This window comes from Aotus nancymaae, unplaced genomic scaffold (genome assembly GCF_030222135.1).
Source record: "Aotus nancymaae isolate 86718 unplaced genomic scaffold, 86718_ANA_hifiasm-v0.15.2.pri h1tg000041l, whole genome shotgun sequence".
Taxonomy (NCBI): Eukaryota; Metazoa; Chordata; class Mammalia; order Primates; family Aotidae; genus Aotus; species Aotus nancymaae.
The window spans coordinates 43,729,151-43,848,888 of NW_026988455.1; the positions used below are offsets into that span (position 1 = coordinate 43,729,151).

General features: G+C 43.0%; 1 protein-coding gene across 9 annotated transcripts; it reads left to right on the forward strand.

The window, feature by feature from the left end:
* Positions 1-7,797: 7,797 nt before the first annotated feature.
* TJP2 (tight junction protein 2) lies at positions 7,798-118,757 on the forward strand. 9 transcript variants are annotated; one of them, XM_064361682.1, is made up of 25 exons: positions 7,799-8,175; positions 15,038-15,158; positions 74,205-74,258; positions 78,049-78,173; positions 80,034-80,136; positions 82,765-83,374; positions 88,333-88,436; positions 89,048-89,201; positions 90,783-90,891; positions 90,999-91,132; positions 92,185-92,251; positions 93,041-93,191; positions 97,021-97,129; positions 98,567-98,777; positions 99,484-99,671; positions 100,477-100,572; positions 101,253-101,332; positions 102,343-102,553; positions 110,285-110,385; positions 111,599-111,811; positions 112,959-113,069; positions 114,616-114,694; positions 114,803-114,945; positions 116,400-116,485; positions 117,821-118,757. In XM_064361682.1, exons 1-25 carry the CDS (start codon positions 8,060-8,062, stop codon positions 117,984-117,986), a joined length of 3,642 nt encoding a protein of 1,213 aa, XP_064217752.1. In that variant the 5' UTR covers positions 7,799-8,059; the 3' UTR covers positions 117,987-118,757. The 9 variants fall into 9 exon arrangements, with proteins under 9 accessions (XP_012309108.2, XP_064217752.1, XP_012309089.2 ...); XM_012453666.3 differs by having other exon boundaries at positions 114,616-114,945; XM_012453685.3 differs by lacking the exon at positions 112,959-113,069 and having other exon boundaries at positions 7,798-8,175; positions 114,616-114,945.
* The last annotated feature ends 981 nt before the right edge of the window (positions 118,758-119,738 follow it).

The following is a 119,738-nucleotide window of genomic DNA, read 5'->3' on the forward strand; positions in this document are numbered from 1 at the left end:
CCATGTCTCTACTAAAAATACAAAAAAAATTTAGCTGGGCATGGTGGCGCATGTCTGTAATCCCAGCTCTCAGGAGGTTAAGGCAGGAGAATCACGTGAACCCGGGAGGCGGAGGTTGCGGTGAGCCAAGATCGTGCCATTGTACTCCAGCCGGGGCAGCAAGAGCAAAACTCCATCTCAAATAAAACAAACAAACAAAAAAACCCAGAGAATTGATTTTTCTCTCCCACTTTGTTGGTCAGAGGCATGCTAGACTTTGAAACATCAACCACTTTCCAGCCTCATCATCCTGCCTGTCTGCAACAAGGTCTCCATCCCCTGATTCCAACTTATCAGCCCTGTTCTCTTCTCCAAGAGGAACTGGCAGTTCTCGCATCTTGAACCAACATTCCACCCGTTCCATACCCAGACCCTCAGTGCTGTCTGAAGGTCCCATTTCTTTCTCATTTGCTCATAATAGTTTTAAGTGTGTTTTAGCTTCTTCCTCTAGAGTTTGGATGGATTTGGCTTCTGCTGCCAGGGCCTAGATTGTTCCCACATATCAGACATCAGCTCATTTTGAGGGTGGATGATTTTCTTTTCCCAGCTGGTTTGCTATAAAGTATGTGATGGGCTCAATCACAGGGCTGGACAGATCCAGGCCATCAGGAACTTCTGGGCTTTCACCTTTTTCTATCACAGGACAAAACTGGATGAGAACTTTACCAAAAAAAAAAAAAAAAAAAAAAGGCCAGGCATGGTGGCTCACCCCTGTAATCCCAGCATTTTAGGAGGCTCAGACAGGTGGATCACCTGAGGTTGGGAGTCTGAGACCAGCCTGATCAACATGGGGAAACCCCATCTCTACTAAAAATACAAAATTAGCTGGGTGTGGTGGCGCATGCCTATAATTCTAGCTAGTCAGGAGGCTGAGGCAGTAGAAACACTTGAACGTGGGAGGTGGAGGTTGTAGTAAGCTGAGATCACGCCTTTGCACTCCAACCTGGGCAACAAGAGTGCAACTCTCAAAAAGGAAAAAAAAAATTAGCCAGGCATGGTGGCAGGCTCTTGTACTCCCAGCTATTCAGGAGATTGAGGCAGGAGAATAGCTTGAACCTAGGAGGTGCAGGTTGTAGTGAGCCGAGGTCCTGCTACTGCACGCCAGCCTAGGAGACAAACCAAGACTCTGTCTCAACAAATAAAATAATACAAAATAAAGGGCTTGGTGCTGTGATTCAGGCCTGTAATCTCTGCATTTTGGGAGGCCAAAGCAGGCAGAGCACCTGAGGTCAGGAGTTCAAGACTAGTCTGGCCAACAAGGTAAAACTCCATCTCTACTAAAAATACAAAAAAATTAGCTGTGTGTGGTGGCACGTACCTGTAATCCCAGCTGCTGGGGAGGTTAAGGTGGGAGAATTGCTTGAACCTGAGAAGTGGAGGTTGCAGTGAGCCAAGATCTGGCCACTGCACTCCAGCCTGGGTGACAGAGCAAGACTTCATCTCAAAAAAACAAACAACCAAATAAAAATGTTTTTATTTTAGTCAGTGTTATGGGTTGAATTGCATTTCCCACCTCCAAAATTTATGTGTTCAAGTCCTAACCCCCAGTACCTCAGAATGTCTTTATTTGGAGATACGGTCTTTATAGAGGTAATCAAGCTAAAATGAGGCCATTATGATCTAATCCAATCTGTTCTTTAAAGAAGAGGAAATTTGGACATAGACATATGCAGAGGGAGGGTGATGTGAAGACATAGAGATGGCGCTTCTCAAGCCAGGAAGAGTGGCCTGGAGCAGCTCCTTCCCTCACTGCCCTCGCAGGACCCACCCTCCCATCACCTTGGTCTTGGACTTGTAGGCATGAGATAATGAATTACTGTTGTTTAAGCCACCCAGTCTGTGGTATTTTGTTGTGGCAGCTCCAGGAAACTAATTCAGGCAGAATAAGAACTTCGGTAGAAAGTTATTAGTGCAGCAGTTCATGGCACAGCCAACATTTCCCATTGATGAGTGGTGGGAGCAAGCCCAGGTCTCCCATAGCCAGGTCCTTCTGTCTCAAACTCAGCAATGTCTCCTAGGTTCACCAAGAGCACAGCTGTGGAGCAGGACAAAGTTCCTGCATAGCGCCCTATACTGCCACAGAGTCCCCTGGGGCCTTCCTGCCCAGCTGGGCCAGTGGGCACTGGGCAGGCTTCTGCCTGAAGTCCAGCCTTTGTCTAGAGCAAGCAGGCGACCGCTGCCGAGAGTGCTGGGGGCAGGCCTAGATCCGTGTGAAACTCAAACACCCTCAGAGCTGCCCCAGCCTCCTGTCCTCTGCTGAGCGCTCACCTTGTCCTCCAAATATGCTTAAACACATTTTAAGTCATCGTGGTTCCAGTTTTAATAGATGAAGCTCAAAGTATGTGAGAGGGCAGAATAGAAACACCAAACCAGTCTGGGATTCAACCGAAGCAATGAAGCCACAGCTAGTCAGCAAGGAAATGAACATACGTTTACATGGTATAAATTATGTGCTGGATGTTACATGTGCTAAGTGCTTTCCCTGCAATAACTGGTTTAGTTTTTAAAACAACTCTATGAGGCAGGCACTATTATTAGCCCCGATTTACAGATAACTGAGGCAAAGAGACATTGACTCTTCCAAAGTCGCACGGCTAGTCAGTGATGGAGCTGGACTTCGGACCCAGGCACTGTGGCCCCTCAGTTCATGCTACAGAGTGGGAGGGATGTGTCAGCAGGTGCACCGTGGGATCGTGTGAACTTCTCTCTCCAGCTGCTATCAGCCGACTGCTGTATCTCAACACATCATAGCCAGTGTAGCAAGTTCCTGATTCTGATGTGCGGGCTGTTCCTTCCCTAAAATTCCAGAACAGAGGTGACTGATATTTCCCTCACCCAGTCAGTGGCCAAGCCACGCTTGTCTTAAACCAGCTTCTGCCAAGATTCTGAATTCCGTTCAATATCTCATCACTCATGCGCTCCCAGGCAAGGAACTGCTAGAATCCTAAACTCTAGGCTCATAGTAGAAACAGCGTAAGATCAATTTCTACCAACAGTAACAGGGAGTGGTGTTCCCTCACATAAGGAGTTGAAAGTTTTTATTTCTTTTTGTTTTTATGAGAGACAGAGTCTCGCTCTGTCGCCCAGGTTGGAGTGCAGTGGTGCGATCTCGGCTCACTGCAACCTCTGCCTCCCAGGTTCAAGCAATTCTCCTGCCTGAGCTTCCCAAGTAGCTGGGACCACAGGCATGCGCCACTCTGCCCAGCTAATTTTTGTATTATTTTTTAGTAGAGACAGGGTTTCACTATGTATTGGCCAGGCCAGTCTCAAACTCCTGACCTCAGTTAATTTGCCCGCCTTGGCCTCCCAAAGTGCTGGGATTACGGGCGTGAATCACCATGCCCAGCTTGAAAGTTTTTTAGTTCTTAGGACTGAGAATACCCAAAGAATCCATGAATTATTATATACATAAAAGTTGTTTGGGAAGAGCAGTCAATTAAGCGATTTTAATATTGGCTTTAACTGTTCAGTAGCAGAGGTTAAAAATCTAGGAAGTATCACAAGCACGAGGGAGGCCATCCTGACTTGGCCCACTAGAGCCAGGCCCTTTCCTCTGCTACCTGCAGGACTCTGGAGCCTGTTTTCCTTTCTTTGTGGTGTTCTCCACCGCTCCCTCCAGCCCTTGGGTCCCTGTACCCTCTAGCCAGCTTGTCTTTCAGTCTCATTGTTTTTCCCACAAGGATCACTCTTCCTGAAGAGACATTAGGAATGGAAAAAGAAGGACAGATGGGAGAGAAGGAAGGAAGGGAGAGAGGGCAGGAGGGAGGGAGGAAGGAAAGGAGAGAGGGACGGATGATATCTATTGTATATATTTATATATACATTATGGCATTTATTATTTATTTATTTATTTTGCGACAGAGTCTTGTTCTATCTCCTCAGGCTGGAGTGCAGTGTCATGATCTTGGCTCACTGCAACCTCCACCTCCTGGGTTCAGAGATTTTTTATGCCTCAGCCTCCTGAGTCACTGGGATTATTACAGGTGCCTGCCATCACACCCAGCTAATTTTTGTAGTTTTAGTAGAGACGGGTTTCACCATGTTGGTCAGGCTGGTCTTGAACTCCTGGCCTTATGTGATCCACCCACCTCAGCCTTCCAAAGTTCTGAGATTACAGGTGTGAGCCACCATGCCCAGCTGCATTTATTATTTAAAACAACCCCTGTGTTGTGGTCTTAGTCAAGCTGTATGGATGATGGAACAGAGGTTCAGAAAGGTCAGTAACTTGTTCAAGGTCACCAGGTCTTAAAAAGAGAGGGTGGGATTCAAACCAAGTCTTCTCATGGAACCACAGCTCTCTTTCCCCTGTGTCATGGGGGTGGTATCACTGGGGATGCACAGGAATGAGTGAAGGTGTCTTCAAGGTCTCATGCCGGGAGAACCAGGAGATGGATGCACAGAAACAGGAAAAAGCGAAGGGCACTGCAGATGGGGCGGGAAACGTGTTATTTCCAAAGGAGACTGGGTTGTGCTGGAGGACGGGATTGGAACAATAGATTTGATGACATCCAGTTGAAGGTAATAGTTTAAACCCAGTAGTGAATATGTTCTGATGACTGACTCTGAAGAGAGAAGGCTAGTTTGGGCTGAGGGGGTGAGTCTACAAGAGCCACACTAAGCTTTATTAACTTTGTGGTAATTCTTTTACATCCTGTAATCTGATTTTCTTACAGTGTCTTGGTGGGGCATCTGAGCAGCAAATATGTAAAGATATTATTTATGGAAATATTGAGGAGGAGAAAAATGAAATGCTTGCATAAAGACAAATGGGTTATTTTCAGTAGAGCTAAAAAAGCAAAAACAAAAAAACTTTTTCCCTAACTCTTCTATTTTTAGTTAAAGCTTTTTCCAGCTCCTGAAAAGCAGACCACACCCTATGAAACAGACTGTACAGGGCATTAGTTCATTTCCATTTTTATACTTCTAAAGCACCGTAACTGTTAAAGCACCCAGTGAAGAAGCATGGCCACTGTTTTCCTCCAGAAGAAATAAAGTAGAAATATCAGTTCAAAGGAAATGTCAGTCTGATCTGTGAAGCTTTATGTTCAATTTTAATTATCCAGAAAGAGAACTTGGGCATCCTGACTTAAAAGCTATTTTTGGATCATGTATGTTTAAAAACATTTTTTAATAGACAAATGATTTTTGTTTATAGCTGCAGCTGTAAAGAATTTCTAGAACTCTAAGAGAATTAACCGAATAGATGCATATTTCTAAAGAATCTGTAGAATTGTAAAGAAAGCGTCATATCTGGAAGGGGTATTTTAGCTAGATTTATTATTTCCTGTGTTATTATCCTTATGTACAATTATGAGGGATTCGACACAAAGATGACAATTTTAAAAAATGAATAAATTAATTAGCAAGTTGAACAGTCTCATTTAGGGAAGAAAAGCAAATTCTTTCTGTATTTGCTGAGGCAGAATTATTTTCCTAATGAAAGACCCAATTTTAATTTTATATGAAATCATCATAGATAAGAATCACTTTGTAAGAGCTGTATGTTAAATGCATCCGAAATTCCCATAAAAATGAAACTTTAAAACATCCTATTTGCAAAATATGTCACTTTTGACTGCAGGAGAACAGCTTCCAATGGGTAACAAGTTTAGGTTGATTTTTTCTTATTGTTAGCTGAGGCTTTGTTTCTTATTTGAGAGGGTATAGTAATTTTTATCATGCGTCATCCGAAATACAATTTGTTAGAACAATGACTGTTGTGTGAGTGTAATTACATCTTCCTGTGTGATTAAATGGGGCTGTGTGGGACCTTTACTCAGAGGTGGCAGCTGTAGCTAACCAAGTTCAGCCTATAAAAGAATTCCTGGGACTAACTGGTACTAATTGTTTGCAGAACAACCAGTGGGAGTAACATTCATGAATACCATGGAAATGAAATATTCCAAGACCAAATGGTTTAGCCTTTATCGTGGTCAGATTATACTAATTGTATAATCAGGCCAAGTGAGGTGGGAGCTCTTAGTCGTCTGTTGTTTTCGGAAGAAAACTTAGTCTTCATCTATTCAGTCCTCTCATCTTATAAATGGGAAATTGAGGCTTAGCGAGTAGTTGAAGGGTTATTTAAAGTCACCGAACTTTAAACTGTTTTGCTCATATACCTGTCAGATTTTTAAGTACACTCTATCATATACATGTATATATTAGGTCATAAATAATGTGCCTTATCACATTTCTCTTGGTACTGGTTTTCTCAGCTATTATAATGCTAGTGAAGAGCCCTCTCCAGGTGGCAGGGCACATGACTATTGAGAGCTCCAACTTCCTAGTTAAAATATATTAGTTCCCAAGGTAAATATTATGAGTATTTAAAACGCAAACATTCCTTTTTTTTTTTTTTGAGGCAGAGTATCTCTTTGTTATCCAGGCTGGAATAAAATGACACAATTATATGTGTCTTCTCATGGAAGCCTTGAACTCCTGGGCTCAAACAATCCTGCCTCAGCCTCCTAAAGTGCTAGGATTACAGATGTGAATCACTGTACCCAGCAGCACTTAAATTTTTAAAGCATGAGAAAAGAAAAGAGGAAGTAGATGCTTAATACTTTCTTCCCACATCCCAAAGATTGTTGGTATGTGCACCCCACTTTGGAGATTTAGGTCATTTAGGTAAAAAGAAACTTGCTATTGAGGAAAGAGAATCTGTAGAAGTAGGGTTCAAGATTTAGGGGGCTGGGGAAAGGTTTGGGACACTCACTTTGGATCTGTAGGTTAATCAGGGTTACTGCATAATGACTCCCCTTCTATTTTGCTTCCCTTTATGTGTGCATTTGTTTAGTCAAGGAGCAGCATGACTCTGTATGTTGCCACAGCATATGAAATAGAAAAAAAAATAGCTTGAAGAAGTTGGTGAGGAAGGAGCTGTGTAAGTCAGAACTCTTTCAGAGTGACAGAAACTCAACTAAAATTAAATTTCACAAATGTCAATTTATTAGCTTGAATAAAACAATAACTGAGATCTCCTAGGGTGACTGACAGTGGCCTTCGGCATAGTTGGATCCAGAAGTTCAAGTGAGGTCATGACATTTCTCTTGGTACTGTTTTTCTCAGCTATTATAATACTAGTGAAGAGCCCTCTCCCTGTGGTGGGGCACATGACTATCAAGAGTTCTGACTTCCTACTAGCCCTGGCCAGCAAATACAGTGGAAAGAGGACATTTCCCTCCTAAGGTCATATGTTCACCCCAGGGAAGACTAGTTGACCAATATGTGGATCATGTGTACCATGGCCCATCAAGTGGGCCACCATGATGGTGGTCCTTTACCCATGGACAAAGGTAGGGAAGCTCCTCAAAGCCAAAAGGAGACTTTAAAAAATGCAGATGAGATAGATTCTGAACCTCTCCTAACAATATATTTTCATGCTAGCAGGGCTTGCACATGTTGGGTTCTAGAGGTATTTAAAAAGGTGTTTTTAATAATAATAGTAAACCCACCAAATTGTTTCTTAATGAATTAATCTTTGCTATTGACCCAAGCAAGGAGTTTATAGTATTTAGAAATGCATTGCTATAAAATGACAACTGGCATTCCTCCCTCATTTGTCAAAGCAGTCTTTTAGAGAGAGACATATTTGTTGAAAGAGCAAATCTGCTTCTGATTTTAGTCCATCCAGCGGCAGGCAGGCTTTTTGGACCAATTATTACCAGACCTTGAGATAAATCACCTCATGAGCCATTAGTTCTTGAAGGATTAGCAGCCTCAAAGATTTATGTGCGGATTAATTGGAGTGTACATTAGATCGCTATGTTTAAAACCGCAGTCATTCCTGCAAATCATTTTCATTAGTGCTTTATTCAGAATTCTTTAGCCTCATATAATACTGCCATCGCAGGGAAATCTGAAAGACATTTTTCTTTCTTTATTTGTGGTCTGCTCCCCATCACCACTGTTGTGTTTAATAGATCTAGCTTGGGCTACATAGAGAACATCTAAAGGAACAGCATCTTTCAGTAAAGATTAGTTCATTTGCTTCAGCTGAACAGTGACTGAAATTTACAGGATGAGATACAAGAAATATATCGGTATTCTGGAAGCAGCAGTTGGTATTACCCCACTTAACAAAAGAGAACTTCTACCTGAGAGCAGAAGACATGTGAACCTTTGGCAACGACCTGGGTAAGCAGAGAAGGGTGGAAGCTTTTTGCTATAGAGGGACTTTTTGGCTGTTTTGGGGACCCAGATAGAAAGAAAGGTCCTCTGTCTTGTGGGTATAATAGATGAGTTCTTCATTGAGAACTTGTTTCTTCTTGGTGGAGATGGAATTCTCAGACTGATTGAAAAACAGGAATGACATTCTTGGATAATATTCTAACACCCAAGGAGATGAATAATGGGTGTGTCTACAGCCCGTTTTGATAATCTGAGTATTTAATTTTCTGATTTTGAAAGTGTTTTTTTCATGGTTTACAAATGTAGCAATTCTTAAGAATGAAGAAAATATGCCTTATTACTATAACTTTTTTCAACAATACAAGTGTTTTTCTGATTAAAGTGTACATGTAGACTGTGTTTTGGGGGAAATAGTTTTCTTGAAACAGCAGTTTTCGTTTGACATCTCTTTCTGCAGCCCCACTGATTTACCATGATGAAGAAAAGTTTAGAAGTTTTTTATGCAAGCTAGAAGCCTTAGTTCTAACTTTCTTCTCTGAAGTCTTTCTTTGTGTTTTTCACACATTAAAGAGAAGTTGAATTTAAGGTTCCTGTATGGTAGACAGTATTTTTAGGGTCTGAATTAATTTTTAAACTGAATAAGTCACACAGTAGCATGTACTGATCAACTTGTATCTGTGTAGAAATATTTCTTTTTAATAGTTAGAAAGTTACTAGCTTGTTTTTATCGTATGAACAACATACATTCATTATAGAAGATTTAGAAAATACAGAAAAATAAGGGGGAAAATTACCTATAGTTTTATCTCCCCAAGAGAACTACTAGAAGCATTTAGGTCAGTGGTTCTCAATGGGGAGGTGGAAATAGGGAATTTTGTTCCCCAGGGGACGACTGTCAATGTCTGGGGGCATTTTTGGTTGTTATAGCCCAGGGGTTGCTACCCCTGGTGAGTGGAGTCCGGGAATACTGCCCAACATCCCACAACGCATAGGACAGCCCCCTGCAATAAGGAATTTTCCAACCCACAATGTCAGTAGTGCCACTGGTGAGACATTTGATAGATTTTCTTCCCATCTGTAAAAGGGTACATTTTATTAGAAAAAAAATAAATATTTCTTTGGGAACTTTCAGGGATGCTTTAGAATGGAATTCTGAGGCAACATTTTAATTTTATTATTATTATCCTACTGTTATTGTCTTGAAAGTAAGAGGAGGTGTGCATATGTGTGGAGAGGGCAGGGGGCATACAGAGACTCTATCAGAGTCCACAGAGGTTAGTGCTGGTCAGCCGGGGCTATGGAAAACATTGTAATGACTAAACTATGATTCTCCAAGTAGCCCCTAGAGATTGGGCTGCTGTAGCCTAGACCGTAGTCTCGGAACAACAGAAGTTTAGAACTGGGAGAACCTTTGCCAGGGATGGCAAACAGGTTTCATGTGGAAGGCAGGTGCCAGTTGATGGTTGGCTGCGTGGAGTATCTAGCTAGGAGGACCCCGAGGCCAAACCTGGGCTTAGCGGGAAGGGAATATCGCAACTGATGAGGGATGTTTGGTCTGAACCTATGATGAGGGAACTGGGGAAATGCAACCTGTGGCCCATATATTTACCATTCCTGAATTCTAGTTTAGTGTTTGGATTTTACAAGTGGGAAACTCAGCCTCACTGGAGTCATCCTGATCAAGAGTGTGGCTCTCAGACAGAAATGGGATGTTCTTAGTTTCTGCCACAGGGTCATTCATGAAGGGATTCACCCTGAACAAGCTCATATGATTCAGATGTGCAAACTGATTGCTAGATTATTAATTTTTGTTTGGATATAACCTCTTCTAGCAATTGGAATAAATACCCTAAATAGACCTAAATACATCTCTGCCTGTCCTCATTTCCCCTGACCAAACCAAACAGAAGTCAAATTATTTGTTACAAAGTGACCCTTAATAAGTGAAGTCGAATGTGCCTTTCTTTTGAGAGAGAGACCGTTTCCTTAAGCTGGATGAAACAGCACTGCATCAGAGAACAAACAAGATCTTCCTTGTATCTACAATACTCTGAGTTCTGGGAATACAGAGGGACGAAACATTGTTTCACTGATCTCCCTTTTTTGTCTGCTGACCCCCTTCTTACCTGACACAGCCTTCCTTTGGACATATTCACATCCCTCACTGAGCTTATGGTAAACTCTCCTCTCGGGTATCCTACAAGTGTTTTTCTCAGTAGATGTGTTAATATTTTATTAATCAATTCTTATTTCTCAAACTTTCATGTGCATATGAATCGCTGTTAAAATGCAGGTTTCGATTCTGTAGGTTATAGCAGAGCCGGAGATTCTGCAATTTTTGACAAGCTCCCAGGTAGTGCTGTCAGCCCAGGTGATGCTGATGGCTCAGTCCATGAGCCACACTTTAAAGATCAAGCATCCCGAGAAGTACTTTCCACCAGAGCCTACTTACCTTCTCTTAACCTTTCACTTTCTTTCTTTCTTTAAAAATAGTGAGAGAGTCTCGCTGTGTTGCCCAGGCAGGAGTGCAGTGGCTATTCACGGGTGTGATCTCACCATTAATAAGCCCAGAAGTTTTGACCTGCTCTGTTTCCAACCGGGGGCCAGTTGACCCCTCCTGATTAATCTGGCACTTTCTGATCTTCCTGATGGCTTTTAGTCCCAATACCTCCCCTCTCAGCAGTTGTTAAAGATATCAGCAGTAGGAGGGTAGATTATTCTGATCAAGAGCGTGGCTTTCAGACAGAGCTTCTATGGAAAGAAGTTGTCCTATGAACATTTTAACCAGAAATTTCTGTTGGCCTGGTGGACTAGTGAGGCTGATTCTTTTCTTCCAAGAATTCTGTCTCATTCTTTCTTTTCAAGAAGTATTCTGATTATGACAACATACATATAATACTGCATAGTTTTTAGGAGCAGCTGCTTTTGCATTTTAAAACACAATTGAGGCTGGGTGCGGTGGCTCACACCTGTAATCCTAGCACTTTGGGATACAGAGGTGGGCAGATCACCTGAGGTCAGGAGTTCAAGGCTAGCCCGACCAACATGGTGAAACCCCATCTCTAAAAGTACAAAAATTAGCTGGGTGTGGTGGTGGATGCCTGTAATCCCAGCTACTCTGGAGGCTGAGACAGGGATAATTGCTTGAACCTGGGAGGCAGAGGTTACAGTGAGCCGAGATCATGCCACTGCACTCCAGCCTGGGCAACAGAATGAGACTCTCTCAAAAAACAACAACAACAAACAAAACATAATTTGAAGTCAGTTTATAATCCAGTATTTAAAACCTCAAGGAATTCATTAATTCATCTCAAGCTTCCCATTCTGTAACACTTTTTTTTTTTTGAGAGGGAGTCACGCTTTGTCGCCCAGGAGATTAGAGTGCAGTGGCACGATCTTGGCTCACTGCAATCTCTGCCTCCAAGGTTCAAGTGATTCTCCTGTCTCCACCTTCCAAGTAGCTGGGACTACAGATACTCACCACCATGCCTGGCTAATTTTTGTATTTTCAGTAGACGTGGTTTCACCATGTTTCCCAGGCTAGTCTTGAATTCCTGACCCCAAGTGATCCACCTGCCTCGGCCTCTCAAAGTGCTGGGATTACAGGCACGAGCCACCACACTTAGCCCCACTCTGTAATACTTTTTCTTGCTGTCTGCAAGCAGGGATATGCTTAAGGTTCTGTTCTGCAAACTGTACAGTTACATGATTGGCCAAAACGAGTAGCTACCAACCAACAATTGGCTGAGTGTTCAAGTTCACTTAAACAGAGATTGGATGACTTATACATGTGCCTGTTCGCCCATTGCGCAGCGCATGGTAGGCGCTCAGGATATATTTTCCAGTGGTAACTCAGTTTCAGTATAGCCACAAATGGAGAAAGATAGAATAAAAAGAATTGACACCCAAATACAAAAATACCAGCCACCTATGGATCTTCCTTTTGCAATCTGTAAGGTTTTCCAGCTTTAACTCATGTTACCTGACAATTTTACATATTTTCAATACTCCTGAAGTCCAAGAATATATTGTATTTCTTTTTGCCAAGTGTTTGCTTAATTTAGAGGCCCAATTCAATAATAGTATATTTTAGAAACAACTGATTGTTTCTGGGGGTTTGTATACATGACAAAACCCCCTGGACTATTATAGAGAAAGCTAAAGCCAGGATGCCTTAGAAATGCAGAAAACTGCTTGAATTAAAAAGCAAGCCATTTTAATAACAGAAATAAGCTCTTTTTGGAGCTGATACCTGTAGAAAAGTTTGCATATGAAGGCCAAAAGCATAACCAAGCACATGTCAATTTGTAAGCCATTTATTTATCTTTGGAAGTAATAACAGAAACCATGTATGGGCTGGGCTCTAATCCTGTTGCTTGCTTTGTAGAATGTCCAGATGGCCTAGCTTTAGCCTTTGCCTACATTTCCTGCTGATCCTGGGAGAAGGGAAATGTGCCTCCCGCCTGTACAAATAAAATCGACACCATCTTTTCTTTCTATTCCATCGTGTAGGGAGTAGAGTGTTTTGCACAGATGCCACAATATCACTTTGTCTAGCAAACAGAAGAGTATGTCCAGAACTGGTGAGAGGCTGCATTCTTCCTCCCACTGAAAGTCTTTCCTGTGACTGCCCGAGTGAAGCTGCCTTCACAAGTTCAACCCAGAAAGGAGCTTGCCTCCTTGTGGTATTTGAAAGGCACATACAGCTTTCGTAAGAATGTGCAGAAAGGGTATTTCTTGGGTTTTCTTGGACTTGGGTGTAAAACAAGAAAATATTTGCCGTCTTTCCTGATGGTGGGCAACCCACAATATAAACAGAAGCCCAGGCCGGGCACCATGGCTCGTGTCTGTAATCCCAGCACTTTGGGAGGCTGAGGCAGGTAGATCACTTGAGGCCAGGAGTTTGAGACCAACCTGGCCAAAATGGTGAAACCTTGTATCTACTAAAACTACAAAAATTAGCCAGGCTCTCTGAAGGTACTAAAAGCCATTACAGGTGGCACACACCTGTAATCCCAGTTACCTGAGAGGTTGAGGAAGGAGAATCACTTGAACCCAGGAGGATGTGTTTGCAATGAGCCAAGATCATGCCACTGCACTCCAGGCTGGGCAACAGTACAAGACTCTGTCTCAAAAAGCAAAACAATCCAGATATAACCTTAAGAAAATAATAATAATAATAAAAAAAATAAAAAACAAAACAAAACAATAAACACAAGCCAGTATTATAAATGCTATGAAAAACAAATTCCCTCTTAGTTTAAAATGTTTTCTTTGTTGTACACTTTGAAATGGTAAATTTTATGTTTATTTTACCATAATAAAAATTTTCTTTCTGGCTGGTCCGATGGTAGTGGGTTATCAGAACTTACTAACATTAGTGTCACTAAAGTTGGTATACAACCCCTCACTGCTAAATTTGGCTGGCTTTAAAAAAAATTTTTTTTCTTTCTTTTTTTTTTTGAGATGGAGTTTTGCTCTTGTCACCCAGGCTGGAGTGCAGTGGTGAGATCTTGCCTCACTGCAACCTCCGCCTTCTGGGTTCAAGTGATTCTCCTGTTTCAACCTCCCAAGTAGCTGGGATTATAGGCGCCCACCACCACTTCCGGCTAATTTTTGTATTTTGTAGAGACTGGGTTTCACCATGTTGGCCAGGCTGGTCTGGAGCTCCTGACCTCAGGTGATCCACATGCCTTGGCCTCCCAATGTGCTGGGATTCCAGGTGTGAGCCACCATGCCCGGCCTAAGCCACCATGCCTGGCCTAAGCCACCGTGCCCGGCCTGAGCCATCATGCCCAGCCTAAGCCACCATGCCTGACCTAAACAATTTTTTCTAGCTATTTTCTCACCTGCTGAATACCTGTTTAACCTGAAAGGCGAATTCTTTTTTTTTTTTTTTTGAGATGGAGTCTCACTTTTTCGCCCTGGCTAGAGTGTAGTGGCGTGTGATCTTGGCTCACTGCAACCTCTGCCTCCCAGGTTCAAGCGATTCTCCTACCTCCGCCTCCTGAATAGCTGAGATTACAGGCACCTGCCGCCATGCTTGGCTATTTTTTATATTTTTTAGTACAGACAGGGTTTCACCATCTTGGCCAGGTTGGTCTTGAACTCCTGAACTTGTGATCCACCCATCTTGGCCTCCCAAAGTGCTGGGATTACAGGTGTGAGCCACCGTGCTCAGCCACAGATTCTTATAAGATCTTGTTTCTCAGAGTGACTCTCAGGTAGACTGGTGATACCAAGGTTTAGGTGGCAACTCACTTTCTCCATTTTTTGAAAACTGAAAACATTAGGGGCAGCAATTCCATTATTTCTGAGATAAATGAAAACGTATGTCCATATAAACATTTGTACACCACTGTTCACAGTGGCCAAAGAGAAGAAACAACCCAAACCTCCACCAACTGATGAATAGATAATAAAATGTGGTATATCCATACGATGGAATATTATTTGTCCATAAAAAAGGAATGAAGTGCTGATGTATGCTACAACATCAGTGAACCTTAAAAAATTATGCTAAGTTAAAGAAGGCAGTCACAAAATGTCTAATATCATATGAGCCCATTTATATGAAATATCCAGAAGAGATAAATCTATAGAGTCAAAAATTAGATTGGTGGTTGCCTAGGGCCAAGAGGCAGGGAGAGAAGAATTGGCGGATCAGGAAATTATGGCTAAGAGGTTTGGGGCATAATGAAGATATTCTAAGATGGACGGTGGTGACAGTTGTACAACTCTGTGAAGGTACTAAAAGCTATCCTAAAAATGGGCAAATTGTATGGTATGTGAACTTCTGTGCATTTCCCAAAATCTTACCATGCAGGGAATGAGCATGTTGGGTTTTTAACAACACTGTCTTTTCCAGGGTGCGAAGTACCACATTACTGTCCTCTCCCTGTGAGTGGGACTGGCACCCCGGTGGCAGCTCCAGGCGAAAGTACTCCAGGAAGCACAGAGCTGTGCCGGTACACGGCCCACGTTGCCAGGTATTTGCTTATTTTATCTCTCACCAGCCTAGTCTGTTGTAAGAGTTACCATTTTCGATGTTGCTGACCTATACATTTTCATAGGAAATTTAATGGTAACGTCCAAAGTACCAAAGAACAGAAACATCTTACCTGCATTAATGGACTGAATTGATAGGTATAACATGGTTGGTGAATGCTTATTGAGGATGACCTTCCTGGCATGTAAGTACAACTTCTGTGGTTCAAAATAAATGCCTAAATTGGCATTTGGTACTGATGATGTCTGGGATTGGAGGTCGTTTTAATAGGTTGTGTTTTGTCCATTATCATTGAGGTAGTAAAATTATGTAACAGTGGTAAGCACTTTGCTGAAAAGGTAACGGACATCAGTCATGCTGGCTTCTAAAGATTAATTATGTCCAAGCTTTTAGTGAAAGAGCTAGGACCAAGTATTATCTATTTACTGGTTCACTTTTAAGAATGAATTAAATGAGATTTACAAGGTCTTAAATTTTGACAGATGTGGGATGCATTTGTTTTTTGTTACACTTTGACCTCTGTTTATAGGCCAGTCCATGGCTGGCTGGAATGGGGTTGGAATTTTTTTTCATGTGCTTGTTTTGTACTTCCTGTCTGTTGAAGCTGGTAGCCCCTAGCTGGCTGGATTCCAGATACATGTGCAAACTAGAGTTTAGTGGCATGTGAATGGCACACTCCAGAAGAGCAGATCCTAGTTCTGCTGCCTTCTAATTGTGTGATCTTGGGCACATCTTAATGCTTCTGAGCCTCGGATTCTTCATCTGTAGAAAGGGAATGTCAACATGAAACTAAATGAGTTAATGGGCCCAGTAAGTACCAGGCTCATGCTAAGGCCTTTCTGTGTCTAGTTGTCCAAATGAGGACGTTCAAGTGGAGGAAGTCCTCATTTTCCACTGAATTAACAGGGCTGGATGTGGGTTTTGTTTACTGAAATGTTTTCTGTGGAGCTCTTAAAAGTCCCGACCAGGCAAGGTGGTTCACACCTGTAATTCCAGTGCTTTGGAAAGTAGAGGTGAGAGGATTGTTTGAGGCCAGGAGTTTGAAACCAGCCTGGGCAACATAGTGAGACCCTGTCTCTGTTTAAAAAATAATAATCATAACCTGCTGGGCATGGTGGTGTGCTCCTGTAGTCCTAGCTACGTGAGAAGCTGAGTGGGAGGATCGCTTGAGCCCAGGAATTTGAGGCTGCAGTGAGCTAAAGGTGCACCACTGCACTCCAGCCTGGGCAGCGGATTGAGACTTTGTCTCAGCAACAAAAAAAGTCCCAAACATGAGAAGACAGATGCCTGCTCAGACTCCAGAAATGGGTTTCCTTGGCTGGGCGCAGTGCCTCACGCCTGTAATTCCAGCAATTTGGGAGGTCCAGGTGGACAGATGGCTTGAGCCCAACAGTTTGAGACAAGCCTGGGCAACATGGCGAAACCCCATCTCTGCAAAAAATAAAAAAAATATTAGCCAGGTGTAGTGGTGCAGTAATCCCAGCTACTTGGGAGGCTGAGGCACGAGAATCACTTGAATCCAGGAGGTGGAGTTTGCAGTGAGCTGAGATTGTGCCACTGCACTCTAGCCTTGCGATAGAGACTGCCTCAAAAAAAAAAAAAAAAAAGTTGGTCTCCTAAAATCTTACTAGCTTTCTAGATAGGATCTGTTGATTATTCAGATAAATTGGAGGGGTGCTGTGGAGTATGGCAAAGAGGGATTGGAGCTAGCATTGTCTGTTGGAGGAAAGGCTCGTTCTGACTCTAGCCAGCCCCTCCTGATACGTACCTCCCTTGTTCTGGTTCCCTGTACCCACACTACCTTTCCAACGTCAATTTGATTGCCTGAGTCAATGCCTTGCTTCAGAGTTCTTTCATGTGTAAACACAAGCTTGGCTTTCTGGGACGAATTAGCCTTAGGCGAGCTCGAGTGAAGAGGATTTTCCCCAGGCATCCCACATGCCCTAGTTTCAGATCCAGCAAACATTCATTAAGGACCTTTTATTTGCCAGGCAGGGGGCAAGGTGCTTTCACTGATATTGTTCCTCCTCACCACAGCTGCAAGAGGAAGGTATTATTAGCTCCCTTTTGCAGATAAAGAACCTGAGATTCAAAGATTTTAAATGATTTCCTTGTCCTTTCTAATCATCAGCCTCTACCCATTCTGCCCTACTCTTATCATTCTGGAGAGCACTATTTGCCTGGGGCTGGATTTTTGCTACTTTAAGGGGCTTTGATTATCACCTTTTTGACTTGGCAAAATCATCTTTGACTTCAGAGATAATGCTAAGACTTTAGGAGGCTGAGGCGGGAGGATCGCTTAAACCCAGGAGTTCAAGATCTGCCTGGGCAATATAGCAAGACCTTGTCTCTATCAAAAAAAAAAAAAAAAAAAAAGAAGGCCAGGCCTGGTGGTTCACACCTATAATCATAGCATTTTGGGAGGCCAAGGCAGGAGAATCCCTTGAGCCCAGGAGTTCAAGACCAACCTGGGCTATATAAGGAGACCCTGTCTCTTTTTCAATTTTAAAATTATGTAAACAATTAATAATGAATAAAAATAAAAAGAAAAGATGATAATAGTCTGGTGAAGAGCTTCATTTCCCAGATATGGAATCTAGTTAGGCAATTTAGATACCTTGAAGTTATCACTGACTCACCCCATCATATAGGCTTAGAAAAGTGAGTTGAGGCCGGGCGTGGTGGCTCACACCTGTAATCCTAGCACTTTGGGAGGCTGAGGCGGGTGGATCACCTGAGGTCAGGAGTTCGAGACCAGTCTGGCCAACGTAGTGAAACTCTGTCTCAACTAAAAATACAAAAATTAGCCTGGCGTGGTGGCAGGTGCCTGTAATCCCAGCTACTCTGGAGGCTGAGGCAGGAGAATTGCTTGCACCGGGCAGCAGAGGTTGCAGTGAGCCAAGATCGCACCACTTCACTCCAGCCTGGGCGATAGAGTAAGGCTTCATCTCAAAAAAATAAAAAAAAAAAAAAAAGTGAAACTCCATCTCAGAAAAAAAGAAAAGTGAGTTGAAGGTGAAAGCTCAAAACTTTTACTTCTGTGCACCTGGGAGCCCCTCTATAGCGTCTTTCCCTCTTCCCTAGGGGCTCCTCTGTTTACGGGAATTCTCAGGGGAATCACTTTAGCAGCCAAACTTCCATACTCGGATAGACAGACCCAGAGCTGCAACACATCGGGCACCAGCTGGAGGGTGTGTTAAAACATGGATTCCTGGGCCCCACCCCCCGGGTTTCTGCTTCAGGCAGTCTGGGATGAGGCCCAGGAATTTGCATGTCTGGTTTCCAGACCAGACTTTGAGAGAGTAGTTTTAATGGCCAGTTTAGAGCATGAGCTTGTTTACAGATGGTGTGTGTGGCCACTTTCTCTATCTGTGATGAAGGGCTCCTTTCCTCAAATATTTAATGAGCATCTCACACTGCACTGCTGAGGGAAATTTAGAGGAATATTAACCTCGTCTCTGGTAGACTTTGGAGCCTAATTTGGAATCAGTAAATTGCACTGCTGTGTGTAAAGTACTGCCCTCACCCTGTTAAGTGGATATGGCAGAAGGCCTGAAGCAGTGACTAAGTCAGGGCAGGCTTCCTGGGACAGGTGATATTTGAAAGGAAACCTGAGAATAAAAAGTTATTAGCTGTGTGAGCATATGGGCGAAGAGAAACTCAGGGAGCAGAGCCTGTACCATCAAGTGTCTGGAGATGCTGCACCAGGTGAGAAGAAAAGGTTTGTGTTTGTCCTGCCCAAAAGTATCAAAGACAAGTCTCAATCAACTTAGAGAGTTTGGCCAGGCAGGGTGGCTCACACCTGTAATCCTAGCACTTTGGGAGGCCAAGGCCGGTGGATTGCTTGAGGCTAGGAGTTTGAGACCAGCCTGGCCAACATGGTGAAACCCCATCTCTACTAAAATACAAAAGTTAGGCCAGGCATGGTGGCTCATGCCTGTAATCTCAGCACTGTGGGCGGTTGAGGCGGGCGGATCACCTGAGGTTGGGAGTTCGAGACCAGCATGACCAACATGGAGAAACCCCATCCCTACTGAAAATACATTAGCCAGGCATGGTGGCACATGCCTGTAATCCCAGCTACTAGGGAGGCCGAGGCAGGAGAATCGCTTGAACCTGGGAGGCGAAGGAGGTAGCAGTGAGCTGAGATCATGCCATTGCACTCTAGCCTGAGCAACAAGAGCGAGACTCTGTCTCAAAAAAAAAAAAAAAAAAAATTAGCTGAGTGTAGTGGTGTATACCTGTAATCCAGCTTCTTGAGAGGCTGAGGCACCAGAATTGCTTGAACCTGGGAGGCAGAGGTTGCGGTGAGCTGAGATTGCCACTGGACTCCAGCCTGGGTGACAGAGCGAGACTCCATCTCAGAAAAAATTTAGAAAGTTTATTTTGCCAAGGTTACAGGATATGCCCAACATGGCATGATGACATGTGCCCAACGTGGTAAGAGTATAGCCTGCTTTTATACATTTTAGGGAGACGTAATACATCAATCAATACATGTAAGATTTACTACGTTGGTTCCATCTGGCAGAGCAGGACAACTCAAAAGGGGTGGAGAGGCTCCCAGGTCATAGGTACTCTACTCTAGGGGTACTTAAGGGCTGCCAGGTCATAGGTACTCTACTCTAGGGGTACTTAAGGGCTGCCAGGTCATAGGTACTGCTACTTTAAAGCCTCCAAGTAGCAGGCTTTAGAGAATAAACAGTAAATGTTTCTTATCAGACTTAAGATCTGTGTTGGTGTTAATATTGGAGGGGGATGATGAGGCATGTCCAAACCCCACTTCCCCTCATGGCCCGAACCAGTCTTTCAGGTTAAATTTTAGCGTGCCCTCGCTGAGCAGAAAGTCCCTTCAGATGGTTGCAGAGGGCCTTCAAATTTTATTTTTGGTTTATAGATATGAAATGAAGATGCAACTGTATGGTGATAATGATGACACGTGGGTGCTTACTGTGTAGTTGGTACTGTGCTAAACATATGATTTGCATCATCTTATTTAATTCTGATACTCATCCAATGTAACCCCCATTTGTAGTAGTTTGCTGAAGCCACAGTAACAAAGCACCATAAACTGGGTGGCTTAAACAGAAATTAACAGAAATTACTGTCTCATGGTTCTAGATGCTAGAAGTCTGAACTCAAGGTGTCTGCTGAGTTGACTTCTTTTCTTTTCTTTTCTTTTTTTGAGACAGAGTCGCCCAGGCTGGATTACAGTGGCTCGATCTTGGCTCATTGCAACCTTCACCTCCCAGGTTCTAGTGATTCTTCTGCCTCAGCCTCCTGAATAGCTGGGATTACAGGCACACGCCACCATGCCTAGCTAATTTTTGTATTTTTAGTGGAGATGGAGGTTCCCCATTTTAGCCAGGCTAGTCTTGAACTCCTGACCTCAAGTGATCCATCTGCCTCAGCCTCCCAAAGTGCTGGGATTACAGGCGTCAGCCACCACACCTGGTCCTTATTCTTTCTTACTTTCTAATGCCTTAAAGTCAAACATGTTTTCCAAATAGAAATTAGAGTGTGTGCTTCTTTACTCATGAACCAACAAGACAGAGTGCTGGTTATCTGGCCTATCCTTGGGAATCTGCGATGTGTGGACATTTTATGCATAGCATATAGATGAATAATACTCAAGCCAGGTTCTGAAACATAATTTAATTATACTCCTGCATGTTTAAAAGAATACAGAACCGAACAATTAAAGGCTGACCCGGAGCCAGGCGCGATGGCTGGCCGGGCGTGGTGATTCACTCCTGTAATCACAGCACTTTGGGAGGGCGAGGCGGTGAGGTCAGGAACTCCCGAGGTCAGGAGTTCCAGACCAGCCTGAACAACGTGACAAAACCCCATCTCTACTAAAAAACAGAAACAAAACGGTCGTGATGGTGCCACACCTGTAATCCCAGCTACTTGGGAAGCTTGAGGCAGAAGAATCACTTGAATGCAGGAGGTGGAGGTTGCAGTGAGCCTAGATTGCGCCACCGCACTCCAGCCTGGGGGACAGAGCAAGACTCTGTCTCAAAAAAAAAAAAAAAGAAAGAAAGAAAGAAAGCTGACCCAGAGCCCTAGATCTCTTAACTTTTCACAGCCAAATTTCTTAAAAGGCTTCTCTGTGCTTTTAGTTCCTTTTCCTCACTATCACCTGCCCTTCTGACACTTTCTCCTCTACCTATGCCAGACACTTAGGGGCTCAGTGAGTGGTTTCACGTGTCCTATGGGCTGGGCACAGCACTAAATAAAACCTCTTCCCTTAGGAGGAACTGCAGTCTAATTGGCAATTACCAATCTCATTACTGTTTAAGGAAGATTATTATTATTATTATTTTCAAGACAGGGTCTTGCTCTGTTCCTTAGGCTGGAGTGCAGTGGCATGATCATAGCTCACTGCAGCCTCCATCCCTGGGCCTCAAGCAGTCCTCCAGCTTCAGCCTACCAAAGTGTTGGGATTATAGGTGTGAGTCACTGCACTGGGCTGGAAGCTTATCTTATGATTCCCATTTCATCTGATAAAATTGAGATGAAGAATTTGTGTCTAGTTCTGGCTGGAATAGGGGGTAGTTGGGGGCATTGTTGGAGCCCTGATTTTGGTTCTTCTCTGACCTCGGTTGAATGGTTGGTGACAGAACTTTTCAGTTCAGTCAAAATTTTTATTCATTTAGAGGTAATCTGATTGTGTAGTGACATTAGGCAATCCCCTTGGGCAGGATTCACCACCCACTGCCATCAAAATTATTTTTGAAAAACATAGGCTAGGTACTGTGGTTTATGCCTGTGTTATAGATAAAACTTTGATGCCGCAAAAGAAATAGCACTTGAAGATAAATCCTCTCAGCAAGGCAGTTTAGTTCTATAGAAGGTTGTGGCAATAGTAGCTGCACGCTTGGACAAGGCGGAAAGAGGTACTAATGCCTGACGGGGGTCACCCCTACTGCTGTGTAGTTCCCCTATTGGCTAGGGTTAGACTGCACAAGCTAGACTAATCCTGATTGGCTATTTTAAAGAGAGCAGTGTTCCGAGCTGGAGTGGCAGGGTGGGTATTTTGGCGGGAAGGATGGTTACGGGTGGGTCAGAGCAGGTAGCCAGGGGTAACCTAAGTCAAAGGTGATGGGAGCAGATGACCGGGATGAGTCAGGATGGAACTGGGGGCTGGGGGAACAGATGTGAACTACTGATTAGAACTGTTAAGGTTGTTTACTGGAATTTCAAGGATGTTAAACTTTAAAATAGAGAATTAAAGAATAAGAGAGCTGACCATACCGGCATACTGATTCTTTGAAGAGAAACTTGGGGTTCACTATAACACCTGTAATCTGAGCACTTTCAGAGGCCAAACTGGGTAGATAGCTTGAGCTCAGGAGTTCAAGACCAGCCTGGGTGATATGGTAAAACCCTGTCTGTGCAAAAAATACGAAAAAATAAATAGCTGAATGTGGTGGCGGGCACCTGTAGTCCCAGCTACTTGGGGGTGCTGAGGCAGGAGGATCACTTTAGCCTAGGAGGTCCAGGTTGCACTGAGCCAAGATTACACCACTGTACTCAAGTCAGGGTGACAAAGTGAGACCCTGTCTCCAAAAACAAAAACCAAAAAAGTGATGTTTGAAAAAATATACACTATTTTTATTATAATTATTGCTGTTTGATATTGATATTTGAAATATAATTATTGATATTCAAGGAATCAAAATATTTATGCATATATAAAATTATTTTTACCTCACATCTTAAAACTGGTTACTTAAAATAATTAACTCTGTCAATAGACTTTGAAAGAGGCTTTGTAAATTGTTAACGTTAAATTTATCTCTTCCAATAGCTGTAGCTCAGCAGAATAAATATGGCAATAAAGAAGGATGCTATCCCAAGACTTAGGACAATAAATCAAAATACTGTAGTAACTGAAGGATGATTCAAGCAAAGGCAGAACCTAATCAAAAAGGAAAAGATATGTAAAAAATAAAGTGTCATTGGGAATAATAGCTAGGATTGGCTTGAAAAAATAAGTAGAAAAACACTCTGCTTCTATGATTTAGTGTTTACGATGTAAATCTGAAAGACATCTAAATCTCTTGGAAATAAACCTGATTATTTAAAAACTTAGATCATGTCTCAGTGAGAGACCTCAACAAACAAAACACAAACAAAAACTTAGATCATGACTTTGGAGGTAGGAAAATCCGAAAGCCCCATACATTCTTGAAATTAAATGAAAGATTTCACTCTTGTGTTTAATCTGGCCCTTGAATCCTACATTAGCAAATAATCGGATGTACATTTGATAAACCTGATTTTATTCATTATGACTCCCCACCCTGCTTGCTTTCCTTCACTACTCTAGGAGTTTGGGAAAGTTTAGATGCATGTAGTCCTGGGTACCAGCAAGCTCTCCCAGAGATCATGGGACAGAAAGGCTCAGAAACCAAAACCAGGTGTTAAAATCACACGATTCACTCAACTTGAAAACATAGTGAGAAGCAAGGGGAAAGAGATCGTGTGTTAGTCAATTTTCATACTGCTGATAAAGACATACTCAAGACTGGGCAATTTACAAAAGAAAGAGATTTAATTGGACTTACAGTTCCACATGGCTGGGGAGGTGTCACAATCATGGCAGAGGTAAAAGGAAAGTCTCACATGGCAGCAGACAAGAGAAGAGAGCTTGTGCATGGAAACTCCCTTTTTTAAAACCATCAGATCTCAGCTGGGCGTGGTGGCTTATGCCTGTAATTCCAGCACTTTGGGAGGCCAAGGAGGGCAGATCATGAGGTCAGGAGTTCGAGACCAGCCTGGCCAACATAGTAAAAACCTGTCTCTACTAAAAATACAAAAAATTAGCTGGACGTGGTTGCAGGCACTTGTAATCCCAGCTATTCGGGAGGCTGAGGTAGGAGAATCACTTGAACCCAGGAGGCAGAGGTTGCAGTGAGCCAAGATCATGCCATTGCACTCCAGCTGGGACCACAGTGCAAGACTCCATCTCAAAAAAAAAGGCAAAAACAGAAAACCATCAGATCAGGAGAACAGCATGGGAGAGATCTACCCTCTTGATTCAATTACCTCCCACTGGGTCCCTCCCATAACAGGTGGAAATTCAAGATTTGGGTGGGGACACAGCCAAAACATATCAGATAGAGACTAATATAGGTAGGTGAGGATACAAATAGGGTGAGAGATCCAAGATCCACACTTCTAGAACCCTGTGCTTGCAGTGTCAGCTTTCCCTGCTGATGCTGTGGTCAGAAAAACCAAAGTTAAGGTTGAACAAGGAGCCTCAACAGGTGGAAAGTGTCTGAAGTCAGCAGATGCTTGCTCTGCTGGAGGTATGCAAGGCAATATGCCTGGCCAATAGCTGTAGTTCATCAGTCATCTGTGTTTTTTTTTGTTTTTTTGACATAGAGTCTCACTTCTCTCTCCCAGGCTGGGGTGCAGGGGCGCGATCTCGGCTCACTGCAACTTCCGACTCCTGGGTTCAAACGAGTTGCCCGGCTAATTTTCTTTCTTTTTTTTTTTTTTCAGTAGAGACAGGGTTTCACCACGTTGGCCAGACTGGTCTGGAACTCCTGACTTCACCTGTCTGGGCCTCCCAAAGTGCTGGGATTACAGGTGTGAGCCACCGTGCCCCATTAGTGATCTGTGTTTTATCTACATTTTGGGGCAGAGTATATGTGGGGCCAGAACTGAACATGATGGATGTCACTGATGGGTAATCGATTTAGGAATGACAATTTAGGAATGACATAGCTGTCTTGAGGTAACATGAGCTGAGCGATATTATGTATTATTAATATTTATGAAGTGCCTATTATTAACAATGTAAATCATAATCTAGAAAAATATTTTACATATAATTATATAAACAGTATATAATTGACTGGGTATGGTGGCTCAGGCCTGTAATCCTAGCACTTTGGGAGGCCGAGGCGGGTGGATCACCTGAGGTCAGGAATTCAAGACCAGCCTGACCAACATGGTGGAACCCCATCTGTACTAAAAAGTACAAAATTAGTGGGGCATGGTGGCACATGCCTATAATTTCAGCTACTCGGGAGGCTGAGGCAGGACAATCGCTTGAACCCAGGAGGCAGAGCTTGCAATGAACCAAAATCTTGCACTCCTGTCTGGTTGACAAGAGCAAAAACTTCATCTCAAAAAAAATATTTTTTAAGTATATAATAAATTATACCTTATAAAATTGTATTATAATTTTATTAATTATAAATAATGTATTCACAGTACATATGAATATATATGATTTATATATTATAAAATATATAATTTTATATTATATATATAAAACACAATTATAAGTTAAATATTTATTAAATTCACTATTTTTATTTATTTATTTATTTTGAGATGAAGTCTCACTCTGTTGCCCAGGCTGGAGTGCAATGGTGTAATCTTGGCTCACTGCAACCTCCGTCTCCCAGGTTCAAGCAATAGGGGCGCACCACCACACTCAGCTAATTTTTGTATTTTTTTTTAGTAGAGACGAGGTTTCACTTTGTTGGCCAGGCTGGTCTCGAACTCCTGACCTCATGATCCGCCCACCTTGGCCTCCCAAAGTGCTGGGATTACAGGTGTGAGCCACCATGCCAGGCCTTAAATTCACTATTTTATTAAGTAAATATTATAAGATTTAACATTTATTTTATTCTTCCATTCCTTTGTATTTATAAGTAAAACTCTCATTTGTTTCATTCTTTTAATGCATATTTAACACACGAATATTCTATTCTGTTTATTGTTGACATATCTCACAGATTATCTTACACGTCTTACAACTTACTGTCTACACTTAACACATCTTAGGAATTCTGCTATTTCCTCATTATCTATGCTAAATACATCTCAGGAGTTTTCATTCACCTGATTATTAAATTGTCCTCTATACTAGTTTGAAAGAGAACTTTAAATAAACGTATTTATTCAGCCAATTATGGTATATTCATACAAATGGAATATTATGTAGTTAGAAAAAATGATGATGTAGATTTATTTCATGAAACATGTAGTCAAACTATATTCTTATGTAGAAATAGGTGGCAAAAGAGCATATCTGGTGTGTGCCAAGTGTATACCTCAGGTATCTAAGTTGTGTACAATATGGACCTACTTATCTGTGCAGAGAGATACCCGGAAAGGTGCTCCATAGTTGGCTCTGGATGGTGACATTTTAGTTGCACTTGACCACTTTTTGATGATCTGCTTGTATAGTTTGAGTGAATGAACAATGATCACTTACATTAAAAATTGAAATCCAAATGTGTGTGTTTGTACAAACATATATGCAAAAAACATAAAAAGAATTGTAAGACCAGACCCTTTTCTGCTGAAAACTGTAGACAGCATTTTGCAAATAATAATTATTTTTTAAAAAGTATCTTTATTTTAAAACATTTTTAGCCAGGTACAGTGGCTTGGTCCTATAATCCCAGCACTTTTCAAGGCCAAGGCAAGGATTGCCTCAGTTCAGGAATTCAAGACCAGCCTGGGCAACATGGCAAAACTCCATCTCTACCCAAAATACAAAAATTCGCTGGGTGTGGTGGTGCATGCCTATGTTCCCAGCTACTTGAGAGGCTGAGGTGGGAGGATCACTTGAGCCTTGGAGGTGGAGGCTGCAGTGACCTGAGATTGTGCCATTTACTCCAGCCTGGGTGAGACGGGGAGACCCTGTCTCAAAAAAAAAAAAAAAAAATTAAAAAATACAGAGACGGGGTTTCACCGTGGTTCCCAGACTGATCTCCAACTCCTGAGCTCCAGTGATCCATCCACCTCGGCCCTTCCAAAGTGCTGAGATTACAAGTGTGCGTGAGCTGCCACGCCCAGCTGCAAATAATTATTTTCTAAACTTCAAAATGTTTTACCTGGCTTCAAAATTGTAATCTGTCTTGCGCCGGAGAACTGTAAAAATGTCCCTTAAGCAGACTTTCCTAAACCTCTCCCATGATGAGAATCTATGAACACTGTCAGTTCACGTGCCCTTCATAGACTCACTGAATCGGAATCTCTAGGAAGGGACCTAGGACACTGGTTTTAACAAGTGCCTCTGGTGTTTCCTATCATCAGAGAAATTTAGGACACTGTCCTATAGAACCATAAATTTTATGAGCCACATTTTCAATTTTTATTGAACATCTCCTGAAGGTGCCTTTTCCAGGCCAGTTTCCTTTGTTTAAAGAGGCCTGGCTGGGCACAGTGGCTCGCACTGTAATCCCAGCACTTTGGGAGGCCGAGGCCGGTGGATCACTGAGGTCAGGAGTTCAAGACCAGCCTAGCCAACCTGGCGAAACCCTGTCTCTACTAAAAATATAAAAATTAGCTGGGCGTGGTGATGGGCATCTGTAGTCCCAGCTACTCAGGAAGCTGAGGTGGGAGAATTGCTTGAATTCAGGAGGCAGAGGTTGCAGTGAGCCAAGATTGCGCCACTGCACTCCAGCCTGGGTAACAAGAGCGAAATTCCGTCTAAAAAAAAAAAAGAAGCCCATGACAATTTGCATTCCTACCCTGGAAAGCTGTTTGTTTGCTACTTTTTTCTAAGGCCATTTTCAGATCTGAAAATTCTTTGTGAATCTAGGAGACTCTTCAGCAACTTTCAATTGGTATTGATCAGGGATCCCAAATTCTTAGAGCTAGTGGATTCTGGTGATAAGTTTTTTAAAGCAATTCAGGAGTGCAGAGGCCCCTCCAGTTTCCCCAGAGTACTGGACAGTCCCCTGGGCCTCGCTCACCTTGGATTCCCTCTTAGAGCCCCTGAGAGGTGTGTCTTGTTATTTAGTGAAAATTTTTGTTTACTGAAGTGTTTTTCTGAAAGTATTTTGGGGGTGAAGGGAGCTCTGAAATTCAGTTAGACAACAGAACAACATTTGAATGAATGATTCTCTCGCTTAAGGGAGTCAAATTGCATTTGTGGCATTGACCTTTTTAATATTTCATAGGAAGAGTTTCACAAACTTGATTCCCCAGCATTGCTTGTACAAAACTCGCCTCAGTTGCTGTGAGAGCAAAAATCGTCATGTATTCTGTTAAAAGGAGCCAAAAGGAAAGCAATAATAACCACACCTCTCCTCCCGCCCCGTGCAATTGTTTTACTGGGTAGAGGCAAAGAATACGGGAGCCAGAAAGCCAGGAAGTAAATGGGCTTTGAATCCGACAGAACTGGGCTTGGATTCTTTCTTTTTTTGAGACAGGGTCTCACTCTGTTGCTGAGGCTGGGGCTCAGTGGCACAGTCACGGCTCACTGAAGCCTCAACCTCCTGGACTCAAGTAATCCTTCTGCCTCAGCCTCCTGAGTAGCCAGGACTTCAGGGGTGTGCCATCATGCTGTGTAATTTATTTTTATTACTTTTATTTTTTGTAGAGACAGGGTCTTCCTGTGTTACCCAAGCTGGTCTTGAACTTCTGGACTCATGTGATCCTCCCACCTTGGTCTCCCAAAGTGCTGGGATTACAGGTGTGGCCACCATGCCTGGTGGGTTTGGAGTCTCTACTCACCATCTACTTGGGGAGATGACCTTGGGCAAACTGCTTTCTCTGAAGCATAGTTTCTTTATGTATAAAGCAGAGGCAATAATACCGACTACATAGTCACTACATTAAATGACTTAGTGTAGTATATGAAAAGCTCTTGGTGCATAATATGCATTTAATCAATCATTGTTTATGAGAGTTTTTGCTTCTGTGTTTGTTTCTCAGTGGAGGGTTAACAGGGGGTCTCTATCCCTGAAAAGAGAATGTGGCTTTCATATATTCTGCAGTATAAACAGCAGTAACATGGTAAAAGCTGTCATGCGTCAGAGCACCTGGGAGTGCCTCTGAAGACCAGGGCATCCTGCCAGGAAGAAGTGTTCCTCTGTGTTGCAGAGCACTCTCCGCAGCAGGTGCGTCTAAACTAGACCGTGTACCGTCGGATGCGTCTTGGCTTTCCAGGACTGGAGCTGGGTTATGCTCGGCCTCAGCCCCAGGAGGAGCACCACCATGGCCTCTGCCCACCAGCCTGAGCACACCCAGCTCAGCCCTATAAGTCACCTGGGTGTCTGCATGTGGTCAGCTTAGACTACGGCCGTCTCCTTCCAACCCAGGACTCTCCCCAAACACCAGTCTAGAGCACCTTAGCTTCTTAATCCGTTCAGGCCACAGCTGACTCTGAATTGCACAGCTAATTCTTTTTTTTTTTTTTTTTTTGAGACAGGTCTTGCTCTGTCACCCAGTCTAGAGTGCAGTGGTTCAATCTCAGCTAGGCAACCTCTGCCTCCCAGGCTCAAGCCATCCTCCTGCTTCAGCCTCCTAAGTAGCTGGGACTACAGGCATGCATCACCACATCCAGCTAATTTCTTTTGTAGAGATCAGGTTTTGCTCTGTTGCCCAAGGCTGATCTTGAACTCTTGGGCTCAAGCAGTCCTCCCATTTTGGCCTCCCAGTGTGCTGGGATTATAGGCGTGAGCCACATGCCTGACCTTATTTACTATTTTTAATAAAAATAACACATAGCCAGGCACCTAGGCTCATGCCTGTAATCACAGCACTTTGGGAGACCAAGGTGGGAGGATAGCTAGAGGCCAGGAGTTTGAGGCAGCTTGTGCAACATAGCAAGACCTCATCTCTACTAAAAAAAAAAAAAAAAAAAAAAAATATATATATATATATATATATATATATATATATTCTGAGTAGCTGGGATTACAGGCATGCACCACCATGCCTAGCTAAATTTTGTATTTTTAGTAGAGATGGGGTTTCACCACGTTGGCCAGGCTGGTGTTGAATCCCTGACCTCAGGTGATCTGCTCGCCTCCCAAAGTGCTGGGATTACAGGCGTAAGCAACCACAACTAGCCTTAAAAATAATTTTTTAAAAAATTAGCCAGGCCTGATGGTGTGGGCCTGTAGTCCCAGCTACTTGGGAGGCTGAGGTGGAAGGATTGCTTGAGCCCAGGAGTTGGAGGTTTCTATGAGCTATGATTGTGCCACTGCACTCCAGCCTGGGCAAGAGTGAGACCCTTTTCCAAAAATAAATAAAATAGGCTGGGTATGGTGGCTCACGCCTGTAATCCTAGCACTTTGGGAGACCGAGGAGGGCAGATCACTTGAGGTCAGGAGTTTGAAACCAGCCTGGTCAACATAGTGAAACCCCGTCTATATGAAAAATACAAAACAATTAGCCAGATGTGGTGGCAGGTGCCTGGAATCCCAGCTAGTTGGGAGACTGAGGCAGGAGAATCACTTGAACCCAGGAGGCGGAGGTTGCAGGGAGCTGTGATCACGACACTACAAAACAAAAAGCAACAAAAAATCCAATAAGTAAATAAATAAGAGAATATTTATTTTGGGAGGCTGAAGCAGGAGGATGGCTTGAGCCTAGGAGGCAGAGGTTGCCTAGCCGAGATCACACCACTGCATTCCAGCCTGGGTGACAGAGCAAGACCTGTCTCAAAAAAAATTAAAAAGAATTAGCTGTGCAATTCAGAGTCAGCTGTGGCCTGAACGGATTAAGAAGCTGAGGTGCTCTAGGCTGGTGTTTGGGGAGAGTCCTGGGTTGGAAGGAGACGGCCGTAGTCTAAGCTGACCACATGCAGACACCCAGGTGACTTATAGGGCTGAGCTGGGTGTGCTCAGGCTGGTGGGCAGAGGCCATGGTGGTGCTCCTCCTGGGGCTGAGGCCGAGCATAACCCAGCTCCAGTCCTGGAAAGCCAAGACGCATCCGACGGTACACAGTACAAAAATAGGATCTCATTTTTGTAAACATTTTTGGTCTCTTGGTAGTCATCCATGTAGTCTATATATATGTGTGGAATATATGTAGTCTGTATATATGTAGTCTGTATATATGTCTGGAATGTTCACCTAATGTTGAAGATGGATATTAGGACTTTAGTTATTACATTTCTTTGTATTCTTCTGAACTGCTCAAATGCTTTATAATGAGCAACTTATAAACCCAGTGGTCTAAAAAATTAACAAAAATAAACATAGTTTTTAGTAACTGTGGAACAATGTAAATAGCCTTACACCTTAAGTTACCTGCTTTTACTAAATAGAAGACTGTCCACCTTGTCTGGTGTGGTGGCTCACGCCTGTAATCCCAGCACTTTGGGAGGCCAGGAAGCTGAGGCAGGCAGATCAACTGAGGCCAGGAGTTTGAGACCAGGTTGGCCAACGTGGTGAAACTCCATCTCTACTAAAAGTACAAAAATTACCCAGGCATGGTGGCACATGCTTGTAATCCCAGCTACTTGGGAGGTTAAGGCACGAGAATCACTTGGATTCGGGAGGCAGAGGTTGTGGTGAGCCAAGATTGCACCACCACTCCCAGCTTGGGCAACAGAGCGAGAGTCTGTCAAAAAAAGAAAGAAGAAGGAGAAGGAGAAGGAAAAGGAAGAGGAAGAGGAGGAGGAGGAGGAGAAGGAGGAGGTTTACGTAAAAATTTGATCTGTTCTTTGAGATACTAGACATGTAGATACCAACATATTGGCTTTAATGGCAAAAACTGCAATTACTTTTGCACCAACCTAAAATAATTGAAAAGTAGCAGCTTACAGCAGGTTACTACTCTTTCTACATAATATCAAACTATGGGAACAATCGTGAAGACAGGTAGTCTGAAAATTGCTTATGAGTGATCCACAGAATGTTTCTAAAGGAAAAGCAAGACTCTTCAGTTGCCCAAAAGATGGAGGAGGCCTGAGAGTTCTTACAGTGGTTTAAAATGTGTTCACCTATGCTGGAAGATAGCTTGAAAATACTCTGCTGTCTTTGTAGCCTTTACAAATCTATGATTGCCATAAAGTCAGCTTTGTTCCCTATTTCTAGAACCATCATATATTTGAATGAGGAGCATCTCAATTCAGAGGTCTGTTTTTTCTTGGGGGTAGGCATCAGAGGGCATAGGCATTAGAAGCAGCTCTGTATACAACTGAAAGCAGTCTTGTAGCCATTTAGGATCTGGGAAGCATACAAGTTAACTACCCCCACCCCAAAAAAGAAGAGGAGTTTAACGAACTTTGAAAGTGAGCATGAGGGCTGGGCACAGTGGCTCATGCCTATAATCCCAGCCCTTTAGGGGGCTGAGGCAGGTGGATCACCTAAGGTCAGGAGTTCGAGACCAGCCTGGCAACACGGTGAAGCCCCATCTCTACTAAAAATACAAAAATTAGCTGGGCATGGTGGTGGGTACCTCTAGACCCACCTACTTGGGAGGTTGAGACGGGAGAATCGCTTGAACCTGGGAGGCAGAGGTTTCAATCAGCCAAGATCACGCCATTGCACTCCAGCCTGAGCAACAACAGAGAAACTCCATCTCAAAAAAAAAAAAGTGAATAATTTATAATAATTAAAAGTGAAAGCATAAGGGGATAAGCGGAACATTAGATGCCGCTCTCCTTGAAGTAATCTGAGGGGCCGTTGAGTGGTATGGTTATTGTGGGAGGAAGCCTGCAGGTGAACTGGGGTGGTCACTGGTACTGGTGTTTGGACTGAGGAAAATGGGAGGAGCCAGGACAGCGGGAGAAGAGATGAGGCTACTGGGAAGCAGGTGCGGGGAAGAGGGAGAGGACACTAGGCCTTTACTGAAAAAACGGCAGCTCCCTCGGTCTGAGCGTTAGCTGCTGCCTCAGCACTTTAGTCATACCTGTAGTTGAGCAATTCTCCTGACGTGTCGGCATGTGTTTACATATGTTTGATTTCATCACACGGTGAGCAGCTCCCTTTTATAAATAGTCTTTCTCTTCTCTATAACTACCCCAGGGTACGTGGTAGGCACTCAAGAAAGGTTTGTTAAAGGAGTTATGATTCCAGTCTACCTTACAGTGTACACATTAACTAAATTGTTCGGTGAACCTGTAAACTTTTCTGGTTTTTTTTGTTTTGTTTTTTGAGATGGAGTTTCACTCTTGTTGCCCAGGCTGGAGTGCAATGGCGTGATCTCGGCTCACCGCAATCTCTATCTTCTGAGTTCAAGCGATTCTCTTGCCTCAGACTCCCAAGTAGCTGGGATTACAGGCACCCACCACCACACCCAGCTAATTTTTTTGTATTTTTAGTAGAAATGAGGTTTCACCATGTTGGTTGGGCTGGTCTCGAACTCCTGACCCCAGGTGATCTGCCCACCTCAGCCTCCCAAAGTGCTGGAATTACAAACGTGAGCCACCATGCCTGGCTGAACCTGTAAACTTTTCAATGTTAGTTTTCTTTGCTCCCAGTTGATGATACTTTATAACCATATTGCAGATGTATACATACTATGTATATATGTGTATAGGTATGTATATGTATACATCTCCATATACACAATGCCATCTTTAAGTAAGCCAGACACCTGAGAGTCACCCTAGGCTCACTTCCCTCTGCGTCTCCCCCTATCTAGTCAGGCAGTCATCCAGCCTGCTGATCTACTTCCTTGGTTTCTCTAGAATCTGGCTCCCTTTTGTCTAACGCTGCCTGACTTCATAGCCATGTCATCTCTCACCTGCAGTCCCACAAAAATGCATCATCATCATAATGAACATCATCAGTTCCCCATGGAGATATATACATATACACATGTATGTATATATATACACACGTATACGTATGTCTTTCTCAAGAATCTCTACATTCTTGAGAAAATATGACTAAAAGGCATTTAGTTTATGATATTAATTTGGGGTCTTCTGACCACCTTATTTCCTATTTTATTTTTTGAGACAGGGTCTCGCTCTGTCACCCAGGCTGGAGTGTAGTGGTGCAATCATAGCTTACTGTAGCCTCAAACTCCTGGGCTCAAGCAATCCTCCCACTAAGTTCTCGAGTAGCTGGAACTACAAGCACATGCTACCATGCCCTGCTAATTTTATTTTATTATTAGTTTTTGTAGAGACAGGGACTCACTATGCTGCCCAGGCTGGACTCAAAACCCTAGGCTCAAGCAATCCTCCTGTCTAGCCTCCCAAAGTGCTGGCATTACAAGCATGAGCCCCTGCACCCAGCTGACCAACCTATTTCAGAGACCTTATATATTGTAAGATACATGAAAAGTGTTGAAAAAAACTATCCATTGCACAAACAATGACTAAATTTAAAAAGAAAATATATGCACAATCCTATCTTTTCATGAAATCATTTTTTTGTATACTTCCAAGTTCTTTTATTTTTTAAATAATTTTGTCACTGTCATCATCTTATGTCAGATGTAATTGGTGTTCTTTTATGGTTGATGATTATAGCATTATCATTCTACTTGTCGTATAGACTTCCTTGTTACAAGTTTAAATGATGGTCTGCTATGCCAATTACATTGATTTACTGTAATTTAATAGCCCAGCCACCCATCATTGGACATCGGTGGTTTCCACCGTTCATTATTAGATATGGGCATACGATGAAGTGCTGCCTCACACCTAGTCACTCACTGTAATCTAACCTCCAGTTCTATCTTTCTATTGAAACAGCTCCGGCCAAGATAGCAGTGGTCCTCTATTTAATGAACATCATCAGTTCTTACCTTAATTGACCTCCTCAAAATTCCATGTTGTTAGCCTCTCAATCCTTCCTGAAGTTTGTTCTTTCCTTGGCTTTTAGGACACTGTCCTCCAGAAGGCTTTTTCTTCCCTTTCTGGCAGTTCCTCTTTGGTCTCTGTTCCTGCGACTTAAGTCTGCCCCCTAAATATTGGCATTGCCAGAGATGAGTCCTGTCCTTAGTCCTCTCTTGCCTTAATCTGTATCATGTCTCTGAATGTGGGATTGTCCCCTCCCAAGACTTCAGCTTTCATGATACATTGATGATACCCAAATCACTTCCTCCATCCCAAGTCTCTCTACCCAAATACTCATCAGTGCCTGGCACATAGTAGACACTTGATACATGTTTGTTAAGTGACTGAACATCTTCACCTGGATGACCCATAGCACTTTGAAAATCAGTCTATAAACTTGTCATCCTACTTCAAGCTCCTCCCAAAGTCTGCTCCCACTCCTGTGTTCTTTGTTTTGATAAAAGCCACCGTCATCTCCTTTAAGTAAGTCAGAAACCTGAGAGTCACCCTAGGCTCACTTCCCTCTGCGTCTCCCCCTATCTAGTCAGGCAGTCATCCAGCCTGCTGATCTACTTCCTTGGTTTCTCTAGAATCTGGCTCCCTTTTGTCTAACGCTGCCTGACTTCATAGCTGCGTCATCTCTCACCTGCATTCCCACAAAAATGCATTTTTTGCCGGTCTTGTCATTCTTACTAACACTCTCCTCCCGCCACTTCCCACCCCCATCCCCCACCAACTGTTAAATCCATCTTTATATTTGCCTGGGCAACTTCACCTCCTGGAACCTCGAGAATAAACCTACTGTCTCTTCATTCCTTACTTCTCTCAGTGTTATTTATTCCCCTTACCTGGAAGGCTTTTTTCCTTCTGTGTGTCTCAAAAACTTATTACACCCTGTCCTTTAGAATGCATAAGCAACCCTATGTCTGAAAAACCTTCCCTAACTCTCTCCCTCCAGACCACTCTGAGCCTGCCAGGGATCTCAGTACTTCCAGTTTCTCATTGCCTGTTGATTGTCTACTGCAAAAGACTGAGTTCCCTGAGGCAGGATCCTGAGTATTTTATCAAGGAGTTGACAGAGGCCTTCAGTAAGTACCTGTTGGGTAGAAGTTCTCTGGATAAACACATTCTAGGAGTGGGGTTAAAATGTGCAAACCCACATGTGAAGAATATGACTAATTGCTTCTCCAGAGAGGTGTATTGATTTATGCCACCAGCAAGAAAGCCAGTTAGAAGCATGTTTCTAACAACCATTTACTGACTGCTTATCATCTGTCAGGTGTTGTGCCAGAAGAATGGAATTCAAACATTTCATTATTTTGAGTAGCGCAGTCCAACAGAACTTTCTTCAGTGATGGAAATATTCTATATCTGCACTGTCCAATAGGGTAGCTATTAGCCACATGTGGCTTCTGAGCCCTTGAAGTGAGACAAGTGTGACTGGGGAACTGAATTTCTCATTTCCTCTAATTTTAGTTATTTCACATGTAAATGCAAACACTCCGGTGGCAAGTGGTCATCTTATTGAACAGTGCGGCTCTAGAGAGAAAAAAGGAAATCAATCAGCAGACATAACTGCCACATTCTGGATTATTTTTTAAATACTAGTGGGTCTAAGCCTACCTCATTAATGTGTGGCCAGCTGTCAAGTGCTATCATTTTTATTAGTCAGAACCACCTAATTTGGGAAACATTTTATTTTTTCCTTTTTTAAATTAAAACAATTTTTTAAAAATAGAGATGGGGTCTCGCTATGTTGCCCAGACTGGTCTCAAACTTGTGGGCTCAAGTTGATTCTCCTGCTTTGGCCTCCCAAAGTGCTGGGATTACAGGCATGAGCCACCGTGCCACTGGCCAGATTTGAGAAACATTTCATAAATAGGTTCCTAGATCAGGAAAACAACCAGAATGTGTAAGTCTGGACACTTGAGGCAAAATGGGAAACGTTGCTCACAGCACTTTCTATCCAGAGGCGTGGACTTAGTTACTCCAAAGGAGGCCAGAAGCAGAACACTTCTGGAGAGGCATCTACTGGACTTGTTTTTCCACCAAACTGCTAGACTTGTTTTGATCAGGCAGGAAGTGAAGCAACTTTTCAGGGAGAGAGCCTAGCCTCTGCATCTCCTCTGGGGCGGACCACACCTTTTACCTTCTACTTGTGAGCCTAGGTCGAATTTCGCTTTCCAATTTAGGGAAGAGCAGGGTAGGCAAAACTATTCTCCTAGAAGATTTTTTTTTTCTTTTTTTAGATTTCAAACCCAAAGTTATATTTTAAATCGATACCTGTTTGGATTCTCCAAATTAATTTATATACTCCTAAAACAGACACTTAACCTAACTGCACAATTCTTTGCACATAGAGGACTTTGAAAAGAGTAAGTACACTGAGTTGCATTAGATGAATCCTATCGGGTAAGCACTCGTGACCTACTGGCAACCTTTTATAAGCTGATGATGGGAGAGGAGTTTCAATCTCTTTTGGAGTTGTTGGAAACGTGCCAAAAAGATAACCTGGAGTATGTTGTCCTGAAAGTCCTGTTTTAATATTTAACACGAACATCTTATACCCCCGGAACTCGAGTGAGCAGTTGTTGGGCCGAGAAATCTGGGGTACAGGGCCGTGTATGTATTGATTGTTTGGACACTCTGGCCAGCAGCACCCCAACCTCACTCCAGCTCTCCAAACTCGCAGCGCTTCCCGGGGCGCGCGCGCTCGGAGCCGGACCTGCTCGCTCCAGTGCGCGCCCAGGAGCGAACCATCGGGTTGGCGGGGGTGGAGGGGTGCAGGCGTGGAGGCCGCTGGCCGCTCGGACCTCGGACTTCTCCTGCCGCCGCCGCCGCCGCCGCCGCCGCTCGCCCCACGGCCGGGAGTCGCGCTTGGCGCGGTTCGCCGCGGAGACCTTGGAGGCGCGGCGCCGGCGAGCCCTCCCCCTACGGGCGGGTAGGTGGTAGCGGCCGATTTGAGAGTTTCCCGGGCCGGGCGGCGGGCGCGGAGGCGCAACGCTGGGGCGGGGGCGGGCTGACGCCGCCGCAGCCGCGGGAGGAGGGACAAAGGGGTGGGTCCCCGCGGGTTGGCACCTCGGCGGCCGGGGCTGCGGGTCAGGGCGCTGGCCCTCGGTGCCCAGGAGGAGTAGGAGCAAGAGCAGAAGCTGGGCCCAGAGCCGCGCGCCTACGCGGGACCTGCGCCCGAGATGCCGGTACGAGGAGACCGCGGCTTTCAGCCCCGGCGGGAGCTGTCAGGTTGGCTCCGCGTAAGTGCCTCCTTGCGCCGCGCGGTTGGGAGGAGGGTCGCGAGCGTCAGCGTGGGAGGGCGCGTGGGAGGGCGCGTGGGCGCTGCTCTTGGGCTGCTCTGAAGTTGTTCTCCGATGCGCAGTAGGAAGCGGGGATTCTCCCACCCGGACGTGGGGTGCAGGGGAGCGGTAGGTTTCACCGACCGGGTTGATGGCTCGTGGCCTCCGGGGCTCCTGGAACCTTTTCTCTACTCTGAAGTCACTTGGGCAGGAGATTAAGGCGCGTGTAGGGGACGCTATCTTGAACCCGGTGTCCTTGATTTCTGCCGGCTTGGAGGCGTCTCGTTGTGCCTGTTGTGTCGCTTGTATGTCTTTGTGTTTCCTACTCTGTTTCAAACCACAGTCTGTAGTGATGCAAAGTTACAGGCTTGTGTAAGTGAAAAAAGTAAATGTTTTTTTTTCATTAGGGAATGGGGATGGAAATTTGGAAGAACCCACAAAAGGAATGTGATGAATGCTTTGTATTCTGTTACTATCCTACCTGTCACCAGTTCCTTTTATGTCTTCATTTGTCGAATTTCCGCTTTTACTCGGTAGTTTAAGTTGTAAATAATCAGAGGTTTCTACCACAGGGTTTTAACATTCTTGAAATGTGGACAAACTTGGGAGTGAGTGCTCCCGGGCTTAGTAATGAAATACAGCCTCCCACCTCTATTTCAGCTTCAGTTCTTAGGCTGGGCTGCTTTTCTGGCAGCTGTCTGGCCTGAGTAATGATGGTTGTGGTTTCCCTGAAGTTCCCAGCGGAGAGTCATCCCATGATAGAAACTGCCTCGCGCTGCTCACTCCCGCTCAGCCCGGGGAATCCCAGAGGGGAGGAGGCAGGCCGTTTGCTTCAGGTCCCCAGGTGGTCCATGCTGGCTGTGCTGATGGTCCTCCTGAAAAAACAGGTCCGCCTTTGTCAGCGTAATTCAGAGAGAGATGTAATTTTTTGAGAGAGCACACCTGGGCGGGAGATCTCTTAAGGTGAGAAATTCGCAGTGGTAAAGGTATTTGTAGCAAAGTACCACATTATATCCTGCCTGAGAAAATGAAATTGGATTATTCAGTAAGTTTTCATGAACAACTCCACCTCAATGTGGGGATTACAGAGATGGGCAAGAGCGTGCCTCTGCTACACAGCCCCGCTGGGAAAGCCTGGAAGCAATTAAGAATCCGATGAGTGCCATTTAGAAATATGGACGGGGTGCTGGAGCTTCCTCACTGTGGGGAGATGGCAGAAGTGGGGTGCTTTACTAAGGCAATGGTGACTTTTGAGGTGTTTCTTGTGGTTTTTCAGAGCTACTTCTGCAGATTGATGAAGGGGAACTTTTCCCCCCTGAAATGCTGGTGTAACTTTTCAGTACCATCCAGCTATTGTAGCACTGAATGAGCCCTACCCGTGCCAGTCACCGTGGGGGGATACAAAGATGAACAAGACGCAGTTTCTGCGTCTAAGAGTCTAGTGGACCTGAGACTGTTAGACTTTACTCTGCTATCTCTGTCGGGATTCCTGAGGCTGAGGGAGGGGAATGTGTGGTACGGATACCGATGCACACTCTGCAATAGGGAAATTCAGCAAAGGGTGGGGTTGGTCCTATATGCACTCCCTTTAGGGACTCTTGCTGGGAATGAAGGGCACTTTCTACGGTGGTTCGCCGTGCAAACCACTGTAGAAAATGGGGCCAGTAATGCGCCCACCTCACGGTGCTGAGCCAGGTCTGAGTGAAATGACATAGACTACAAGGCATGTAGCGGATGCCAAGAAAATGGTAGCTAGTAATATGAACCAAAACGGGGACTGAAGACTCTTAAGTGCTGGGTCCTGGGTTGATAAGGGAGATGAGATCTAGAGGTACGAGTAGGAGGTGCCAGGTAGGTGTCCAGGAACAAACTGACAGTTCTCGTTCATACTCTGTCGAAAGGCCTTGAATGCCACAACAAAACTTTGGGTGGGGGGAAGTCATAGAAATCCCTAATGTATTAATAACTTGACTTTCCCTATAAAAGAAGTGAACCAGTTTCCCAGTAAACATTCCACCCCATAACTATTTTTGAGACATTCATAGGCTTAAGACCAATGAATTTTTATATCACCCCCTGGGGAATTGCATTTGCAATGACTTCTGCCTACATTTAACTTTTGATCTAGTTCTTTGTGCATTGACAAAAGTTCACAGCCAACCGTTTCTCTTCGGGACGACTGGAGAACTTTCTGCATGCTACTGAAGGCAAGGGAGATTTTGAGGTCGGCAAGGTTTTCTCTCCTTGAGAAGGTTATCGTTTTCGGAGACATAGTTCTTGAAACTAGGTGGGGCCACTTTAGTCCTGTTTACAGTAATGTGTTTAATAATATAAATAGTAATTTAAAAAGTCATGCAGATTTGGTCGGGACGTGGCGTGAGATGTGGGTGTGGTGGGGGCGGGGTGAAGAGGTAGAAGGGTTCCCAGTCACTGCTGAAACTTTCTTTTTTATTTATTTATTTATTTATATTTTAAAGATGGGGTTTCACCATGATGGCCAGGCTGGTCTTGAACTCCTGACCTCAGATGATCCACCCACCTCGGCCTCCCAAAGTGCTAGGATTACAGGCATGAGCCACCGTGCCCGGCCACTGCTGAAACTTTCAATATACTCTACCAAGAATATGAGCCACCAGGGAATTCCTTGCCTAATCTCTAGAACGAATCCCATTAACCAGTTGTGGCTGCAGATGAATTTATCTAGGTTGAGAGCTGATTCCCAATAACATGCCTCATTGATTTGACTCTAAGTAATCAGGGGTCCAACAGTTGCTGACTAGAGTGGCCTTGGACCAACCAGCCTTGATTTTCCGGAGAACGTGATTTGGGATGTGGTAGTGTCTGAGGGTGAGATTGCCTCAGATGGGAGTGGAGCGAAGCAGAACAGTTTTCTCTGCTGTTTTACTGAGTTTGTTTCTTGATCCTAAATCCAAGGGTCAGGGTCAGAAACATAGACTCAGAGGTTAGATTTAATACCCATTTAGTGGGTTAAACATATCAATGGTTATATGAACTTTGTTAAGGTTTAAAAAACTATTTAGGGCCTATTTCACCCTCACCTACATTTAGTGGGTTATTTTTGCCATCAGCCTTTTTAGTAGATGCCCATATAGAAAGTAAATTTGGGAGGGTTTAAGGTGGTATTACTTACTATTAAACTTTTTGAAAAGACAATGTAATAGCAGTGGGAAAAAGTTTAGGCATGGAACTCCAATATGCAGTATTGCAATAGCTAGTTTTAATTTTCTTTCTTTCTTTCTTTCTTTTTTTTTTTTTGAGATGGAGTCTTGCTGTTTCACAGGCTGGAGTGTGGTGGCACGATCTTGGATCACTGCAACCTCTGCCTCCCAGGTTCAAGTGATTCTTCTGCCTCAGCCTTCCAAGTAGTTGGGATTATTAGAATAATATTATTATTAATTTTGGATGGTACCTAGGAAAGCAGTTGATTGAGCTAGTATGCTGCATAAATTGTACTATGAGAGGCAGAGTTCCAAGTCGGAGAGTGTCTGCTCCCACTTTTTCCATTTGATTAGGAAAAGCACTTCTTAGAACTTGGTGACTGACAGCTAGAGCCCCAGAAGGCCTGCACAAACTGGGGCAATGGCTACCCATACCAGTGACAGCTCCATTCTGTTTTTTAAAGGGATTAGTGTCTCCATCATCCAACTGGCCATTAAACAACTAAAGCTTCATCATTCTGGATAACCTGTGAGCTCTCAGAAGACAGACTAAGGACTGTCATACCCCCGAAATACCTAATCATTTAATTAAGCATTTTCTCTACCTCTTATGCTATCCCCAAAACACTGCTTTCCAAAGTCTGGTATACAGACAGACCTACAGGTGGTGTAGGGAGATACATACCGTATTTTTCAATTATGATGCATGAATATTATATGTTAGGAATAAAATACATAAAGCCAGCTACCATGTTCATTTATTTCATGGCTAGATTGCTTAGAATGAGACAAAAATAAACATTAAATAAAGCAGTGAGTTTGCATTAAGAAACATCATCAACTCTGGGAATGAGTAACATGAGGCTAAGACAAAAATGGTAAAGATAGCCCTTGACATCTGAGGTGTGCACAGTACTGCTTAAAATATGAGTGTGTCCCTTACTTACAGAGAGCCTGGCATACCTCGACCATACCTTCAAGAAAGTCAAACACAGAATAGCCTAGAATAGTCAGACAAGTCGATGGACTTTCTGTCTTAAGCGTATGCATCTTCCTCTTATCCACCCAGATCTCTTAGGTGTGGTGGCAGACAGTATACTTATGGAGCTGTTTTAATGTCTGGCCCAATTCTCATTCCTTTCTCTGCTTCCACAAGCCATTCTGCAGTTTTTAAAGGTCTGTCAGTGTGACATTTTTGATACGATAGAGTGATGGGGAGGAAATATTTTGGCATTGATGGGGGACATAACTCTATTATCAAGTGACTCTTATGATTCATTACCAAAGAATGTGGACAGCAAAACAGCCTTACCTTAATACATTTATCAAAGTCTTTCCAAAAAATGCCAACTGGATAAGGTGTTTGTTTTTTTAATATATCTGTATATCTATATATGAAGCTCATATTGGTCTGTAAAATAGGCTTTCACATTTTCATAGGAACTGGCAGCCTTGAGGTAGAAAAGTAGCCCTGCTTTGACCTAGAGCATGCATGCTCATGGCAGGTGAATAAAACAAGGAGAAGAGAAAATACCGTTTCAGTCACCAGAATCTCTAGTGATATGTGTGTTCACAACATTTATGAGAAATCCCAAGCTTTCAATTAGTAACTTGTACTTTAGTCATTTAAAATCAGCACAGATATTTGTTTAGTGCCTCTGCCAGATGGTTAAAGTTAAATCAGGTTTTTTAACCTGAAAAACATAATGTAGCTTTCCTTAACTGTTTACACACCATTGTGTATTGCAGACCATAGCCAGATACATTTTGTAATAATGAATGTTTAACTTTTAGCCAAATTAGAATATCAGTGGTTATGGTTTCTATTTTATTTCTCTTCCTCCAGTTACTGTATGGGGGTGCAGTAACAGCAGTGGTGGTGAAAGTGAATTTCTTGATGGATCTTCCGTGAATCAAATATTTGTATTTTAGGAAGTTAGGCTGACCAAAAGATTTCAAATCATACCATGAATCATGGCAAATATCTTATGTCACATCCTTGAATATACATGTTTACTAAATTTTACCTATATGTGTATGTGAGCATGGACTGCAGAGTTAATTTGTGTGATAATTATTATTTCTATTGTAGGTTTTAATCAGCCACATTAAATATATGTATTATGTTCACAGGGAAAACATGGTATCATCTTTGGAAACTTTAATTATAATATGCCTCATATTATAGACACCCGATATAAGTATGGGACTAAATATATGAGGTAGTGACAAGTCAGGCATTTGGAGGGAATGTTTGTCACTCATTGTGGGAGAGAGTTATTGGAATAGTTATTCTTACTGGTAGGTAACAGTTATGACTGTAATGAATAGATGTGACTAAAATCCACTTATGCCTTTGCCATCGTATTAACAGCTTTGATGGAGATATGTGAGAACATTGTAGAGACTTTGGATTTTGTCACTTGAGTTGAAGGTAAACAGAGACAACAGTACTTTCTAGTCATCCATAGGAATTAATGAACACTTCCAGGACATGTAGCTTCGAGTATTTTCTAGGTTTTTCTGAGGGGGAAATAATGTTCCCCTTGGAGCTGTTTGTTTCCATTTGTTGAGAGTCATTTGTTAGCAGAGTATTAAAGGAAGTGTTCTCAGTTCTAGGCTGTGTTTCTTCTTTGATGACTTATTGAGGGGAGCATACCTGAGACCCTGGGTGGAGCTCTGCAATGGGGACAGGGTCGTAAGTAATGTAGGCTTCGAGAGGCAACCATTCCGCTTTCAGTCCTTGGAAGACGGTTCCTAAGTGTATCTGGCAAAGCCAGTGAAATTATTTGACGGAATTAATTAGCAAAATTAAACATTTCTGTTTTTGAAAAGAATGAATCATTTGGAAGGAACTTCCTGGTGAGCTCAGTTTTAGCAACCTGGTTCCTCCCTTACCCTTCTGCAGTCTGGCCGAATCAATTGCGTTCTTGCCTATGATCGGTGAGGATACACATGCCAGTATTTATTCTAGCCCTTATCACTTCCCGTCAGCCCTGAGCCCCTCCTTGGTCTGAGTCATCTTGGTAACCCCAGAAGCTGACAGAGCACCAACCACATCCACTAAATGGTGGACTGACTTGATTTGGGGAAGGCTTGTTGGATAGGAATAAGAGACTAATGGAGAAATAGGACAGTGGATTCCTGACGTTTATATAGTGAGTGGATGATCATTTGTAAGAATTGCAAATTTCATTCAGAAAATTTTATTCAAAAAAATTACAGAATTTCATCCAGACCATTTTTGTCATGGCATGGAAGCAGCATCAGCTGTACCATTGATTAGCTGAGTGACTTTTGCTGTCTTGTAACTCTAGTTCTCAATTTCTTTATCAGAAAATGAGTAGTTACAGTTGATCATCCTCAAGTTTTTGTGCCTAAGATTCTGAGGGTTCTAAGTGTTTGTGTATAAAGCCTAGAGAACATTTTAAATGATTTCTATTGGTTCTTATCATCTTAAAATGTTTCTGTGCTCCTTAAGCTACGTTTGTATTTGTTTTCTTCAATTCTTCTTCTTTTTTTTTCTGTTAAAAAGAGATCCAATGAATTCCCTCTGAAAAGCATTTTTTAAAAAGACAAACTGGGAGCCCAAGAGTGGCTGCTAGTTGTTTTGCTCATGAAGTGATCGAAAGATCTATTATTCAGTTGCAGCTTAAATTATGTACCACACAGTGTGTGCTGGATTCTCTTCCTTACTCTGCAGCCTAAGCCAGCAACTGCAACCATCTTGCAGAGCTTCTTGAGAATCCTTCTTCCTTTTCCTCTTCCTCTCCACTCTTCCCAGTAAAAGCAGCACACTGGAGCTTCCAACATGCCCCTCTTTTCACCATGGGCTTCTCCCCAGGGCCACATTGCCTGTGGCGTACATTTGGAAGAAGAGGCCGGCCTGCAGCTGGGAGCCCTTTCTCATTTGCTCTTCACAAAAGTGTTGGAAGATGAGCCTACTGGTCACTATTGCAAAACCGCATTGTTCACTGGTGTAAAATCACTGCTGTCATCTGAGTTTCAGCATAACTTCAGGCATGTTGGAGTTTCTCAACATAACCTCAGGCAGAGCACTTTGCCTTCCTTGGGCTGGTCTGTTTAGTGTCTGGGTGAGTTTTAAGAGGGCAGAGAGATTGTGGCATCTTAGACACTCACTGAAATTTTCCAGAAATGTAACGGGAAACATTTGTGCTTTTCATTCTGGTGTTATTGTTGAAGCCTAAAAATGTGGGCAAGTGGTAGCACGTTGTAAGAAAGAGGACCCAAGTTCTTTTTGAGCCTCAAGTGAATTTTAATCAAAGGTTTGGTAGAAATATTTAGTCTCCTTAATACTGTTTAAGGGCACAGTTTGGCAGTGAAGGATCAGGAAGAGGCAGAAAAGGTAGACTCGATTTGCCAGACTTAGGGCTAAAAAAATTTGCCTGGTACGTTTCCCTGGAGAAAATTTCCCTGTAGAAGCAGTAGCATGTCCTCTGTTACAAGCCTGCTTGTTGATAATGAAGATTTTTCTGTGTTATCAATTTCATTGAAGTATAATATGTATAATAAAATACACAAATCTTAAGTAGAGAGCTTGATGAATTTTATTTATTGTGTTAAAGTACATATAACATTGTCTATTATTTTAACCATTTTAAAGTATAAAATTCAATGGCATTTAATACACTCACAGTGTTTTGTAAACGCCATCATCACTGTAGTTCCAGAGGTGGATGAATTTTTACATGAATATATTCACCTGTGTGATTATCACCTAGATGAAAAACTAGAATATTCCATCACTATAGAAAGTTCTCTCTTGTTACTTTTTCAATGATTACCATACCTACCCGCAAGGGAACTTCTCTTGCGACTTTTCTTACTGTGGAATACTTTTGCTTGAACTTGAGAGAGGACCCATGTAAATAAATTCAACTTTTTGTTTCTGTCATCTCTCACTCAACCTAATCTCTGTGAAATTCACCCATGTTTGTTGCGTGAGATTCAGTAGTTCTTTTTTGCTGTTGAGCTGTATTCCATTTATGTGTATTTGCCATAATTGGCTTATCTCTTCTGTTGATAGGTATTTGGGTTATTTTCAGTGTTTTTGCTATTTTGAATAAAGCTGCCATGAAAAGCACCTATACATTGCTTTGTGGACATGTGCCCCTATTTTTCTTGTGTGAATTCCTAGCACCATAGGTTAGGAATTAAAAAAAAATTTTTTTTTGAGACAGAGTCTTGCTCTGTCGCCCAGGCTGGAGTGTGGTGGTGTGATCTCGGCTCACTGCAACCTCTGCATTCCGGGTTTAAGCAATTCTCCTGCCTCAGCCTCCCGAGTAGCTGGGATTACAGGCATGTGCCACCACACCTCGCTAATTTTTGTATTTTTAGTAGAGGCAGGTTTCTCTTGAACTCCTGAGTTCAAGCAGTTTGCCTGCCTTGGCCTCCCAAAATGCTGGGATTACAAGCATAAGCCGCCGCGCCCAAAGGGTTACGGATGTTTAATTTTGATTCTTTACCTCTGAAGTCAGATAGACCTGGGTGTGATTTTTTTTGTCCTGCCACTTGTTTGCTTGACCTTGAGCACTTTACCTTTTTCTCATGTTCTGTTTTCTCAGCTGTAAAGTGGGCATACCCTATCAGTTCTGGTTCAGTCAAGAAAGCATGTCATTCTAGCTATTTCAAGGAGAAGGGGATTCAATACGGAGTATTAGTTGCCTTCAGAACAAAGAAAAGGGGAGAGGTGCAAAAAAAATGGAAGCCCACTGCTGGCTTTCTCATTTGCCCCAAAGAAACTGAGAAAGCGGCTGCAACCCAGACCCAAGACCTTTCACCTTCTCACCCTCTCCAGCCTGAGGCTCGTGAAAGGGCGGGGAACCTGGGCATGCAGCAAAGCTCATGTCTGAGGAATCCAGCTTTTGCCTGCTACTGCTGCTGACTGTAGGAAGACGAAAAACAAACGGCTTCTGCTTTCCTTCACCCTTCCAGATCTTAAACACATGTACCTTGCTGGCGGAACCCTGTTGGCAACAGAGTTGGGGGGGCCTCTGGTAGAAACAGAAACTCAGTGCTAGCAAAGAAGAAATGGCAGGGCCGGGCGCGGTGGCTCACGCCTGTAATCCCAGCACTTTGGGAGGCCGAGGCGGGTGGATCACGAGGTCAAGAGATCGAGACCATCCTGGTCAACATGGTGAAACCCCATCTGTACTAAAAATACAAAAATTAGCTGGGCATGGTGGCGGGTGCCTGTAATCCCAGCTACTCGGGAGGCTGAGGCAGGAGAATTGCCTGAACCCAGGAGGTGGAGGTTGCGGTGAGCCGAGATCGCGCCATCGCACTCCAGCCTGGGTAACAAGAGCGAAACTCCGTCTCAAAAAAAAAAAAAAGAAGAAATGGCATAGATACCACCTGGGGTTGCTTTGAGGTGATCAGTAAATGGCAGTGGTTATAACTTACTGTTTTCATCATTATTCCTTAAGAACTGCTGCTGCAGTTCAGACTTTTTCTCTTTTTCCTTTTTTTTCCCCCCGAGATAGGGGCTTACTCTGTCACCCAGGGTGGAGTGCAGTGGTGCCATCATGGCTCTTTGCAGCCTCGATTTCTCTGGCTCAAGTGATCCTCCCACCTCAGCCTCCTGATTAGCTGGGACCACGAGTACATGCCACCATACCTGGCTAATTGTTAAATCTTTTATAGGGATGAGGTCCGTGTTGCTCAGGCTGGTCTTGAACTCCTAGGCTCAAGCGATCCTCCTACCTCAGCATCCCGAAGTGCTGGGATTATAGGCGTGAGTCACCATACTTGGTCACGCGGACTGATTTCTGTAACGCATGTTCACAGTCAGTCTTTTCACTGTATAGTCATATGGATGCCACTGTTGAGAGCTCCCTGCCACATAAGGTATGGTTTTTCTGGAAGGGCCTCAGATTCTGCATCTATTGCTCTGTGATTCTAGGTACTTTTCTATGGAATAAGCTTGAAAACTGAGTTTTCAAGCCTATAAGTTAATGTAGAACTGAAAGGTGATTTAATTCTAAGAGCTGCTGCTTTGATGTATAATTTTATGGAACCTAATCAGTGTTTTCTTTTTGAAGTCATTCCAATTTATTATTAATAAAGTAAAAGGTAATATATAAATCTTGCTTATAGATGGGGTTACATTTTTCTCTGTCTTTAACTTCCTTTGTCTTTTGATAAATGAGATGGAAAGAGATTAGATTTTTGTCATGTTTCGTACCTCAGATGTCTTGCGGAGGGAACACTGTTGGCTACCAAAACAGGCAGAAGTGTCTGTCCTGTTACGAGCTTATTTTATGTAACATAAGCTATAATGTAGTGCTTTTAAGACATTTAAAAGTCTTGAATCAGTGTTGGCAACATCTGTCTGTAACGATGTCACACGTGGAAAGAACTGAGTTTTTCTTAACTTTAGAATGTGAGTATTTTCCTCCTTCAAATAATTTTTTCTATAACCCAGACCTATTTTACCTTCCAGGGACTCTACTATTACTGCCCTAAGGTGACTTGCTAGAAACGGAGTGGTCAAGATGTATTGATTAACATAACATTTAGGCTTACTTCTGTAGTACTACTTGTGAAGCCTCCTTGCAGAGAAATTTCAAGTGATAAGGAAAGCAAATATTCTAAGTGCAAAAATGAGTATAACCAGTGACGATTTCAGCCACTGGTTTAGCAGTTCAAGTGAGCTGGCTGTTTTTAAAGCTTGCTTAGTAAATGACTGCGCTAGAAATATATTGACAGAATTCGGTTTTATCTCTTTTTCTCCAGACTTTTAGTTGGCCAGGGCTAACAATGGATGTCTAAACAGTTTACAGTGGCTGATACACAATGAACAAAGGGTTTCACTGTTTGGAGACTGGAAAATAGAGCCAGAGGGGAGCTTCTTATGGGCATTGACCTAGTTCACTCCTTTTGACAAAAATGCTTGGTTTTAAATCAATATACATATTTCTAACCCAAATATCTATAAATTGTTCAGCTAGTAGTGTTACAGCTGGAGGAAGGGACCTGTGGTGTTGCTTTGTGTATTTTCATGAAGTATAGCCTTTATTTTTATTTGACAATATTCTTTAGAAACAAATTGTCAAGGGAACTAATATTCCACAAAAGTTAGGGAAAGTTAAGAGAGGCAGCTGACATTCCATCAGTTTCCTTCTTAGTCCCTGGAACCTCCCCACAATTAGGAATTGGTTAGTCACCTGCTTTTTAAAGATAAATTTCTCTGTAGGCGTTTCTGCTGAAAAATGTGGGGAAACAGGACTGGGCTAAAAATAAAATCAGTTCAGGCATTGCTAAACCTCTAAGTATCACGTTTGTGATTTACTTTTCCAGGAAACATAAATTGGCAATATTTTTGCTCCTTTTTATTACCACAGAGAGAGAATATTTGCATTCAGCATGCACAGCCTGAAAGAATATCTCTTGCCTATTAATAGAACAGGAGGAACGTACACATGTCTATGTGGGGGAAAAGCATCTCATTTGGCTTAGTAGTAAACTCCAAGTAAAAATTGCGTTGTTGTTCTGAATTGTCTTTGAGTATGATTTGTTGATTAAATATAAATGTCGACCTGATTGGATTATATCACAGCAATGAACATGTCCTAAAAAAAGAGCTGTAACATACCACTCCAGACAGTTACCAGACTTACTCGGTTGGCTTTATATTTAAGTGTCGTGGAAACTGGGATGCTGTCATTTCTGTTTCTCTGTCTCTTTGATCTGTTCCAATTTGAAATATACTGACTATGTTAGTGTAGTCTGCTGCGTGGATAGTCCATTATCATTCAGCAACATAAGCTTTTTGATTGAGATGAACGTAATCAAAGGAAGTGCTTGGAAACAGTGAACTGTAAATGTCTTCAGTGCACGTGTTTACCTTTTCAGAAGATCAGTGTGTTTTCAGTGAGGGTCTAAACTCACTGGCCTGGATTCCACCTCTTGTTGGATGGGTGATCAGTTTTAACATTAGAGGGTGTTGATTGTGAGCTCTGTAGGCATGGTGTAGAGTTGCTTAGTAAATATGGGAAGGTTAAAGGAAGAGAAGGGAGAAGCTGAGTCTCAAAGGACTGGAATGTGATAAGCACATGCTTACCACACTGGGTGTGTATTCTCTCCCCTTTCTTAGAGTATTCCTTGCCTCCTGAAAAAAGCGCTTTGCAGCAAATGTGGAGATCTTTTGAACCTGTGGCTTTGTGTTATTGTACCGACAAGTCCGAAATATGCATTAATGGAGCCTATAGAACTGCTCTGAGAATGTATTCTTGAGTTCTACAAATATGATGGGGTGTGTTGGGGGCTGACTCACTCCCGCTCAGTTCCCATGTGTTAAGTGGAACTCCTGATCTGTGAAATGCCTAACTATAGGGGAGTCCATGAGACAAAGCCAGGTGTGATTTGTTTTCCCGTAAGACCATGTTTGGTTAGCTTTTCTCTAGCAGAGCAGGGGAAGGAGTTCACAGGGCTGATGTAGAGTTAGGCTCTTGGTGTAGATCTCACTGACTTCTCCCAGTCGACTAGGAGTTAAGTGATAACCCTATTTTATTGGTGGGAAAACGGAGACTAAGAAACTTTAAGTGACTTGCCCCGTGTCGCACCGCTTGTGTGACAGGGAGGGGATTTGAGCCAAGGTCCATTTGACTAATTTGAAATCTGTAGATTCTGTCAACTCCACCAGTCTCTGCCTTTTAGAATCACAGTGGAAAGAAAATAAGAGAAGCCCAAGGCCCTGTGTCGATTTTTAGGAGTTTAAACATCATCGCTGAAAGTGCATGGAAATATTTGTACCCCCAGGGAATCTTGAGTAACAGTAACATTTCAATGTTGTCAAGACCTGTCTTCATTCTTCGGAGACTTCTGTGTGTTCATTACTGTATGAGACCCCAAAGACTCTAAGTTGCTTCTAAGACACAGCCTTACAGGGAAGTATTAATAGATTATATATACAGCTTTATTATAGAATACGTTTTATCATGTGAAAGTGTTCTTTCTTCAAGTCCATAGCCTCTAGTTAGAAGTGACCGTGTTGTCCCATCAACCCCTTTCCTCAAAAACTATTATTAATGTCAGGAACAGCTTGTGGTTTCAAACACCTGGATTGTAGAATTAGAAAGAACAACTTAGATATGCCGTGTTTGGGAACTTGCCTTTTGAGGATTGGAATTCCATTGCAAGTGTCCTTAGGGTCAAAGTATATCTCCTACAAATACCTCCAAGAGGTTTTAGGCTACCAGATAGTCACACTTCAGTGTGGAGTAGACCAGTCAGCTTTCTTCTGCTATCTAGCTGAGACCATACGCATTGCTAAAGAGGTAATTTTGTTTGGGGATGAAGATAGGGAATTTTGAAGCCAGAACGTTCTGGTGATGGTGGAGCAGATAATGCAGAGATGTTGGCCTTGGGACAGGGTGGAGGAGGAGGGCACTGAAAACCAGGGCAACCAGGGCAAGGGGTAGAAAGACCTAGGAAGTCTCCACATACTTTCCTTCTCTCCTGTTTCTCCACGGAACCCCAGGAAGAGTGCTTATTTCTCTTCGTCACTGTCTTCCCCCAGGACCCAGAATTGATAGGTCAGTTGAGTTTCCGTGGTCAGTCTAAGGTTCTGTTACTATTTAAAATGTCAGTAACATTTTTAGATTCGCTCAGATTCTTGCTGCTACTCAGAAACGGAGGCAGGCAAGGGGATCACTTGAGCCCAGGAGTTGGGGGCTACGGGGAGTTCTGATTGCTCTCGTGGCTAGCCATTGCCGTCCTGCCTGGGCACCACAGTGGAGACTCCACCTTAAAAAAAAAGAAAAGAAGAAGAAATAAAGAAAAGGAAAAGTTGATTCTTGATTCTCGGTTGTGACAAATGGTGGCTACGTGGTTCTGACCAGATTCTAAATTGGACTTCATGGTGGGCAAGGGAAACTTCCATTGCCTATCCCCTCTCTTTAAAAAACTTGTCTAGCAGTTTGCCTTGAGTTGTGGGTGCCACTTCCCTCGGTGTCTTTTTCTGAGGGTACTTGGTTCCTAATCTCGGTTGTCACCTGGAGCATCCTAGCAGTAAGCTCCAAGTAACAATTGAGATTAGAAACCAAAGTTTTTACTTATCTGTATCCAACACAATTCTTCTACCCAGTGTCTTGCTCAATGCATGTGTTGAAAAAACTGACAAATATAGCTAATTCTTTGAAGATTATCTGAAGCAAGATTTTGACCTTAGGTCAGCTTCCCCTGCAGTATGTCATTGGAAACTGTGAACAAGTTCAGATTTTAGTTTAGGTAAAAATATAACCAGAGAAGTTGCTACCAAGCATAGTTCACTTTGAGTTGACCTAACTTTTGGATTATGTACTCACTAAGATCTTATCTCTTATGAATTAAACAAATACAAGGAAAGAAATAACCAAATAAAAACACTTAAAACAAGTTTATCCACAAACAGTGTACTGGATGGGAAGGACAGACCTAAAAAGTTTGTCGAGGATAGAAGTGAAAAGTGAGGCAAAAGAAACCAGGAGTTGAGCTGTGTGTTTGCCTGTACCAGCCTTGCAGGTAAGGACCCATGGCCCCTGCACATCAGTCTTCTGTTGCTAACATTTGCATAAATTGAGTCTGGTGGTTTGCAAGCTACATACACCCAGCTGCCTGTTTGTTGTTTTTTTTTCTGCCTAATAGCTAAGAACTGTTCTTGCATTTTAAATGGTTGTATAAGTATCTATATGATCTCCTTGATTTTGCCTCTTGTGGTGGAAAGCCTAAAATATTTATTATCAGGCCTTTTGAGAAAATGTTTCCTGTCTCCTGCCTCAGACCTCCCGGAAGCTGGGTGTTGGCCTGATGTGTCCTGTTCTGCAACCTGGGAATAGTAGATCAGGGTGCTGCCTTGTGGGAAGATGCGGGCTGCATGAGACGCCCCTGGCCGTGGTCACTCGTAGCTTGGAAAAGCAAAAAGAAAAAGGAATTAGGTCTGAGCACCGACAGGCAGGTTTGCTTCTGGTTTCAATGTACGAAGGTGACCTGATCACAAGGGCCACTTGAGAAATTACAAGTGCAGATTTCCTGTGGGTTAGGCGGTGACCAAAAAAACACATTTTGTTTTTAGGATACAGAAAGGCCGTGAAGCTGAAATGCCCTTCTGTCATCAAACATTTCTGTCTGTGTTAGGATGTTTTGGATGTTCTCATTTCTCCGAATTGCAGGATTTCAACTTTGCAACATGTACTGTTGTGTTTCTGAGTTGTTGACTATTTCAGTTCCAGACAGTTCCTTATTTCCTGTCAGAGGAAGCGTGGAGTGGCAACAAAGTGCTGGTGTGGGTTCAAAGGCTTGGAGAAAAGAAAAGCAGTGGAGAAATTTCGTGAGGTTCCTTTGACTTAGAAGATTGAGAAAGGCTTTGAGTGAATGAATGTACGTATCAGTCACTGCTACCCCAGGTCCATTAGCTGTATCTAGACCTTTCTGTGTCCTAAAAACAAACATCGTTTTGCTGATGGGACTGTGTCCTGTGTTGACAGCTCTTTGTTTTCAAAGCCTGATGTACAGTAGAGACTTCAATGGTCAATGACTGAATGCAGTTTGTTTTTAAATCTCTCTCTCTCTCTTTTCTTTTTTTGGAGACAGAATCTTGCTCTGTCACCCAGGCTGGAGTGCAGTGGTGCGATCTCGGCTCACTGTAACCTCCGCCTGCCAGGTTTAAGTGATTCTCCTGCCTCCCGAGTAGCTGGGACTACAGGCACGTGCCACCATGCCTGGCTAATTTTTGTACTCTTAGTAGAGACAGGGTTTTGCCATGTTGGCCTGGCTGATCTCAAACTCCTGACCTCAGGTGATCCCACCTCAGCTTCCCAAAGTGCTGGGATTACAGGCATGAGCCACCATGCCCAGCCGTTTTTTTTTTTTTTTTTTGGAGACAGTCTCACTCTTGTCCAGACTGGAGAGCAGTGGCATGATCTTGGCTCACTGCAACCTCCACCTCCCAGGTTGGAGTGATTTTCCTGCCTCAGTCTTCTGAATACCTGGGATTATAGGCATGTGCTACCATGCCCAGCTAATTTTTATATTTTTAGTAGAGATGGGGTTTCGCCATGTTGGCCAGGCTGGTCTTGAACTCCTAACCTCAGGTGATCCACCCGCCTCTGTCTCACCAAAATGCTGGGATTGCAGGAGTGAGTGACCATGACCGTATTCTTAAAATCTGATATTAAACTTATACCACTGTTGCTTGCCCTTGCTAGAGTGGGGTTTATATTAATATTAGAAACACCCCTCATTTAAACAGTACTTCACAGTTTGTAGCAACTTCTACATAAAGCTGGGTATAGTAGCACATGCCTGTAATTCCAGCTGCTTGGGAGGCTGAATCAGGAGGATTGCTGGAGCCCAGGAGTTTGAGACCAGCCTTGGCAACATAGCAAGAACTTAGCAAAAAAAGCAAGAACGTAGCAAAAAAAGAAAAAAAAAACTTCATATAAAATTCCCACTTGATCCTCACCAAGAACCCTGTGAAATGAGTGTTATCCACTGGATGCTCAGAGAACCTAGAGCTCATACAGCTGGCTAGTGCATACCAGGAACTCGAACTACCTGTAAACTAGAGCAGTTGGAGAAGCTTGATGTGTTTGAAATTGTCTGTCTCTTGGTCCCCAGGCCCCAAGGGGAAGCAAACCTGATTCATCTTGGCAGATGCAGTGGAAGTTCTTGCTCGGATTTTCTTTTAATAGACAGTTCTTGGCGGTAGTTTGTTGCTCTCCTTCAGATAAACATTTCTTGATAGTGCGGTTTCTTCCCTCAATATATTCTTACTCCGCTGTGTACATCCATTTTTCAGAATGTCTAGTAAACATTTCTCTTGCATACCCTAATGCCAGTTTCTTACCTACTCCTCAGTAATGTGCTGCAGCAATGGCTTTGGGACCTGGTGTAGACATTATAGGTTGCTTTATTCATTCATCACAGTGACAAGGGGATCTTGCTTGGTGCCAAGTCCTTAGCTGGTTCCCTTGGCTTCAGTGACTCTGAGAGAGCCGTCATTGCAGGGACAATCAGTGCCAGGGTCTCCCTTTCTTCCTTCTCTTTTTTTTGAGATGTGGTCTCACTCTGTCACCCAGACTAGAGTGCAGTGGCACAATCTCAGCTCACTTGAGCCTCCTGGGCTCAAGCTATCCTCCCACCTCAGTCTCCCATGTGGCTGGGACTACAGCACGTGCCATTATGTCCGGCTAATTTTTGTACTTTTAGTAGAGATGGGGTTTTACTATGTTGCCCAGGCTGGTCTTGAACTCCTGAGCTCAGATGATTCACCCACCTCAGCTTCCGAAGTGCTGAGATTACAGGCCTGACCCACCACACCTGGCTTTTATTGTAATTTTAAAAGTCTATCTCTAATTTCCTCTAAGTTATGTTTTGAAATGTTCAATTCGTGGGGAACCAGCAGTCTCTCCCTTTTTATTTCTGCATCACTGCGCCACCTAGTGGATAATACATCTGTTACCAGGCAGTGGCCTTTGACGATTTCCTGATAACAACAAATTGTACAAAAAGGAAAGTTGGGTGCCTTTTTAAGCTTTTAAATCACATATGATTTCTGCCAGTAATTTTTGTTACTAGACAAGTACGGACTTTTTGAAAGGAGCTTAATATAAACGTTTAATTCCGAATTTTAAAAAATTTCAGCCATAGCTGAAGTTTCCCATGTCACTGATGAAGAATAACAATGCAGACTGTCAGTTTCACTGAGTTTATATGATAATGGCATACAAGATACTAGGTCGAAGAACGAGGTCTTTCTTTTTCTAAGTTTAGAAACAAGGTTATTTCAAACACCTGATTTTTTTTTTTTTTTTTTTTTTTTGTATAACTTGCTTCAATTTCATCTACTCTGTTTCATTATTAAGTCAAAAGAATTAGGAAGGCTTGTTGATTTGCATTTTCATTATTTTTAGTAGCTTGGCTTTGGCTCCACATTTGATACAAGAAACCTCACCTTTCCCCTCCCCGTCTCCTGTCTTTGCTGCCCGCTGCCTGGATGGAGTGTGTTCAGGTATGATGGAGCAATTGCTTGTTTTCTCTGTTGATTTCCATTAGGTGCAGTGGGCACTGGTCATTGTGCCAAGTATAACACGCAAGAACACGTTCAGTTATCACGTTTATGATGTTTTAAATATGTAACATGCAGTGGAAACCATAAATTCTAAGAGTTTTAGTCTTATCCATAGATTAATGGTTTAAAATAAAATTATTGTATCTCTTATTGACAGTTGATTAAATCAGTATTTTCAAAGTATCAATTTGCTAAGTTTTGTCATGTGCCCCTGTAAGGAATTCACAGTCTTCCCATGTGCTCCCACAACCTTTTTTTTTTTTTCCCTTCCAGGAAAAATTTTAGAGATTACCAAAAGGATTCTTAAAGTATAAAAATGAGTTTCACTGTTTTTAAAAATAAGTACTATTTTTTCTTCTCAAAACCTGGCGTTGTGCTCATGGTTGCGGCACTGTACATTGCTAAAAGTTATAGGTCATTACACATGAAGAGGCTTAAAAAGGTTTACCCCCTTTAATCCATAATTAACTACAAAATATGGAGGGGGAGCTATATGCACACAGTGTCTGCCATAGCATTAGTTATGCTAGCAAAATATGGGAAATGGCTTAAATGACTGCTAGGATATGAGTAATTATATAGTAAATGTGGCTACTTACAAATTTAAATTAACTAAAATGAAAGTGAAACACTGCATTCTTCAGTTGCAGCAGCCACATGTGGCTGGTGGTTGCTGTGTTGGACAGCACGGCTACAGAACGTTGTCGCAATGGCAGAAACTTCTGTTGGAGAGTACCGCTAGACAGGTGCTTCTCAAACTATTTTTTTTCCCCTCCACTTCCCTGGTGAGAGGTGCTTCTCAAACTTTCATGTGCATATTAATCACATAGGGGCTCTAGTTAGGATCCATATTATTAGAAGGCCCAAGTTAAGGCTTGAGATTCTGCATTTCTAACAAGCTCCCAGGGGTTGGCTACGTAATACTCAAAGGGTGAGGTTCTTGCATTTATTCTCCAATTCTAATAGGAAAGGCATGTGTTTGAAGCTCAGGACTCCGTATGTAGGCTCACTGGCTTTATGGGATTAACCAGGCTCATTGCTGTGTGGCACTAATGTGTCCCTCTTTTCTGTGGGAACCATCCTTTGATGGTGCCTGAGGTCTGGGAGGGAACATTGACCTTGTATGTTTCATATGGGGCCAACCCTGATGGTGGCATTTAGCTGAGCAGCTCTAATAATTGTTTTTCCAACCTGCCTTTTGACAAAGCCGTTCATAATTATCTTTATCTTGGTGCCTATTATGGGGGTGGTAGTTTGTATGTATGTTTGTTCTCTTAAAGTGAAGCTGTGGTTTAGTGTTATACGAGCTTAGTCAGGTTTAAAATCATGGGGTAGACAGGGCTGTGTCCGTGTTGCCAAATTAGTACCTTCCTTTTGGCTTATTAATGGCTTCTTTGTAATTACAAATAAGAATAGTCTGTTTATAGCTTAATGTATCAGAACTAGGAACATAGAGGTCTTAAATGTAATTATCTGCTGATTTTTTTTTTTTTTTTTTTTTTTGCCTCATATCTTATGAAAAATGGACTCATGCAAGTTTGCATTCAAATTGTGACCAGGCACCTGTTAGCTGTGGGGCCTTGTCATGGGTGAGTTCCTTGAGATCTGACGCCTTCTGTTTTTGTATGTGTAAAGGCAGGAGTAGGGTATAGGGTTTTTGGAGGATTCATAGGCAGTAGCCATGAAGTAGTTAGCACAGTGTCTGGTGTATTGTTAACATCCAATCAGTGGTGATGTGTTTCAGACCCCGCTTTTCCATGGTGTTCACAAAGGCACAGGCATTAGGGAACTTGCGCGTATATACCAAAACTGACTACGGAAAGAGCCAGAAATAAAATCCGACCCGACTCCCTTCCTACACCCTCTTCTTACCAACTCACTGCAGAAGAGTTACTGAGCTGTGTCAGCCGGACCCAGGCCAGTGGCGTGGAAATAGCTGTCATGTTTGTGGAGATGTTCCGAGTTGTCAGAGTGACTGGATCCATGATTGGTCTGCTGCCCAAGCATCAACAATCGTGTTTTTGTTTGTGTGTTTGTTGTTTGTTTCTTAAGAGACAGGGTCTCAGTCCGTCACCCAGGCTAGAGTGCAGTGGTGCCATCATAGCTCACTGCAGTCCCAAACTCCTGGGCTCAGGCAGTGCTCTCTCCACCACTCCCAATGTGCTGGGATTTCAGGCATGAGCCACTGAACCCACCTGGGATTTCTTTTGGTTTAAAGGCCAGTGACCAGTCACTAGTAGGTTTTGGAAGGCACAATAGGTGTATAGTGGAGAGGCAGTTCTTTGGTGGAACGGATATAAGATTTCTAGCCACACCACTGCCACTTTTTGTTAGAATCTGTCCTCTGCCACTTTTTAACTTGTATGACCTCAGCCAACTTACTTTACTTTTGACTTGAGTGTCCTTTCTGTAAAATGAGTCTATTGATAATGATATTGATAATAGCTAAAATTGAGCATGTGCTGTGTGCCAGGTATTACCTTGATTTCTGTACACGCATTGTCTAATTAAATTCTCACAGCAGCCCTAGAGAGGTGGGTCTTGTCACTGCTGCTGCCTCTGCTTTACAGACGGAGGAAACTTCGCCCAAGGTAAATGGTAGAGCGTGGATTTGAATCCACACTTTCTGGCTACAGAGTCTATGATGTGATCTTTTTTTAAAAAAACAGTTTTATTGAGATATAATTCATATACTGTATAGTAAAAGTATGCCACCAATGGTTTCTAGTACTGTGTATTCACAGAGTTGTGCAGCCATCACCACAGTTCATTTTAGAACATTTTCTTCCCTCGAGAAGGAAACTCCATACCCGTTAATAGTACTCCTCATTTCCCCCAAACTCCGTAGCCTTAGAGAGCCAGTGATCATTCAGCCTCTGCGGATTTGCCCCTCCTTGACATTTCACATAAATGGCATCATATAATATTTGTCATTTTATTTCTGGCTTCTTTTGCTTATTTTGTATACACACACACACACACACATTTTTTTCTGGAGACAGAGTCTTACTCTGTTGCCCAGGCTGTAGTGCAGTGGCATGATCTTGGGTCACTGCAACCTCCACCTCTTTGGTTCAAGTGATTCTCTTGCCTCAGCCTCCCCCGTGGCTGGGATTACAGGTGCTTGATACCACACCCGGTTAATTTTTCGTATTTTTAGTAGAGACAGGGTTTCACCATGTTGGCCAGGCTGGTATTGAACTGCTCAACTCAAGTGATCTACCCACTTCGACCTCTCACGGTGCTGGGATTACAGGTGTAAGCTATTGCGCCTGGCCCTGCTTATATTATTTTAAAGGGTCATCCATGTTGTAGCGCGTGTAGATACTTTGGTCCAGTTTATGGTTGAGTAACAGTTTATTGTATGGATATACCACATTTGTTTATCCAGTCATCAGTTGATGGACATTTGAGCTGTTTCCACTTGTTTGCTATTTTAAATAATACTGCTATGTACATTAGTATACAAGTTGTTGGTTTTGTTTTTCTTTTTCTTTCTTCTACCATGTGTTAATGCTCTTCTGAGAGGAAGAAAACAGACTTTTCTTGCTTGGGAGTGGTCAGCTTACTTGCTGCTGCAATATTAATGATGGAAAACTCTTATCAAGAGTGCTTATCCTGTGATGGGCACTGAGGGATACTCTTCACAAGCATTACTTTATTCAGTCCTCACAATTCTTATAGGGTAGGGACCTTGACCCCATTTTGCAGATGAGGCAACTGAGCCTTACCAAGTGAACTGTTCAGATCACAGAGCTTGGAGAGTGTGTAGGGGCTGAGCTTAGACCCAGCTGTGTGTGATGGTCTCCAGAGCTACTACCGCTGCATTATGTGGACACCATTGTCCACCTCCCACTTGAAGGTTTACCAACCTGGATTTTACAGAGTGCTTTCATGGGGTTTGCATGGTTTCACCCGGTGAAATGAGCGATGATGCCATTGTTTGATGAAGTGGCAGTGGAATTTAGTGAGCGCCCAAGCTCATGGATCAGTTGAGGTACAGTCGTGGCAGGACGTCTGTTTTTGGAGTTTAAGTTTATTGACATTCGCATTTCAACACAACTGCTTTGAAAGCTACAGTTTGCCTCTGACACCCCGTCATCCTTTCTGAAATCTTTTTTTTTTTTTTTGAGACTGAGTTTTGCTCTGTCACCCCGGCTGGAGTGCAGTGGCGCAGTCTCGGCTCACTGCAGCCTCTGCCTCCTGAGTAGCTGGATTTACAGGCACCTGCCACTACGCTCAGCCAATTTTTGTATTTTCAGTAGAGAAGAGGTTTCACCATGTTGGCCAGACTGGTCTTGAACTCTTGACCTCAGGTGATCCGCCTGCTTCGGCCTTCCAAGGTGCTGTGATTATAGGCCTGAGCCACCACGCCCAGCCACCTTTCCCAATTCTTTATTATTTATTTAAATGCATGCTAAAAATTTACCTTAGGTAAATAAAGTACAATATGGTTAAAAAACACAACTCAGTAAATCTGTTACTCTTCAGCAGTAGGTCTGGGATCTAGTTGTATTAATTCTGATGACCTATCACAAACCCCTCTCTAAGCTTATTTATGTAGCTTTTAGCACAGTGTCAAAAGTAAAGTAAGAAGTGAAGTAAGTTGGTTGAGCTCATACAATTTGGTCAGAACCAGGCTGTGTCCATTGTGAAGTGTGTGCTGTGAGCACAGTGCGTACACTAGACGTAAGCAGCCACTGTTGGCACTCACCTTAGTGCCTTGTGAAGGGAGGGTAAGGAGCTGGTGAAGTCACATCTGAAAGTGAAGTGTGGAATAAATAATGCAAGAGTTTTATTTGTAAAACAAACACTGCGTAAGGGATTGTTGGATTCCGTGCGACTAGTTTATTGCTACCAGAAGGGGTTTAAGTTGGAATAGACCACAGGTAAGTGCTCTGAAGCCAAAAGGACTTGTTTTATGATGTTAAAAATTACCCATTTTTGGAAGAACAAAAATCGAACTCATTTTCTGCCTTCTCTGGGAAAAAGCATTTTCTGTTTTATTATTAAATGTCTGTTTCAAAGTTTTGTCCAGTGAGCAGAATTTTGACTAAATTCTTCACAATAGTTAAAAATAAGACCGATTTCCTGGAGTCAGATGGGGAACTATAACAGTCCTGTTTCATCTGGAGGTAGGCTAGCTAGCCGTTTCTTTACACCGTCCCTTTCTAAGTATTTGAGTTGGTTTCTAAAATGACGTAGCAGACACAGCATGATACCAGAGGGAGCTGAACATGGTGGCTCACATCTGTAATCCCAGCACTTTTGGAGGCCGAGGCGAGAGGAGTCTCAGGAGTTTGAGACCAGCCTAGGCAATGTAGCGAGTCCTCATCTCTACTAAAATTTAAAAAAATTAGCTAGGTGTGGTGGCATGTGATTTTAAGTCCCAGCTGCTCTGGGGCTGAGGTGGGAGGACTGCTTGAGCCCAGGAGGTTGAGGCTGCAGCGAGCCCTGATTGTGCCATTGCACTCCAGCTTGGGCGATGGAACAAGAGCCTATCTCAAACACACACACACACACACAAACAGAACAAGAACCTGTCTGAAATACACCCCGACACACGCACACCAGAGGGAAACGTCATGCAGAAAACTGTTGGCCCACTTACTAGATGGTGTCCTCCCAAGGTTTCAGGTCACATTCTTCATGGAGAAGAGGAATCGGGTCTGGAGTCGGGCAGCAGCTCAGATCCCATCTCTGACAGTGATGGGCTGTGTACACTCTGCAAAATGGGGATGGTGGTGGTAACTCACAGGGTTGCGGGCATTCAGTGAAAAATTGTGTATTGAGTACTTGGTGTGGTGCCCTGCCAGAAGTTAATGACTTCCTTCCAGTTTTCACACTCATCCTGTCTCCCATTTCCGGGGTGAATATGCATTTTAAGGTTCTCAAACCGTAGATCAAGCTGTTTTGACATGTCTGTCCCTGCTGAGAACATAAAATCCTGTGTGTTATTAAACAGTTTACTGCCCAGCTGCACTGAGTACTCGCAATGTCTTGAACACACCTTGCAGGTTATCCTTCCTGGCGTTGAATGTGCTCTTCCCTCTGTGCAGAATGCCCCCCAGCCTGACCAGTTAGTCATCCTTCAGCGTGAAGCTGTGGAAGAAGGAGCCTCCCTGTGGTTGGGACATACCTCCCTCCACCCAAGGCCTCTCATCCCCAGTTAACAACCTGCCTGTGCCATCAGTTTCACTGTTCTGTGTTTTTTTTTAACTTATTTTCTAGAAACAGGATCTCACTGTATTGCCAAGACTGGAGTGCGGTGGCGTAATCATAGCTCACTGTAGCCTCCAACTCCTGCGCTCACGTGATCCTCCTGCCACAGTCTCCTGAGCAGCTAGGACTATAGGCACATGCCATTGCACACGACTAGATTTAAAATTTTTTCTTTTTGTAGAGACAGGATCTTGCTTTGTTGTCCAGCCTGGTCTTGAACTCCTGGGCTCAACTGATGCTCCCACTTCAGCCTCCTAAAGTGCTGGGATTATAGGCTTGAGCCACCATACTGGCCTCGCTTCACGTTTCATGTAATTGCTGTAGCCCCATCACTCACCCTGCTCCAGCCCACGTGGCCTTTTCTCTTTCCTAAATGTGCGAAGCTTGTTTCCCACCACAGGGTCTTTGCATTTGCTGTTCCTTCAGCTCTGGAGAGCTGTTCAGATTTTCCTAGGATTAATTCTTCTCGATCTCCCATCCTATGCCACTTGTTACTTCCTGAGATGATGATATATATTGACTCTCGTCTGCTTCTACTGTTAAAATGCTCCCTGTGAGGAAAGGACTTTGGCACGTATCCCCTGGCAGAGTCTGGCACGGCATAAATACTCAGGGAGTTTATGTTGAATGAATGAGCCTCTTGGTTGGCTCTTGTACTTGCAGTGAGTTGTAATTGATTGTTTACGCATCCCACCTCCCCCCTGGGCTGTGTGACTTCCTTAGCGTCAGGACTTTTTCCTTCCACAGGGCCAGGTGCGTGGTTGCTTTTGGATCTCTGAGTATGGAAGCTAGGAATCTTTGAGAAGGCACACCCTCAAACCCACAAGCTCTTCTCATGGAGGCAGCTGTCCACCACAAAATGTCCTGATGCCAGTGGTAGAAGTGCTGATTGGAGCAGGCTGTGTTTGTTCTGACATTCTGATGGCCATCCTCTACTGTCCCCTGCTCCTTTTCTTTGTCAGGGTCTTTGCCCTGTGCTGTTCTTTGGACCTGAACAAACTCTTCTCCCCACACCCCAATCCTGTTCTTTCCTTCAGACTTCATCTCAGTGTCCCTTGCTCTTGGAAACACTCCCTGGCCAACCTGCCTTGATCAGATGCTGGCTCCTGCAAAGCTTCCTGAGGGCAGTGCTTTATTTGTTTTGCTCTTCATTTGATCCTCAGAGCACTCTGCACTTGGTCGACATTTGTGGAATGAATGAGTAAAGAATTGGTGATGGCATATTTGCATACCCATGTTCATGGCACCATTTTTCATAATAGTCAAGAGGTGAAAGTAACCCAAGTGTCTGTTGACAGATGAGTGGGTAAACAAAGTGTGTCATATACATCCATTAGAATGTTATTCAGCCTTAGAAAGGGAGGAACTCCTGACACATGCCACCACATAGACAAATCTTGAGGACATTATGCTGTGTGAAGTAAAGCCGGTCACAGGAAGACATCACTTGTATGACGTGTCTAGTGTAGTTAAATTTGTAGAATCACAAAACAGAATGGTGGTTGCTAGGGGCTGTGGGGAGAGGGAAATGGGGAGTTGTTTGATAGGTAAGAGTTTCAGTTTTGCAAGATGAAGACTTCTTTTTTTTTTTTTTTTTTTTTGAGATGGAGTTTCTCTCTGTCGCCCGGGCAGGAGTGCAATGGCATGATCTCTGCTCACCGCAACCTCTGCCTCCCTGGTTCAACCGATTTTCCTGCCTCAGCCTACCGAGTAGCTGAGACTACCAGTGCCTGCCACCATGCCTGGCTAATTTTTGTATTTTTTAGTAGAGACGGGTTTCACCAAATTGTCCAAGGTGGTCTTGAACTCCTGACCTTGTGATCTGCCCACCCGCCTCGGCCTCCCAAAGTGCTGGGATTACAGGTGTCAGCCATGCACCTGGCCAAGATGAAGAGTTAAGTTTAGTATATTCTGAAGTGTGAATATACTGCTGTCTTAGTGCATTCCTACTCCTGTAACAAATACCTGAAACTGGGAAATTTATAAAAAACAGAAATGTCTTTGCCCGCAGTTTTGACTGGGAAGTTGAAGATCAAGGCAACAGCAGAATTGGCATCTGGTGAGGGCAGCTCTCTGCTTCCAAGATGGCGCCTTGTTGCCGTATCCTCACATGGCAGAAGAGGTGGAAGAGCAAGGGGGCTTAGCTAGGTCCCTCCAGCCCTGTTGTAAGAACAGGAATCCCATTCATGAGGGTGGAACCCTCTTAACTTAATCATCTCCGAAAAGCCCCACCCCTTAACACTGTCGCATTGGGTCTTAGGTTCCAGCATATAAGTTTTGGTGGGACACATACATTCAAGCCTTAGCGACTACTACGCTGTGTGCCCTCGACAAATGAGAGGTTAGGAGTGCCGACTCTCACACAGTAAAAAAATCCATGACTCCCCCAAAACTTAACTACTAACAGCCTACTGTTTACCAGAAACCGTACCATAACTTACACAGTCAATTAACACATACTTTCTATGTTATATGTATTCTATACTGTATTCTCATAATAATAAGCTAGGGAAGACAAAATACATGTACTACTCACTAAGTGGAAGTGGATCGTCCTAAAGGACTTCATGCTCATTGTCTTCATAGAGTCTGAGTAGGCTGAGGAAGAGGAGGGTTTGGTCTTGCTGTGCCTGGGCAGCAGAGGTGGAAGAGGTGGAGGAGGTGAAGGGAGGCATGGGAGGCAGGCACACAGGGTACAACTTTTATTGAAAAAAACCCAGGAAAGTTCAGACCTTGTTGTTCAAGGGTCAACTGTACTTAGAAATGGTTAAGATAGTAAATTTTAGGTTATATGCTTTTTAGCACAATTAAAAAAAAAATTAGTGCTTCCAGAAACTATGACTTCTGGAAATTATTGTAGATGAATCTGGAATTCTTAAATTCTAGGACACCTCTGACTTCTGGGTAGTACGCATGAACTTAAGGCAAAGAAGTATTTATTTCTGCATCAGGGTAAGTTCAGGTGTTTTCCTTAGGACTGTCAGAGTGAAGGAGTGAGGTGACCTGAACCCGCCCTGAGTTGCCTGGGTTCTCATGCTCCTCTGCACCTGGGGCCTGGTGAGCCAGCCCATGGGCTGAACCTGGGGCTGATGTGTAAGAGCCTGCATGTCTGCACAGCCTAGATTGAGGTTTGGATGCCTGCTCAGATTTCAGGGGTCCTGCTTTGTACCTACTGCCCTGTTCACATGTAGGACTTTTTTTTTTTTTTTTTAAGGTGGAGTTTCGCTCTTGTCGGCCAGGCTAAAGTGCAATGGCACGATCTTGGCTCATTGCAACTTCTTCCTTCCGGGTTCAAGTGATTCTCCTGCCTCAGCCTCCTGAGTAGCTGGGATTACAGGTACCCGCCACCACACCCGGATTTTTTTTATATTTTTAGTAGAGATGGGGTTTCGACATGTTAGCCAGGTTGGTCTTGAATGACCTCAGGTGATTCTCCCCCCTCAGCCTCCCAAAGTGCTGGGATTATAGGCATGAGCCACTGTACCTGGCCTGATTTTTTTTTTTTTTTTTTGAAATAGGGTCTCGCTCTGTGGCCCAGGCTGGAATGCAGTGGCTCGATCTCAGGTTAATGCAGCCTCCACCTCCTGGGCTCAGGTGATCCTCCTACCTCAGCCTCCCAAGTAGCTGGGACTACAGGTGTGCACTACCATGCCCAGCTAATTTTTCTATTTTTAGTAGAGATGGGGTTTTACCGTGTTGGTCAGGCTGGTCTCGAACTCCTGGGCTCAAGCGATCTGCCCATCTTGGCCTCCCAAAGTGCTAGGATTACAGGCATGAGCCACTGCGCCTAGCAAAGTGTAGGATTTGAAGCATAAACTTTCATTCACTTTTGATCTCGTTTAGTTGTTAAATACTCCGGAAGAACTCAACTGAGAACTTACTCTCAGAGACTCTTAGGGAAGGGCACACACATTTCCCCGTGCCTGTCCAGCACCAGCAGGAATGCTTTGTAGAGATTGCCTCATTTCTTGCCTAGATTGCCCTTCTGAGGTGTAGATGGTTTTATCTCCACTGTTTAAGGAGGTATAGTGTATCCAAGGCTAAGTGACAGGACAAGGATCCCACTCCAGATCTTGTGACTTTAAAAATCACTTTCTTGGCTTTGCTTCGCCTTGTTTCCTAATGGCCGTCTCATGGTCCAGACTGATACACAGCTCAGCCTCAAATCAAATGGCACACTTTCCATTTGCAAGCTGCTTGGCCCAGCCCATTGGCATATAACGTACACTATGGTAGTGAGAGTTGGCCAGAGGCTCCCCAAGACCAGGCTTCTGAAATCTCAACCCCAGCTTCCAAGCCCCAGGCATCCCATAAAATCTTTGGTAGATGTTCAGAAACCTAAAATCTGCTTCTCCACCCCTCCCTTCTCTCCAAGTGGTAAAGACAAAGAAACAGACGGCAGGGCTTTTTGTTATTCTTTTATCTGCTAAGTTTACAAAAAGGTTAGAAAGTGAAACTTTGCTGAACAAGCGTCTGTCCTTGAGTTGTCCCTGAGCAGCACCAAATGACCGAGTCTTGTCTTCCTCTTGTTATCTCCAAGAATGTAGAACATTTTCTCTTCATGCCTTTTAATTTCTATGTAACATTAGCCATTCAGTTGACCTGAAACATTGCTACTTTATTTCTAACTGGTTAATGTATGTGTGTATGTGTGTGTGAGTGTGTGTGTGTGTGTGTGTGTGTATCAGAGGGTCTACACTGTAAAAATAAGTACTTCTCGAAATATTCTTTTCCATAGCATTGCTCCAAAATGTCTCATTTACTTAATACTTTCAACTTAGATGCTGAATCATTTTATATGCCTAAAAGAAATATCTGTTTTGATGCTCTAGTTCTCTGGCAAGGGAGAGAGAGGGAGAAAAAGAAAGCTGTTAAAGTGGTGCAAACCCAAACTGCTTTCTTTTTTCCTCATAAGTAGTGCTTTTCAAAGCGTTTGGCATCCCTGCCGTATGGATGTGTCACTGTGTGAGATGACAACAGGATTTGCTGGGAATGTGGGCCACTATTGTGTCCGCCTTACGTAACCACGTGGAGTGATGGAAATGGGTGAGCAGCCTAGGATGTAGGCGGTGGCCTGGCCCGTGCATCTCCAGAGACCATGAAGACTGCTCAAGTCCTTCACAGGATGTGGATCCAGGCTGTTAAAAAGTTGGGGAGATGGAAAGGCCATGTGAGTTTCTCTGCAAGCTCTCCCCTTGTTTTCCCCAACCTTTCGTGGGAAGGGGAGGGAAGCAAAACCGCTCACAGTGACTCCTTTATCCTCGGATTTATTTGTGTTTCTGGCAGTGACAAATTGTGAGATTTATTTGTGTTTCCAGTGACAAATTGTGAGATTGTAGGCTGTAGTCAATGGTGGGTTTTAAGAAAATACTCGTATTATTTTTAGCAGACCTGTGTGAAACTGATAGCCTCTTACTGGATGTGTGGGTCAAAGGCTGCTGTTTTCCATGTGCTAGGAATCCGTCATGGTTTTGCTTCCTAGGTAGAGCTTAACCTACTGCCTTTTGTATTTGTTCATGTTTGTGAATTTCTTGCTTTGAGATAAATAAAACTTTTTGCTTTCTTACGCTGCAGAAATCTATATTTTTATTATGTCTAGGCTTCTAACTTAGAAGAAAAAATGTTTTCACATGTTCTTTTGTTCCTCTTACAGTGTGAACATGTGTGAGGGTTTACCCTAGTGGCTTGAGACTTTATGAAGGATGCCCCTCATGTGGACAGCTTTTGATTAATCTTTGGTTTTAGCTTTGACCTCTGTCACTGGGCAGCAGCAGCCTGTGGATATAGAATCTAAAAGTCGCCTGTTCAGGGGGACTTTGGGCAATGAACACTTCGGTATCTGTTTTGGGGTTGGTTTTTAACATGTTTCTACGTTCTTTATGTAAAATATATGGGATTTTTACCTATCTGGCCAAGATTCTTCAAAGGAAAGAAGCTTTATAAAAAGTAGAAGGTTAAACAACAACAAATAACTATTTGTCTTAGTTCCTTTCTTCTTTTGTCATACAAAAACCTTACTGTTAACGCATTTTTTGTTTATGGTAGGAAAATTAGTTGACTTTTAACTTAAGAATAAGCTGTTATGATATAAAGGGAGTTGTCATTAACACTACTTACAGGAAAAGTGAAAGTGATAGGGAAAGATGATGAAATCACATTGAGGATCCTCCTGATGGATAGTGTTGACACTTGGATTAAAAAGGTGACTTGACATTTTCTGTATGCACCCCCCACCCAACTCCCCAGACCTAAGCTGCCTCCCCACCCTGCTAGCACCTGCCTTGCTTTGCCTCCCTTACCTCTTTCAAATTACTGGTACCATCTCTCAACTCGCCCTCCCACCAGTTGAAATGATTATACCCTTTTCTGCACTTTGCAAAATCCGAAGTGCATTGAAAAATTTGCTATTAAATACACCTGTACCACTTGCTATTCCATCCTTCACCAGGAATCAGTATTCATTTTGATGTTCACACACTTGTCTCCCTGGTTTTTAAACTTATGAAATGTTTGGTACCATAAAAGAATTAAATATCTAAATCATGAAGCATAATAATTAAACAAATACCACGTGCCCATCACACATATCTGCAGACCCTCACCAAGACAAAACACGAGGGAAATTTGTGTACCTCCTACCACGCTCTGCCTCCTGCCCAGGTCACCTCATCCTAAATGTTGTAATTTTTATTCCCTTGCTTTTTCTTTTTTTTTCTTTCTTTTTTTTTTGAGACGGAGTTTCGCTCTTGTTACCCAGGCTGGAGTGCAATGGCGTGATCTCGGCTCACCTCAACCTCCGCCTCCTGGGTTCAGGCAATTCTCCTGCCTCAGCCTCCTGAGTAGCTGGGATTACAGGCACGCGCCACCATGCCCAGCTAATTTTTTGTATTTTTAGTAGAGACGGGGTTTCACTATGTTGACCGGGATGGTCTCGATCTCTTGACCTCGTGATCCGCCCGCCTCGGCCTCCCAAGGTGCTGGGATTACAGGGGTGAGCCACCACACCCGGCCCCCTGGCTTTTTCTTTATATTTTCACTGCGTGCATGCATACACACACACACACACATATGTACATATGTATATCCCTAAACAATAGATTAATTTTGTTGGCAATTTTTTTACTGCAGTAAAAAATGTGTAACGTAAAATTTACTGTCTTTACCATTTTTAAGTGTACAGTTCAGTAGTGTTAAGTATATTCAAGTTGTTTTAAAACACTGGTTTTTTGAGCTATGTAAAAATGGTATCACACTCTACAGATCCTTCTGGGGTGTTTTTCACTCAACTTTTTGTGGCGGTCTGTGTGACTGTGGTTTGTTCTGCAGGATAACATTGTATTTTAATAATGTATCCATTTGTCCATCCTGCCCTTGATAGATACTCAGATATTTTCCAGGTTTTGGCTGTTGAGAACAGTGTTGCTGTGAATACTGTACACACATATCTTTGTGCACATAGTCTCACAGTTCTCTAGGGCCTCTGCCCGGGTAGAGGAATCACTGGGTTGTGGAATGTGCATACCTTTAACTCTGATATCTGTGTGCTCTTTCTATGGGCCTGCCTGTAAAGCTCCCTGCGCCCCACCAGCCCCAGTGTAAGCAGGTACCTGCTGTCATTCAGAGAAAGGTCGGATATTGCTAGGAAGTCTGATCTGCGCCTAACCAAGCACAAGTTGGGTGGGACCAGAGCCCAGTGGCCCAGTTTGAATGTAATGACCACAGCTCTCAGCTAAGCTGCTGTACCCTGGCAGCCTGTGCCCAGGGATGTTCCCAGAGCTGATGGAATCAGGATGATTAGGTAGGGTGTTCTGTGTTTCTAAAAAAAAGATGCATAAATGAGGCAGGAAAGGTACTCAGTGGTTTGCGTTTGCTCTTTGGGTACACTTGTAGTTAGTTGGTAAGCTGCCCAAGGGCTTTGGCAATTTTATTCACCGATGGGTCCGAAGTGCCACAAACCACATGCTTGGCAGAAAGTGGATGCTTAATAAATGTTTTTGAATAAATGAACAAAAGAGTGAATAATGAAGGGTTTTCTGTGAGACTTTCCCCCAAAGTCACAGTTCTGTAGGCTAAATATATGGTATAGTTTTAATGCTCAATAGAGCTACTAAAAATTATTTTTACTGCGGTTCCCTACCTTTAAAATTAAGATTTTCTATTTGTCAGTTGGCTTAGCAGAGCATATATTCTTTGCATATTACATTAAGTAGCTAATGGTTAATTTTACTGCCTGTTAACAATAGGTAAGAAGAAGCCTTGCAGAGTCTGACTGGTTTCGGGCACCAGGCAAGTTAATAGCAAGGTCTGATTGGCGGTGGTAGTGGTAGGAGATGAATCCTCTCTCTGACAAATTTAATTTAAATTGCACTTGCAGGCAGCACAGGAACACTTAAAGATAGTGTCATCTCATTATTGAAGGGCTGTGAATTTCAAAAGCCAGATTCATTCTACTCAAGCCACATTTAAAAAACAACATTTTGCAGGAACTAATTTATTTGGCTAAATGATAAACAAATTTAAATTCAAAACTTCAAAAAGAAGAGTTTGTAGTTCTAAATTGTAAAATAGAAATGCATTCTAAAAGTAATGTACTTATGAAAATATTCTCTATAATACCACTCCTTGGGATATTTAACATTTTTTGCTATGTATCATTGCCCAATCCTGGAGATGATTGTCATAGTTCTAGTTAGTTTTTTCCTGATAATTTTACAATAAATTTTGTGGGGAGGGTGCCATGTGATTTTCCCCCTTAATTCGTGGGGTTATGATTATATCCAAAGAAGAGTTAGCAAATATATTTATTTTGCCACCTTAATTCACTTTGTTGAAATTTGACAGCTTGAAGGTATAAGGAAGCATGGAGAAGATGGGCTTGGAGAAGTGCACATGCTCCTAAGGTCATTTCTGGGTGGCAGTGGCTTGGTTTTACTAAGGCCACATCTAAAACTGAAGTTGGCAGGGAGTTAGTAAGATGTTCCATGGAAATGGAAAAGGGCGACCAATTCAGATTTACTGCAGGAGTTCATTGAATTTCTCCTTCTCTTTTGCTTCCTTCTTTTTTTTTGTTTTTTGAGACAGTCTCGCTCTGGAGTACAGTGGCGCAATCTCTGCTCACTGCAACCTCTGCCTCCCAGGTTCAAGTGATTCTTTTGCTTCAGCCTCCCAAGTAGCTGAGACTCCAGACGTGTGCCACCACACCTGGTTAATTTTTTGTGTGTTTATAGACACAGGGTTTCATCATGTTGGCCAGCCTGGTTTTGAACTTCTGGCCTCAAGTGATCCACCTGCCTCAGCCTCCCAAAGTGTTGGGATTACAGGCACTAGCCACCGCGCCCGATCAGGTTTTTGCTTTCCGTTTCCCTTTAAGAAAACTTAAAAAATTATATGTACAACTTCATTAAAATCTTGGGAAATTTGTTATACTGCCACATATTGGGAAATGCTGTTTTAGACACAGACAAAATTCCAGAGAGGAATGGCTATAGAGTGCATCTAGAAAGTCGGACCATGGGCACCTGAGTTTTTAGCCCGCCCACCTCACGTGTGCTATCAAAGAAGCAGAAAGCCACGAACTCCATAGAAACTTCCTATAAGAAAATTTATAGGCCGGGCATGGTAGCTCACACCTGTAATCCCAGCAATTCGGAAGGCTAAGGCGGGCAGATCATTTGAGGTCAGGAGTTCGAGATGAGCCTGGCCAACATGGTGAAAGCCTCTCGCTACCACAAATACAAAAAAATGAACTGGGCCTGGTGGCGCACACCTGTAATCCCAGCTACTCGGGAGGATGAGGCATAAGAATCACTTGAACCCAGTAGGCGGAGCCTGGATCATACCACTGCACTCCAGCCTGGGTAACATAGTGAGACCCTGTCTCAAATAAAAAAAAATTTGTAAGTAGCAGTAATCAGTGCTTCACTCATATTAATTGAATGATGAATGAATAGTGTATCCATCTCTTGATGTATTAAAAAGAAAAAACTTTGAGTGCCTACTTTGTGTGCCAGACACTGTTCTAGCAGATGATGGGACAAAGATGAGTAGGATATAAAAATCTCACCTGAAAATTCACTTTCATTTTTTAAAGTTGAAGAACAGTCGTCACAGTGAACAGATTTTAAGTAGTTCGGGAATTTTACATAATTTAGATAATCTTATGGAATGTTTACACATTTCCTTGTGTTGATGGGCCTTCTTTTAACCTAAATCTCGCACTTTAGGGATGCTTGTGTCCCTGGCACCTCGGGCACCGTTCACTACCAAGTCCCAGGATTGCTAGTAGCACAGATCTCTCATTCTGTCCTTTCTCAGGTATTTTGATTTTTTTTTTTAAATATACAGATAGGGTCTTACTGTGTTGCCCAGGTTGGTCTCAAACTCCTGCACTCAACTGATGACCCCGCTGCAGCCTCCTGGGTAGCTGGGACTATGGCGTGTGCCACCATGCCTGGCTAACTTTAAGAAACTTTTTGTAGACATGGGGTCTCACTGTGTTGCACAGGCTGGTTGTGGACTCTGAGTGCTGGGAACACAGACGTGAGCCGCTGCACCACTCTCTTCTCATTTCTTAAAACATATACACATATTATAGATACTCCATTTTTGTCTGTGGCTGGTATTTCAAGTATTTAAAGTCTTTGATTCTTCGGTTTATGTTTCTTTTACCTCTCACTCGTGGTGATACAGATGTTGAAATTTTGGACTCCTTTCTTCAGATACATACTATCTGGAGAGTCTTTGAAGGCTGTGTTTGAGTGTGATCTCTGGAGAGAACTCACATCTGCCTCTGTGTACCTGGTGGTTTGGCCAGTGCAGAAGCACTGTAGGCATGAGCGTTTGGCAGGGTATGGTCACATCTGTAATACGAATGCCCAAACCTGTGTGAATACATGTCTGTTGATAGAAATTCTCCAGGGTTTTATTTCTAGTTATTTCCACTCTACCTGTAGCCATGGATGAGACAGTCCCTGCAGTCTGTGTGCTGGTGTTTTTGTCCCCTGATACATCCACCCAGACCTGCTCTCCCACCGTGTTTGGATCCCCAGCCTCCTCTACATGCCTGCTTCAGTGTGGCTTATCTCTGGTTCTCAGCGTTCTTGGCATTCTTGCTTTCTCACAAACAGCCCGCATTTAATGGATTATTATTTTTAAAATGAAACCACCAGTTTTAATTTTTTCTAGATACCTACTTTGGAACATTATCAGAGATGGAAGGCCCAGTGGTCCATTTAGGAAAATATTTTCATCTTTCATGCCCAGCAATACAGATGGAGAAAAAGCCAAAAGATCTCGCAGATCACACAATTGGGCAATACCCTATGATAAGGCTAAGGATATTTTTAGACATAAACATGCAGAAAACTTGCCTACAAGGTCACTTTTGACAGGAAGAAGGGGGAGAATGATTTTTTTTTTTTTAAAAGAATCTATTTAAAACTAAATATTTTTGAAGGGGCTTTATGATGACAATGTTTTGGAATAGTGATAATAAAAGGACCCAGCATTTAACATTCCATTCTTTTTAGGGTCTATCTCTCACTGTATATTTCACTTACCTTTCAAGTTTTGTTTCTAGTTTCATTTCATTGAAGGAGAGTGTGTTTGAAAATAGGTAGCATAATGAACAAATATTAACTCATTTGATATAGAAAGTGTGAACTGGACTTTATGTTGAGGCATTTTGAAATATAATTTCATTTCTAGCATTGAAAAAGCCGTGGCTTTCATCAGATTGGTTTTGCTCTTTTAAAACAGGCCCCAGGCATGGAAGAGCTGATATGGGAACAGTACACTGTGACCCTGCAAAAGGTGAGTTCTGCACATTTCACGTATTCTACAGTCATGTTCTGGATTTTACAGATCATGGATCTTATTTATTTTTGCCTACACACAGTTTTGGCCTTTTTTTTTTTACCCTTGAGGTGCAAGCATTGTAGATACTAACTGACAATAATTGCTATGTTAACAAAGATTTGCATGCTGTTATGTTTTTTGGTTAAGGACTGTTTAATTTGGAACATTTTAGAGGTTATTTAGTGCATACACTTACCTCCAGATGGAACAGGCCATGAAAGAGAGGAAAGAAAGGGAAGAATGAAAATGACCTGTACTGTTTGGATGTTGATGGAACTTTTTACAAATTCTGAAATTTCTTTTTTCTTTTCTTTTTTTTTTTTTTTTCTTTGTTTGAGACAGAGTCTCACTCTCTCACCCAGGCTGGAGTGCAGTAGCATGATTTTGGCTCACTGCCACCTCCACCTCCCAGGTTCAAGCAATTTTCTTGCCTCAGCCTCCCGAGTAGCTGGGATTACAGGCATGCACCACCACACCTGGCTAATTTTTGTATTTTTAATAGAGATAGGGTTTCACCATTTTGGCCAGGCTGGTTTCAAACTCCTGACCTCAGGTGATTCGCCCGCCTTGGCCTCCCAAAGTGCTGGGATCACAGGCATGAGCCACCACACCTGGCCCTGTAATTTTAATTATGACATATTATACATACCTTGCAACTCTTAAAAAGCGTAGATCCTCATTTGTGTGAGGCTGAGCTGGAGAGCTGCACTCATATTTCTACATTTTTATTCCATAAAGCTGCCTTCCAGTCATCATCACTGTGATTTTCCTGGATTCTGCGGGAGCTTCTTTTGGCTGTGAATTCCCCCAGGGCCTGTCATCTCCTAGAGGGACTGTTACGTTCCTTATAAGGAGAGTTTTCCTTTGATCCTTAGAACTGTGAACTTCAAGTTTTGTCTTCTATGAATATTAAAGACATTACTGAAATTAATGTTTATTGAATTAATCCAGGTAGAAAAAAATGTCTATGGTTCAATGCCCAGGTGCCCAAACTTCCAAATCAGTAATCACGATTTCTTCAGTTGAGAGGTTTTTTCTGTTTAGGTCTTATTTTTCAACTCTTCTCATCTTTCTCACTCTCCTCTGCCCTTTCCCTGAGCATTTCTTATATTCCTTGAGTTGTGGACCCCAAATTGGCGGAGGTCAGAGATTTTTTTTTGGCTTGGCATGGAGGATGGAGCTGCCTCTGTCTAAACCCAGGTGCCAGCTGGTGGTGCTGCCAACTTCAAAGCCATGTGATTAATAGACAACACCCCTAACCTGTTTTGAGTTAGTAATTGTTTATAATTAGTCAGCAGAGTGGCCCCACATGGGAAACTTTTCTTGAGAGAAAAGATTTTTTTAGCCTTGGAGTAAATTTTTATATAATCGAACCCAAACTTAAGAATATACAGTCACGTATATCCATATAATCTGGATGAAACTGGGCTTAGATTTTTTTTTGAAACTGAGTCTCACTCCATGGCCCAGGCTGGAGTGTAGTGGCACAATCTCAGCTCACTGCAACCTTCACCTTCTGGTTCAAGTGATTCTCCTGCCCCAGCCTCCTGAGTAGCTGGGATTACAGGTTCCTGCCACTATGCCTGGCTAATTTTTGTATTTTTAGTAGATACGATGTTTTGACATGTTGGCCAGGCTGATTTCGAACTCCTGGACTCAAGCAATTCACCTGCTTTGGCCTTCCAAAATGCTGGGATTACAGGTGTGAGCCACTTCGCCTGGCCCAGGCTTAACCTTTTAAAACACAAATGAATTAGGATTATGTATTATGTCTGCTCACCATTGTGTGCACCAATCATGGTTGTAATAAATCTGTATTTTGTGTCTTCCATGTGTGTAGAAAAGGGTTTAATGCTTTGTTTTCTCATGAGATCTCAACACATATTTTATGTTCAAATTTTATCTTTAAAATCCATTTACGGGCTGGGTGCGGTGGCTCACACCTGTAATCCCCACACTTTGGGAGGCTGAGGTGGGTGGATCACAAGGTCAGGAGATCGAGACCATCCTGGCCAACATGGTAAAACCCCGTCTCTACTAAAAATACAAAAATTAGCTGAACGTGGTGGCACACGTCTGTAGTCCCAGCTACTCAGGAGGCTGAAGCAGGAGAATTGGACCCAGGGGGCGGAGGTTGCAGTGAGTCGAGATCGCGCCACTGCACTCCAGCCTGGTAACAGAGCGAGACTCTGTCTCAAAAAATAAAAAAAAATCCATTTACTTTTTTTTCATTGTATATTGAAATGAAACTAAACTCATCTACTTTAAAGGTGTACTTTAAAAACACAATTTTACACGGCTGTAAGAAAGAATGAAATCATGTCGTTTGCAGCAACACAGATGCACCTGGAGGCAGTTATCCTAAGCAAATTAATGCAGAAGCAGAAAACTAAATACCGCATGTTCTCACTTAGAAGTGGGAGCTAAACATTGGGTACACAGGGACACAAAGATAGGAACAGTAAACACTGGAAATTCCAAAAGTAGGGAGGGAGGGAAAGGAGCAAAGGTTGACAAACTACTTCTTGGGTACTGTGTTCAGTACTTGGTTGACAGAATCATTAGAAACCCAAACGTCAGCATCAGACAGTATACCTGCACCTGTACCCCCAAATCCAAAATAAAAATAAATTAAAATTAAATTAAAAAGGATTGGCTCGCACTGGGAAGAGTAGTCTCTTTCCAGCTAGAAAGTTGTGGGTATTTTCGTTTTTTAGAGACAACTCCAGTTGCCCAGTTTGGAGTGCAGAAGCTGTCTTGGCTTGTTGCAGCCTGGACCTCACAGGCTCAGGTGATTCTCCCACCTCAGCCTCTCCGATATCCGGGACTACAGGTGAACACCACTAATTTTTTTTTCTTCTTCTTTTTTTTTTTTGTTAGATGCTGGCAAGGACTTTCTTTTCTTCCCACGAGGTGTGCTGGGACACACCACTAATTTTTTAGTGGGCACATGACCAGCTAATTTTTTGTATTTCTAGTAAAGACAGGGTGTTGCCATGTTGCCCAGACTGGTCTTGAACTCTTGGACTCAAATAATTTGCCCACCTTGGCCTCCCAAAATGCTGGGATTATAGGCATGAGCCATGTGCCTAGGCAGAAAGTTTTTTTTTAAGATGTCAAACCATCATAACCTACAGAAGAATTAAAAATAATTATAGTACAGGCCAGGCACGGTGGCTCCCTGTTGTAATCCCAGGGCTTTGGAAGGTTGAGGCAAGAGGCTCATTTGAGCCTAGAAATTTGAGGCTGCAGTGAGCAGTGATCACACCACTGCACTCCAGGCTAGCAACAGATCCAAACTCTGTCTGTTAAAAAAAATGCAATAAGAAAATCTGAAAGTTAAAAAACATACAGTTTTAGCACAGATTTCATTTTTACTGAAGTTGCTTCAGCTCAGGCCAGCGTGATGCAAAGAAGTACAGTTGACACTTCAAACAGTACATCCCTATTTGGACCGAAGACATTGTTTCCTATCCCTGCCAGCTCCTAGTGATAACTCCAGTTTGCACTATCTATCCTTTCCAGCCTCCACAGGCTGCTTCTTTCAGATAAGGAGTTTCCCTTTATAAACCTGTCAGCTGACTATGACTCTGCTTTATTTTGTTTCTCATTTGTTTCTGTAAGCCCATCTGTTCCTGAACAGTCTCTGCTTATTGATTTGACCTTTATTTTATTGAGTGCTTGTAATAAATCCTGAAAGCCACTTATTGAAGGATTTTTAATATTTCTCCTCTCTGATGTACAGGATTCCAAAAGAGGATTTGGAATTGCAGTGTCTGGAGGCAGAGACAACCCCCACTTTGAAAATGGAGAAACGTCAATTGTCATTTCTGATGTCCTCCCGGGTGGGCCTGCCGATGGGCTGCTCCAGTGAGTGTCCGCCCTTGCCCCTGCCAGCCCCACCGGTTGGCCCTAGACGGGGTGTTTGGTTGGTATCCACTTTATAAAAAAAAAAGAGAAAGCAACACACTTTTATATAATGTTTGAGAAGTCTTCAAGCTGGAATGGAAGCCATCACATACCATGTTTGAACAATGTCCAGCTTAGGAGCAAGGAGGGCAGTTGTCTCCTAGGTTTAGGAATCATTTCTGAACATGGAGTTTTAAATTGGCGTGCTTCTCACCCCTAAGGTTTACCCAACACTATTTATATTTGTTTGAATTTATATTCTGTTTTTTTTTAAAGCCAGTCAAATTTAGTAGTGGGGGGTTGTATACCAACTTTAGTGACACTAATGTTAATAAGTTCTGATAACCCACTACCATCGGACTAGCCTTAATTTATATTCTTTAAGAATTTAATGAGGAGACTTTGGTTTATCGATTATCTTATTTGTAAGAAGGATATGGAATTTGAGAAAATTTGCTATAGGAAAACCACAAGTTTTCCAACTGCCAGCTTTCTGGCCTGAAGAGGTAATGCCATTTAATTTTATTTTTTTTAATTAATTTTTTTTTTTTTTTGAGACAAAGTCTCTCTGTCACCCAGTCTGGAGTGCAGTGATGCGATCTCAGCTCACTACAACCATCACCTTCTGAGTTCAAGTGATTCTCTCCTGCCTCAGCCACCCAAGTGGCTGGGATTACAGGTGCCTGCCACCACACCCAGCTAGTTTTTGTATTTTTAGTAGAGACAGGGTTTCTCTACTAAAAATCCAAAAGACCAGGCTGGTTTCTAACTCCTGACCTCAAGTGATCTGCCCACCTCAGCCTCCCAAAGTGCTGGGATTACAGGCATGAGCCACCACACCTGGCTGGTAGTGCCATTTTAAATGATGCATGCCTGATTCCCACAGGATAATTTCTTAGGACAAAATCTAAAGCTAAGTGTATGGCTGCATTGGCTAAATAGCTCGAAAGTTTAGGTTCTATTGGTGTTTAAAGCTTCTGCGAGCTAAGCACAGTGGCTTACGCCTATAATCCTGTACTTTGGGAGGCTGAGGTAGCAGGAATGCTTGAGGCCACGTGTTCAAGACCAGCCTGGGCAACATAGTGAGACCCTGTTGTGATTGCATGCACCTACTCGGGTCCCAGCTACTCTGGTAGCTGAGGCGAGGAATCCTTTGAGCTCAGGAAGTTGAGGTTGCAGTGAGCTATGATCAGTCATGTTACTGCACGCCATCCTGGGGGAGAGAGGGGAAGCATGCCTCTTAAAAAATAAAATTATAATTAAGAAAACCTCTATAGTCTTATCAAAGTTAGTAGTCTTTCATATGGAGAAATGCAAAATTTTAAAGTGATGTTTGGGATGAACTGGAGCAATAGGATTCTATGATCTCAAAATTACTTTAAGAATCTGAGACAAGCTCTTGGCCCTTTTCCTGCACAAAAGCACAAATGGATATACACCTACTTTGAGGGAGTGTTTTTAGATTTTTCTGAAGCCCACGGTTCACCCCAGGCAATAGGGGACTTTTTTTTTTCTTTTTTTTTGGTGTTCAGATCTCACCATCGTCAAGTACCTCCCGGTGTGACCCTGTGGTTCAGGGAAATCAGGCCTGTCTCTTCCCGGATGATTTCCATTTAGACACTCAAAATTGAGCTGTGTGGCTCCCAGTTCCTTTTCTTGGATGATCTCAGTCCGAGTTGACTGGGCCTTGGGCGCCACCAAACACTGAGCCCTTTAGAAAGCCTTTCAGGTCGATTTGCTGCTTCTGTTTGTTCCTAGATAAATGATTTACAATGAATAGATGGGAGTTTTTCATGACCCATTTTTATTTCTTATTTACAGAGAAAATGACAGAGTGGTCATGGTCAATGGCACCCCCATGGAGGATGTGCTTCATTCGTTTGCAGTTCAGCAGCTCAGAAAAAGTGGGAAGGTCGCTGCTATTGTAAGTACTGGGTTTGCTTTCAGCTCGCCTCAATAGCCTTTGTTTTTTTGCCCAGAAGAAAATTACCCCTTGCTTTTAAGCATTTGACAGAATTACGTAACCTAAGGACTGCTGTTCTTGGATCCTCAGTACTTTTGGAGGGTGTGAAGATGTGTGTCAGTTATCCTTCCTGCCTTTCCTTGTGTCTTCTCCTGAGGCCAGTGATTCTCTGATCTGAGTGAGTTTTCCTTCGGAACAAAGTTAGGCAATTGTTCCCTAAGAGGATTAGCTAGATTGAGAATACTGGTGAAACAGTATTAATTGGCCAGGCACGGTGGCTCACGCCTGTAATCCCAGCACTTTGGGAGGCTGATGCGGGCGGATCACGTGAGGTCAGGAGCTTGAAACCAGCCTGACTGACATGGAGAAACCCCGTCTCTACTAAAAATACAAAAATTAGCCGGGCACGGTGGCGCATGTCTGTAATCCCAGCTGCTCGGGAGGCTGAGGCAGGAGAATGGCTTAAACCCACAAGGCGGAGGTTGCAGTGAGCCGATACCGCGCCCTTGCACTCCAGCTTGGGCAACAAGAAGGTGTGTTATATCCTCAGAGACTAAGAGTTTCATTAGAAGACAGTCTGTAGTCTTCATTCATCTGTTCATGCACTCATTCATTCACCGGCTGAGAACTGTGAGCTGGATGCCACTTGGCCCTGGGGCCAATCTGTGCTGTAAGGTGTGTTCACTCCGTGGGGCAGGTAGACATGCAAAATGAGAATGGTAATAAAGTTGCTTAGGGGCAATACTAGTAGGGATATACCCAAATGTATGGTATTCAGTGTTTTTCAACTTTATATTATGAAGATTGTCAAACAAAAAGGGAAGTGGAAAGATCAGTGTAATAAACATTTCTCTTCTAAAACATTACTATTCTGCCATCTTTACTTGGTCTCTGTATGTATATAAACACCAATGCCTTTTCTTTGAAACAGAGTTTCACTCTTGTTGCCCAGGCTGGAGTGCAATGGCGAGACCTCGACTCACCACAGCCTCCACCTCCCAGGTTCAAGTGATTCTCCTGCCGCAGTCTCCCAAGTAGCTGGGATTACAGACATGTGCCACCATGCCCAGCTAATTTTTTTGTATTTTTAGTAGAGACAGAGTTTCTCCATGTTAGTTAGGCTGGTCTCAAAATCCTGACCTCAGGTGATCCTCCTGCCTTGGCCTCCCAAAGTGCTGGAATTACAGGCATGAGCCACCACACCCAGCCAACACCCATGTCTTTTTGGCCAACCTACAGGCATGACAGTTCATTTCTACTTACTTCACATGCATTTCCTAAGAATGAGGACATTCATCTATATAATACTACTATCGGATCTAAGGAAAGTAGTAACTTTACAGTGTCATCTAATACGCAGTCCATAGCTCAACGTGTCTTTTTTGTTTTTACAGATGGGATTTTGTCGTGTTTCCCAGGCTGGTCTTGATCTCCTGGGTTCTCAGAGTGCTGGGATTACAGGTGTGAGCCACCACATCTGGCCGTCAAAATGTCTTTGATAGATGTTGTTTTCTTCCCTATCCAGGATCCAAAGTTCACTCATTGCATATAATCATTATCTCTTTAGTTCTTTTAATCTAGAAGAATCCCTCTTTCCCCCTGCCTCTCTTCCCCACTCCCCACTTTGGAAATGGCATTGGGCCAGGCTCAGTGGTTCATGCCAGCACTTTGGGAGATGGAGGTGGGCAGATCACCTGAGGTCATGAGTTCAAGACCATCCTGGCCAACATGGTGAAACCTCGTCTCTACTAAAAATAGAAAAATTAGCCGGGCATGGTGGTGTGCGCCTGTAGTCCCAGCCACTCGGGAGGCTGAGGCACGAGAATTGCTTGAACCTCGGAGGCTGAGGTTGGACTGAGCTGGTGCACTCCAACTTGGGCAGCAGAATGAGACTCTGTCTCAATAAAAAATAAAAAATTAAATAAATAAAAATGGCATTGACTTCTCTTCCTTACAGTTTTTAAAATTTATGCCTAATGCATAGTTACAGGGTGGATGTGATTAATACATTCATATGATTTGTGAAATTCAAATCAGTGTATTTGGAATGTTCATCACCTTAAATATTTGTCTTTTCTTTATGGTACAAACATTCAGATTATTCTCTTCTAGTTGTTTTGGAATGTACAGCAGATTGCTGTAAGCTGTAGTCAGCCTACAGAGCTAACATTAGGTCTTAGTTCTTCTATCAGACCATGTATTGTACCCATCAATCAACTTCTCTTCATCCCCCCTTTCCCCCTAAGCAGCTATATATAGAATGTCACACTTTCTGGATTTTTGTTTGAGTTTTATAACTTAGTGGTTTGGTTGGGCCTCTGAGGCTTTTCAAACTTGCGTAGAAGCAGATTTTGGAGGTACTATTTTATTATTACCTTAATTCAAGGCACTGTACTCAGAGCTTCACCATCGTTGTCTTATTCCAACCTGTGAGATTTTTATTCTCCGTTTCCAGATGAGGAACCTGCACCTTAGTGAGTCCACAGGGATACAATTTAATTGAAAGCAGAACCAGGGCTCTTAACCACTGCCTTCTCCACGTTCAGTTGTGATTGTCCTGCGTCCACACTGAGTTTGTTTTGATAACAGGTGGTCAAGAGGCCCCGGAAGGTCCAGGTGGCCCCGCTGCAGGCCAGCCCTCCCCTGGATCAGGATGATCGGGCTTTTGAGGTGATGGACGAGTTTGACGGAAGAAGCTTCCGCAGTGGGTATAGCGAGAGAAGCCGGCTGAGCAGCCATGGGGAGCGCAGCCGCAGCTGGGAGGACAGCCCGGAAGGGGGACGTCCCCACGAGCGGGCCCGGAGCCGGGAGCGGGACCTCAGCCGAGACCGGAGCCGCGGCCGCAGCCTGGAGCGGGGCCTGGACCACGACCATGGTCGCGCCCGAGACCGCAGCCGAGGCCGGAGCCTGGAGCGGGGCCTGGACCACGACTTTGGAGCATCCCGGGACCGCGACCGTGACCGCAGCCGCGGCCGGAGCATTGACCAGGACTACGAGCGGTCCTATCACCAGGCCTACGATCCGGACTACGACCGGGCTTACAGCCCAGAGTACAGGCGCGGGGCCCCCCACGATGGCCGCTCCCGGGGGCCCCGGAGCCGCAGCCGCGAGCTCCCACCCTCACGCAGCCCCAGCACCGAGCCGAGGGGACGGCCGGGGCCCATCGGGGTCCTTCTGACGAAAAGCAGAGCGAACGAAGGTAGGCATGTTTGATGCAGGAAGAAGCACCGTTGTAATAGGAATAGCTAACTTTTCTTTCTTTCTTTTCTTTTTTTTTAATAGAGTCTTACTCTGTCGCCCAGGTTGGAGTGCAGTGGCGTGATCTCGGCTCACTGCAACCTCCGTCTCCCAGGTCCAAGTGATTCTCGTGTCCTAGCCTCCTGAGTAGCTGGGATTACAGGTGCCCACCACCATGCCCAGCTAATTTTGTATTTTTAGTAGAGACGAGTTTCAACATGTTGGCTAGGCTAGTCTCGAACCCCTGAGTTCAAGTGATCCATCCATCTTGGTCTCTCACAGTGCTGGGATTATAGGCGTGAACCACCGTGCCTGGCCAGCAATAGCTAACTCTTGTTTTGTTTTGAGACAGAGTCTCATGTCTCACTCTGTTGTCCAGGCTGAAGTGCAGTGGCGTAATTTCGGCTCACTGCAACCTCCGCCTCCCGGGTTTAAGCAATTTTCCTGATTCAGCTTCCCCTTGTAGCTGGGATTAGAGGTATCCACTATGGGAGGCTCAGGTGAGCAGATCACTTGAGGTCAGGAGTTCAAGACCAGCCTGGCCAACATGATGAAACCCCATCTCTACTAAAAATACAAAAATTGCTGGGCATGGTGGTGGGCACCTATAATCCCTGCTTCTCAGGAGGCGGGGGTTGCAGTGAGCAGAGATTGTGCCACTGCACTCCAGCCTGGGTGACAGAGAGAGACTCTGTCTTAAAAAAAAAAAAACCGTGGGATGGGACCCCAGAGTTTCTGTGTTAATAAGCTCTCCTAGTGGCCTTGCTGCATCTCAAGTGGAAAACCACAGTGGAGGACAGTACTCTGCCTAATCATGATTGAGTTTCTGCTCTATGCCAGGGGCTATATTGAATATTCTCTTATGTAGTCCTCACAAGAACCCTTTGTGTTAGGAGGTTTCATTCCTGTTTTACAAGTGAGGAATACCATGATACACAGGGATGTTATTTATTTATTTTTGATATGGGGTCTCACTCTGTCACCCAGGCTGGAGTGCAGTGGCATGATCTCGGCTCACTGCATCTCCTGAGCTCAAGCAGTCCTCCCACCTCAGCTTCCACCACCTGCAGTAGCTAGCTGGGATTACAGGCATGCACCAACACCATGCCTCGCTAATTTATTATTATTATTATTATTATTATTATTATTATACTTTAAGTAATTTTTTGTTTTTTTTTTTTGGTAGAGACGGGGTTTTACCATGTTGCCCAGTCTAGGATCCACATGCCTTTGTTGGGATTACAAAGTGCTTACAGATGTGAGCCACTGTGCCAAGCTATACAGAGGAATTTATAGGGGACATTTATAGGTGAGGAGTCTAAAACTCAGACTGGGGAAGTAACTTGCCCATGTCTGGAAGCCAGTAAATAAGGGTGGAGCTGGAACTCGAACTCCGTCCTCTGGAAATAGGTGATTGGAAACAAGTAGGTGAGTGAACAGGGCTTTTGAGCCTAGTGTTGAAATAGTCCTACCATCATTTCTTGTCTTCTGACATTTTTTTTTTTTTTTTGAGATGGAGTTCTGCTCTCGTTGCTCAGGCTGGAATGCAATGGCACTATCTCAGCTTACCGCAACCTCCACCTCCCAGGTTCAAGCGATTCTCCTGCCTCAGCCTCCCGAGTAGCTGGATTACAGGCATGCAGCTAATTTTGTATTTTTAGTACAGACAGGGTTTCTCCATATTTGTCAGGCTGGTCTCGAACTCCCAACCTCAGGTGATCCGCCCGCCCCAGCCTCCCAAAGTGCTGGTATTACAGGTGTGAGCCACCTCACCCGGCCACTTGTCTTCTGACTTTTAAGATTCCTTGTAGCGTGTAACATTTTTAATCTTTCGTTCTCTTAATTGTTCTCATTCTAAGAGGAAAAAAAGAGCACCTGAGGATGCAAAGGATGTTTTAGGTTTGGGATTTGGATTTTGATAGCCTATTGCATGAGAGAGTTTATTTTCTTTGGTTTTTCATGAAGAGTTGAGTTATGTTACTAGGTGCCTATTGAAATAACTGAAGAATAATGGAAAGATGCGAATAGTGAGATACCTGGAGTCCAGTCCATGAAAATAAACGGGAATGTTGAGATTGCAGTATCTCCCTGAAGAATGTGAATCTTAGGAAGTGTAAGGATTTCACAGTGGTTTTTTTCTGGAGTATAGTGGCACCATCTTGGCTCACTGCAGCCTCCATCTCCTGGGTTCAAGTGATTCTCCTGTTTCAGCCTCCCAAGTAGCTGGGACTACAGGCACCCGCCACCAGGCCTGGCTAATTTTTGTGCTTTTAGTGGAGATGGGGTTTCGCCATGTTGGCCAGGTTGGTCTTAAACCTTGATCTCTGGTGATCTACTCACCTCGGCCTCCCAAAGTGCTAGGATTACAGGCATGAGCCACTGTGCCCGGCCAGTTCCACTTTATAAAAGAAAAACTTTTTCGGCCAGGCGCGGTGGCTCACTCCTGTAATCCCAGCACTTTGGGAGGCCGAGGCGGGCGGATTACGAGGTTAAGAGATCGAGCCCATCCTGACCAACATGGTGAAACCCCGTATCTACTAAAAATACAAAAAATAGCCAGGCGTGGCGGCGTGCGCCTGTAGTCCCAGCTACTCGGGAGGCTGAGGCAGGAAAATTGCTTTAACCTGGGAGGCGGAGGTTGCAGTGAGCCGAGGTCGCGCCACTGCACTCCAGCCTGGTGACAGAGCGAGACTGTGTCTCAAAAAAAAAAAAAGAAAGAAAAAAATTTTTCTGCATTTTGTTAAGATTGCACAATAATTTGGCTATCATTGTCTAGGGTTGTATAAGAATTAATCTTTAAGGAAATCTGATAGTAAGTGAGACCTGCATTTGATTAAGAAAAAATATGATCCATTCATATGACCAGCTATTACATTTCACAACACCAGTTGTCTTTCTTAGAAGCTGATCAACTGATTTTTTTATATTCATTTGTGAAATGCCCCTATACACACCAGTAGATCTATTTGCAAAATTATAATGAGTGCATTTTGAGGAAAATGCCAGAGAGACGTTATCACCCAAGCTTGTCTCACCCAGCCTTCTGTTCTGGGCTGCGAGGCTGTTTGACCACTAGGGGATCGCCATTCATGAAAGTAGCTTTGCCCTTCCCTTATTCCTTTCTTGACTATCAGCTTCCTAGAGGGCTAGGCATGGACCACAGCACTTCTAACCGTTGTGGTAAGATCTGGCTGACAAGTTTACCGTAAATCATTTGAAACTTATTTTAAAATCGACTTCATACCTTGCCTAAATTGTAGAAGTTACTTTGTTTTGTAATTATAAGATTTTTAGTCTGAACAATAATACAAAATTTGAAGGCGTCTGTTTTAAACCCTGCTCTTCTACGAGGTCAGGAGATCAAGATCATCCTGGCCGACATGGTGAAACCCCATCTGTACTAAAAAATACAAAAAATTAGCCAGACATGGTGGTGTGCACCTGTAGTTGTGGCTACTCAGGAGGCTGAGGCAGGGGACTCATTTGAACCCAGGAGGCGGAGGTTGCAGTGAGCCAAGATTGCGCCACTGCACTCCAGCCTGGTGACAGAGCAAGACTCTGTCTCAAAAACAACAGCAGCAACAAAAACCCTGTTCTGTTGTGGTAGTTTCTTAAATTTGAAAATTTATTCTTAAAATAATGTATTTTTACAAGTTTAAGTAAAACCAGAATAGTCTAAATGGCATTGAAAATATTTTAAAATATGCATACTTAGTAATTACAGTGTTTTTTCTTTCAATAGCAATTCAGAGTCCATAAACCCTCAAAGCTATGCTGGTTTTAGTTAAATGCTTTATTAATTGCTTTGCCTGACTTCTTTACCCCTTTTCTTTACCTACTGGATTCCTTTCAGTGCCAAGCTCCATATAATCTAAAATGCTAGATTATGCTATTTGCATAATCCTGTAGACAGTCTCATTGCCATCAGAACATGCCTATTAAGGTGTGCTGAATTGTTTTTTTTTCCTCCCCCAACATTTAATTTGAAAAGTGTCAATTTGGCCAGGCACCGTGACTCACACCTCTAATCCCAGCACTTTGGGAGGCTGAGGCTGGCGGATCACCTGAGGTCAGGAGTTTGAGACCAGCCTGACCAACATAGTGAAACCCCATTTCTGCTAAAATACAAAAACTAGCTGGGCATGGTGGCATGTGCCTATAATTCCAGCTACTCTGGAGACTGAGGCAGGAGAATCGCTTGAACCCAGGAGGTGGAAGTCACAGTAAGCCGAGATCACGCCTGTGCACTCCAGCCTGAGTGACAGAGCAAGACTCTGTCTCAACAAAAAAAAAAAAAGAAAAGGAAAGAAAAATGGTAATTTTATAGCAAATAGACATATAACCTTCACCTCGTTTCACCAGTTGTTAACATTCTGCCACACTTACTTTTTTTTCTACTCCTTTTTCTTTTCTTCCTCCTACTCTGTCACCCTCCTTGTATCTCTCTCAGTGGGTTTCTTGGTACTGTTTAAGTAAGTTGCAGCAACTCACCATTACCTATACATATTTCAGAGGTATCTTCCAAGGATAAGAATATTCTCCCACATCAGTCACTGTAATACCATTATCACACTTAAGAAAGTTAACATTAATATCCCTTTCATATATTATAATTTATTTTCAGATTTCTCCAAAATCATGTAATTCATTCCCCTCCTCCCACCCCTATTGGATCAGGGATCTATGATGGTTCATACCTTGCATTTGGTTTTTATGTCTCTTTGAATGTAGAACAGTTCCTCTATCTATCTCTTTTGTTTTTTATGGCATTGACTTTTTTGAAGAGTTCAGTCATCATACAGAATTTCCTAGATACAAAATTAACTTTTTATTACTTATTTTAAAATAGCCCTGTGAACCAGACTAAGTCTTCTGAACAAGTTGACGACATATGTGTATGTTCATGTGCTTGTATTCTAGAGTATGGTCTCCGGCTTGGGAGTCAGATCTTCATAAAGGAAATGACCAGAACGGGTCTGGCAACTAAAGATGGCAACCTTCACGAAGGAGACATAATTCTCAAGGTGGGCAGATGAGGGCAGAGAACAATAGTGCGCATACTGGCGTTCATAGCCTGCATTTCCACATTCAGGCACCAACACGGTGAGCCTTAGCTGCCATGAGAGTCAGTGATAAGACAGAGGTGGCAAGAACAGCGTAATGAGATTATTTTTTCAGAAAAAACAGACATGGAGGGTTGTAACAGTTGAATGTCACTTTAGAAAACAAAAACAAAAAACTCCATGAATATTTTTTTTTTCTTCTTTATTTAAAGTTTAGGTCCTTATTCCCTAAACTAAGGAAACACGAGAAGGCAAGTTGGTTGTATGTGAATGCTGAATAATGAGTAGGTCTTGTAAACCTCTCCAGTCAGGAAACACGTTCCAGTAGTAAACCAAACCATCGTCTTGAGCTTGGAACTTAAATAAATTAGCAGAGTAACTCACACCTGTGTTTGGGATCCAGCATGCAGGATTGTATTTAGTTTAAAGGACAATTCATTTTTATTAAGTCATCTTAAAGCCAATATCTGAATATCTGAGCAAAGCCTTTACATTTTTAGAAGGGGAAAATACAAATTTTCTACTGTGAATAGTTTTATTGCATTTAACATTACCATTCTTCATACACACAGATCAATGGGACTGTAACTGAGAACATGTCTTTAACGGATGCTCGAAAATTGATAGAAAAGTCAAGAGGAAAACTACAGCTAGTGGTGCTGAGAGATAGCCAGCAGACCCTCATCAACATCCCGCCCTTAAACGACAGTGACTCAGAAATAGAAGGTAAAGGAGGAGGCTGTCAGCTCAGCTGGAAGTAAGGAAGGCCATTGTAGCTATCCAGCTGGAAGTTAAATGTCCAAGGAGAGCACCCCTTTAAACCTTAACCCTCAAAGGTCACTGTTTGTTGTTATTTGCTTATTAATGTGCCTGTTGAAATTAGGTTTTCAGTATAAAATTCTGGTGCACTTGCGAACTCTCAGAGAACTATTGATTAGGCCACTGAAAGCAAAACTGGTCAGCAAAAAACAATGTGTGTTTGGGTAGTTCAGAGAACTAAACATATAATTTATATATTTGCTAATTGCTCTTTATTTATTTATTTATTTATTTTTTGAGATGGAATCTTGCTCTGTCACCCAGGCTGGAGTGCAGTGGCACGATCTTGGCTCACTGCAACCTCTGCCTCCCTTGGTTCAAGTGATTCTTCTGTCTCAGCCTCCTGAGTAACTGGGATTACAGGCGTGCGACACCATACCCAGCTAATTTTTGTATTTTTAGTAGAGATGGGATTTTGCCATGTTGGCCAGGCTGGTCTCGAACTCCTGACCTTGTGATCTGCCCGCCTCGTCTTCCCAAAGTGCTGAGATTACAGGCGTGAGCCTCCGGGCATGGCCTTAATTGCTCATTCTTAAAAGTGGCTATTAATATTTCTAACAGAGAAAACAATTTAGAGGATAGCTAAAACAGGTAGATGCTAAAAAAGAACCAAAATGGCTAATATTGTGGCATTCATTAGTTAGCATTCTGCATCACCTCTTCCCTTGTAAAGAGCTATATTCATTATTTGAATATGAATTTTACATAGGATAATATTTTAACCTTGTAAAAATTGCCAATAAAAATAATCACAATATATCCTACTGAACCATCTACTGTTGCTTTTCTGCAGAAAAGTTTAGAAAATATTCAATTAACCAAGTTGTAAAACAGGCTTTTGTTGATTTATTTTTTAAGGAATTTCTTTATAAAACCTTAAAACTTAATTCAGTGTCCAGTGTATCAGAAGTTGTTCATCACTGTTACGGTGCAGTGCAGGAAAACAAAAAGAGCATGAGGAATAACGCCAGCATATTGGGGGGTCTGCCATTTATTTCCTTGCTGCTCAGTGTGTGGTCCTCCCCGCAACCCCTGAACCCAGCTGCATCTGCATCATCGGGGAACTGGATGCTACTGCCAAATCTCAGTCTTCCCCCCACCGCCCCACAATAACTGCGTCCTAACAAGATCCCTGGGTGATTTGTGTGCACCTTAAAGTTTGAGAAGCACTGGGCTGCTTGGGAAGAATCAGTGTATACTTCTGTGATCTCATAATAGAATTTTGACTCTTCCATAGCAGTTTTGATGGAAAATGAGACAAAAGAGAAATACACAATTCTAAATTTGCTTTCCCCTTTATTCTTTAATACCTTTCCCTTTAAACGAGCACATTTTTCACTGGGGGAAGACTATTAGACTAATAGCACGTTTCCTGCCTACCTTACTTCCATTTCCCGGGTTTCCCACCCAGAGAATAGTGCAATTTCTCTGGGTAGGAGAATATTTAAAATATTTTATTTGAAAGTCTTTTCTTATTTTTGAAACTAGATATCTCAGAAATAGAGTCAAACCGATCATTTTCTCCAGAGGAGAGACGCCAGCAGTATTCTGATTATGATTACCATTCCTCAAGTGAGAAGCTGAAGGAAAGGCCAAGGTAAGGTGACATGTATTTTCCTTTGTACATGTCATTGTGAATGTACACACGTATGTATTTATGAAACTGGTATCTCATAAGACATTAACATGTGGCACATGCTTAAGTTCCAGAGAAGACACGCCGAGCAGATTGTCCAGGATGGGTGCGACACCCACTCCCTTTAAGTCCACAGGGGATATTGCAGCTGCAGTTGTCACAGAGACCAAGAAGGAACCCACATACCAAGAGGACTCCCCAGGTCAGCCTTTAAGACCACTCGGTTTCACCAGTTGTGTTCAGAAGTGTGTGCTTGCACAGCCATAACAAAGAGTGAAATCATGTCCTTTGCAGCCACATGGATGCAGCTGGAGGCCGTTATCCTCAGCGAATGGACACGGGAATGGAAAACCACATAGCACATGTTCTCACTTTGAAGTGAGAGCTAAACACTGGGAACATAATGGACATAAAGATGGCAATAACAGAAACTGGGGACAACTAGAAGGGGGAGACAACTGGAGGGGGCGATGGAAAGGGTTAAAAAACTATTAGGTACCACGCTCACACCTGGGTGACAGGATCAGTTGTACCCCAAACCTCAGCGTCATGCAGTATACCTCTGTAACACACCTGCATGTGTGTGCCCTGAATCTAAAATAAAAGTTGAAATTATAAATATATATGTAAATACATATATAGTATACATATATGTATGTATATGTGTGTTTGTATACACATATGTACATACATGTATATAGGCACATATAAATAAGTGTGTACTTAATTCCAGAGGGTGGCTGAAAGGGAAGAGAGATATAAAAAATTACATATGGAAGAGACCTTCCTTTCCCTCTTTTGACGTTGAAAAAATAGAACATAATAGCCTTGTCTAAATGCCGTTAGAAGTGGTCACACGTTGTCGTATTTGATAAGTTGAGGTCATTCTGTTCTCCCATTCTCAATCCTGACCTCTTCACCCAACCCTTCCCCACCCTACAATTATCATCATAATTTTATATTAGTAAATATTTAAGGAGAAACTATCATTATTATGTTTTTTAAGTAATTAAAAATTCTATGTTCTGGTACACCTTGCATTTTAGAGGTTCATTTTTTTATCTCTTGTGTTTTGAGAAACTGTTGGTACCTGCTAATGGTTCAGATTAAACTGCACCTTAGAGACTTCTTTCTGTTTGTGATGACATCTATGTGGCATGGACTTGCAGTTTTTGGGGATTTTGTGATTTTCATATTTAGAAACACACTTCTGCTAGTCCAGATTGATAACAGTAGATGTTTCTTAATCCACAGCTCCTCAACCAAAAGCAGCCCCGAGACCTTTTCTTCGTCCTAGTCCTGAAGATGAAGCAATATATGGGTATGTATTTCAGTCTCTCTGCTTTCCCTTCTTCCTCACAGCTCTGCCTCCTTAACTGAAATCCAGAAGAGGAGTGGTTTTTTGCCTAGATGGTGATTTAGCACACTATCAGCCACCTTTAACCAACCCCTATTGCTAGTGCTGATGAGAAAGAGGAATCATTTGTAGGAACAGCAAACTGGGGAAGTGGGTGAACTTTGTGATGTTAATGTCTGTTTATCTGCCTGTCTAGCTGCCTTTCCAGAGTGTTACTCTGAATATTTTTGTTTGCCAGATAAATTCACTCCCAAATAGGTGAAGTATTGCTAAACTACAGTGCCCAGTGGTGATTGCACAGATATGATGGTCCCAGGATCAGTCTGTGTGGGGGAGGGAGGAAGAGTGACGCTGTGCTCTACACTTGATATTCAGAACTCCTGGTTCAGCAGGGTTTAAGGACAGCAGGTTTATGGATTAGGATCCTGCTTCTCTGTTCCCAGATTGTCTTTATTTGACAAGAATGCAGTGCAAGCAGGCCTTCTTTTGAAAGAATTTTAGCCCTAACTCTGTCCTTTATAAAGATTCTATAATTCTGTGTCCTCACCATTAGCAGGGACCTACTGATACTCATCTCATGGTCCCAAGAGAGATAAAATTGTAGGATATGAGATCTATGAGAAAAACAAGAGGGCTTTGTAAACTGTAAGTCACTCTGTAGCTAGAAGAAATTAAATCTCTCATTTGCTAATGTTGTTCTCCTTTTTAAAATATACCTCCCATCTTTCTTTCCTGAAACGGAACTCATTGCAGCCCTAATACCAAAATGGTAAGGTTCAAGAAGGGAGACAGCGTGGGCCTCCGGTTGGCTGGTGGCAATGATGTTGGGATATTTGTTGCTGGAATTCAAGAGGGGACCTCGGCAGAGCAAGAGGGCCTTCAAGAAGGAGACCAGATTCTGAAGGTAAGAACAGCCCAGCTCCGTTTCTAGAAGTTACTTGTAAGGAGTGTGCTTTTCTGGGTGTTCTTTCCATAAGGGAAGAGAAAGTGGTTCAGCTGGTGAAATAGAGCAGCTGCCAGTTTGTTGATGCCCAGCATTGAAGTCTCTGTATTCCTCAAATGGGTCCTGTCTTCTCAGTCCTGGAACCCAGAACTCATCCATGTATCTGTGAAAATTGATAGCGTTTAAACTTAGTTTGATTAACGTGAAAACATTGAGACTCTAAGTAAGCACTTACAGGAAAGATTTTTCAAAACGGTCTTTCTAAGTTTTGCTTTTTCACTGTGTTCCACCCCTGCCTGCTGTCTCTCTTAAAGCAGTGTCCTGTAATTGAACAAAGGTGGATGTTGGCATCAGACTGGGTGATTTGAATTTCATCCCAAGCTCTCATTAGTTCTGTGACCCCCCAGAGACCTGAGTTTCTGTATCTGTTTAATGGGGATGAGAATACCTGCCTCATAGGGACCCTGGGAAGATTAGACCAGGTAACACTTACGAGGCACCTAGCAGAGTTCCCTGGCACAGAATATCTGAATGTCATTGTCCATTCTGTTTTCTTATTGGAAGATAACAAATAGCTGCTACTCAATGTTATTTACATCTAAAATTGTCCAGGAAAGAGAATTCCCGGTTAATCAAATATTGATACTTTTAAAGTTACTATGTGTTTGTATAATCTGTTAAAGAATTAAAAAATAACTCGACATTTGTGTGTGTGTGTGTGTGTGTGTGTGTGTGTGTGTGTGTGTGTATGGCATTCTTTGTTGACTTCAGAATAAATTTCAAGAATATCAAGTATCTCCTTATAATAAAAATATAGAGTACTAGGGAACTGTCTTTTTTGACAGTCTCACTCTGTCACCCAGGCTGGAATGCAGTGGTGCTATCTCAGATCACTGCAACCTCTGCCTCCTTGGTCCTCAGCCACCCCAGTAGTTGAGATTACAGGTGCACTCGTAATTTTTGTCTTTTTTTGTAGAGACAGAGTTTAACCATGTTGCTCAGGCTGGTCTCGAACTCCTGAGCTCAAGAAATTCACCCGCCCAGGCCTCCCAAAGTGCTGGGATTACAGGGGTGAACTGGGAACGGTCTTCATTGGAATTTCTTTCTGCTTCTGCAAATTGCAGTTCCTATATATGTTTGAGTTTTTTTTTTTCTTGTTAATGTTAGTAAAAAGTCCATAGGTAGTAAACTGAGGGGTCTGATAGGGGCTTCCAGGCTCCAGGGAAATGGGAGAAAAAAGTTCTAGAATTCTCAAGGAAGCAGGCAGCAAAGTATAAAAACAGGCAGTCCCCTTCCTTCTTGGCCCCATTGCAGTCGTTCGGATTTCATTTCTGGAGCAGATGAAGTGCATACCTTGATCATGAGCTTTGCAAAAGCTTTCCAGTGAAATTCTAGACCCTCCTTGGCCCTGGTCAGGATCCTAGAAGACTAAATGTACCTGTGCAACCTCACGATGCCACGTGATCCTAGGAAGTACCACTCACCAAATGTTACCAATGAAAACCCCATCTGAGTGCTGGCTCATACCAGTTTACTCTTGGCATATATGCTAATGAAGAAAAAAGGTATTTTTCCCAACTAGTGTGAGGCCATAGAATGACAGCTAGAAGCTTGGAGCTTTTATGCATTAAGGTTCAATGAGAAAATATTTTTGTACTTTGAAGGGGTGGGAGATTTTCTAAATTTCCGGGAAGAAAAGTAGTGAATTCACCCAGAGGCTTGGCAGTCAGACCTCTCTCTAAGTTGTTGTTAGAAGGGGAGAGTCACTTCAGATGGATTAAAAAGTCATGGTGTCAGCATATACACTTAAGGTGTTTTGTTTCCTGTTATCACCCTGGCAACAAGGAAGGAACTCTGGGAACTGGTTTCTTTTGCAGTCATCCCATATGGAGGTCAGGCGATAGGTGGTCCTCATTTCTTGGGTATAAATAACAGAATAAATTTTCTGTTGACTACAAAAGAAGCTTTCAGTTCTAGAAGGGGGTGAAAAAGATCGAGTTTGCCTACCAGGGCGGAGAGCTGCTGCACAATACTAAGGTGTGGCTGCTACAGGATCGTCTTCAGGCTCACAGCAGACACAGCTAGATCCTGTAGACTACTAAACAGCTAATCAAAGACGATATTTATTGGAAAGGACTGTTCAATGTAACCTTCAAGGAGAAAAGTGCTGCCCTAGCCTTTTTCCACTTTAATTTGTTTCAAAGCTCCTTTTCATGGCCAAATTGAATATATAAAGTGAGCCTTATACACATGCTAATCACTTTCTTCTGTTGTGGAGTTTGTTTAAGTGCGGCTCTTTGTCTTGCAAAGGTGACAGCCTGAAGTGTGGAATGAAGGCAAAAGCAGGATATGTATGTTCCTTATCAATAATGTGCTTTTGCTTATTCCCGCTTGGCTTAACTACCTCTTTGCTTATCGTCTGTCTGATAGAGCTGTTATTTCTCTTTCAGAAACTTTTATGGGATGGAAAAGAGAAAAAAGACTTCTAAGTTTGATTATTAACCATGTAGATTTTAAAAAGGTAGCTACCATGTGTGCTTTGATTTTGACCCTTATAGTTTTTGGCTGTGGAAGACTGTGATCGAGACTGATTGAAGATCAATCTCTCGTGGCCAGAGAGATGGACTAAGGTCCTCCCCCAGCCTTGTGGCGCCGTCTTATTTAAAGAAATAAACAGAAGCATACACAGTACATGTAAAAATAGACATATGGCCATATATAGATACAGACGTAGATAAACAAATGACACAAGGAAGGATACCGAAATGGGCTGATCCCTAATTAGGGGACAGAGAGGTACAAATGATGGTACCTTAAATACTAAATATGTTTCAAAGGAAAAGTTAACTCAATTGCTTTAGCAAATCACTTTATTTTAAAAGCACCAAATTAGTTTTAGTCTGATGCCTACTTTCACTTAATCATAAATTTTGGCCTTAATTAAGGCCTAACTAAGGATAAGTTTCTTCTTTAATAAAGCATTACTCTTGTGATTAAAAGGATTCTGTAATTGTCAATGACTGAAGAAAATATTTCATAGGAATTTTATATCTTCTTTTCATTTCTACAAAATATTATTAACATATCAGGTACTTTAAGACGATTTTTGCATTTTGCTTATTTATAATTCTGTTTTAAAATAGGTTTAAACATATAGAACTGATTTCAAAATGTCTTGTTCTTTGTGCTACATTTCAGTTTTACTTGCTTTCTAACTATAAGGCTGATGCTCTTTAATGTTATAAAGGCCTTTCAATTTTATAAACACATGTTAAACACTTGTAGGTGATAGCAGCTGTAGGAGAAAGGTGGAATTGGTCAGAATCTTTATTTGCACACTTTTATTTGAACCAGTTTAAAATTAGCATGAACGCTGGGCCAGCATGCTCATTTGCCACAGACTCTGCCCCTCCCTGTTGAATTACAGTTACCGGTTTCATACTTGTGTTTTACTTTCTCAGCCACCTCTGTGAGAGACTCGCAGAAGCGGGAGAGATAGAAACAACCACAGGCAATTCTAATCTGATCTGGTGACAGGTCCTTGCTTCAATGTCTTATCTCTAAGGTGCGGTTGGCAGTGTGGGGAGGCAGGAATGTTTAGCGATGCCCACATACCCAGGCCCTTAGCAAGGTGCTGGGCAGGAGGGTTTGAACAGTGACATCAAGGACTCATTTGCATGTTGGTTTTGCTCTGGGCAGGCCCTGATGAAAACAAACAAAAGGCTCAGTGGTACCTTCCGATAAACGTCTCTGTTTTTTCTCTTCTTTTTCTGTTTTTCCTTCCTAATAGGTGAACACACAGGATTTCAGAGGACTAGTGCGGGAGGATGCTGTTCTCTACCTGTTAGAAATCCCTAAAGGTGAAATGGTGACCATTTTAGCTCAGAGCCGAGCCGATGGTGAGCACGTTTGGTCTTTTAGTTTAGCTGGGGTGGGGAGTGGGAAGGATGAGAGAGGTGTCTTGGTACCAGAATAGGCAAATCTGGGTATTTAAAAATTAAGATGGATCACAACACCTAATCCTTGGGTCCTAGGTGTGTGAAGAAAATGTGGGTGCCGTTTAACTTTCCATAAAAATGTTTTCTGTGCATGCACTGAAATAATTTTACTAGGTGTGTCAATTTGGAATAAAACTGCCTTCCTGAACAGTGATGCAGCCTTACGTTCTGCCTGGAGTTTAACATACGCCAGGTGCAAAGGCTGTGGCTGCTGGCTAGTGCCCCTGTCACCCCTGGCCAGTCTGACAGGTTGTTTCACCTTTCCAGGCCTTTCCCATCTGTGAAGTAGGGGTTGACAGTATCTTCTTTGTCTGCTTCAGAGCTTGATTGGCAACTGTGTTAATCAGTGATCTCCAGAGAAACAGAACCAATAGGAGATACTGGAATCAATAGGAGAGAAAGAGATTTATTATAAAGAGTTGGCTCAGGCTGGGCGCGGTGGCTCACGCCTGTAATCCCAGCACTTTGGGAGGCCGAGGCGGGTGGATCACAAGGTCAAGAGATTGAGACCATCCCGGTCAACATGGTGAAACCCCATATCTACTAAAAATACAAAAAATTAGCTGGGCACGGTGGCGCGTGCCTGTAATCCCAGCTACTCAGGAGGCTGAGGCAGGAGAATTGCCTGAACCCAGGAGACGGAGGTTGCAGTGAGCCGAGATCGCGCTATTGCACTCCAGCCTGGGTAACAAGAGCGAAACTCCGTCTCAAAAAAAAAAAAAAAAAAAAAAAAAGAGTTGGCTCATATAATTATGGAGACTGGCAGGTGCCAAGATCTGCAGTGAAAACGGGCAAGGTGGAGACTCAGTAGAGCCAGTGATTTAGTTCTAGTCTCACTCTGAAGGCCTGAGAACAAGGAGAGCCAATGGTGTGTAGTTCCAGTACAGAGGCAGGGAAAAGAGCTTATGTCACCTTTTGAAGGCCATCAGGCAGGAAGAGTAGTTCCCTTTAAGTTAGGATGGGTCTGATTGTTATTCTCTTCGGGCCCTCAGCTGATTGGATGAAGCCCGCCTGCATTGGGGCGGGTGCTCTTCTTTGCTCAGTCTACCCATTTATGTGTTACTCTCATTCAAAAACACCCTCAGAGAAAGACTTAGAATAATGTCTGACCAAATATCTGGTCATTTCATGGCCCGATCAAGTTAAAATAAAATGAACCATGGCAGCAAGCCATGAAGTTAGTTATTTGTCCTTGTTCCTGTTGGAGCTGTGACTCCCATAGGGCTTGTGTACTGAACGGAAAGAGGGTAAAAGGGAGATCAGAGATAGAAGAGGCTGTGTTGAGCGTCTAATACTTTGACTAAGCTGAATGCAGCAAACAATGCTTTTGTCTTTCAGTGTATAGAGACATCCTGGCGTGTGGCAGAGGGGATTCATTTTTTATAAGAAGTCACTTTGAATGTGAGAAGGAAACTCCACAGAGCCTGGCCTTCACCAGGGGCGAGGTCTTCCGAGTGGTAGACACGCTGTATGATGGCAAGCTGGGCCACTGGCTGGCTGTGAGGATTGGGAACGAGTTGGAGAAAGGCTTAATCCCTAACAAGAGCAGGTAACAGAGATTGTATTTTCACACATACCTTTTAATACTTCCCCCTGCAGAAAACTACAGAAACCCCCCGACACACACTCAAAAGGAAACCCCACATGAGTTCATTACTTGTCATCATCTGTTTCTTGTTTATGGGGAGCGGCCTGAACTGTAAATAGCCACCAGCCGGCTGATTGTGAGTAAATTTAGCATCATGTGGTTGGTTGTTACATGTAGCTGTTTGAATAGCTTCCTAAGGAGCATCCACCGCCTTGCACTGTGTACAGGAGAGATACTGAATGGCCATAGCACACCAGCACACCTCTTAGAGACAAGGTACCCTTGTCTGGTGCCCAGTCTTCATTCTTGCAAAAGCTTCTGCACCTCAGTGAACGCTTGGTGTTTGGCTGACAGTGCAGGAACCTGGAAAAGAGACTTGCATTGGATCAGGAGTTCCAGGTGTGTGTACCGTGTACCTGCATGTCAGGATGAGCCAAATTTCACATTTCTTGCTGAGTCACTTCTGGTAGATTTCATAGAGACCCAGCCTTCTACTGTTCCCATTTAGAAGTCAAGGTCTCCACATTTCCCACCCTCCGAAACTTCTTCATTGTCAAGCCAAGTCTTCTCTGAGCTCAGAAGTAAAATTGACTAGATTTGATTAACAAAATGCATGTTTGCTGTGTTTCCTGGCTTGAGAGATTGACTTCCCATGGTTCCTTCTCAGAGCTGAACAAATGGCCAGTGTTCAGAATGCCCAGAGAGACAACGCTGGGGACAGGGCAGATTTCTGGAGAACCCGTGGCCAGAGGTCTGGGGCAAAGAAGAACCTCAGGAAAAGTCGGGAAGACCTAACTGCCGTTGTGTCTGTCAGCACCAAGTTCCCGGCTTATGAGAGGGTTTTGCTTCGAGAAGGTGAGGAAGCCACGTGGGGCCTGGAAAGGATCCTACTGGGCTCTGAGCCTGTTGACCTTCATTTTCAGACTTTTGTTCAACTTCTAACTTATGTATGTCAGTTATGCCAAAGCTGAGCTGAATTGGTGGTGGGAGAAACCACGGTTTCTTTCATTTAGTTGTGTTATTAAAATAGAGTTTATAGAGTTGAAATCAAATTCTAACAAGGAGCATGATTTATAAAAAGTGAGCTATTCCAGTTCCTAAATTGAGGCATATTTCTGCAACCTAAAAAACGTTTTAATACCACTGTTCAAGTTTTCGCATATTGGCTGGGCACTGTACCTTACGCCTATGATCCTAGCACTTTGGGAGGCCAAGGTGAGACGATTACTTGAGCTTAGAAGTTCAAGACTAGCCTGGGCAATATAGTAAGACCTCGTCTCTATAAAAAATAAAAAAAGTTTCCAATGGCGAAGTTTGTGTTTAAAAAATGGTGAGGAGCTAGGCAGTGTAGTCCCAGCTACTCAGTAGACTTGTAGGGGGATCAGTTGAGCCTGAGAGTTTGAGTTAGTCTGGGCAGCATAGTGAGATCTTATTTCTTAAAAAAAAATCAGTATGGGGTTGAATGAAAAGAAAAAGACTGTTTTAAATGGCGACGATAGTGAAGGCATAGTCTTCAGAACAGAGTCAAGCTGAACTGGGGGTGGGAGAAACCAGTTTCTTTCATTTAGTTGTGTTATCAAAAGCTCATATACTACTTCTGCTGCTTATCTTAATAGCTAGACAAGTCTGTATGCTGTAATGGCCTTTCTTGTCATTTCAGCTGGTTTCAAGAGACCTGTGGTCTTATTCGGCCCCATAGCTGATATAGCAATGGAAAAATTGGCAAATGAGTTACCTGACTTGTTTCAAGCTGCTAGTAAGTCTGTCGGTGTATTCTTTGTTTCTCATCAAATTTTGATTTTGAAAAATGTCTCACATGTAGAGGAGTTGGAAGAAGAATCACCTGGAATCACCAGTTGTCAGCATTTTGTCACACAGTTTCTCTCACCCACTGCTTGTACACACACACAGATTTCTGCAGAATCATTTATAACACTTTATCCCTGAATACTTGTGTGAATCTCCTAAGAACAAGGACTTTCTCTCACACGATCACAATACCATTATCACAGCCAAGAAAGGTAACATTGATACAGCATGATTTCGGCTACAGTCCATTTCCACATTTTCTCAATGGTCCCAGCTATGTCCTCCATAGCTTTTTAAAAAAAAAAAATTCAAGATAACAACCAAGGATTATTCGTGACATTTGATTTTTATGCCTTTCCAGTTCCCTCTTTTTTTCTCTAAATTATTTCGTAATACTGATGTTTTGAAGAACCCAAGCTCGTTTTCTCCTAGAATGCTTCCTGTTGCGCTGGCCTAACCGTTCTTCACAATTATATTTCCGCTAAACAGACTGTGTGGGTTCTTCCCACTGAATCTCGTTAGGAGACACGTAATGTCAGGTGTGCCATCGTCGCTGATGCTAGGTGGGAGTATTTGGTTGTCACTGTTTCCCAGCAGTTATTTAGCTCCCTGTTTTTGCTTTTGCAGAAACGGAACCAAAAGATGCAGGATCTGAGAAATCCACTGGAGTGGTCCGGTTAAATACTGTGAGGCAAATTATTGAACAGGTGAGAACATTCATCCTCAGACCATGTTCCCAGAAAGAATCGGATCACAGTTTGCTGCAGTCACTTTTAGAATGGTATCTGTACTTTAATCATTAAATGTTTATAATAAAAATTTGGCTAGGTGCTGTGGCTTACACCTGTAATCCCAGCACTTTGGGAGGCCGAGGCGGCTGGATCACTTGAGGTCAGGAGTTTGAGACCAGTCTGGCCAACATGGTGAAACCCCGTCTCTACTAAAAATACAAAAAAATAGCCAGGCATGGTGGCGACTGCCTGTAATCTCAGCTACTCGGGAGGCTGAGGCAGGAGAATGGCTTGAACCCAGGAGATGGAGGTTGCAGTGAGCCGAGATTGGCCACAAGAGCAAAACTGCATCTCAAAAAAAAAAAAAAAATTAATGTAAATGCAAACCATTTCACTGTGTGGAAATAATCAGTCACTGTTCTCTGGCAGTAACATACTGTTTTTTTCGGAGTTCTCAGCATTATACCAAAGAATGTGTTGATTCATTTTATCAGAAGTTCTAACACATTGATAATATTGAAGTGGGCATTAAGTGAAAGGAAATGTTTTCTGCTTCTTGATTTAAATTTGCAAAATAGTTCAGGCATGGTGACTCATGTTTATAATCCCAGCACTTCGGGAGGCCACGGCGGGTGGATCACCAAAGTCAGGAGTTTGAGACAAGCCTGGCCAACGTGGTAAAACCCTGTCTCTACTAAAAATACAAAACCTAGCTGGGCGTGGTGGTGGCAGGTGCCCAAAATCCCAGCTACTCAGGAGGCTGAGAGAGGAGAATTGCTTGAACTGGGAGGTGGAGGTCGCAGTGAGCCGAGATCGCGCCACTGAGCTCCAGCCTGGGCAACAGAGCGAGACTCCATCTCAAATAAGTAGATGAAGAAATAAACAAACGAACAAGATATATCTCAGCCTTTACCTATTAAAAGAAAGTATTTGATGCTATATTACTTTATATACCCATTTATTTAACTTGTCCCGGTTTGTAACAGGATAAGCATGCTCTACTGGATGTGACTCCAAAAGCTGTGGATCTGTTGAATTACACCCAGTGGTTCCCAATTGTGATTTTTTTCAACCCAGACTCCAGACAAGGTGTCAAAAGCATGAGACAAAGGTTAAATCCAACATCCAACAAAAGTTCTCGAAAGTTATTTGATCAAGCCAACAAGCTTAAAAAAACTTGTCCACACCTTTTTACAGGTAAGTGAAATGTAAATGTAGTCCCTTTGCTAAAAAATGAGAAATAGGGAATTGAAGAATAAAAGAAATAACAAATTAATCTGAATGGAGAATTTGAAATCGTGTTCATGACTCCTTGAAAAATAGTTAATCCCGTAAAATAAGATATTAGACCAATGGCATTTGTATACTAAACTTCATAATTTTGTCTATTTGAAAATGATCATAAAGATTCATAATATAGTAATAATTAGCATTTTAATGAAATTCAGATTTTCCTGTTAGACTGAACGGTTAGTGATTGAGCCAGGCAGAGCACCTTCATCTCTCTAGAGAGTGTGTCATTGTTCTCTACTCACCTTCAATACATGCACTAACTTACAGAGTAAAAGGAATTTGGTTTCATTATTTAAAAATATCCCTGTCCGGGATGGTGGAACATTGGGAGGCCAAGGCAGGAGGATCACTTGAGCCCAGGAGTTCGAGACCAGCTGAGCAACATAGTGAGATACCATCTCCACTTAAAAAAACAGTGGCTGAGCGTGGTGGTACACACCTATGGTTGAGGTGGGAGGATCGCTTGAGCCAGAAGTTCAAAGCTGCTGCTTCTTGTTGCTCCGTGATGGCGCCGCTGCACTCCTGCCTGGGTGACTGAGTGAGACCCTGTCTCTTAAAAAAAAAAAAAAAAAAAAATCTTAAAATAGAAACTTGAACATTGTAAATATTGGATAACTTAAAGATTTATTACTCTTCGTTAGGTGTGATAATAATATTGTGATTTTTTTAAATGAAATTCTTTTAGGAATGCATACTAAATAAAATATTTATGGTTGACCTAATACAATGTTGGAAATTTGCCTAAATAGTCTGCAGTGAGGGGAGTACGTGGGATAGAGACAGGACAAGACTGGCCAAGACTTAATAGTTGTTAGTTGTTGAACTGGTTGATATATACATGGGAGTTCATTAAACTGCTATCTGTACTTTTGTACATGTTAAAAGATTTACCTAATAGAATATATTTTTTAAGTCCATGAAATGAAAACCCGTTGCTATTAATCATGAAAGTAAAATGGTCTAAGAACATGACATATTTTAGAAACAATATATGTACTACCTATATAAATGATTAATTCTGTTAATATGGAATTATTAAGAGTCTGAAAGGGTTACATAAAATTTGTGGTCATGCAGAACATTATTTTGTGGGGCAACATGAGGACACTGCAAGAATATGATACCCTCAGGGTGAGGGTAGCTCATTGAGTTTATTGCCCATCATCACCCACCGTGTCGTGTTTAGCATGTCTCTGATACTGGGGAGGAAGGGGGTGAATGATTGTGTTCACATTAAACACTTGTTTTAGTGTAACTTGGTTTTTCTTGTTAAAGAGAGGTGCACTACTTACCACTTGGCCAAATGAGAGATAGTTTCACCAAATGCAGAGGAGGAAGTGGTCCATCACAAACTAGATTTCTGTGAATGTAGAGTCTTAAGTACTCATACTCTTGGCATATTCATGAATGTCTTTTCTGTCCTTTTTACTGGTATTTATTATAATAATTATTATTGAGACTACTACAGCAACAGTGAACGGTGGTACAGCCTTTCACGTGTGCTGTCTTATTAAAGCCATAAGAAAGTGTGCTGTCTTAAAAGGCCTGCACTTTTGCATAGTCACAATTCTGGTGTATGGCTGAGCCCAGACTAAACTATGGTGTCCCTCACTGTCCAATATTGTACATGTTACAGCACAGATATATTCTGATGTCCAAAGGGGTCACGTAATGCAGCCTTTCCTTTTGACAGATTAAAAAACCGAGACTGAAGTGATTATAAATGAAGTTAAAACTATTCCCACTTTATTTTCCTTCCTGCCTTTGTCTGAGTACACTGAATAGCTAGGGTCTTCCCTCAGAGTCAAATTTGGGGTTCATGTGAGGATGTAAGAAATTGGGAAGGGAAATATAGTGCATTGTAGAGGAAGAACTAGGCTGAAGGTGGCTGGATGAGGAGAGCAGGGTAGAAGAAGGCAGCCAGTGACTGTGGGGCTCTCCCTTGATCTAACCTTGAATCCGCATCATTTGAGCACAGGCCACAGTAGCTGACTAAATCAGAGTGAGGATCTGGAGGGGTCCATGTGTATGGAAGGGGTTAGCAACACCTCAGTTAGCTCCATCAATGGATTACAAGAGCCTTGAAGGCAGAGCGTGAACATTTTCCAGTGTTTATGTGCCTGAGGCCAGCATCAGGACTAGCACGTGGGCAAAGCATAAATGTTTGTAACTTATGTTGGAACTGCCCCTGGTACACCAAGCCATTTCCTGCCTAAACTCATCAGGAACTTGAAAGTTTTAGAATAACTCAGGTCAGAGGTTGGAGTGGAAACATGCACTGTGAGCATTGAGTTTCATCTGGAATGTTGAAGTGATCTTACCTCACCATAAATTGCCAATCTCTTATATAGAATTGTGCAGTCTTCAGGATAGATGGTGCAGGGTTTTGAGCAACTTTGATCAGCAAGCTCCAATTTTCTATTAAATGGTCTTTTACAGTACTCTTCCAGACTTCTAAGTTTGACTCCCTACAGCTGTGTGGTGTGTGTCTGTAGTCCCAGCTACTTGGGAGGCCAAGGTGGGAGGATTCCTTGAGCCCAGGAAGCAGAGGTTGCAGTGAGCCAAGACTGCGGGTATGGGTGACTGTACTAATTGATTTCATTCCCCATCTCACTCTCATCCCACTCAGCTTGACCAGGTTTGGACTCAAGACTGTGTGCCATGGCTAGAAATAATTGAGCAGTAGAACCTTCAGGCAGAATTAATATTTTATAGGTTTTCTTTTTCTTTTTTTTTTTTTTTTTTTTTTTTTTTGAGACGGAGTTTCACTCTTGATACCCAGGCTGGAGCGCAATGGCGCGATCTCGGCTCACCGCAATCTCCGCCTCCTGGGTTCAGGCAATTCTCCTGCCTCAGCCTCCTGAGTAGCTGGGATTACAGGCACGCGCCACCGTGCCCAGCTAATTTTTTGTATTAGTAGAGACGGGGTTTCACCATGTTGACCAGGATGGTCTCGATCTCTTGACCTCGTGATCCACCCGCCTCGGCCTCCCAAAGTGTTTCTTTTTTTTTTTCTTTTTGAGACAAGAGTCTCCCTCTGTTGCCCAATCTAGAGTGCAGTGGTGCAATCTCGGCTCAATGCAACCTCTGCTTCCTGGGCTCAAGGGAAGCCTCCCACCTCAGCCTCTGGCGAAGCTGGGACTACAGGCACACACTACCACGCCTGGCTGATTTTTGTATTTTTTGTAGAGACAGGTTTTCACCATGTTGCCCAAGCTGGTCTCAAACCCCTGGGCTTCAAGCAGTCCGCCCACATTGGCTTCCTAAAGTGCTGGGATTACAGACATGAGCCACCATGCCTGGCCTATTTTATAGGCTTTTAAAATGATTTTAACTGTGTGGCATTTTTGTGAGTTAATAATTGAGAATAATAGAGTGCTCTGATGAACAAAGTGATTTGAAGTCAAGCTTTATGTTACATGTAGTCTCTTTTGTTTTCCTTTTTGCAAAGTAGTGAGAAAGCCCCTCTTCCTCCCAAGTGTTTAATTATGACAATATGAAAGTGGTTCTCCTTACTGTCTTACAGTACTTCTCAGTTCAACTAGAGAAGCTTTATTCTGAGATTTGCCCAAAAGCAAGTTGACTTGTCATAATAAGTTTAAGTGTTAGGCTTGCCTCCCTGACTACCAATTTTTAAAAATTTACTATAAAATACATTTGCATATATAATATCACAAAATTTTTTTTTTAAACAAACTTTGAATTACATATTTTCTTGGAGTCTTCAAAGCACTTAGTTCATGGTTCGAAGATTATTTAAGTTGAATTACGGATTTAGACCCAAATGGGGCTACCCTTTTATATTACATTGTGGAATTTTAATTCCTGATTTCTCAAGGGAATGCAGACTAGCTAGTTGACCACAGAAAACAGAAGGAAGTTGCTGAGCTTCTTAGCTGGGTACTTTGGCTGTTGCTTACCCGTTAAGAGAGGGTCTAGCATGCCACTGTTAACCCAGGTATATGAAAAGCTTTATTGAGATTTAGCTTACATAGCATATAATTCACCCATGAAAAGTATACAGTTTGCCTGGGCACACTGGCTCACGCCTGTAATCACAGCACTTTGGGAGGCCAAGGTGAGTGGGTCACTCAAGCTCAGGAGTTTGAGACCAGCCTGAGCAACATGGTGAAACCCTATCTCTACTGAAAATAGAAAAATCAGCCAGGTGTGGTGGTGGGTGTCTATAGTCCCAGCTACTCAGGAGGCTGAGGTGGGAGGATCACTTGAGCCTGGGAGCTGGAGGTTGCAGTGAGCCAAGATTGTGCCACGGCACCCCAGCTTGGGCAACAAGGAGACCCTGTCTCAAAAAAAAAAAAAAAAAAAAAGTATGCAATTCAGTGGGTTTTAGTATATTCAGAGTTGTACAGCCGTCATCACAATCAATCTTAGGACATTTTATCATCCCCCAAAGACACCCCATACCCATTAGCAGTCATTCCCCATTTCTCCCTTTCCCTAAACCCTCTAGTCTTAGATATCACCTTTTGCAGTTGCTCTTGGTGCCTCCAAACCCCCTTGGCTGGGAGGAGGAAGTTGCACTGACCATACATGTCAGGGCTGGGCCATCAGAACCTCAGTACTCCCAACTAAGGCAGTGGCTGAGTGAGCATCCTTTCAGTATTTCACTTTCGTGAGCTCAAAAGATATATGAAGTCTATCCAAGGGGTTATAGGCATAGCCCAGAGGTTGGGAGCAACAGGTAATTAACTAGTATTGCTCTAAGGCAAAGAATCTGAGATGCCAAATGAGAGACTCCAATAATAAGCCAAAGGTGCTTGATTCAGCAGAGTCAAGGGAAGGCAGCCTCATGTCTGTGCACTTGCCTGTTAAAAAGAGGTCAAGTGCATGAGTTGGATATTACCTTTATATGCAGCTTAGGAAATTAGCTGCTGCGAAGCTCTCAATTTTTATTCATAAAATTGACTGTTAATGTGAACTCATAAGAGGTTTTGTGATTTTCTTTATCAAGGGGCAAGAACATATTTCCTGCATCTCTCAATGGCCCTTTTAACTTTAGATTTTCTTTAGGATGAATACAGACTGTACTTAGCTCCAACATAAAGCTTTAAAAGACTGCTTAACATTTTGTGTATATTTAGTGTGAATCACTCATTTTGTAAGTGGGGTACAAAATCTCACTTCTATGTTTAAGTATCATATTTTAGCTATGAGATGAGCACAGTAATCTTTGCAGAATACCATGGTAAGAATACAGAAGTCCATGGAATCAAAGTTAATTTGCTTCAGGTTGTACTGTGGATCCGTTTATTTCAATGCTGTAAATAATTAATAACCAAGGAAATTGTAAACTCATTCAGGATTTTCCAAGGTCACTGTTAGAACTTCTTAAGGGGAAGAAAGCTATGTTACGTGGAGGAAAACCTGAAGCATCATTGCTTACAGAATTTGCTGAATGGTTCTTTTTGGCTTCAGATGTGGTAATACGATACTAAACGCCATGGCAATGTAGTTTAAAGGAAATCCTGATTTACCTGCAGTCATAATTTTAGGCACAATTGAACTTGTTATTTTGGACCGACTTGCTTGTCCGGTTTATCTCCATTAGGTCCATGATACACATTGCTGAAGAAACGGCGTATGTTGTACTTGATTGGTATTTCATATCTGTGCCTTAAATTTCTGTTTTCAGATGGGCCATGTAGTGTGGTGGCTGAGGCCACAGGCTCGGAGCAAACTTCTGAGCTTGCATCCGAGCTTCACACTTGGTTAATTTCACTACTCTGCCTTGGTTTCTCATCTATAAGATGGGCATCATAGCAATACCTACCTTGCAAAGTTTGTGTCATCATGAAATGACCTAATCTAGGTCAGGTACTTGGAAATAACTAACTGATGCAAGTGCTACTATGTAAGATATACTTTGTTCTGAGTAGAAAATATTTATTCTTTGAATACACACCGGTTGAGTTTAATTTGTATGTATATTCTAAAATGTGTAAGTCTATCAAAATGTTGCTGTCTGTGGTTTCCACATCCATGAATTCAGCCAATCATGTATAGAAGATGTTCGGGGCATGAAATGGACGGTTACATCTAAATATATGCAGGGTTTTTTTCTTGTCATTATTCCCTTAACAATATAGTATAACAACAATTTGCATAGCACTTACATTGTATTAGGAATTATAAGTAATCTAGAGATGATTTAAAGTGTATAAGAGGATGTACATGAGTTGTATGCAAATACTATGTCATTTTGTATCAGGGACTTGAGCATCTGTGGATTTTTTAATGCAAGTTGGGGTGTCCTGGAACCAATCCTCTACAGATACAAAGGGAAAACTGTATGTTTAAGTGTTACTTTGAATATTTTATTGGAGGTAGCCAACAGTATATTAGTGTGTATTTTTCTTATTTATAGTATACACGTCTATATAAATGATCTTTAGAGTCTTGCTCTGTCACCCAGAGGAGTGCAGTGGTGCGATCTTGGCTCACTGTAACCTGCGCCTCCCGGGTTCAAGCAATTCTTGTGCCTCAGCCTCCTGAGTAGCTGGAACCACAGATGTACGTCACCACACCCAGCTAATTTTGGTATTTTTATTAGAGACTGGGTCAGTCAAGCTGGTCTCAAACTCCTAGCCTCAAGTGATCTACCCACCCAGGTCTCCCAGAGTGCCATGGCACCTTGCCTATATTTGTTTTAGATGCATCTTTGTTCCTGAAAACATGTTTTTTTTGTTTTTGTTTTTTTGCTTGCTCTTTTTTTTTTTTTGAGATGGAGTCTTGCTCTGTTGCCTAGGCTGAGTTCAATGGCATGGTATTGGCTCACTGCAACCTCCGCCTCCCAGGTTCAAGCAATTCTCCTGCCTCAGCCTCCCTTAGTAGCTGGAATTACAGGCACCTGCCAGCCATCACACCCAGCTGATTTTTGTATGTTTGTAGAGACAGGGTTTCACCATGTGGCCAGGCTGGTCTTGAACTCCTGACCTCAGGTCATCTGCCTACCTTGGCCTCCCAAAGTGCTAGGATTACAGGCATGAGCCACCACACTCAGCCAAAAACACCCCTCTTAAAAACATTTTTTTTTTTTTTTCACTTTTAAGATGGAGTCTCCCTCTGTCACTCAGGCTGTAGTGCAGTGGCATGATTTCCGCTCACTGCAACCTCTGCCTCTTGGGTTAAAGCGATTCTCCTGCCTCAGCCTCCCGAGTATCTTGGACTCTACAGGCGCATGCCACGGTGCCCAGCTAATTTTAGTATTTTTAGTAGAGATGAGGTTTCACCCTGTTGGCCAGGATGGTCTTGAACTCCTGACCTTGTGATCTGCACGCCTCAGCCTCCCAAAGTACTGGGATTACAGGCATGAGCCACTGCACCTGGCAAAAAACGTTTTTTAAAGTTAGCTTTTCTGAAAATAAACATTCTGAAAATCTATTTTTAGCTTTATCACATCCACCCATAATGTGAACTCAAACAGCTAGATGGTTAATAGTTTTAATTGCATTCATTGAAAGGGGTTTAGTAGTCAAAGTTGTGCAGACATTTTCTTGTGTCTGCTCAAGTCTTAATTCAAATATGACAGAACTGAGTATAAGTTATGTCAAATAGCATCCTTAATAAATTTGGCTCTGGAAGTCAATGCAGACATTTTTGTTTACATTTCTATAGCTACAATCAACCTAAATTCAGCCAATGATAGCTGGTTTGGCAGCTTGAAGGACACTATTCAGCATCAGCAAGGAGAAGCAGTTTGGGTCTCTGAAGGAAAGGTATGTGGCATAGATACGCTGCTATAAGGTGAGAGTCCCTGTTCTGAAACTTTCTCAAGAGGGCAGTGAATGTAGTCAAGCCATTCCCATTTGAAGTGATGCTCACATATGTGCTAATCAAGTTTGAAATTTCATAAATTCTCTGACCAAGTAATAAAAATGAAGGGACTTTTAAAAGAAGAGCAGAATGTGATGTGTGCAGCCCTGCATTCACTTCCCTTCTACTTTTAACGTAGTAACTAGTGTTATGTTCCAAGTACACTAATCAGAGCTTACAAGATCTCATGCTGAGCTCCACAGCTTACTCAGGACGTGGGAAACTTGGAGTGCAGATGAGAGGTGAGGTTGAGCAGCTTGGAGAATATGGCTAAAAATTAATAAAAAGAAGGAAAGCAAAAGAGTCGGAATTACTTAGAATAAAAGTTGAGTTGTGTTGGGAATGTGCCATTGTTCTGGAAGTTTGAAAAGGTGATGTGGGAGCATCAGGGAATTTGTCTAGGCCTCTAGAATTGGATCGCTTCTCCCTGGTGGAGATAGCTCACACACGCGGCTGTGCTGCAGGGAGGAAAGAGGGAGATTCTATTACCTGTGGCCCCTTTTATTCTAGAAGCTTTTGGTGCTAGTATCCTGTACACCAGCTGAACTGAGGTCGTTTTGTGAGACTTTACAGTGACTGTTTTGTTGCAGAATTGACTAAGTCTTGCTCTTTGAGAGCTAGGTGTTTAGTCAAAGTATCTGGCGTCTATGGAATGCTTCCAGTTTGGTAGACTCTATGCAAGCTTCCCTGGGGAGAGCAAGTTGAGCAGGACATAGCTTCTGCCTTTGAGGGGCTGAGAATCTTGTAGAGTCATGGATGTGAGTGTACACAAGGCAGTGTGCGTGTGTTGGTGTTACTAGGAGAACAGGCTGCAGAGGAGCTGGATTCAGAAGAAAAGCAAGACAGTCTGAGGGAGTGTGGCTCAGCCGTGGTGTGGAGGATGGATGGTAGCACAGACAGGCTACAGGGCCCCTAACTTGAGTTCCTGCACAGAAATGAGCATAGTGTCGACATTGTACCAAAGCCGGGTGATTTCAGGGAGAAAAATAAAAGATGCCTTCCCTGGCGAGCACGTTGAGGTTTTAGTCACTTGGCTGTGCCCTTGGGAAGTTTCTCGAGGCCACACTCCCGGAGCCATGTGAGACCCCACTGACCCTCCGACACAAATTCCTCTAGATGGAAGGGATGGATGATGACCCCGAAGACCGCATGTCCTACTTAACCGCCATGGGCGCGGACTATCTGAGTTGCGACAGCCGCCTCATCAGTGACTTTGAAGACACGGACGGCGAAGGAGGCGCCTACACTGACAATGAGCTGGATGAGCCAGCCGAGGAGCCGCTGGTGTCGTCCATCACCCGCTCCTCGGAGCCGGTGCAGCACGAGGAGGTGAGGCGAGGCAGGCCACGGGCAGGAGCAGGACAGCCTGGTGTTTTCCCTGCACTCTCACGGACAGCTGTGTGTTCAGGGGGCTGTGGAAGGCGTTCCTAAGGGATGGAGCAGATGACTTCCAGGATCTCTCTCTCTGAGTCCACGCTGGCATGGTTGCAGTCCGTGGGAAAGTGGGGCAGGCAGGTGGGCTTCAGAAGAGCTTGAGTGGTCAGCACTCCTCATACCCATGCCCTCAGGCGTGATGGATAAACAGAATGGCTTTATGTGTCGGCTGTCCAGATTACCAGAGGAACATTCCTTCCCATGCAATGTTGTTGTATGTGCTTGTAACCTTTGATTAGGTTTCTCTCTGTACTCTAGATGCCCTTGCTCTCCTTCCCCACCCTGCCTTTAACGTTTCTAATCTTGCCAAAGCTCTTGAGCGTTTCCCTATCAGTTTCCTTCTCTCTCTTATATTTCAGTTTTGTAATTGAGTTCACGATCAGACATTCATCTGATCACATGTACTGTGCATCCACTGTGATTAGACAGCTTACAGAATCCTTACGCATTGACAGACACTGTAAAGAGACCACCAGTCAGGACCAGAGCAATTATTAGTTGCACCTCAGAGAATGTTGGAATAATGATCTTTGTAGATGAGATTAGTCATATATTTGGATAATTATTGCTGTGGATTTCTGTCTACCAATTTAGCTCGTTCCAGTCAATAATTTTTTTCTTTCTGAAATAGAACTATCAAAAAAAAAAAAAAAAAGACCCAACAACAGCAAACTGAAGGGGGAGAAAAACACACCATCACCACAGCAACAGATTAGTTTATGCTGCACAAGCTGTAAAGCATAAGTTAACTCCCAGGTGTCTACAGACTAGATGTTGTTAGTGACACGAGAGATTTTAGGCTTTTGGAGGATTCTTTAAAAAATGTGCTTTAAAGGAAGAGACTCTACATTGGATGCAGCCAGTTTTTAAAAATGTGTCGGAAGCATTTGGTGATGGTGTCTGCTTGTTCAGTAAAGAAGCACCGGCTCAGGACCTCAGCTTCTGAACTTACTCAAGTTTGCAGAACTCCTGCAAAGCAGATGAGTGCTCTGTTCTCTCTGCTTGGATGTTCTTGTTGTGAATGAACCTTTATGTCTTGTAGAGCACAAGGAAACCCAGCCCAGAGCCACGAGCTCAGATGAGGAGGGCTGCTAGCAGCGATCAACTTAGGGACAATAGCCCGCCCCCAGCATTCAAGCCAGAGCCGCCCAAGGTACGTGGCTAGGAAGCCGAGGATGGGAAGGAAGAGGAAGCAGCTGCCTCTGGATCCTGGACAGCCAGGGAGGAGCATACCTGATAAGATGGTGTTTAATTACAGTTGTAACTCATTAGCCAGCCTTTTGGCCTGTTGGGTGAACCCTCAAATTAGGGAAGGGCAAAAAGGAAGGAAAGGCAGTATTAGGAGAGCATATAATTTTAGGACTGTTAGTATTTATTTAATCTACTTTTTTTTTTGTAAAAAAAAAAAAAAGATTGTAAAGAAAAAGATTGAAAAACTGCTGCATGCCCAGAATCACCAATTGCAGAATCTGTTTTTCTTTTGCTGTCCAGCTAAAGTTTTCTGCCCACAGACTGATTTAGATGCACTAGATAATTCTTACTGGTGATTTGCTAAAGAGAATATCATCAACATTGCTTACAATGCCTCTCGTTAAGAGAGCTGCTTGTTTAATAAGTCATTATCGAGAACAGAATCAATATAAAGACACAAAGATTATATGTCTTTATGTAATCAAAATATTATTTACCTTCAGTCAGAATCAGAGCGATGACTCTATGCTTTTCCTTATAAACAAAATATATTTAACTCAATAATTTATTTTATTATTTATTATTACTTTTTGAGACAGAGTCTCACTCTGTTGCCCAGGCTGGAGTACAGTGGCACGATCTCAGCTCACTGCAGCCTCAACCTCCTGGGTTCAAGTGATTATTCTGCCTCAGCCTCCCAAGTACCTGGGACTTGCAGGCGCATACCACTCCATTCAGCTAATTTTTGTATTTTTAGTAGAGATGGTGTTTTGACATGTTGGCCAGGCTGGTCTCAAACTCCTGTCCTCAGGTGATCCGCTCACCTTGGCCTCCCACGGTGGTGGGATTACAGGCATGAGCCACCACGCCTGGCCTAACTCAATAATTTAGATGAGAAGAAAGCAATAATTGATTTTGTGAGCTGTCAGAAGTAGTAAATGGGATAAGTTCTGAGTAATAATAATAAGTGACCTCATAAAATACATCAGTGAAAATTTACAAGCCAGGCAAGACTGGAAGTATGAAGGAGAAGTGGCTGTTAGCGTGAAGCCATGCTCTCCTTGCTCCCCACCCCAGTCTCATTCCTGAGCTGGACCTGGGTCTCACCTCTGGGCAGGCTCACGCACTCTTGGTGCATCTGACCTCAGAGTTCCACTCTTCCAGTCCCAAAGCCTGAATTGTTCTGAGATCGTCTTCAAGATGCTAATCTCCTGTAGAACAAAATTGCTCCAGTTCTGATCTTACCTCCAGCAATCACAGCCCTCCAAGGACTTTCCCTGCACCTTTTTGGCTTTCTGGTATTCCTAATACTCTAGTGCAGGAAGGGAGGTAGGGCTTGGGAAACCCGGCCAGTGGCTGTTTGCCCTGCTGTGATACATTCCTTGTCAGAATGGTATTTGTTGACCACCTTTGGAAACTGATCAGGAAATGGAGTGTATTAAATCACTAATACAGATTTGAAAAGAAACTAAAAGCCCAAGGTAAAAACATGTCGTTGCTCTCTGCAGGCCAAAACCCAGAACAAAGAAGAATCCTTTGACTTCTCCAAATCCTATGAGTATAAGTCAAACCCCTCTGCCATGGCTGGTAATGAAATTCCTGGGGCATCTGCCAAAGGTTATCCTCCTCCTGTTGCTGCAAAACCTACCTTTGGGCGGTCTATACTGAAGCCCTCCACTCCCCTCCCTCCCCCAGAGGCTGAGGAGGTGGGAGAGAGCAGTGAGGAGCAAGATAACGCTCCCAAATCAGTCCTGGGCAAAGTCAAAATATTTGAGAAGATGGATCACAAGGCCAGATTACAGAGAATGCAGGAGCTCCAAGAAGCACAGAATGCAAGGGTAATTCTTTTTAAACTACATGTCATCAATACGAGTTTTAAATAAGTTTGATTTCAGTGTAACAGCGCACAGCTCCTTTTCCACTGCCGCAGATGTGACTGGGATGTTCACATGCACTGCACCAAAGGCATGTGCTGTGTGTGTCACTTCAGATTGCCAACTCCCTGCACGTCCCTTGTTCTTCCAACGAAGAAACCTTGACAACATAGGGAAAGAAGATTCCGCTGTCTATACATAGAACTTTGTATAGGGTTCTGGAAGGAGGAAGGGTGATGAGAGAATCGGTGCCTCTCAGAAATCGTTTTAATTAGAACGTGATTTTTTTTTTTTCTCTTACCGGAGTCTTCATTGGCTCCCAGATTTGCCATAGAAACAAAGCAGACTTTGGGTGTTAAAACAGTAAAGCCCATATATTGTAGTTTTTAAGCAGTTTGAATTTGTATACCATATGCACATAGAACCTTTCAAATGTCTAAGAAGAATTTAAAGGTCTGTGGAGCATATTTGCCAGGTAGATGTGGGAGTTTTCTTTCAAGTCTAGCCCAACAGCAGTACATCTGAGCATTTTTCTTTTATTGTCGTAAAATATACATGAATTTACCATTTCAACCACTTTTTTCTTTTCTTTTATTTCTTTTATTTGTTTTGTTTGAGACAGAGTCTCCCTCTGTCACCCAGGCTGGAGTGTAGTGGTGTGATCACAGCTCACTACAGCCTCGACGTCTCAGACTCAGGAGATGCTCCCACCTCAGCCTCCTGAATAGCTGTGACCACAGGCACACACCACCACACCCAGCTAATTTTTCCTGTTTTTTGTAGAGACAGGGTTTTGTCATGTTGCCAGACTGGTCTCAAACTCCTGGGCTCAAGGAATCCACCCTCCTCAGCCTCCCAAAGTGCTGGGATTACAGACATGAGCCACTGCACCCAGCCTCAACCATTTTAAAGTGTTCAGTTCAGCAGCATGAAGAACCTTCACATCGCTGTTCAGCCATCACCACCACCCATTCCCAGAACCTTTTCATCCTTTCCACGTGAAACTCCGTACCCAGTAAATACGAACTCACCATTCTCCTCTCCTTGCAGCCCCTGGCACCCACCCTTCTACTTGTTGGTTTTTGTGAATTGGACAGTGTAGGAACCGCCTAGAAGTAGAATCATACATGATTTGTCTTTTTGTGATTGGCTTATTTCCCTTAGCATCATGTCCTCAAGATTCATCCAGGTTGTAGCATGTGTCGGAGTTTCATTCCTTTTAAACAGTTTTCCTGTTTGACGGGTACCACACATAACCATGGAAATGAGGAAGTTGCTTATGTGTTTCCTCTTCTTGAAATGGGATGGGGAAAATAAGTAGGATACAGGGAGAGGGTGGGACCAGCAGGAAATCAGCAAGCAGAGTGCCCAGTGGTTCATTCTTTCACTCTTGTTCTTTCCTTTTTTAATTACCACAGATCGAAATTGCCCAGAAGCATCCTGATATCTATGCAGTTCCAATCAAAACACACAAGCCAGACCCCAGCCTGCCCCAGCACGTGAGGTAAGGGCTGCCCAGTGGGTGTAGGTCTAAGGCGGGGACTTCTCAAGGACTGGGGCTTGAAGAAAGAATTTCCTTTAACCAGATTTCAGAGTAACAGGAAGATTCCGCCCCCCCCCCCCCCGCCCCACTGGTTATCTGTTTGCCTTACTCATTCCATCAAATTTAATTATAAAGATTACAGAATCAAAACTTCAGCATAGTTTGCTTGTGTGCGAAAACTCTGACAGAGTGTAGTGATTGACGTTTCAAGCCAGTACCCTTTGAACGTTGGAGCCTGGTTATGTCACACTGCACATGGTTAGCACGTGAGCAGAATTCCTAGGGCTTAGACCTGTTTTGTTGCTGTTTGCTGACTCTTAGCCAAGCTTCTTAATTCCTTTGCATCGTCCAGCAAAGTCAGACACCTTGTGCTGCCCTGAGGTCTAAATTGACTGTGACAAGCAAATGAGCAGTGTTGGTAAATGCCACACACAAACAGCAGGAATGATCACAGTGTCTGCCTGTTGAGGTTTTATACTGGATTGCTTCCTGCTTCTGAGAATAGGAAAGAAAAAAAAAGTCACATTTTCTTGTGGCCATTCTTTTTTTTTTTTTGGAGACAGAGTGACTGTTGCCCAGGCTGCAGTGGTATAATCTTCGCTCACTGCAACCTCCATCTCCCGGGTTCAAGCTATTCTCATGCCTCAGCCTCCCAGGTAGCTGGGATTACAGCTGTGTACTTCCACTCCTGGCTAATTTTTGCATTTTTAGTAGAGATGTGGTTTCACCATGTTGGCCAGGCTTGTCTCAAACTCCTAACCTCAGGTGGTCTGCCCACCACGGCCTCCCAAAGTTCTGGGATTACAGGTGTGAGCCACTGTACCTGGCCCTTTGTGGCCATTCTAGCTGGAAGCTGAAGTCTAGTTTTACAGCAATAGAAAACTGGAAACAAATTTCTTCTTTACCAGTTGAATGGTAAGATAGTCAACCAGGTTGCCTCTAGCAACAAAGAGTATGATGGACTGAAACTGGCAGAGAACTCTCACTGCTGGGTGAGACTAGCCAGGAAGCTTAGGGGTTGGGAGCCCGCCCCCTGTCCAACAGGGAGCACCTGGCTGGTTTCTTCACACACCACCCAAGTGGGCAGTGGATTTGACCTATTACTCCTGTTCCTGCCTCCACCACTCTGTGAACCTGGAGCAGGGCCAGGAATGTCCCTGGCTGCTCAGTAGAATATGGCTCAGAGGTAAGTGATCTGCTCAGGATGCTTAGCTGCTGTGCACAGAGCCATGCGTCTCCGGGCAGCAGAGGACATGGACGTGCTCTGGAATGTCTTTAACACTCTTTCTTTGTTAGTTCCAGACCCCCTGAGCCACAGAAAGCTCCTTCCAGGCTTTATCAGGATACCAGAGGAAGTTATGGCAGTGACGCCGAGGAGGAGGAGTACCGTCAGCAGCTGTCAGAACACTCCAAGCGCGGTTACTATGGGCAGTCTGCCCGATACAGGGACACGGAATTATAGATGTCTGAGCATGGACTCCCCTGGGCCCGCCTGTCACGGCGTCAAGGGTAGCTGCTCCTGCCAGGCCTCCGGGATGGATCTTCTCCAGTTAGAGTGCACTGTGGAGACATGGTGGGACTCCAGCTCATGTGTCCTCATGGAGAACCCAGGGGACAGCCGCTGCAAATTCAGAATTGAAGGCTCTGTTTTTAGGACTGGGTTAGAGGAATCTGTGGCTTTTCGCTCAGAATTAAGCAGAACATTACAGTCAGATCCTGTTACTTGCTTCAGAGGACCAAAATCTGTATTCTGTTTGCATACTTTTAATATGTATATTAAGCAATAACTATTTTTCTCACTAATAGCTGCCTTCAGGGACTGTTTCAATGTGAGGCAGAATGTGAAAAAGGAATAAAAAATACTGTTGGACTCAAACTACATTCAAAGAAATACTTTATTGCAACTATCTTAAGTGCCTTGGATGAGAAGTGTCTTAAATTTTCTTCCTTTAAGGCTTTAGGCAGAGCCATAATGGACTAAAACATTTGACTAAGTTTTTATACCAGCTTAATAGCTATAGTTCTCCCTGCACTGTGTCATCTTTTCAAGGCATTTGTCTTTGTAATGTTTTCCATAAATTCTGACTGTATATATCATAGCTATACTTGATAGTTTGGCTATAATAGTTTGAAGACCAAGAAGTTGGTATTGAAAGTTTTTGTCAATACAACTGTTGTGTTGACAGCAGTCAGTTTTATAATTTAATAAAAAGGAATACATTGCAATCCATAATTTTCTTTGTGGTGGATTTGTACACGACTTCCTATTTTTAAATGCAACTTTTATTTCAGTTACTAATCATAGAAGTGAGTACTTAACTCTTGTTGAACATTGGAAAATGGAAACATGTGGAAAAGAAAATTAAAATTACCCATAATCCCATCCCTCAGATAATGTGGAGGCATTTTCTCCAATGATGTATTTGTGGCTGTCTGTGTGTATGATCCCTGAGAGTGTACTGTGTTTCTAGTTCTGTTTCCTGTATTTTTCTGTTTAGCGTTCTATCACTAACATTTCTCAGGTGGTTACGACTGTGCACACAAGGTTTCCCTGCCTAGCCAGACCCAGGCCTGGATCCCATCCTCTTCCTCATTTCCATTCTGCTAACGTTTTGGCATCAGCTCATTGTTGAGATTCTTTCTTTTCCACAAGGATTATATAATCTTCAAAGAAAATGACACCAATTTTCTCTCCAAGTATGATAGACTGAATCAGCTCCCACTGGGGTAAGGAGGTCTCAGTCCTGGTCCCAGCATTGCTGTTTGTTAGCTCTGTGATTTTAAGGATAGCATCAAAATTCTCTGGGTCATGGTTTTCTCACTAAAGAAGGGAGGAGTTTGATTGAATTGAGATGGAGTCTTGCTCTGTCACCCAGGGTGGAGTGCAGTGGTGCGATCTTGGCTCACTGCAACCTCTGCCTCCCAGGTTCAAGCAATTCTCTTGCCTCAGCCTCCCAAGTGACTGGGACTACAGGCATGCACCACTGCGCCTAGCTAATTTTTATATGTTTAGTAGAGATGGGGTTTTACCACATTGACCAGACTGGTCTCAAACTCCTGACTTTGTGATCCACCTGCCTTGGCCTCCCAAAGTGCTAGGATGACAGGTGTGGGCCACCGCACTTGCCCGAATTTAATTTTTTAAAAGTGCCCTGAGCCACCACTCCATGAGAGAGAATGTATCGGGGGCACAGCAGGGGATGTAAAAACAAAG

Bases quoted from the DNA above. Each gene is read 5' to 3' on its own strand.
- TJP2 (XM_012453666.3), top strand. From the start codon at position 8,060: ATGAGATACAAGAAATATATCGGTATTCTGGAAGCAGCAGTTGGTATT. The intron at 78,174-80,033 runs GTGAGTGTCCGC...TCTTATTTACAG, and splicing joins CCTGCCGATGGGCTGCTCCA to AGAAAATGACAGAGTGGTCA. The intron at 80,137-82,764 runs GTAAGTACTGGG...TTTTGATAACAG, and splicing joins GTGGGAAGGTCGCTGCTATT to GTGGTCAAGAGGCCCCGGAA.